The 144,179-nt window shown below is 36.7% G+C and overlaps 1 protein-coding gene across 25 annotated transcripts; it reads left to right on the top strand.

The window, feature by feature from the left end:
* On the top strand, positions 31,939–116,297 carry RBM26 (RNA binding motif protein 26). 25 transcript variants are annotated; one of them, XM_013980600.2, is made up of 24 exons: positions 31,943–33,715; positions 59,307–59,425; positions 59,928–60,064; positions 63,667–63,755; positions 64,598–64,815; positions 67,363–67,623; positions 68,374–68,613; positions 69,035–69,205; positions 69,556–69,711; positions 73,649–73,760; positions 74,851–75,010; positions 78,044–78,208; positions 79,134–79,265; positions 80,456–80,527; positions 88,113–88,238; positions 88,590–88,664; positions 89,441–89,608; positions 91,067–91,171; positions 94,419–94,619; positions 97,736–97,822; positions 105,810–105,923; positions 107,590–108,756; positions 109,397–109,452; positions 113,035–114,729. In XM_013980600.2, exons 1-22 carry the CDS (start codon positions 33,645–33,647, stop codon positions 107,677–107,679), a joined length of 3,069 nt encoding a protein of 1,022 aa, XP_013836054.1. In that variant the 5' UTR covers positions 31,943–33,644; the 3' UTR covers positions 107,680–108,756; positions 109,397–109,452; positions 113,035–114,729. The 25 variants fall into 25 exon arrangements, with proteins under 25 accessions (XP_013836066.1, XP_020921434.1, XP_020921429.1 ...); XM_013980598.2 differs by having other exon boundaries at positions 113,032–114,729; XM_013980599.2 differs by having other exon boundaries at positions 109,394–109,452.

Below are 144,179 nucleotides of genomic sequence, written 5' to 3'. Positions count from 1 at the left end.
GACAGTGTCTTTAAAGAGGTCATTGAGAAACAATGAGGTGGGCACTGATCCAATCCGACTAGTGGGTGTCCTTATAAGAAGAGATTAGGACCTAGACATAGGAACAGAGCTAAGACCATGAGAGGACACGACAGGAAAGTAGATAATCTGCCAGCCAAAGAGAGAGGCCTCAGAAGAAACCAAAATTGCTGACAATGTGGTCTTGGACTTCTAGCCTCCAGACTATGAGAAATAAATTTCTGTGGTTTAAACCACCCAGTCAGCTTAGCTTTGTATGACAGCCCTAGCAAATGAATACAAACATTTTCAATATGTTTTTTCAAGATGTTGAAAACTGCCTGCTGTATGTAAGGCTCTGTAAAGAGCACAGACTTTTGTTTTTGGCCATGGCCATGATGTGTGGAAGTTCCTGGGCCAGAGGTCAAACCCAAGCCACAGCACCAACAACCCCAGATCCTTAACTGTTAGGCCACCAGGGAACTCCCACTACAAACATTTTAAGAAATGGTTGTTTCACTCAAGAAGTTTAGAATAGTCAGACTTATACCAGGTTGAGGACCACTGTGGTAAATCTTATATTTTTTAATAGGCAGAAATACACACATGACACACATATTCTCTTATAGTCTTTAATAAACAAAAGAGAAAATTGATTTTTCTCTTATGATGACTGAAATAAATCCTGTGGGTTTTTTTTTTTTTTGCACTATAATAGATCAAGCCCCACAATAACATGTAAATGTAGTTTAATCATGGACAAATCATTGATGAAAAATATTTTTTCTTCTCAACTACACTTTCACAAGAAGAACAAAAACAAAAGTAGTAAACCTTATACCACATTTAAGGGAGAATGTCTTTAAGATCTCCAAACAGGTGCTCATTAACAGCTGAATACTGAGTTCCCATCGTGGCACAGTGGTTAACGATTCTGACTAGGAACCATGAGGTTTTGGGTTCGATCCCTGGCATCGCTTAGTGGGTTAAGGATCCAGCGTTGCCATGAGTGTTTCCATGAGTATGTCACAGATGTGGCTTGGATCCCATGTTGCTGTGGCTGTGGTATAGGCTGGCAGCTACAGCTCCGATTAGACCCCTAGCCTGGGAACCTCCATATGCCGCGGGACTGGCCCTAGAAAAGACAAAAAACAAAAACAAAACAAAAAAACAAAAACAGCTGAATACCTATGGGAAGATAATAATTTGAGTCCAGGGAACTGACCACTAGAGCTGAGTAGACACATGGTCCATGCACCAATGACCTAGAATGCAATTTGGTGGCATCCAGAATTTTAATCTTTGTGCAAAACAGGAGTGGCTCTTTTATTTGTGATTGTTCTGAGGAGCAATTACAGGAAATTTCTCTCCAGTAAAAAGTTTCAAAACTTACACAATGCTTTTTTCACTTAAAAAAAGTGTTATTAGTTAAAAGAAGCTATGTTGATAAATGAGAGTGTTGTCTGTTCTCTGCGGTTTGGTACAAGATGTATAATCCATTCCCATCCCACATGTCTACATTACTCAACTCTATCACTGAATAATTGAAAGTTAGTCTCACATTTAGGCACTTACTGCATTGTCTTTCTCATACATTCTTAATACTGTGTTGCTGATAAGTTGATAATGTCTCCCCTTGGATTAGAAATAAATAATCAAAGGTGCTGAACTCTGGGAACATGAGCTGTCAGCTTTCCTTTCCTCCCTAATATTGAGTTCATTACTTTGTTCACTTGGGCCAATGCTTAGGGTTAAGGATTGTCCATTCTTTGCTGAATATTGAATAAGCATTTGGAGAAATTCCTTCCAGAAATGAATTAATTTTATCAGAAAGGGATAGGGGCAAATTTATAGACATGTTCATAGTACTTACTAGGAAAGATTCCCAACACGTACTTGCAAAAAAACCATATGAAGCATCCTTAGGCAAGGTCTATGACTTTTATGATTCATATTAAACAAATTAATTACATGCATTCAGTCAGTCCACAAAGATTTGCTGAATGTCCACTATAAGATGCTACCTTGTGTTAAGTTCCCTAGAAGCAAAACCTAAGATGGAGATTCTTGATGAAATGATTAGTTGAGAGAGTGATCTCAGGAGCAGGAGGCTGTGAGAAGCAGATTAGTACAGGAAAAAGCTTAGTAGGGATGGAGTCTAATTGAGACACTAGCTCCTGTCCAGTCCCACAGGAAATTCTGGCCTGATTCTAAGTTAAGTGGGCCAAATTTTGTGCATCATGTCAGTCAATAACTGGATGAAGGCTATGCCCCTCAGGGTGTTACTGCTCCAGCATCCTGTTCTACTGAAAGAAAGAGAGAATTTCTCTTGGATTGGGGGCAGCTGTGAATTGCCAACAAGAGATTCTCATAGGAGTTCCTGTTGTGGCTCAGCGGTAATGAGCCCAACTAGTATCCATAAGGATGTGGGTTCGATCCCTGGCCCTGCACAGTGGGTTAAGGATCCAGTGTTGCTGTGAGCTGTGGTGTAGGCTGCAGACACATTTTGGGTCCCACAATGCTGTGGCAGTGGCTAGGCCGGCAGCTGCAGCTCCAATTTGACCTCTAGCCTAGGAACTTTCATGTGCCACAAGTGCAGCCCTAAAAAGCAGGAAAAAAAATGGAGAGAGGCAGAGAGATACTCATAATAGGTAGGGGATGGACAAACCAGGCAGGCCAGGCAGGTGAGCACCAATATGGTCCAGGAGATGACTATGTCAGGTACAGTCCTGACTTATTAAATTCTTAGAGGTAGGAAGGACCTTAGAGATTACATAGCAAATTACCACTCATTTTCCACAAAAGGAGACCTGAGTCTCAAAGCCAGTCTTAGAAACGCCCTACTTGGCATAATATGGATTAAAGCACAAAGCTAACTTCCAGCAGTATAATTTTGTTATATCCCAATTTCTAATTTCAGAAATTTTTCTTTTGATTTATATATGGGTGGCAGAACCCTTACCTCTAATGCTTTTTCTTTCAACGGAAGGAAAGAACCAGATAACACATTTGGGAACAAAATGAATTTTGTAATAGGAAAGAATTAACTGCTCAAGAACAACTAACTGGATTTCTCCTGCTTGCAATGAGTTTAAGAAGAAGAATTCAGCATCTAAATTTAGATGAGAATGGACAAGATAAAAAGGCAGCCCCAAACTGGAGATAAAGATAAGACACAAAAGATCAATTTCTTCCTATCATAAGTGATGAGGCAGAAAAAGCTCAGGCTGGAATAATGCCTAGAAACAAAAGCAGAAAGAGATGCCTCATCCTTGGATTTTTTTTTTTTAAACAGTATTTTGACCACATTTTTATAGGGAGAATCTTGAAAGAAACCGAGAGTTAGGATTCTATTTTTGAGACTTTAGACTTGACATAGACAAAAACAGGAATTTTTTCCTTTTCTCCTAAAACATCCTGGCTATATAGATATATTTATGCTGTCTTTAGGCGTTATGTAACTGTACTAAGCAGCCAAAATGTGAGGATTAGAAATTCTGTTTAATTTGTCTATTTGTTTATATCAGGAGTTCTTAACCTGGAGTCCTCGGATGCTCAAACTGTCCATGGATAGAATTAAGAGGGTAATTGAAATTAATGGGTAAAAAAAAAAGCTGCATCTTCATTTTCAGTAATATTTAACTTAAATTTAGAAAGTTCTCCAAGTTTGAATGATGGCAAAAATCCTAGGCCTTGTGAACTTATCACAAGTGGAAATCACAGAGACTTTCCACTCACAGTGAAGTTGCTGCAGATACATCAAAATACCATTTATGCCCATCACTCCCTGAGACACACTGCAGTATTTGCTCTCAGCCTCTGTGTCCACAGACGCCTTTGCAGTGGAGCTGCCAACAGCAGAGCAACTCTGGGCTTCCGTATGGTGAAGCTGTATAACCGCATAATACAAATTTAACTCAAACAACTTTAGAGATTTTTGGTATGGAGAGAACCTATGCATTTCTTGTTAAGAAAGATAAGGAAACTTTAACTTTATGAGGACAGATTTTTTTTTTTTTTTTTTTTTTTAGAATCTGGACTGTCAACAGTTGAAGCCAAAAACCTAAAACTGGAAGTCAACCAGATGTCATGCAACATGTACATTGCTTTGTCAAAGAAAGTTTATCATTTTTATTTATGTTAACAACAGCCTTCACACTAAGTATTGTAAAAAAAAAAAATTTTAGCTTTAAGTTGCCTGTATTTTAAATCTGTTGTTATGCAGCATATTTTTAAAGCTCATATACTGTTACATTACAAAAATATTAAAAATTTTTTTCAATATAGTTGATGTTCTTTGTAATCCTATATATTCAAAACTTTTTTTCGTTTAATAAAAAAATATATTTATTGAAATTTACCATGAGTCAGCCATTGCTAGGGACAAAATGATGAGCATCTCTATTTCACAGACAGCAACAAATATTTAACATGCATGAGTTATTTGGCATTAATACAAATGCCACATAACCATGAAGATGAGAAACCACTGATGAACATTTTTTTTTTTTTACAAACCCTGTTGTCCCTTGAATTGCTGTTAAACTCACCTAGGGTCAGAGCAGTGTCAATGGTGTCACTTATCCATGCCCAGTTACACACAAAGTAACATTTCAGATTAAAGAGAAATGGATTCTACAACTTTAAAATGCAAACTGTATAAGAAGTGCTGACTACAGTTGAATATCAAAGCATTTTCTTAATAGGGATCTATAGACTTTATCAGACTGCCAATGGAGCCATGCTATAAAAGAAAGTTAGAAACCTTGATTTAAATGTAAGTTGTTATTTAGGTAAATCATGACATTGAATAGTTGCACTCACTGGCCTTTGCTTCTGTGTTCTTATTTAAAACATTTTTTAGGAGTTCCCATAGTGGCTCAGCGGAAACAAATCTGACTAGCATCCATGAGGATGCAGGTTTGATCCCTGGCCTCACTCAGTGGGTGAAGGATCTGGTGTTGCCATGACCGGTAGTGTAGGTTACAGATTTGGCTTGGATCCTGCGTTGCTGTGGCTGTGGCATAGGCCAGAAGTTACAGCTCCAATTCGACCCCTAGCCTGGGAACTTCCATACGCCTTGGGTGCGGCTCTAAAAAGACACAAAATAGAACAAAAAAACCAATTTTTAAATTATTTCCTTAACTCATATTTTTCCTATTTTTCCATCTTTCATGATATATATTTTACATACCATAATATTGCTCATTTCAGGTATACAATTCAATTATGCAATTAGTAGCTTTATTGAGTCAGTTTTAGAGCGTCTTCATCCCCCTAATAAGTCTTCATACTATTGACGGTCCTTAGATCATTATTAGGCATATTGAAATTGTATCTTGGAGTTCCCATTGTGGCTCAGTGGTTAACAAATCTGACTAGGAACCATGAGGACGCAGATTCTATCCCTGGCCTCGCTCAGGATGCGGTGTTGCCGTGAGCTGTAGTGTATGTAAGTCGCAGACGCGGCTCCGATCTGGCTTGCTGTGTCTCTGGTGTAGGCTGGTGGCTACAGCTCCGATTCAACCCCTAGCCTGGGAACCTCCATATGCCGTAGCTGCTGCCCTAGAAAAGACAAAAAAAAAAAAAAAAAAAGAAAGAGAGAAATTGTATCTCACCTCCTCCTCATTGATTATAATGTGTTTGTTTATTTGTTTTTGCTTTTTAGGGCTGCACCTGTGGCATATGGAGGGTCCCAGGCTAGGGGTCCAATTGGAGCTACAGCTGCCGGCCTACACCACAGCCACAGCAACTCGGGATCCGAACTGTGTCTTCGACCTACACCAAAGCTCAAGGCAATGATGGATCCTTCACCCACCGAGCGAGGCCAGGCACTGAACCCGCAACCTCATGGTTCCTAGTCGGATTCGTTTCTGCTGCACCACGACCAGAGCTCCAATTATAATATTTTTTAAGTTTTAAGAATTCACCCATAATGAAAGTACTATCACTATGCTAACACTTAGCATGGCATGACTGGTGTATATTTTAGAAACAGGATTAATTGAAAGAAATTCCTTCTAATTAATTCAGGCAGCAGTCATCAATAGTTGCTAAAACTAGTGCGTAAATTTTTGAGGTATAACAAGATAGTTACATAATCTCAAAGTATGTTTCCACAAAGTATTTATTAATTATGAGATAATACCATAAAGCTAAGTGGAGAAACAATACAGATACCACCTTAGTCAAATGATCAAGGATAACTTCCAAATAAGGGGACAAATCAGCAGCATCTACCTCCTAATGTGGTGCACTGAGAAGAACAGAGCATCGTTTCTATGTTATTCCTTTCACAAGTACATGACTTGAATCTAATGAGAAAACATTAGACAAACCCTAACTGAGGAACACTCTACAAAATCCTTGTCCTGTACTTTACAAAAATATCAGCTTCATAAAACACAAAGATTGTCTTAGGACTTCGATATTGAAGGAAAGTAGAGATATGGCAATTGACTATTATACATAGTCTTCGGCTATAATTGACATTACCGGACAATTAGTGAAATCTAACAAGGGCCGTAGAGTAAATAATAATGTTGTATCAGTGTTAATTTCCCAATTTTGAAAATTGTAATATGGTTATACAAGGTGTTCTTGCTTTTAGGAAATTCATACTTAAGTATATAGCAGGAAAGAAGTATTTTCTGTCTGAAACTTACTCTTTTTTTTTTTTTTTTTTTTTTTGGCCACATCCATATCATGTGGAAACTTCCAGGCCAGGGACTAAATTTAAACCACAGCTGTGACCTAAACCACAGCTGTGGCAACACCAGAGCCCTAACCCACTGTGCCACAGCGAAAACTCTGAAACTTACTCTTAAGTGATTCCTGGAGCTCCCACTGCAGCATAATGGGATCAGAGGTGTCTTGGGAGCTCTGGGACTCAGGTTTGATCCCAGCCCAGCACAGTGGGTTAAGGATCCAGCATTGTGGCAGCTATGGCTTAGGTCTCAACTGCAGCTTGGATCTGACCCCTTGCCTGGGAACTCCATATGCTCCCGGGCAGCCAAAAATGAAAAAAAAAAAAAAATTTTTTTTTTCCTAAGTGTGTATGTTGAGGGGCTGGACGTGGGGTGGGTCCAAGCATGCGTGTGCACACACGTGAAAGAGAGGGGGAGGAAGAATGAAGGAGGTTTTGAGTACAATAAAACGTAACATTTGAGGAATCTGGGTGGAGATTATTCTAGAATTCTCTCTACTGTTTTTGAAACTTTTCTATAAGTATTATGTTAAAAGAAAACAAAATCAAAGACCTAAGTTTACTCACTGTCATACTAAATACTGAAAATTCTGATATCTCAATTTATACTCCACTCTTGGTTATTTTTAGCTACGGGCAAATTTTATCCTTTTTTTGTGCTATGCCCCATTTGCTTCTTTCCTTTGAGTATTTGTGCTCTCCTCTCTTGTCTAGTATTTCCCTAGGGCAGGTGATGCTGAGTTTCAAGCATATGGTCATTTTCTTTCTCTGCCAATCACTTACCAAAAATGCCCCCAAAGACCAATAGTTGTGATAAACTAAAATAAGTTATGGAAATATGGAGCAGAATGAGTCATATATTTTTGGAGTCAGCAGCTTTGGTTGTCTGCTGATTCAATTCGTGACCTTGGCGGGGGGGGGGGGGGGGAACACGTCATTGCTTTGTGCCCTATCTCCTCATAATCTTCTTCATTACAGAGTGTTGAAAGGATTAATTTATGATTGTATGGCACTTTGAATCTCCATGACTTGGGTATTAAGGGAGTTACCACAATTAAATGTTCCTATAAATAGCATACTTATGAAAATTCTCTTCATGGTATTTTGGTGGTTGTTTTAGAATTCTAAAAGCTTTTCACAATGCTCAAAATATTACCAGTCTTGGCTAGTAGTAAACTTTCTTCCTGTAGACATTGTATTACGGAATATTATTGAAGACAATAGGAATCACATGAGGGATTTCTAGATTAACAGTTTTCTGCCTATCATGTTTTTTCATTTCTAGACTGGAAATACCTAAATTAATTTTTTCCTCCAGTTTTTGTCCTCCACACAAGGTCTACTGGATTTGCCCATATGGCATCCAGTCACCATTTTTCTGGAATTGAGTTTAATTTAGGGAAACATGCCTCTCCCAATTCAGTTCATATGGTTTAGTTGGGACTAACCCAGGAGGATGTGGTCCATGATGCAGATCTGGTCAATTGGAGCAGCACATGCCCTGTCTACAAATGTTACAGGAATAGGAACATGATATCAAGGACCATGAATCCCTCTCATGACTCATTCTAAAATTAAGAAATAGGTGATCTCTTTCGACTGGGATTGCTAAAGTGAGAAAATGTAAGCCCAGCCTTTGTAGTAGCTATCTCGTCACTATGAGAGGAAGAGTACATCTAAGCCTATCTCCAATCCAGATAAATTAAAGGTGAGAGATAAAAGGAAGTAAAATCCTAATGACAACTGAGGGATTGGATATCCCTGTACAGAGATAACAGTTTGCTAATCTGAGTCAATGTATTTCTTTCTTTCTTTCTTTTTTTTTGCCTTAAGTTGGTTGAGAAAGCATCAACCAAATCATTTGGTACTTGTGGCAGAGACAACTGGTTGTTACTCAGTAAACATTACTAGCTTTAGCAATATAATCTCAATTTTATTCAAGGTGCCAAATGTCCTAGCTTAAAAAAAATACTTCCCAGGCTCTTTTGTAGGTAAAAAATGTAGCTAAGTACTGGTCAAAGAAATGTAGGCAGAAGTTTTAGGTTGGGATCTATTAGAAGACTTATTAACAGAAAGTGTGGGAGTTCTCTGGTGGCACAGGGGGTTAAGGACCTGGTGTTGTCACTGCCGTGATGCAGATAGGATCCCTGGTCCTGGAACTTCCACATGGGGCAGGTGCAGCCAAAATAATAATAATAATAATAATAATAATAATAATAATAATAATAACAACAAACCAAACAAAAAAATAAACAAAAAACTAGGAAGTGTGAATGAATTCTTTGCTCCTCATCCTTCTACTTACTCCTTCCTGAAATAGACGTATGATAGTTGCAATTGCCGTAGCCACCTTGTGACCTTGAGAATGGAAACCACATATCAAGAAAGGATTTCTGTTGTCTTTGCAGAACTTTGTACCAGTATGGATAGCCCACTTGTGAGGGGTTTTGTTTTTTGTCTGGGGCATGCAGCAGCTTGAGATGGGATCTCAGTTCCCTGACCAGGGATCGAACCTGGGCTGTAGTGGTGAAAATGTAGAGTCCTAACCACTAGACCACCAGGGGACTCCCTTGAGTTTCTTATTATGTAAAAGAATAAACATTTAGATATTTAAGCTATTGTAGTCAGGTTTTTATTGTTAGCTGACAAAATTCCTACTTGATATAATACATCTCTGCAATTGAAATTCAATGGTATATACTTCAGGAGATGCTTGAATTTATTTTTGTGAAATAAGGAGAAATAAGACAAGAGTATTTTGCTTAAAGTTACAGGTACGTCTCTTTATTTTTGCCTCATGTATGGATTTTAGGTGACAAGCATTAATAATTCTTGCTGTTGGCTCTAAAAAAAAAATATTCTCCAGAGCAGAAATGAATCCGACTAGGAACCATGAGGTTGTGGGTTCGATCCCTGGCCTCGCTCAGTAGATTAAAGATCAGGCATTGCCGGGAGCTGTGGTGTAGGTTGCAGACTTGGCTCAAATCCCGCATTGCTGGGGCTGTGGTGTAGGCTTCCAGCTGTAGCGCTGATTAGACCCCTAGCCTGGGAACCTCCATATGCTGTGGGTGAGGCCCTAAAAAGCAATAGAATAGAATAGAATAGAATGGAATGGAATGGAGTGGAATGGAATGGAATGGAATGGAATGGAATGGAATAGAATAGAATAGAATAGAATAGAATAAAATATTCTCTGCTCAAATGTTTAATTGAAGACTGAACTCTACTTGCACAGGACAGATTAAAGGAGCCCAGATAAGGTTAAAAGATTTGAACAGAAATTTCAGCTGCTGCCCTCTATAGAAAGACAGATTTTGGAGTGTCAGTCCAGCTATGTTAACTACATATAAAAAACAAACAAGCAAGCAAACACCACTCTTAGCAAACTAGGAATAGAGAGAAAATTCTTCAATTTGATAAATAACTTGAGAAAGAACCAACAGATAATATCATGCTAAATGGTGAGAAACACATCTTTCATGCTAACATCAAACACAAGGCAAGGATATTCCCCCTCAGCACTACTTTTCAACATCATACTAGATATACTAGCTAATGTAGTAAGATAAGAAAAGGAAATAAAAGTTAAAAAGATTGAGAAGGAAGAAATAAAACTTTGTTCACAGATAACATGATTGTCTATGTACAAAACACAAAAGAATCAACCAAAAAAATTCCTGGAATTAATAAGTTTTATAGCAAGGTTGCAGGATAGAAGGTTAATACACAGAAGTCAATTGCCTAGGAGCTCTCTAGTGGCATAGTGGGTTAAGTATCTGGCATTGTCGTTACCGCAAGCTGTGGCATAATTTGCAGATATTGCTTGGATCTTGTGTTACTATGGCTGTGGTGTAGGCTTGCAGCTGCAGCTCCAATCAACCCCTAGCCTGGGAACTTTCATATGCCGCAGGTGTGGCCTTAAAAAGAAAAAAAAAAGGAAAAAAAAAAGAAAGGATCTGATATTGTTATTGTCATTGCAGTGGCTCAGCTTGCTGCTATGGTGTGGGTGAAATCTCTGGTTACAGATGGCTTAGGGTAGTATGGACATTTTAATAATCTTAATGCTTACAATCCATAAACATGGGATATTGTTCCATTTACTTGTAGCTTCTGCAATTCCTTTCATCAATGTCATAGTTTTTGGTGTATAGATGTTTCCCTTCCTTGGTTATATTTATTCCTAAGTATTTTATTGTTTTTTTTTGGGGGGGGGCAGCACCCATGGCATGCTGAAGTTCCCCAGCCAGGGATTGAACCTGTGCCAGAACAGAAACCAGAGCCATAGCCGTGACAATGCTGGATCCTTAACCCACTGAGCCACCAGATAATTCCTACTTTATTGTTTTTGATACTATTGTAAATGGGTTGTTTTCTTTCTTTCTTTTTTTTTTTTTTTTTTTTTTTTTTTTTTTTTTTTTTTTTGCTTTTTGCTTTTTAGGGCTGCACATGCGGCATATGGAGGTTCTCAGGCTAGGGGTCTAATTGGAGCTACAGCTACTGAACTATACCACAGCCATCTGAACTATACCACAGCCACAGCAACACCAGATCCTTAACCCACTGAGCAAGGCCAGGGATTGAACCCGTAACCTCATGGTTCCTTGTCAGATTCATTTCTGCAGCGCCACGACGGGAACTCTGGGATTGTTTTCTTTATTTCCTTTTCAGATGGTTCATTGTTAGCATGTAGAAACTCAACTGAGGAGTTCCTGCTGTGGCACAATGGGATCGGCAGCATCTTGGGAGTGCTGGGACACAGGTTTGATCCCTACCTGGGCACAATGCATCATTCCCACAGCTGCGGCCTAGGTGGCAACTGTGGCTTGGATTCGATCCCTGGCCTGGAAACTCCATAAACCATGGGGCGGCCAAAAAAGAAAAAAAAGAAAGAAAGAAAGAAAGAAAGAAAGAAAGAAAGAAAGAAAGAAAGAAAGAAAGAAAGAAAGAAAACTGATTTTTTTTTTTTTTGGTCTTTTTTAGGGCCACACCCAAGGCAAATGGAGGTTTCCAGGCTAGGGGTCCAATCGGAGCTGTAGCCACTGGCCTATGCCACAGCCACAGCAACACTGGATCTGAGCCTCATCTTCAACCTACACTGCAGCTCACAGCAATTCCAGATCCTTAACCCACAGATTGAGGCCAGGGACGAACCTGCAACCTCATGGTTCCTAGTCAGGTTCGTTAACCACTGAACCACAATGGGAACTCCCGAAACTGATTTTTTGTATGTTGATTTCGTACTCTGCAACTTTACGGAATTCATCTATTAATTATAACTTTTTTTTTGGTGGGATCATCAGAATGTTATATTGGTGGTATTGGGTCGTTTTGGTACCCATATGGGAAAATAAAGTTGGATGCATAATGCACACTGTACTTCAGAATAAAGCTCCAAACCAAAATTCAATGAAAAATAGCATCAACAACATAAAAGTGCCAGAGAAAACATGGAAGAATTCTTTATAACCAGGGAGTGGGAATGGCTTTTCTAACAATGACACAAAATCTAAAGGGCATTAAACAAGACTGATAAATTTGACCAGCTAAGTATGAAGATTTCTGCATGCCAAATAAATATTGCAAGTCCAAAGACAAAACAAAGTAGTTATTTCCCTAATAAAGAGAGATGGCCGACAAATTAATAAGAAAAGAACTAACAACCCAAAGGAAAAAGGAGCAAAAGGTTATAAAGAGTAAGTTCATGGAACCTATCCACAAAACAGAAACAGGCTCATAGATATAGAGAGCAGACGTGTGGTTGCCAAGTGGGAGGGAGAAGGGAGTAGGATGAACTGGATGAATGGAAACTGGGAGTTTGGCATTAGTAGGTGGAAACTATTAAATTTAGAATGCATAGAAAGTAAGGTCCCACTGTATAGCACAGGGAACCATATCCAATCTCCTGGCATAGACCATAGTGGAAAATAATATTTAAAGAGAATGTGTGTGTGTGTGTGTGTGTGTGTGTGTGTGTGTGTGTGTGTGTGTGTGTGTGTGTATGACTAACTTTTGTATATATATATATATGACTAACTTTTGCTGTACAGCAGAAATTGGCACAACACTGTAAATCAACTATAATTTTTTTAAAAAAGAGTAAGTTTATGGAAAGGAAATACAAATAGTCTGATAATGATGTTCAGCTCAGTCATAATAAGAGAAATGTACAATACACCTATAACTAGATACATTTTCATCTATCCAATTGGTAAAATTTTATAAAGTTTGGTAACACTCAGTTGGCAATATTGTAACAAAATGGCTACATCGCTCCTGAGGGAATATAAATTGGTATAACCTTCATAAATGGTAATTTGGCAATATCCATCGATAATTCAAACTCACAAGTCCTTTTAGCTAGCAGTCCTGCTTTTGGAACTTTATCCTTTTGAGATAATTTTTCACACATTTCAACATGATACATGTATAAAAGGTTACTAAAGAATTATTTGCAATTGAAAAAGACTGAAAACACTCAGAAGTTTATCAACTGGGGACAGGTAAATAAACTGATATATTCTTAAAATGCACTTGCTAGCCACTATATAATTGTTGGGGGGAAAAAGAGTGAGGTCTCTACCACAGATTTATGGAAAGATTTCCAAGATACAACAGTGATAACAGAAAGATAGAGAAATAAGGTGTACGGTATGCTGCTTTTTGCATTAGAAAAAAAATGGATTACAATGAGATACGTGTATCTATTTATCAGTAAAGAAATTCTGGAAGCATACCTAAGAAACTAATAATAACGTTTATCCATGTATGTGGAGGGGCTGAGATGGAACATGTTTATGTTTTATTATATATGTAAAATTACATTTAAAATGTGTCATATTTTACTTATCATGTTCTATATCTGTAGTTGGAAGATTTTCATTTTAGCTCAGTACACCTTACCAGAACGAGAAATCTTGGATAAAAAAAATTTTTTTTAGGAGTTCCCGTCGTGGCTCAGTGGTTAACGAATCTGACTAGGAATCATGACGTTGCGGGTTCAATCCCTAGCCTTGCTCAGTGGGTTAAGGATCCAGCGCTGCCATGAGCTGTGGTGTAGGTCGCAGATGCGGCTCAGATCCCGCGTTGCTGTGGCTCTGGGGTAGGCAGGTGGCTACAGCTCCGATTAGACCCCTAGTCTGGGAACCTCCATATGCCGTGGGAGTGGCCCTAGAAAAGACAAAAAAAAAATTTTTAAGTTTGTTGGAAAAATGAATGGCAAGAATATAGTTTTAATTGCCTGCCATTTCTAAGTGAAATAAGTGATACTGATATCTTTTTTGTTTGGGCATATGTTTATTTATTTTACCAAAAATATGATTTTTTTTTTACTAATACATTTTATTTAAATCATAACTATATTATTTTTCAAAATCCAGTAGCTTTTAAAAAAGAAAACAGGAGTTCCCTAGTGAGTGGCTCAGCTGGTTAAGGATCCAGTGTCACTGCTGTAGCTTGGGTTGCTAATATGCTGTGGGTTTGATCCCTGGGGCCCAGGAACTTCCACATGCTGCAGGTGTGGCCAAATAAATTTTTAAAACTGAAATAGAAGAGAAAATAATTTTCTTTAGTTAACACACAAAAAAAGTTTGAGCTCCCTCTGCTGGTTCTGTAGTAGCACATCAGAGTGAATTTTGGTTTTATTTAGAAACAAACTGGCACATGGTTAATGGCATTAATTCATTTGCCAATATTCAAGAGAATAATTTTCCAAAATTTTATAAGTGTTAAGTTCTGCTAATATATTATTAATATTGGCAAGATGAGCATTTCAATATAAATGTTAAAATTTTATTCAGTATGTGCCTTTAATACAACTCTAAATATGATAACCACATAAGTGGGTTGTATGGGAAAAATTTCTACATGTACCACAATATGTACAGGAAAAATTTACTTTTTAAATTTCTATGGTTTTTCAAGTTTCAGTAACCATAAAACCTACATGTTGTGTTAGTATATTAATATTTAATTGATTTAGAATATCACATATACATTTTGAAGTTAGAAGGAATATAAAATATTTGCATAGTGAAGCAATGATTTACATGACAATTCTGAGTAACTCTAAATACCATTTTGTTTTTGTTTTTGTTTTTTTGCTTTTTAGGGCTGCTCCCTTGGCATATGAAAGTTCCCAGGCTAGGGGTCCAATCGGAGCTACAGCTGCCAGCCTATGCCATAGCCACAGCCAAAGCAGGATCCAAGCTGCGTCTACAACCTACACCACAGCTCACAGCAACACCAGATCCTTAACCCACTGAGTGAGGACAGGAATCCAACTCGGATCCAGAGGATCCGAGTTGGATTCCTTTCCGCTGTGCCACGATAGGAACTCCCCGTTTTGTTCTTGGTCATGACAGCGTAATCTATGAAGTACTAATTTATGAAGTGGCATCCAAAATTACAAGTTACTTCTCTTTTTTATGATTTCTATCATACAGAGTATTGATTAGTACCTCACTGGTGACCACCTTATCCTTCTATTTACCTACAAAATGATTAAATTTCTTTCTGTTTTATTTAAATTTTTTCAAGTATGCCTTTTAAAAAAAATTCACATTTTTATCTCTCACTTTTGTCAGTTGTATTTTCTACTAGTTTGTTCTACTGATATTCCTCCTAAAACGACTGATGCGTCTTACATAAGATGTTGTTTTTCCTGGTTGGTTTATGTGTTCGATTTTGATTGTTGAAATATTGGGGATTCTCCACATGGTGGAAGCCGTTTCTTGCCAATGGTGTGCTGGTGCCAGCCGTTAGCAGACTATGAGACTTAATTGTTAATTTTTCAAGAGTTTTGCAAGCTAGTTGTTAAACACAGCTTTTATTAAAGATGAATTATCTAAACTTAAAATTATATTAATTTTATTAAAAAGGCAATATATACCCCAAAATAGTTTCCTAATCATTCTACTATAACATTATTTATGATACTCAGGTTATTTACATCTATTGTTTCTGCATGGTGAAAATATCATATAATAGTGTCTTATGATGAATTTCTTTCCAGTTCTACGTTCCATGATATCATGTCAGTAACTTGAAACTGGCGATGATGGGAGCATTTACACCATGGAAATTGGAAAGTGCTACAGAGTTGGGCTTGATTTATTGTTTTGCTGATTGTCTAAATGTAAGAAAGTGATGCAGAAAGTGTTGCAGGTGTTTGGCAAAAATCAACTAAAACATTTTGTGAGAACAAATTTGTTTCATGTAATTTATATCAAGAGTACTGTATATTTTATTATTTGTAAATGCTGTGCTATACATCTTTTATTATTTGTAAATTCTGTGCTATACATCTTTTTGCTATACAACTTATATACATACATGTGTACCTATACATTTTGTTGCCTAGACAGGCAGTTGCTAACCATCAGCCAACACATCACCAAAGGTTCTATCCTCAGAGGTAGCATAGGCAGTTGATTCTCTGCTGAGGCTCCTGGAGGGATCACTGAGTTAGTATTTACCCAGCCTCAAGGGTAGTGCCATGGCTTTAAAATACATCCACAAATTCTTCCATACACCTCATTTCCAAAGGTGAGTATTAATTCTTTCCCCTCTGAATGTAGGCTGTACTTGACTGTAATGAGTAAAACGTGGTAGAAGGGAAGGTGTTAGACTTCTGAGTCATTGTGGTTTCCTACTTGCTCTCTTAGATTCCCTGCTTTGGGGGATGCCAGCTGCCATGTCATGAGGACAGAAACATCCACATGAAGAGCCCCACATGGTGTGGAACTGAGGACTCCGCCCAACAGCTATTTGGCAGGAAGATTCTCTAATCCCAGCAAGGCCTCAAAGACTGTGGCCCCAGCAGACATCTTAACTGCAACTTCAGGAGAGACCCTGATCCAGAACCTCTCAGCTAAGCAGCTCTCATAGATCATAATTGCTTGTTCAACTCCCGGTAAGACTTACACAATAAGTTCCACAGGTTTTGTTTAGGTTACACGGGTGCTTGTATGTTTTGTGATTTGAATTTGCCTTTTGGGCGTACAGTTCCCAAATTAAATTAATATCCACTTTCTGGAAAATTACATGCAAACCAGGTAATTACTGAATAAAAAAATCAGAATTTGATTTCTGTTAAAGTTTTCTCTGTGATAACATGCCCTGTCCTCCAATTTACATTGGTAGTAAATCCCTCTTCTTTGGTGAGGAGATGGTCACAGAGTCAAGCTAAATCAATTGGCTTCTTTTTTTTTCCCCCCGCTTTTTAGGGCGGCACCCATGGCATATGGAGGTTCCTGTGCTAGGGGTCTAATCGGAGCTACAGCTGCCGGCCTACGCCACAGCCACAGCAACACCAGATGTGAGCCACGTCTGTGACTTACACCACAGCTCACAGCAACGCTGGATCCTTAACCCACTGAGTGAGGCCAGGATCAAACCTGTGTCCTCATGGATTCTAGTCGGTTTCCTTTCCGCTGCACCATGATGGGAACTCCCTGGCTTCTCTACCTTGATCAGTTGTATCTTGAACAGAGATGCCCTGGGTAGTTGGCTGCCATTGTAATTGAAATGCAGAAGCATTCTACAGTAAAGCTTCGAGAAGGAACAAATATTGGCTCCTATGATCCTAGAGGTATGCTGGTTCCTGTAGCCTAGGGTTATTGTTCAACATTCTTCAATGCAATGAGTTACCTTAATTTCATTCAAAACATGAATCTCCTTTTATAAAAGTAAATCACTACGAATATTTGTTGACTTGATGATGGAATGAAAGTTTAAACTGTGTCCTAAGAAAACATGTTGACAGAGACTACAAGCCCTAGTGTGTGTGTTTGTAGTGTGTGTGTTTGTTGGGCTTTGTATCAGCTAGTGTTCACTACATAACTGTCTCAAATTGGTGGCTTTATAATGTTTATTTTTCTTGTCATCCTGTGAGTTGCTGGGATGTTCTAGTTTGGGCTGGTTGCACAGATGCCGAGTAGTTTAGGATGGTCACGCATCTGGTGGCAGGCAGGCTGGATCTAGCTGGGACTGCTTCATATGGTGGTCTCAGGGTTCTCAGAATTCAAAAAGACCCAGAGAGGGCAGGCCCTGATGTGGCACTCTTCCAGTTGTTGGCTTGTATCATATTTATCTTAGCATATTTACCTTTTTTTTTTTTTTTTTTTTTTTTGTCTTTTTGTCTTTTCTAGGGCTGCTTCCAGCGGCATATGGAGGTTCCCAGGCTAGGAGTCGAATTGGAGCTGTAGTCACCGGCCTATGCCAGAGCCACAGCAACGCGGGATCCAAGCCACGTCTGCAACCTACATCACAGCTCATAGCAACGCTGGATCCTTAACCCACTGAGCGAGGCCAGGGAGCAAACCCGCAACCTCATGGTTCCTAGTCGGCTTCGTTAACCACTGAACCACAACGGGAACTCCTCAGCATATTTATTTTAATCTCATTAGTCAAAGCAAATCACATGGCCAAGTTCAAAATTGTGAGAGAAAACCGTGAAAGTGGATATGGAAAGTGTGAACAAACTAGAGAGCCCTTACTGGAGTAATTTACCATGGGTCTGGAAATATGAGTAGAGCTAGGATTGATTGATTGATTGATTGATTGCCATTCTGGCTTGCAAAAGTTCCTGGGCTAGAGATCAAACCTGCACCATAGCAGTGACAATGTGAAATCCTTAACCCCCGCTGAGCCAGCGGGGAACTCTTCCATAGCCTTTAAATCCCCTTGGAGTTCTAGGAATTCTCTGGTGGCCCACCAGTTAAGGATTCAGCATTGTCACTGCTGTGGCTTGAGTTTGATCCTGACTCAGGAACTTTCCACATGCCATGGGTGCGTGTCCCCCCCCCCATCCTTTGGCTTTCTAGCTCCTTAAAATACTAAACAAAGCTCCCAAATCTTTGTTATTCTTTTTTTAAACCAGCTCATTTTATTTTTCCCTCTTTCTCTGGGAGAATGGCAAATATCAAAAAACAATCTCTCTTATGACTAATGTTTTACTTCCTGGTACTTTGAGAGCTGGACAAGTGTCAATTTACCATTGTGAGCACAATTTAATCATGATAAATGACAATTTGAAAAACGTATTATCTTATTATTTCTATTTTAGAAGTGAAAAAATTAAGGTCCAAAAGGTGAAGTAACTTGCCCATGGTAAGTCAAAGCATCAGGATTCACACCCCACAGGCTCTCACTGGCCACATGACCTCGACCTACCACTACCCCTATGGTAGGGACAACCATACCACTGAAGATACAGGTGAATCTTAGGTTAGGTTAACCAGTTAATACAATTAATCCACATGCATACTCTACAGAAAAAAAAAATTTCCTTCGTCTTCGGAATGTGCAGTCAGGGCTCACTGGCTGCTGCTACCACTTTTTCCCTGATGCTGTGAGGAACAGGACTGCCATACTCAAAGTTACCAGAGATTGTCACTTGTTCAGAGTCAACAAAGATCTTCCTGTGCCCACAGCTCATAACGAAGCTACTTGTCATTAGTTAAATAAGCAAATCACTAGGTTGACAACAGAAAGGTCAACACAAATACATCTGCTAACTGTCTAATGAGCCTATGTCCTGGCAAACCAAAGGGGAGCTCCACTGCTTAAGAGAGATCAGAATTTTATGCTTTAGTTTTTTGGACCATTTCTTGTTGGCAAAGGAATAACACTGGGTTACTATTTTACTGGATACTATTGTACACCAGTTAAGTCTTAATGTTGTACACAATGACCATGAGCCTAATATAGAATGGGGATGAAGCCCCAACAAGTCCCTCCTCTTGGTCCCACCACTGCCCTTGCCTGTGCTGACTACCATCTCTCCATGGCATTTGATTGCCTGCTGTGTTTGGAACATTTTGCATTGTCACATGCTAAAAGGATATGCTTTTTTTTTTTTTTTTTTTTTTTTTTTTTGCTTTTTAGGGCCACACCTGCAGCATATGGAGGTTCCCAGGCTAGGAGTCTAATCAGAGATGTAGTTGCTGGCCTACACCACAGCCACAGCAACGCAGGATCCGAGACGCATCTGTGACCTACACCACAGCTCACCGCAATGCCAGATCCTTGACCCACTGTGCAAGGCCAGGGATCAAACCTGTGTCCTCATGGATGATAGTCAGATTCGTTAACCAATGAGCCATGACAGGAACTCCAGGATACAGACTTCTTGAGGTTATTTGGCAGAATAGACTTTGGAATCAGAAAAACTGGGTTGAAATCTTGACTGTACCATCTCCCATAGTGTGACTTGCCCAAATCCCTTGAGTCCTCTGAATCTCAGTTCTCTCATCTATACAGTTGGGACATGAACAGTATATACCCTATGGGGCTGATGTGAAGAGTCAACACATGTTACCTCCCAGAACACCATAAATAGAAGCTGCTACTCAGACATCTGGATTGACTGAGAGTTCCTGTTGTGGCTCAGTGGAAACGAATCCAACTAGTAACCGTGAGAATTTGGGTTCAACCCCTGGACTCACTCAGTGGGTCAAGGATCTGGTGTTGATGTGAGTTGTGTTGTAGGTTGCAGATGCGGCTTGGATCCTGCATTGCTGTGGCTGTGGTGTAGGCTGGCAGCTATAGCTCCAATTAGACACTGAGCCTGGTAACTTTCATATACCACAGGTATGCCCCCCCCCAAAAAAATATGGACTGATTGAAAGTTGTGACATAAGAATACCTCCAAGCAGCACTTTTCCCCTAAAGGTATTTTTGGTATTCACATTTTTGCCTTTTTTTTTTTTTTTAGGGCTGCATGTTCAGCATATGGCTAGGGGTTGAATCAGAGCTGCAGCTGCCCGCCTATGCCACAGTCACTGCGAGCAGGATCTGAGCCATGTCTGTGACCTACACCACAGCTCATGGCAAAGCTGGATCCTTAACTCACTGAGCAAGGTCAGGGATTGAACCCGTGTTCTCATGGATACTAGTCGGCTTCGTTTCTGCTAAGCCACAACAGGAACTCCCTAAATACATTTTTGGAATTTCTCTTTTTCAGAATTGCCTTGAGCATGAGTGCTTCTGGTGATAACAAATCTCTTTCCTTTGGGATGCATCATGACCAGAATGGCTACTCAGAGCCAACAGCGGTATGGAGAAGAGGAGCATCCTTTCAGTCAAATGTGAAGTCCAAAACTGGTCCCAATACACAAGTCTCTACCAGTGGCCACCATGCTCCATCCTATGCATTAAGAGTGCCTTTAACCTCACCAGTCCCCAAATGAGCATAGCCTTTTCTGCTCCCAGGGCTTTTCACGGGCTCCTCCTTCTGAAGAGAATAGCACAGCCTCGTCTCCCTGACCCATCCAGAAATATCCCACTTATTGGCTGTATCAGCCCACATTCAATCCTTCTGCAAAGCTTCTCCTCTGCCAATGAGGCACAATGGCACAATAGTTAAGAACAAAGCCATAACAAAGCCCCAATGACAGGGCTCAAGAGAAGCAGCAGACAAGATGGTCATATGCATGGACCATGAAGCCAGGCTGCTTGGGTCTGCATCCTGCCTCTATGATGTGGTCATGAGCTTCGTCATCTTAGATAAGTTCCCCATGTCTCAGTTTCCTCAATAATTAAAGAAGATAAAGATTGGTGGTTTCCTCAAAGGTCTATTTTTGGGATTACAAAAAGCACCCAGAACAGTGCCCAGCAAATGCTTGTCTAATAAAGTCCTCAATCTGTCACTTCTTAGCTAGGTGACCTTGATAGGGTTATTTAACCACTTTGCATCTCAACTTCTTAATTTTAAAATAAGGATAAAAATATTTATCAGCCATTAAAAGGAAAAAAAGGCATTTGCACAAACATGGATGGACCTAGAAATTATCATGCTAAGTGAAGTCAGTCAGACAATGAGACACCAACATCAAATGCTATCATTTACATGTAGAATCTAAAAAAAGGACACAGTGAACTCCTATGCAGAACAGATACTGACTCACAGACTTTGAAAAACTTATGGTTTCCAAATGAGACAGGTTGGGGGTGGGAGGATGCACTGAGGGTTTGGGATGGAAATGCTGTAAAATTTGGTTGTGATGATTGTGGTACACCTATAAATGTAATAAAATTTGTTAAGAAAAAATAAATAAAAAATAAGGATAAGAAAAATAGAATCAACTTCATAGGATTGTTGAGGATTAAATAAAATAATTGCCTAGTACATACTTGTATATAGAGCTTTGCATATGGAAGGATTTCAACAAAATAGTAGCTTAAAAAGTTAGTTGTTTCTTCTGAACTCTGTAACCCCTTATTATATATCTATTAATGGCACATATCAGATTATATAGTCTAGACCAAGAACTCTTTTGAGGACAGGAACTTTGTCATTATTCTTCTGATGAAGGGAAAATCAGTTCAGCTATCAACTAAGATGTGTGTGTGGCGGGGGAGGGGGGCGCATGCTGGGGGACTGAAAATTGAAAGAGAAACCACAACTTGCAAAACAAAAATTGAGTCACAAAATAGAAAAACTGTACAAAACCATGACATGCAAGACAAACTAAGTTCAGATTCTTAACACTGCCTCCTCCAGATCCATATGTTTTAAATAAGACAAGAGACAAACTAACCTAACAATAACTCCACATAAAGTCATGTGTTCTAAAAACAAGACCACTTATTGTTACAGCAACTTTCTAGTTCACAAATTGTGACCAATCTCTGTCAAGGCCATCCTGTGACTAACCCCAGTCCTACAAACTCTATAGATACTCTTCCCTAACTTCCACCTGTTGAAATGTTGAACTCTCCACTTTGCAAGGTAATAAGACTACAATATTTTTTTAAAAAGTACTATCTGGGGTACATTGGATACTGTGAATAAAACCATGAATGGAGAAAGGCTGTTGCCTCTAAGGAACCTAATCGTTTAACGTGGTAGATAGAAAATATTAGCAATATAGTGTGACATAATGATCATTAAAATTGTAATTGAGATAAATAATGTGAACACTTGACCCAATCAGGGAAGTCTTTCTGGAGGACATGATTTTTAAGATAAATCCTGAAGGGTGATAAGTAGTTAGGTAAAGACTAGGGTTGGTCATGGTATATGTTCTAAACAGCAGGTGCTCCTTGTGCAAAAAACAGAATAAAGGATTGTATAGCTAGGAATAGGATAAAGGAAGCTAGGAATAAACTAAGAATTTTATAGGCCTGGTGCATCAAAAATACTACAACATTCTCCCATTTGAAATTCAAAACAAAAATTAATGCTAGGAATAAAACACATGTAGGGAAGTCCTTCTGGTTTTTCTCATCATGTTTAGTTTAATACTTTAAAAAAAATCTCAAATTCTCTAAAATAGACATTCATGTTTCAGTTTCAGTGGTTTCTTCAGTATATACCAGTTTGTCTATTGCATACTGCACTGTTTCTTTCAGAACAACAAACATTTTAGTGTGGCAGCACTGCAGAGAGTGAAAGATGAAGAAGTGAGAGATCAAGCTGGAGAGCTAAGCAGGCAACAGTTAATGAAAGATCCAGTAAAGCTGTTGTTAAGATGTGATCTTTGTTTGAGTTCAATCTCTGCCATGCTTGGGCACTCAGTGTATATGAATAGATAACTCAAAGCCTTAATTTCCTCAGCTGTGAAATGGAAATGCTAAACACTGATGATTAACATAATAAATATAAAGCTCTTAGCACTATGCTTAATATCATAAAACACACTTAATTTCAATAAAGTATTATTATTAATAAATTTGTTCTTCAGCCTGAGAAATGGGGAGTCAATAAAGGGCTTTCAATACCCAGAGATAAACCCAGACACCTATGGTCAATTAATATTCGACAAAGGAGGCAAGAATATAAAATGGGAAAAAGAATATAAAGTATGGAAAAAAAGAATATAAAATGTACAGCTGCATGTACATCAATGAAACTGGAACACACTCTCACACCATGCACAAAAATAAGCTCAAGATGGCTTAAAGATTTAAATGTAAGACAAGACACCATCAAACTCCTAGAAGAGAACGTAGGCAAAACATTCTCTGACATCAACCTTACAAATGTTTTCTCAGGTCAGTTTTCCAAAGCAACAAAAGTAAAAGCAAAAATAAACCAATGGGACTTAATCAAACTGACAAGCTTTTGCACAGCAAAGGAAACCATAAACAAAAAACAAAAAACAAAAAGACAACTTACAGAATGAGAGAAAATAATTTCAAATGATGCAACTGACAAGGGCTTAATCTCTAAGATATACAGACAACTTATACAACTCAACAGCAAAAAAGCCAACAACCCAATGAAAAAATGGGCAAAAGACCTGAATAGACATTTCTCCAAAGATACAGAGATGGCCAACAAGCACATGAAAAAAATGCTCAGTATCCCTGACTGTTAGAGAAATGCAAATCAAAACTACTGTGAGGTACCGCTTCACACCTGTCAGAATGGCCATCATTAATAAGTCCACAAATAACAAATGCTGGAGAGGATGTGGAGAAAAGGGAATCCTCCTGCACTTTGGTGGGAATGTAAATTGGTACAACCACTATGGAAAACAGTATGGAGGTACCTTAGAAAACTATACATAGAACTACCCTATGACCCAGCAATCCCACTTTGGGGCATATATCTGGACAAAGCTTTACTTGAAAAAGACACATGCACCTGCATGTTCATTGCAGCACTATTTACAATAGCCAAGACATGGAAACAACCTAAATGTCCATCAAGAGATGATTGGATTTAAGAAGATGTGATGTACATACACAATGAAATACTATTCAGCCATAAAATAGAACAAAACAATGCCATGTGTAGCAACATGGATGGAACTAGAGACTCTCATACTAACTGAAGTAAGTCGGAAAGAGAAAGACAAATACCATATCACATATCTGGAATCTAATATATGGCACAAATGAACCTCTCCACAGAAAAGAAAATCATGGACATGGAACAGACTTGTAGTTGACAAGAGGGAGGGGGAGGGAGGGGGATGGATTGGGACTTTGGGATTAATAGATGCAAACTATTGCCTTTGTAATGTATAAGCAATGAGATCCTGCTGTATAGCACTGGGAACTATATCTAGTCACATGATGGAGCATGATAATGTGAGAAAAAAGAATGTATACATGTATGTGTAACTGGGTCACCTTGATGTATAGTAGAAAATTGACAGAACACTAAACCAGCTATAATGGAAAAAATAAAAATTTAAAAAATTAAAAAAAAATAAAGGGTTTTAAATAGTGATATGAGGAGTTCTCCTATGGCACAGCAGGTTAAGGATCTGGCATTGTCACTGTAGAGGCCTGCTGTGCATGGGTTCAATCACTGGCCTGGGAATTTCCACATGCTATGGACGAGGTCAAAAAAAAAAGAGTGATGTGATTAGAATGGGCTTTTATGGATTTCTCTGGTTGCAGTATAGAGTCTAGGTTGAATGACAATGAGTAGATTTTAGGTATACTTACGAGGAAGACTCAATAGGTATTAATGATTGGATGGAGGTTGAAAAAATATATGCATATATCCATGTGTTGCATATATATGTACATTACATATTCATACAATCATACACACACTTATACAGTCCCTGTCAAATTGCCACAGGTATAAATCTCAGTTACCAGAGGAATCGAACATGTAACATTATTAAATCATCTGTCAGTGAAATGAAGTCCATCTGTGAACATAATTTGAAATGGGTAAAGAAGATGGTGTGTCAATGGGATAAGACTGACTATGAATCGATTATTGTTGAAACTGGATGATGCGAAAAATTACACTTTCATCTTCTTTTGTGCACATTAAAATTTTTCCATAATAAAAGACATTTAAAGAATATATTAAGGCAGGGAGACTCTGAAAACAAAATGATCCCTGGGAGGGCCTAATAGATTGGCTAGGATACAAGCCATAAAAGACAGAGACCTTGCCTTTCTTGTTCACATCTGCACCTCCAGGGCCTACAGCAGTTCAGAGCCACACAGTAGCCTCCTCAGTTCAACACGATTTGTTGAACGAGTGAACACTGGAAAACAAAACCCATAACCTGAGTTAGAGTCTCAGCTTAGACTAAGAGCCAAAATTCTTGGGGTTCCCTTTATCTCCCATGCTGAATACGACATTCCATTAGCTGTTGCAAGGCAAAAGACTTCAAGAAAACTACCCCGAGAGAGAGCAAAGCAGACTCACAAACTTCCCTTTGGTATTCCATGAGAAGTAGGTATTTACATGCTTATGATTCCTAGAAAGCTTCTGCGGGGACTCTGTCGCATCATTTCATTCCATGGCTTTTTAAAAAACAAATTTATTGTGGCCAAGAATCAGAAGGAAACTGTGTATACCCTATCTTCCCCCTCCCTCTTTTACACTCAGCTAATTGAAGAGTGGACAGGAATAAACAGTCTTTGAAGAAGGTTCATCTTTACATTTTGTTCTTATTTCCTCAGTAGCCTGAGGACACAGCTGTCTATTACAAAAGTAATGATGGGGAACCTTAATTAGGGCTTTTGAAATTCAAGCCCACTCTTACTGAGGGCCAGAACTTGAGCAGAGGAAAATGACCAATAACAGTGAAACAACGGACATTAGGCACAATAAAATACCCACATGAGGCACCCTCTAAAGTTTTTAAGCTGCGCTGTCCAGTACAATAGCCACTAGCAACATATGGCTAGTTAGCATTTGTGATGCAGCTTGTTGGAATTGAGATGTGCTGTAAGTAAAACAAACAAACCAACCAAAAAAAAAAAAAACACAAAAAAAACCCCACACTGGATTTCAAAGACTTCCAATAACAATAAAAGTAAAATATCTCAATAATTTCTCTACCAACTATGCAATGAAATAACATTTTGGATAAACTGGGCAAAACATATTATTAAAATTAATTTCACTTTTTTTTTTACTTCAAAATTGTGGCCACTAGAAATAATTTTATTGGGCAGTGTTTTGTTTTTTCAAAGTAAAGACTTTTCCTCTCCTTATGTGGAATAAAATAAAGAGCTCAGTGATTAATAGCACGACTTCTAGTCCCTTTGCTCTGTACTGTTTCAGCTCCTTTCTATAAAAGTACTGCTACGTGGAGTCATTATACTCAATTACAGGTATAACTGGAGTTCCCACTGAAGAATTGCTGATTGTCCCACAAACTCTTTTTTTCACTAGAAGTGCTCTGATTTTACTCAGGGGGAAATGATAGAATGTCCTCTGATCCCAGTTGACACTAGGGTGTCAATTGCTAAAGTGTTTCCTCTTGAAGCACATAGGCATATATCTTGCCACAGCAAGTATTATTTTTCTTTCCAAGTTATCAGTGCCTAGTCTCAGGTGGCAAAACTATATTCCCTTTGTTAATATGCTCTTGATTTACTTCTAGGGAAATAAAAATCCTGGCATTATTATGTTAAAAGTTATTTGCCTCCCTTTGGCTTCTATTTAAAAATCCCCCAATTTAATTCAGCTTTCTCTTTCAAAAGCATGTGTGTATATGTTCATGTTTTCTATTCATCCTGCCACACGAAAAACTTTTATTGGTTGTGCATATTTTAAATAAAAAAATCTAATTCCAAAATCTTAACATGGCCCTTGTTTACCTAATTTGACCTACAGCTCTGTTTCCCCCTGATACCCTCCCACCTCTCTGGTTTTAAGATCTTGGCTCTTCCTTGCCTCAGGAACATCCCACAAGCTATTATGTCTGCCTTGAATGTTCCTGTCTCTATTTTGCTTCACAAGGCTAACTTCTACTCATTATTCCTTTTTCTTAACTATTTAAATATTAAATCTTTTTTTTTTTTTTGCCTTTTTAGGGCTGCACCTGCAGCAAATGGAAGGTCCCATCCTAGGGGTCAAATTGGAGCTGTAGCTGCCAGCCTACACTAAAGTCACAGCAACATGGGACCTGAGCTGCATCTGTGACCTATACCCCAGCTCACGGTAACACCGAATCCTTAACCCACTGAACGAGGCCAGGGATCGAACCCACATCCTCCTGGATATGTCAGGTTTGTTACCACTGTGCCACAAAGGGAACTCCTAATATTATATCTTAAGAGAAGCTATGCTTGAGCCTTTCCAGTATTAGCTGTTATAATGGTTCCTATTTCCCTCTATTTTCTGTCATAAGTCCTAATATAATTTGCAACGATAAATTTTTTTCCTATATGGTTTCAATTAGGCTATATGCTCCAAAGGGCAAATATCATGACTTCTTTGTCCACCACTCTATTCTCAGCAAGTAGTAATACGTCTGAAACAGAGCAGATCTTCAGTAAACATAAGTTGAATGATGCACTGGAAGGACCCAATAGTTGAAAACAAGAGATAAGGAAGTAACTGAGGAAACAAGGTACCTAAGAAGGTCACAGGGGATAAAGTATAAGTACATTTAAAAAAAAAAAAAGATTATGCTCAATTAATGATGGCCATAAAAAGCCAAAAGTTTGTTAGAATGTAAGTCTTAGGAGAGATCATATTAAATCGAGGTGGGGCATTCCCCTTGTGGCTCAGTGGGTTAAGGACCCAATGTTGTCTCTGTGAGGATGCAGGTTTGATCCCTGGCCTGGTTCAGTGGGTTAAGGATCTGAAGTTGCTGTAAGCTATGGCTTGAATTGCAGATGTAGCTCAGGTCTGGTACTGCCATGGCTATGGTGTAGGCCGCAGCTGCACTTCAATTCAACCCCCAGCCGGGGAACTTCCATAAGCCACAGGTGTGGTCCTAAAAAAGAAAAAAATAATAAATTGAGATGGCTAGGGATGGTTTTAAAGAATCAAATGGGCCAGAAGGGATGGTTAGATTTTATTGTTAACTATGATGTTTTAATACACATATATATTAGAATATATATATTAGGAATAGAATGAATCAGATGATTTGTGTCATAGGTTGGGTTCTCTGGGAAGGGAATATTGAGATGGAGTTAGAAGTTCAAAAGGTTTATTGGAGAAGAGTATTTGTGAAAGGGAAAGGAAGGAAGGAGGACTGGGCAGGGGGAACCACTGACTGCCATACAGGTCCGACAAAGCCTGTCATTCTAATGTTCAGGAGGTCCTTATCCTACACCTCAATCTTCTTTAGCTGAGGATGGGCATGGGAGAGAGGGGTTGCTCTGAGAAGAGTGTAACTTTAGCCTGAAAGTCAAGGTGAACTCAGAGTTAACAACTGGAGGCTACCAGCTAACCACTCGCCTTGCAGTTGGGCAGTGAGTCCTTTCTTGAAGGTAGAGCTGACTGCAACTCTGTGTCTGCCTCCTCTGTGACTGCCACTCATTATAAGATGCCGATTCAACCCAAATTAATCTACAAACTCGAAGAATTTTTCTGCTAAGCTCACCAATCTTATTCTAAAAAGTATTTGAAAACCAGATTCACATTTAGCTAAGTTTGAAAGAGAAGAGCAAATGGGAGGGATTTGCTATATTACATATTAAGATTGCCTATAAGATGATGGTAAATAAAAACAACATGGTATTACTGTAGTCACAGAGAAAGAGATCAGTTGAAGAAGAGATCGAAACCAGAGCCAGACACAAATGGAAATATGAGTATATGATAAAGGTCGCATCAAAAATTAATGGGGGAAGGAATAGACTATTGAGTAGAACTATAGAGAAAAACTGGCTTGCTGTTTGGAGAAAAAATAGGCTAGATTCCCACCTCATACCAGATAAAGGACTGTATTCCAGAGAGAACAAAGACCTAAATGTGATTCCTCTACAGAAAGTAATGACTATAAAAAAAACAGGAAAAAAAAAAAAAAGAATATCTTTGTGATGCTGAAATACAGGCTGAGTTTTTAATCAAGACCCTCCAAAAGCACCACTTAGAGTAATAAGACTGTCGCCTTCAACTAGGAGAGAGAACTGGAAGAATCTAAGCGGGAGTTAAGTGCCTTCTAGAGAATATTCCTAGGATCAGGGTAGCTGGGTAAACCATAAAGAAATGTAGGTCTATTGGGAGACATATCATTGTGACTTGCCCATCGAAAATATTTTCCCTGCCTCTACTTCTTTGGTTTTAAAATGATGTACATATCCTTCAACAAACATTTTTGAGTTCCAGGAAATACAAAGAGGAATAAGCTTGAGTCTCAGTCCTTAAAAACCTCATAATATAGTTAGGGAGAGAGATGAAAATACTAAGTAAGATGTTTTAACTCCTATTCTACAGGTAAGAACCAAGAGGCAACTGCCTTTGCCCAGGGCAGCTGGTATTTGAGCAATCAGAAAGTCATTCTGGGCAAAAGGAACAGCACTAACAAAGTCATAGGGCTCTGAAAGAGCATGGTTTGTTGCAAAATGTTAAGCAGGTAACCTAATACTGGCCATTCTGAAATGTTACTGAACAGAGAAAGTAGTCTCTAGTTTTTTTTTTTTTTTTTTTTTTTTTTTTTGTTGTTGTTGTTGTTTTTGTCTTTTTTCAGCCGCACTGCTTATCACACTAAGCATCACCTTTGAAGACAAAGTCAAAGAATATGAAGCACTGAAGCGATGAGGGATAAACATTAACAACTAAGAAAGAAAAGGATGCTAGGAAGCACTGATGACTAGTCGTGGAGTGATAACAAGCACAGTAACTTAGGATTTAGAGGAGGAAGAGATTGCTATCAGCTGCATAGTTCAGGAAAGATTTTAAGAAAGTGGTAGGGCTTCATTTGATCTTACAAAAACTTGAGAATTGAAAACTGACTGTATAATCCAGGACTGTGCATGGAGCTGGAGATTTAAAACCAGGTCTATCAACTAATGAACAGATAAGCAGATAATTGGAAAAATAAAGCAACAAGTGTTATAATAGATGCATGCACAGACTGATGTGATAAAACCTCAGGAGGACTCTTGCTTTAGAGCAGGGAGGTTAAGGATGGACTTCTAAAGGTGATGCTACCTGCACTGAATTTTTTTTTTTTTTTTTGTCTTTGGTCTTTTTGTTGTTGTTGTTGTTGTTGCTATTTCTTGGGCGCTCCCGCGGCATATGGAGCTTCCCAGGCTAGGGGTCGAATCGGAGCTGTAGCCACCGGCCTACGCCAGAGCCACAGCAACGCGGGATCCGAGCCGCGTCTGCAACCTACACCACAGCTCACGGCAACGCCGGATCGTTAACCCACTGAGCAAGGCCAGGGATCGAACCCGCAACCTCATGGTTCCTAGTCGGATTCGTTAACCACTGCGCCACGACGGGAACTCCCCTGCACTGAATTTTGATGGATGAGTAGGGTTTCATCAAGTGCAAGGGAGGGAAACATTTTGCAATGGCTCACTTTAGTGAGAGAACACATCTTTTTCAAAGGACATGAAATAGTTCAGGATGGCTGAAGCAAAGGCTGAAAGGCAGTGAAAGAAGGTTCTAAGGCAAATAGGAAGGGTTTGATTATAAACAGGCATTTTATAGGTGTTAAAGAATTTAGATGTTTATTCTGAAGCCAATGTGGAAGTTAAAGATTTTAAACACGGAGGTGACATGATCATGAGATCCAAGTTTTACAATGATTGTTATTAAAGGCAATGATGATAAAGGCAATTGAAGATGAGCTGATATGGGGGCAGCTAAAAGGTAGAGAAACTGAAAGGCTGTTACTATCTTTGGGGTGGGGAAGGTGGCTTCAAAAGTAGCAGTGGTACTGAGAGAAAAGGATAGGCAAGGCTTGAGTAGTTAAAGAAGTGGAAGTATTCCCTATGGAAATGATGTGAATAAATGGGGTGTTGAGAGCCAATCAGTTTATAGGGAGTATATAGCATTTGATACAAGAGCAATGACTAGCTTGAGTGGAGAGCCAGACCTAACCAATAGTTGGTGATGAGGCTGAAAACACTGATGGAGTCAGCCTGTGGCGAGGCTATTAAACAGGGTAAACAATTAGGATTTTACATTTTCCCCAGCAATATTAAATTTATAAATCATTTTTTATTGTGGCAAAATACAAAAAAAAGAACCACTTTATCCATTTAAAGTGTACAGTACACAACACTCACATTGTTGCACAACCATTAACACTGCCTACCTCTAGAACTTTTTCATCTTCCTAAAGTGGGATTCTTGGAGCTCCATCGTGGCTCAGTGATTAGTGAATCCGACTAGGAACCATGAGGTTGCCGGTTCGATCTCTGGCCTTGCTCAGTGGGTTAAGGATCTGGCGTTGCTGTGAGCTGTGGTGTAGGCTGCAGACGCGGCCCAGAACCCGCGTTGCTGTGGCTCAGGGGTAGGCAGGTGGCTACAGCTCTGATTCGACCCCTAGCCTGGGAACCTCCATATGCCACAGGAGCGGCCCAAGAAATGGCAAAAAGACAAAACAAACAAACTAAACTGGGATTCTTTACTCATTAAAAAATACCTCCTCATTCTGCCCTACGCTCTTGACCATGGCAACTAACATTCTATTTTTCTTTCTCTAGTGGTAGGGCAACTCTAGGTAACTCACGTAAGTAGAAACACAGACTAGTTGCCTTTCTGTGTCCAGCTTATTTCATTTAGCTAAATCACTTTAATAAACACCCTGGTTATTCAGTAGCTGTTTTCTAATTTGCATACTACTTTATATGCTATATTTTATAACAAATGTCCAGCTTTTCTTATTTGACCAAATCTTTTCCACTTAAGGACACGTCACTCTAGCAAATTGTAAACTCAGAGATCTTAATGACAATTTAGTCTACCACTATGCTTGCCATAAGGAGCTTTTTATTGGTCTGCTTACTTTTAAGTGTCTTTATAATGTGAATTATTTTCATTTCATTATAGTTTATGGGCGCTAGACCTTTTGCAAAATTCTACCTAGTACCTTAATGGTACTAGGCAGTTAATAACAGCAAACAGAACAACTGAGGCAGGAATTAAACTTATTTGGCCAGCCAGGAGAAAGGAAGTTAATGGATTTAGGATGCTGATATGAAGGCTCTCTCTTGATACTACGTACTTTCCCTATCGATAGAGCTGAATTGACTTTAAATTGGAGAGAACTGAAAACATAGACACTTCTCTTATTTCTAGCTGGGGAAAAGTCTGAAAGTTTCAGATGGTTGGAAACTACTTGAGAAACTGTCAAGGGCTAGGGGAATCCCTGGATCATTAGTGCTCTGCCCATAAGTAGAGCAATTCTGGACAAGACACTAATCCTCTGAAGATCTCAGTGCGTTAGATTAGACCAGCTCGTTCTTCCCAATCTTGTCCACATCACAGCGCAGCACACCTGTAACCCCCCGGTGGTCGCCGTCCCGGCATATCCTTGTGGACGCTCTCAAGGGAGCCCTCCCATCCACACGTTCCTTCCAGCTGACGAGCCAGGCAGTCTGTTACTGAGGACAAGCTGGGGTTCCCGCTGCTTCTGACGTCAGCAGCCTTTCCTTCCTTGTAAAAACAAAACAAAACAAAACAAAACTCCAAAGTCTTTTTTCCTTAAGAGGAGCAAGGAATGAAAACCCTCAAGCCACGCAATTACGCAAAACTCGAACTACCGCACTTGCCCAGCACGCTCTCTGCGAATCTTACGTCTCTTCCCAGCAGGCTCCGGGAACCACCGCGAGACTTCATTAGTTCTCGCGAGACTTATCGGCAGCCATCTTCTTGGGGGTGCTGGGAGCCGGGAAGACCCCCCGAATCGTTCCCATTCAGCTGCCCTTCGTCTTCGTTTTCTTCACTTTTGCCTCTTCTGCATTGCCAGCAACACCCGGCCCCAAGGCTTGAGAGAACGCCCGGGTCTAGGCGCGTGTCGCGCTCTGGTCCAGGAAGATTCGCAGGGGTGGAGGGAAGGGGGAGGGCCCGGGCAAACCGTTGCTGCCTCAGCCGGGGCCAGGGTCCGGGGAGGGGGAGTTCCTGACACCCCGTGGACTCGCGGCCTGCGGCGGTCCCCGCGGAACTGTTCGCTGATCAGGGCTCGCGGGAACCTGCCACGGCGCCTCCCACCGCGGCCCACGCGGGCGGCGCGCGGAGGAGGGGGCGGGGGCAGCGGCGGCTGTAGCGGCCGCGACCTGGGCGGGCGGAGGAGTGTGACGGGCCTCGGGGCCGCTGTGGATGGTTTCTAAAATGATCATTGAAAACTTCGAGGCACTCAAGTCCTGGCTCAGCAAGACTCTCGAGCCCATGTGAGTACCCGAGGGCTGTTTCCTTGCAGGGATAGAAGTGGGAGATAGCTGAGCACACAGATCTGTGCAGTTTTCCAAGTGCCTACCGTGGAGGCCGAAGCGGTGAACGAAGGTCCCAGGGCTCTGTGTTTTCTCCTCCCCTTAACCCTCGTGCCCAGGTTCCTGGAGCTTGAGTTGACCTTTACCTTATCACTGAGTTGGTCCTTGAACCGACCGACTTCTCTTCCTCTTGTTTTCCCGTTATTTTTAAACCGACCCCAGTCTAACACACAATTCGTATTTGCCAGGGACCCCCAAATCGGTTTCCTTTAGTGAATCCTAGCATAATCTCTTGTCCACAGGCTGTTTTACTTTGTTTCTTTAAATGAAGTGAGTAGCCCTTATTAGGGATTAGGACAGTTCTCGTCTAAGCTACTCAGGTTTTACCTAAATAAAACCCCTGAAAGAAAGGCCGTGTCTCCCATGTGCTGTCTGGCTCATAAGCGCCTCTTAACTGATTGAAGATGTAACAGGTGCTACGGTGCTCACTAAAATTCCCTTTTCCACGTTTGTTGAATGAGTTGAACACGTTTGTTCGCCTGGAGGAAGAAAATACAGTTTATCCATATGGAAGATGTAACAGTTTTCAGTACGGTCTTATAGGTGGGCTGTGTTTGTGTGTGTGTGTGTTATGGGGGGGGGGGTGTTAATGCCTGAAATGTGTTAGATTGGAAAAATTAAGGGGGGTTTTAAGGATTTATCTTTTAATACACCCAAAATATAGGCCTAGTGCTTTGTCAGAATTGGTCAATTTTCAATAAACAGCTTAAAATGCAATGGGGAAAATCCACTCATTTAATGAATTTATTAAGTGCCTTCTATGTACTGTGGGAAGCGTCGGGGCTAGAGCTTTTAAATACCGAAGTCGACAAGACATAATAAACAAGTAAATAAGATAACTTCAGGTAATAATAAGAGTTGTAATGATAGAGGAACATATAAATAGAGGAGTGCTTAGAAGACCTCTCAGAGGAGGTGACATTTGAACAACACCTAAGGAGGAAAAGAAACTATCTGTATAAACGTCTGGAGAAAAAAGATGCTCCTTGAAGAAAGAATAGCACGTGCAAAAGTCCTATAGTGGAAATGATCATAGTGTGTTCCTACAAGAGAAAAGAAGGCAGTTGTGGCTTTAGGGACTCTTGTGATGGGGAGCGAATAGAAGGATGGGAAGGTGGAAAAGGCCGGGGCCAAATCGTGTAGGCTCTTCTAGGCCATGGTCAAGAGCTAGGATTTTATTTAAAATGCAGTGAGAAGACAGATGATTTAAAGCAAGTGGAGGTGAATTTGACTTTAACTTTGCCTGCTTCGTGGAGATTAAGGAGTCAAGAATAAAAGTAAGGAGACCATTCTGAAGGGCATTGTAGGCAAAGGTAGAGTTTGCGTTAAAGTGATAGTGGAGACAATTTATAAGTAGATCTGATAGAATTTGTTGAAGAGTTGGATGTGGGAGGCTAGGGAAAGGAGTAAGGGGTTAGCCTAAGCAACTGAATCCTGGATGGTAGAGAAGGCTTGGAGAGAACAGGTTGGGGGTGAAGGGTGGGGTGTTTGGTTTTGATCATTAAGTATAAGGTGTTAGACATCTAAGTGAGATGTCAAAATAGGTAGTTGGGTATGAGTTTAGAACTCAGATGGGGACTAGAGATATTTGGAGTCATGCAGATAGTATTTAAAGCTGTGGTACAGTGGGAAATTTCTGAGGAAGAATGTGTAGTTAAGGAAGAGGAGCGAGTCCACGTCTGAGGTAGGAAGAAAATGGGGTATATGTCACTAAAGAAGCAAATGTATGGCAAAAGAGGTGGGTTGTCAGTTGAATGAGATGCTTCATAATGGATGAAAAAGGCGGAGGCAGATAGTGGCTCTTAGGTTTGGCAAAGTAGAAGTCATTGGTGAACTTAGTGAAAAGTTTCCCTGGAGTGGCATGGTGCGGATAGAAACCCTGTTTCAGTGGATTGGAGAGAGTGGGCTGCAGTGTAGTGCAGTGGTAAGAGGGAGAACTCTGGAGCTAGAGTGGCGGGCTTTGGATTCTGTCTCTGGCACTTATCAGCTGTATGATGTTGGGTAAGTTACTTAGCTCAGTGCTTCCACTTCCTCATGTCTAAAATGGAGTAAATAATATGTATTAAAATCTTTAAACACTGTCTCATTTGTAATTAGCACTCAATAAGTGTTAGGTGAACAGAAAACTTAGAATGTTTCAAGTAAAAAAAGCATTCCCCTTTTTAAGTCTAGTTTTCAAATTACTTATCAGCTTTATTACCATTTCCTTTTTTTCCGCTAACCGAAGAGATTATTTATCGCTACTTAGTGTGTTTGCTTATAATTTGTTTTTACATTTAATAAACTTATTCAAGGATCATATAGCCTACTCAGATGACTGTAGCACTGCAGTCATTACTCCTGGAATAAAGTACTGCTTGTAGAGCCTAGACAGTGGTAGGAACTGGGATTGGTCCTTTTGTAATGTACACTGCTGTGGTTAAAATTGAGCCCTTATCCAAGTTCGTGTCCTTTTAATTGCATTTCAGGTGCATTCCTTTAGATGAATTTTAAAGCTGATTCCAATTATTTAAGACCTGTGATTTCTAACCTTGGTTTCTTGAAACTTTAAAACATGCTCGTTATCTAAAGAGATTTTTTTGCTTTACTTTATAATTGCCAAATAGCACTTGTTTGAGGCAGGACCACTTGAAGGTCCGAGGGTAAGATGGAACTTGAAACTTGTGTAGAACTTTTTACCTGTCCTGCTTGTAAAGTATTTTACGGTTTTGGACTTGCCCGGTAGTTTGAATGTATTAATTCAGCAAAAGTTTATTGAGCACTTGATCTACTCTGTGCTAAGCAGTGTGTTAGATATTGGAATAGGAAACATGATGTGAAATGACCAGGTTCATATTGTTTACCATTTAGCAAGGAAGACAGATGTCGAGCAAGTAATTATATGATGAGTGAGTGTTATGGATCCAGAGTGCAGTCAAAATATGTCAGGAGTTCAGGCAAGGTTTCCTGGCATAATATTTTATCTCAGCCGGGAAGGATGAAGAGCAGTTTGCTGGGATGAATGGATGGGAATGGAGAACTGTGAAAGTGTTCTAGGTGTTGGACAGCAGATGGTATGAAGGCCCCATGATGAAAGAAGACAGGTGTCTTGGAGAATTTGAAGGAAGTTGAAAAAAAGAGCAAGGGGACGAATAGCTGAGACTGTTGAGTCATGTTAAGGATGTGGGCTATCATTGAAGGATAATGGGAACTCGGGTCTTAGGGGAGGAAAGTTTTCAGATGGATGGAGATATATATATATTTGATTGCAGTTTCTGGATGAAATAAAAATTGGTAAATATTTTATTATAAGGTCTCTGTATATCAGGATTCTGAGTTTTCTTTTTCATAATTTATTGAAAATAAGGTATAAAAATGGTCATCTTGAAATACTTAAGTTTGATGTTTTGTTCTCCCAAACATTTCCTTTGTCATCCTTGCTAATAGTAAGAGAAAATTAGATGTTGGTCTTTCCTCTAACATTCATTTCTTTTTCATAATATGAACTCCTGGGGGCGGGGGGATGCTGTTTTTTTTTATGTCCAAATTTTGTTTTTGTTTTTTAAAACAAAAAGGGTCTTCTGCTATGGTTTAAAACTTTTTATGAAAAAAGTAAAAATAAAAATAAAGGTGTTCCTGTCATGGCTCAGCGGTTAATGAACCCGACTAGCATCCATGAAGACTTGGTTCAATCCCTGGTCTCCCTTAGTGGGTTAAGGATCCCGTGTTGCTGTGAGCTGTGGTGTAGGTCACAGACGCAGCTTGGATCTGGCGTGGCTGTGGTGTAGGCTGGCAGTTGCAGCTCTGATTAGACCCCTAGCCTGGGAACCTCCATATGCTTTGGGTGCGGCCCTCAAAGAGACAAAAAGAATAAATAAATAAAAATAAAAAAAAAAACTTTTTATGAGTTTACACTCAACTAAATCTGATTTATAAAATTATGGATTTAGTTGAAGGAAAACCTTAAAATCTAATCACACCCCTGAATTTTTTATAAAATGCAATTGAGAGGCTGATAGACTTAATGATGTGCCCAGATTTTATTTAGTAGTAAAGAACAGAATGCCTGGTTTTGTGCTCCTGCTACTGTGTAGTGCTATAGAAATAATGTTGTCTAGCAGAAAGAAAACATTTTGTGTCCACAAACCAGTGTTCAAATCTCAGCTCTGCCACTTAGTAACTGAATAATCTAGGCAAATGAACTTCCTTTTTCCTTATTGGTATGATAGGGAAAATTATACTTGTTTCCATCTGTAGTTGAAAGGACTGAGAGTCATTTTGACAGCCTAGTCCTTCCCTCCTTTCTTAAATACTGATTGATTAAACACAAATAGGTTACATCACTGTTATTGCTACTGTTAACATTTGTATGCATTGTGAAAGTTTTGTATCACTTTCAAGTTCTTTGAGGTAAATGCTATTACCTCCATTTTGCAAGTGATGACATTGAGGCAATGAAGTGTGAAGTTAAGATACATGCCCAGAGTCCTAGCTCTTGCATGTGACTAAACAGTGATTTAAACTCAAGTCTTTGACTCTGGAGCCATGTTCTTAGTTTATTACAACACAGTACAGTGTATTCTTTCCTGTTTGTGTGTATATACACATATGTATGTATATATATACTTTTTTTTAACTATTTTTGTAGTAGTAACTGCTATTGTAAACGTACGAAGTCCTGAAGCATTGTGGTTATCAGTGCTTTAGCGTTTAAGAAAGAAACCTCAAAATTTGTGTAGTCTTTTCCCCTTCACCCACACTTGTTACTTTACCTTTCTCACCATGTTAACATTTACTTTTGTTCCTGTATTACAGGAAGAACTGAAAAAAAAAAATGATCTTTTTATTCCTGAACTTTACTCCTGTTTTCCTCCTTTGATCTTTCTTTCCTTTTCTACAGACTCCTTTGGGCATAGAGTTAGTCTCCCATTCCTTAAGGAGGAGAAGCTCAGTGACAATAGCAAAAAAACAAAACAAAAATAAAATTTTACTTCTAGTCATTTTCTTGCTAGCCTTCTTTTCCTGTCACTGTTAAAAAACTTCAGCCTCTAATTTTCCACTCACTTGCCCCCAATCATTTACTTCTTAATGCTTTATAATATAGTTTCTTCCTACTTAGACAGAATTGCTTAACTCAGTGTTACCAATGAATTTATTAGATGTAAAGACTTTATAACTTTTAATTCTTTGACCTCTGTGTGTAGCAGTACACTGTGCTAATAGCTCTCTTTTTTTAAAAAAATTTTTTTCATGTTTAGGATCCCTAATGTTTTGGTTCTCTTTTTCTCAAATCAGTCTTAAGGAGGACTTATCCCCTTAAGCTCTTTTCCTTGCTTGCTTTTGAATTGCATTTTCCTTAGTTCAGTTCCCATGAGTTGTTTTTTTTTTTTTTTTTTTTTTTTAAACCGTTTCTACTCCAGACTCCTCATTCATATTCATTCCCATGGATGGTTTCTATTGTAATACATGCCCGTGGTTTTTAAAAAACTGTGTGTGTGTTGTAGATTCTTTAAAAGTTTGATTAAAGACTTTCTTCCCCAGGATATTATTGTATGTACATATTTGCATTTGAATTTTAGAGGTTTTCTAAGAGCACCTCGATATGTTTATTTTTCACACAAGTTTGTTTAGGCTTAACCACTCTTCAAAGCCTTAAGCTTTTAACTCCCACTTGTTAGCTCTAGATCCACCTGGTTCTCTCATCTGAACTTCAAACTCTGTTTGCGAAAATAAAATGTCCTCTGAATTCATTTATTTGCATTTTATTCTCCAAATTATCTGGGTTTGAAATTTTATTTTTTTGACTTCTCTCTTCATTCCTTTTCCTCCATTCAGTTGATCTTTGGGTTCTATCTCTTTTAATAATTCTTACTGTTGACAGTGCTTAGTAGGAGACGCTGCACTCCTTATCTAAACCATTTCAGAGTTCCCATTGTGGCTCAGTGGAAACAAACCCAACTGGTATCCATGAGTATGCGGGTATGATCCCTGGCCTCACTCAGTGGGTTAAGGATCCAGCGTTGCCATGAGCTGCTGCGTAGGTCACAGATGAAGCTGGGATCCTGAATTGCTGTGGTGAAGGCCAGCAGCTGCAGCTCCCATTTGACCCCTAGCTCCCTGCGAACCATAAGCCACACCTGTGGACCTAAAAAGCAAAACAAATGAAAACCGTTGCAATTTATCTCCTACCAAATCTTCCTATCTCCAGTCCTTTTCTCCCTTCCAGTTCTTCTGACCTGGGTGTCCAGCTTGTTTATATCTTATTGTTTGATCAAAATCTTCAGCACTATGAAATAATTAGTTGCATACTTTTTAACTTGGCTTTCATAACTCTAATGTCTGTTTCACATTATCTTTCCAGTTTATATCTTCCTACTTATAAGTCTTAATTTCAGCAAAGCTGAACTTTACCTTCTGGTTCTCTATCTCATTATTTATTCTGTCCTTTCTCCTTCAGCTTTCCTCTTCCCTTTAAATAGAAGTTAACAGTCACTGAGGGCTTACTATTTGCTAATTATTGTGCGTTCATTGTATGTGAACTAGGTTCTCTTATTCCAGTTTTAAAGATGAAGAAATCGAGTCTTAGGAAGATTAAGTAATACACTTCTTTTATAGCTAATAAATGATGGAGAGAGGATTCAAAAGACATTTCTTTTCCAGAATTTTGTTATGTATTGTGACGTACTGCCTTTCTCCATTTCCTTTATGTATGTTGAAATCAAAGGTTGAATGTGATTCCAATTCTTCCAGAAAGCCGCTTTCCACTGCTTCACAGTTGGAAGCAGTGACTCTCTCATGGCTCTTCTCTCCTAGCACTTGTTAGCATTGTTTATGACACTTATCACTTGCAAATTTGGTTAGTTCATACTTGTTTTAGTGTTATTATTAGAGTCTTAAGGTCCTTGAAAATAAACTCCAAATCTTAAGTGTTTTCCTATTCTGTATAGCACCTAGCACAATGCCTTGTATGTGGTATAACACCTGAGTTTCACTTTGTATACCCATGACCTAAGGAGAGAGAAGAGGCATTTGTGTAAAACTTTTATTTTAGAGAAGCAGATGTGTGAGTAGTTTGAAGATTTACTAATCTCTGGGTCTGTTTCTCTTTATTTTTACTTTATAGCACTTTCAGATTAGCTAAAGTTTGAGAGACTTTTTAAGGGGGAAAGGACATTGAGGAGTATTAACATTTCCTCATTAAAGTATTGGTGAAGGTTGCTGTGTGCAAGATTGCTCAGCTCCATGGAGTTGTCCAAAAAATTATGTATGGTAATTGTAGTCTAGTGAATTTTCCAGCTGGTGGAAGAGGTTTCCTATAATTAAGGGCTAAAGTATTTTTCCTGACCTTCATTATCGCGTTTTACTGCTGCAACTTCTGTTGGCTTTTCTATCTGAGTGATGAATAGTTAAAATGTGTTTAGCATTTTTCTATCTGTTTTTAGCAATTTCTTTGGCCTTTGGTACTTCTCAAATAAAATTATTTTATATGTATAAACCAAGATATAGGGATAGTGTTATGACCAATGGAAAATAAGATATTCCGTGTACGTATTGAGAATGACTAACTCAAACTTGAGCTAAACGTAGGCTTCTAGGAATTTTTTTCCTTCCTCCTGCTTTCTTAGTCCCAGAGAATAGAGAATAAGTGAAAGAAATGAGTGGATGGTAAACATTTCCTACCAAATTCCTCACTACTCTCCTTCTGTCTTGCTTCTGTGGAAAATTTCCTTTTCAGTTTACAGACTAACTTTTGAAATAAAAGTTTATTTTAAACAGGGTTATATTTAATGTTTTATGTATGTATGAAACAGTGAAGTACATATATGTCATTGGTTCTTCCTGAGATATTTTGCCTAAGAACAATTTTTCTTTCTCCTTTTTTTTTTTTTTTTTTTTTTGTCTTTTGTCCTTTTAGGGCCACACCAGTGGCATATGGAGGTTCCCAGGTTAGGGGTCTAATCCAAGCTATAGCTGCAGACCTACACCACAGCCACAACAACGTCAGATCCTTAACCCACTGAGCGAGGCCAGGCATCGAACCCGAAACCTCATGGTTCCTAGTTGGATTCGTTAACCACTGTGCCATGACAGGAACTCCTCTCTCCTTTTTTTACATAATTGGTATGTAATGACTTGGAGGTTATTCTATATAATGCTTTTGAATTTGCACCCCTTTTTAAGACTGTATCATGTTTTAACGTAATAGATGATAATTTAACCATCCTTTATTGATTAACTGAACAAATAGTACTATGGTGTGTATATTTACCATGTGTCTATTTATAATTAACATAAACAGATCACTGCATAAGTTTGAAAGTTATATACACCTATGTAATCACCATATAAAATAAGGTCTTGGAGTTCCCATTGTAGCTCAGTGGGTTAAGAACCTGATGTAGTCTCCGTGAGGATGCATATTTGATCCCTGGCCTCACTCAGTAGGCTAGGTCACAGATTGAGCTTGGAACCTGTGTTGCAATGGTTGTCATGTAGGCCAGCAGCTGCAGCTTCATCTCCTAGTTCGGGAACTTCCATATGCTACAGGTACTGTGGCCTTAAAAAGGAAAAGGAAAAAAAAAAGGTGACTTGGCGTATTGGTTGATAATCAGTTAACTGTATAAGTCTGTTTCTGGACTCTGTCCTAGTCCAATGATACTTATTTATTCTGATGCTTATACCACATTCTCTTGACTATTTGACTTTATAATAAATAGTCTTGAAATTAGGTTATGTAAGCCCTCTCAGTTAGTCCTTTTATTTTATTTATTTTTCAGCTGACCTCGAGGCATAGGGAAGTTCCCAGGCCAGGGGTTGAACTCCAGCCAGAGCTGTGACCTATGCCACAGCTGCAGCAGATTCTTAACCCATTGTTTATATCTTATATCATGGCTGGGGATTGAATCCATACCTCCACAGAGACAAGCTAGATCATTAACCCTCTGCCACAGTGGGAACTCCTCAGCTAGTTTTTTTTTTTTTTTTTAAAGATTGTTTAGGTTTTGCTGGATTCTTCTCCTTACCCTATAAAGGTGAGAATCAGCCTGTCAGTATCTGCAAGAAAGCTTGTGGGATTGTTGATAGGGATTGTGTTGAATGTAGAGAGCAATTTTTGAGGAATATCTTCATATTTAGTCTTTCAGTTCATGAATGTAGTATATCTCTCCATTTATTCAAATTAATTTCTCCCAGCAACATTTTGTAGTTTTTCATGTGGTGTTCTTATACATCTTTTGCTAGTTTTTTCCCCCCCTGGGTATGTGATCTTGTATAAAAGCCTTTCAAAATTTAATTTTCCAGTTTTAACTGTTAAATTTTTAGAAATATGATTGATGTTTGCATATTGACCTTGTATTCTGCAACTTTCTAAGTATACTTATTAGTTGTAGTTTTTGGAATTTCTTGTACCCATCATGTCATCTATGATTAATGACAGTTTAACTCTTTGATTTTTTTAATGGCTTCACTTATTATTATAGTGGCATATTGGCCTGTATTCTGCAACTTTCTAAGTATACTTATTAGTTATATCAATATTAGTACCAATGATGACATCTGTGATTAATGACAGTTTTACTTATGATTTTTTATGCTTTCATTTCTTACTATAGTGGCTAGGAACAACAGTACAAGTGAAATTGAAGTGGTAGGAGTGGACATCCTTGTCTTGTCTTGGAAGAGACTTAATGTTTCAGTATCAAGTGGTATTAGTGCTGGGTTTTTTATAATTGCCTTTTATCAGATTGAGGCAATTCTTTTGTATTCTTAATTTGCAGAGCATTTTGTTGGGACAGGGTGTTGAATTTGTCAAATTCTTTCTCTCTTTATTGAGAAGGTCATTTGGGTTTCCTCTCTTTTTATGATAATACTGTATATTACATGGATTGATTTTTAAATGTTAAGCCAGCTCTGCATTCCCGAGGTAAACTCTGCTTGGTCATGATGTATTATCCTTTTTATACATATTGCTGAACTTGATTCGCTAATACTTTAAGACTTTTTGCTTCTGGTTATGAGGGCTATGTGAATTTTGTTTTTTCTTAAAATGTTTGGTAGACTTCACTGATAAAGCCATCTGGGACCAATGATACTGCTTTTTAAATTACAAAATCAGTTTAATAGGTATAGGTCTATTTAGGTATTCTGTTTTTTCTTTCGTCACTTTTGGTAGTTTGTTTTTCAAGACTTTTTCTCTTAAGTTGCCAGATTTGTTGACCAGGAGTTGTTTGCATTGTTGCATTACTGTTCATATGATGACTATAAACTGTTGTGATGCTCCTCACCCCTTTTAAAAAATTATACTTGATGTTGGTTATTTTACTCTTATTTTCTTGGCCAGTTTTGTTAGTAGTATCTTTTCCAAGAACAGTAATAATTTTGTTCATTGTTTTCTGTTCCAGGATTTTTTATTTCCCTTTTTCTGCTTACTTTGAGTTTAATTTGCTGGCCTTTCTCTCTCTTTTTTTTTTAAAGGTAGAACCTTAGGTCATTGATTTTACATCTTTCTTTTAGTTTCAAAAGCTGGGGCCCCAGAGGTAAAGCACAGGCAGATATCCAAAATCTTGTCACTGCTGAGATTCCAGCCCCTATGAAAGGGGAACTCCTGATAGTACCCTCAACACATTGGAAGCCAGTGGTGAACGGAATCAAACTGGGCTGCTTACAAAGCCCAGAGCCATGTCAGTTACAGAACAGTTAACTCCACTCTGGTGGCATAACAAAAGAAAGGGCATGTCCTTTATTGAAGATAAATTTTTGTTTACCTCAGTCTCCACCTTAGTGGTTTTTTTTTTTTTTTTTTTGACTGAGATGTTTCAGTATAAAATCAAATAACAAGGAACTCAAAATAGTAAGAAAATAATATCCATATGAGAAGAGATAGTCAACACAAGTACATCCAGAGATGGCCCAAATAGTAGAAGTATTAGGCAAGTACTTTAAAATAACTATGATAAAAATGCTAAAGAATTAATTAGAACTTGTGGACAATGTGCATAAAGATATGGGGAACTTTATGGAAGCTATTAAAAAGAACTAGATTGAAAAACCTAGAAATGAAGATTATGGTAACAGAAATAAAGAATTTGCTTTATAACATTCTGGACATGATAGGGAAAAACAGCAGTGAACTTTGATACAGGAAAATAGAAAATATTCAAACCAAAAGCAAAGGGACAAAAATAACTTTAAAAGATATATCTGAGTTCCGTAGGACAGTATCAGACAGTCTAAAGTACAAGAAACTGAAGTCTTGAAAAAAGTAAAGTGAGGCAGAAAAAAGTGTTTGAAGTCATAATGACCAAGGACTTTCCAAAACCAATGAAAGGGAGTTCCGGTCGTGGCGCAGTGGTTAACGAACCCGACTAGGAACCATGAGGTTGCGGGTTCGGTCCCTGCCCTTGCTCAGTGGGTTAACGATCCGGCGTTGCCGTGAGCTGTGGTGTAGGTTGCAGACGCGGCTCGGATCCCGCGTTGCTGTGGCTCTGGCGTAGGCTGGTGGCTGCAGCTCCGATTCAACCCCTAGCCTGGGAACCTCCATATGCCACAGGAGCGGCCCAAGAAAATGGCAAAAAGACAAAAAAAAAAACAAAAAACAAAAACAAAACCAATGAAAGATATCAAAACACAGATCCAAGTCGGCAAAACTAAGTAGGATAAAACACACACATACACAGCCTCAAACATATCATAAACTGTTGACCAAATAAAAAGAATCTTAAAAGTGGTCAAAGAGAGAAAAAAGACTCAAATGGAGGCTGATTTCTCATCAAAATCAATGGAGGACAGTGGCATCAGGACAGTATCATAAAAGAGCTAACATGTACAACCACACAATACTTAAAAACACAAGAATTGGAGTTCCTTTCTGGACTCAGTGGTTAAAGAACCCAGCTAGGATCCATGAGGATTCAGGTTTGATCCCTGGCCTCACTTAGTGGGTTAAGGCTCCAGCATTGCCGTGAGTTGTGTAGGTAGCAGACGGCTCAGATCTGGTGTGGCTGTGGCTGGCAGCCGTCTCTCCGATTAGACCCTTAGCCTGGGAATCTCCATATGCTGTGGGTGTGGCCCTAAAAAGCAAACAAAACAAAACGAAACATTTATAAAAATCTAAATGAGGTCAGTTATTACAAATGAAAAACATTTGAATATTTCAGATCCTACAGTAGCACTAATAGCAGTTCAGCAGATCATTGGTTGCTCTTTTAATGTAGATTTGAATGTAACAAAAGTGCTTTGAGACCTATAACTGAGAACCTTTATAGGGCATATTTAAAAGAGGCTGTCAGTGTGACCTTTGTTATTTACATATTTATTTTTCCCTCCTCTTTCTTTTTAGGGCTGAACCTGCAGCATATGGAAGTTCCCAGGCTTGGGGTGGAATCTGAGCTGCAGCCGCTGGCCTACACCACAGCAATGCCAGATCAGTGCCACGTCTGTGACCTATACCACAGCCAATAGCAACATTGGATCCTTAACCCACTGAGCAAGGCCAGGGATCGAACCTGCATCCTCATAGATGTTAGTCAGATTCGTTTCCGCTGAGCCACAGTTGGAACTCCTATATTATTGTCTTGAATGATAGCTCAAGTACTTTACTTTTTTAAAAAAGTTTTCTGGGAGTTCCCGTCGTGGCGCAGTGGTTAATGAATTCGACTAGGAACCATGAGGTTGCGGGTTCGGTCCCTGCCCTTGCTCAGTGGGTTAACGATCCGGCGTTGCCGTGAGCTGTGGTGTAGGTTGCAGACGCGGCTCGGATCCCGCGTTGCTGTGGCTCTGGCGTAGGCTGGTGGCTACAGCTCCGATTCAACCCCTAGCCTGGGAACCTCCATATGCCGCGGGAGCAGCCCAAGAAATAGCAACAACAAAAGACAAAAAAAAAAAAAAAAAGTTTTCTTTCTAACAGGCACCCTATGAAAGAGATGGATTCTATTTTGAAAACTACTTTATAAACTCGTACTTATAAACATTCTCCGAAGTTTTTCAAGCGCTTTCTCAAATTGGATTGTGTTAAAGTTTGAAGCTTCTTATGACATTGAGTGCCCAAGTTGGAAGAACAGTTATGTTTTATGAGGAATTATGACTATTCATTATGGTTAGGAAAAGTTTTTTGACTCCAACTCACCTTTGTTTTCAATTTAAGAGGTTTTATTGCCATCCCTAAATGGTTGGACATTTTAGAGACTAGGTTATAAGATACTGGGGAAGGTCAAAGTAGTGGAGTAACTTAGATCTCTTTTTAAGAATGAAACTGTGGTGTTTAGAGATTTGATTAGGTTGTAACATTTTGGAGACAAGACTAAATAGCAATTTTTTATTCTAATTTTAAGAATGAGTTGTTACAATGCCCGAATTTGAGCTTTGGCTGGCTTTGGTAAGAGGTAGGAAGAAAGAGGTAACATTCTTAGAACATTATGTACTGAATATGCTGAGGGCCATCTCAGCAGTCAGGATATGGAAGAAATGGCAGCTAAGAAGGACTCGTCAAAATGCTTGTGACTTTTTTTTAAACAGCTTGTGACTTTTTTTTAAACAGCTGCACCCAGGGCATGTGGAAGCTCATAGGCTAGGGATTGCAGGTCAGAGTTGCAGATGCAGTCCATGCTGCAACTGCAGCAACGCTGGATCCTTTAACCCACTGGCCAGACTGGGACTCGAACCCGTGCTTTCTGCAGCAACCCAAGCTGCTCCAGTTGGATAACCTACTGCACCACAGTGGGAACTCTGCTTGGGGACTTTTTTTTTTAATTTAATTTTCCCACTGTACAGCAAGGGGATCAAGTTATCCTTACATGTATACATTACAATTACATTTTTCCCCCACCCTTTGTTCTGTTGCAACATGTGTATCTAGACAAAGTTCTCAATGCTACTCAGCAGGATCTCCTTTTAAATCTATTCTAAGTTGTGTCTGATAAGCCCAAGCTCCCGGATCCCTCCCACTCCCTCCCCCTCCCATCAGGCAGCCACAAGTCTTTTCTCCAAGTCCATGATTTTCTTTTCTGAGGAGATGTTCATTTGTGCTGGATATTAGATTCCAGTTATAAGTGATATCGTATGGTATTTGTCTTTGTTTTTCTGGCTCATTTCACTCAGGATGAGAGTCTCTAGCTCCATCCATGTTGCTGCAAGTGGCATTATGTCATTCTTTTTTATGGCTGAGTAGTATTCCATTATGTATAGATACCACTTCTTCCGAATCCAGTCATCTGTCGATGGACATTTGGGTTGTTTCCATGTCCTGGCTATTGTGAATAGTGCTGCAATGAACATGCGGGTGCACGTGCCTCTTTTAAGGAGAGTTTTGTCCGGATAGATGTCCAAGAGTGGGATTGCGGGGTCATATGGAAGTTCTATGTATAGATTTCTAAGGTATCTCCAAACTGTTCTCCATAGTGGCTGTACCAGTTTACATTCCCACCAGCAGTGCAGGAGGGTTCCCTTTTCTCCACAGCCCCTCCAGCACTTGATATTTGTGGATTTATTAATGATGGCCATTCTGAGGTGGTATCTCATGGTAATTTTGATTTGTATTTCTCTTATAATCAGCGATGTTGAGCATTTTTTCATGTGTTTGCTGGCCATCTGTATATCTTCCTTGGAGAAATGTCTATTCAGGTCTTTTGCCCATTTTTCCATTGATTGATTGGCTTTTTTGCTGTTGAGTTGTATAAGTTGTTTATATATTCTAGAGATTAAGCCCTTGTCAGTTGCATCATTTGAAACTATTTTTCTCCCATTCTGAAAGTTGTCTTTTTGTTTTCTTTTTGGTTTCCTGCTTGGGAACCTTCTTATTCACCTTTTGTGGTATCTGTGACAGCTCTTTGAACTTGTAGCACACCTTAATACTTAAACTTAGGTTTGACCTAAACTGAGAATTGTTTTTTTTTTTTATGAGTTTTCCTTGATATGCCTCTGATTTGGTATATTGTTACATAGTGTGATAATTAGTAGATACTTTTTTTTTTTTTTTTTTTTTTTTGTCCTTTTGCCTTTTCTAGGGACGCTCCTGCAGCATATGGAGGTTCCCAGGCTAGGGGTCTAATCGGAGCTGTACTGTAGCTGCCGGCCTATGCCAGAGCCACAGCAACGCGGGACCTGAGCCGCATCTGCAGCCTACACCACAGCTTACGGCAACACCAGATCCTTAACCCACTGAGCAAGGCCAGGGATCGAACCCTTAACCTCATGGTTCCTAGTTGGATTCGTTAACCACTGCACCACAACAGGAACTCCATTAGTAGGTACTTCTAACCAGTGTGATTGGTTCTAAGAAAAAGGTAAACATATGTTACCTAGTCTGAAACAGACAAGCACACCAGTAGTAACATTTTAACAGTGGTAGAAATATGTACAGATCTTAAGGTTTGGCAGTTCAGGAAAAATATGTAAAATGTTTCTACTTATAAGAATATAGTTATTCTTTATCCTTCCTAAAGGCTCAAACTTTGTTCATGAGTGTTCAGAAAAGGGAATTCTATGGCTCTTGAAAAAGACCTAGAGGAAAAAAAATTGTTTCAGATTACATACTGAATTAGTTTTTAATTCAGTTAACTGAAATTCCTGGGAATGAGAGTAGGGGAGGGAGTGCAGTGATGGTGAAAGCTTAGCATCTTACTCCTAAAAAATGACCCACTTTGTCAGATTATATGATTCAGTGCATTTGTTTTAAAAATGAGGAAACTGAAGCTTGGGGATAAAATACTAACCTAGTATTACATAACTAATGAATAGGAATTAGAAATATGAAGACCCCTGGTTTGTGGAGTTCATTTTAGTGCTTTTTTTTTTTTTTTCTTTTTTTTTTTTTTTTCCTTAATACCAGACTGCATCAAGGAAAAGTTGACACTGGCTTAGAAGACAACATATATTTGAAAGGGAATAGTGCTTCGAATATAGTAAGTAGGATTTCCTATTGTGGCTCAGCAGTAATGAACATGAGAATGTGAGTTTGATGCCTAGCCCCGCTCCGTGGGTTAAGGATCTGGTGTTGCCTTGAGCTGCATTGTAGGTCACAGATGTGGCTGGGATCTGGTGAGCCTGGCCGTTAGTGTAGGCTGGTAGCTGCAGCTCCAATTCAGCCCCTAACCTGGGAACTTCCATATGCTACAGGTGCGGCCCTAATATATATATATATACATATATATATATATATATGTTTTATATATAACCCCCATGTAAGGGGTTAGAATAGGCATCTTAGAACTTCAAGTTTTTATTATATTCCATCCTTTAGTAATCCATTTGTTTCTGTGTTTGGCAGGTAAATGAAGTGTTTCTTACTTATAAGCATATTTGTAATTATTTCTAATTTGGCAGAGCAGCTTTTTTGTCAGATGAGAAAACTGAAGCTTATTTTCCTTAGTTTGAGGTTTGTGAGCTGGAATATGTTATAACAATTTCCCTTTTTAATTAAAAATTCAGTGTGATTTGGTAACAGTATTGGAAAACTGTTGTGTCAGTATTAGAAAGGGACCTAGAAGTGAATATATACTATACAAACAGCATTAGCCAGACTTTTTTTTTTTTTTAAAGAGTTTGTGGGGAAACACTGTTAGAGTTTAATTGGAAACAGTGACAGGACTAGGTTTTTCAGATTTCTAGTCTTAGTGATGTTCTTTTGGATAATTCTGCCCCTTCTTGGTCAAGAAAGAAAATAGAAAATGGTCCCTAGCATCTTTTCTCTCTTAGTAATTGAAGGGATGAAGTGCTTCACTGATCTGTTTTGTAACTAGGTAGATATGAATCCACGTGTAAGTAACTGAAAGTATGGCTTTTGGAAGCCAGAGCCTTTTCCGAGAGAATTCAGTTCTTACTCAACTGAATTAGAATGTAAGACATATAAGAAATAATTGAGTTTTGTTGTGGGCTCCCATATCAGCATTTCACCTGCAGTTCCTTTTTTTTTTTTTTCTTTTTAAAGAGAGAGTTCATTGACATGATTCTTTAACCACAGCTGTCTGTGCTCAGTTTGCTGTTTGGGCCACTGCTTTTTGCTTTGAAGAATATACAGTCTGATTAGTGGGTTTTATCTTTGGGAAGACTGATTTTGTCTTTGACTTAGATGCTTACTAGATACTTCCTGAATAACTTCTAAAGCAGCATTCTCAAATGTGTGAGGACTGGTGGGGTTTCTTCACCCTTTTCTGGAGTGTATGAGGTTCACACTTTTTGCAAAAAAAGTGTCTGTGTGAGCCCAGATTTTCTTCATATATTTAAACCAAAACAGCGTATCACAACAGTGAATGTAAAAGTAGATGTAAGAATTGGTTTTCTATTTAAGCCAGACATGAATGGTATCTCCATCAAAACAAAAGCGAAACATTGGCAGTCTTCTCACTAAATTTTTATTTTGTTGTGGAAATAGGACTCTTTTTTTTTTTTTTTTTAAATAAAAATAGGGTACAAGTTTCCTCCGATATCTGAAAGTAGAGTGTTCTTTGAAAACTTCCGTTAAGCCGAAATGGTGTAAAGTGAAGAAGCAATTTGTTGCCTTAGGACTTATCTTGTTAATGGATGCACAAAATAAATGGAGATAAAACACATGCTCACAAATCAGTTCAAAGCTATGGTGGCTTGATGCTGAAATGCCTAGTGTAGTTCCTGGGGAAGGAGCTTGGTGGTGCCACTCTTGCTGCTTAGGATGCCAGCTACCTCTATGTGACTCGCTATAGAAGAAATGCTGGATGCTATTTTTGCTTTTCATCTTTTCTCATAAAAGGAAAATCCTTTTGGGATTTCTTGTGGTTAGTGAAAACAGTTTCCAAAAACAGTGAAAACAGTTATTTTGTAAAAAGCTTCTCAAAGTGGCATAAAACAGGCTTTTGAAAAGCAGGTAATACCTATGTTTATTAGTTTCAGGTGAAGCTGTTAGTTTTTGAGCTCTGTCATCCCTGCCCTGCAGTGGGGATATTGCTCAAACTGGGAAAAATCAGTCATTTTCAAGGATCAATGCTCTGGGAGACAGAGGAGGTTCTTTTCTCTGGCTTCACTAGCTGTCAGAATAATGTAAGCCTAGAACTCCGCAGAGCTGTCTTTGTTGCCATGTGCAGAGCACCTGCCCCAAATGAAGCAAATTCAAAAGAAAGCAGAATGGAAAGGGAGTGTCCTGGTAAAATCATTTGAACTCCTGAATCCAGCTATTCCTAAAGTCAGTCCTACTATTGAACTTCCCATTTATATCAATAATTTCCTCCTTTTAATTACTCCTTCTACCCCTGCCCCCCTATTTATATTAAGTTGTAATGGATTTCTTGTTATTTCAAACTGTATTAGTAATTTAGAATTTTCTCATTTTTAAAAATTTAATTAATATGGTAAATAATGGTGATATAGCCCTTTTAAATAAAATTTCTTTGGGGTTCTCTGTAATTTTTAAAGTGTAAAAGGATTCTGAGACCAAAACTTTTGAGAACCACTGCTCCCAGGGTAAGACAGAATTGCTGTCATTTCTTGTGGGTAATATAAGGGGATGAAAGGACTATCTGAATATTTTCAGTATTACAATGACATGTTTTGTGATAAGTTTTTGCAGTGTTAAGAGGTGGTTTGTATGATGCTCATGCATGGATCATGTTTAAATATGCTTATTTTGTGATTTTGTGATATGAAGTGGTTATGTAATAATTCTTAATGAATAACTTGTGCTGTTAACTAAATGCTGCATACAAATAATCTATTTTTGTCTCTTTATTTGAATTGACTGAAGCTTATGATGGCAGTTGAATTTTTCAATGTACATAGTATGTTTGTTGCAATGGAATTTGGTTTTTTTAAAAGAGTAGTTTTAAGTGCAGGATAATAATTGTATGACTGATGCAAATTAGATATTTTTCTTGAATATGAGGTAAAAATTTGGTAGGAACAGATGTGGGTGTATATCCGTGTTCTAAAGTTACTGAGTTAACATATTTAAATTTAATTTTTAATTCCCACTGCCACCTCCAGCTCCTCCTCCTCCTCAAGATTACTGGAAATGGAAGCTTGGGTTAAATTTCATCAGTTATCTTCCCTGAATTTCTAAAGCCTCCAAGAAACTTGAGCAAAACAAAACAAACTTCTTTTTGAAATATTCTACTGGAGTGTTAGCTTCTTTTTACTGTACTGTCTCATTACTAATTTGAAAGTACTAAATTATAAAGTAAAATCTAGTGTGATGAGTGTGTTAGGATTAATTAGAACCTTTATATCTAGGGGTGATTTTTGATTCATGTTTTTTTGAAGTCTTTCTTAAAATTAAGTTCTTTGGGGAGTTTTCTTTTTTTAATAATGTTTGATTTTCTCATTGCTTTGGCTTCTCTTATTTAGTGTATGTGCTCCCTTCCCCAGATACAGCTGGAAGAGAATGACCCTCTTAGATGTTCACCTCATGCTTTTCAAGAACATCATTATTAGGTTTATCCTTAGCACTGTTTATTCAGAGATAAAATTTTATCTTTATAAAGCCTTTAAAATCATTGGTTTGAAAGACTTCGTAGTGATCTGGATATTTAACTTGTTAGAGTTCATTAAAGTAGATAATTTTATTAAAAAAATTTTTTTTGGCTGCACCCGCGGCATATGGAAGTTTCCCAGCCAGGGATTGAATCTGAGCTACAGCTCTGATCTATACCACAGCTGCGGCAATGGCAGATCATTAACATGCTGTGCCACAGTGGGAACTCCCAAAGCAGTTAATTTTAAATCCCTGCAGAGGTGCTAGATTAGAAATCCAAATGTTCATGAATGCTTACTTTACTCCATCCCACTGGATCCCTGTCTCTCATGCTCCAAGTAGATACCACCTCAGGCCTTTTCTGTTAGGCTCCCTCTGCCTAGGCTGGCCCTTTTCCAGAAAGCCAGAAAGCTTGCTTGAACTCCATTCTGTTCTCTGTTTAAATTCTGATCTTTGTTTAAATATTAGATCCCTGTTTAAATATCAGTTCATCAGAGTGCTTCCCTGTGATCTAATCTAATATCTACTCATTCATTCCTTCTCACTCCCTTTTCTTCCCATCGTTCCTCCTCTTCTGTATTTTATCCCCTTACTTTGCATTATTTCTCTTCAGAGCACTGTCTACATGAGAATACCTTATGTATTGTCTGTCTCCTCCCTATACGCCAGTGTAAATTCTGTGAATGCAAAGGGACTTTATTTTTTTCAAAGTTGTATCTTTAGGATCTACAATGGTGCCTGACATTGTAGGTGCTTATTAAATATTTTTGCAAGATAAAGGTTATATTGGAAGATAATCAATAAACTGTTGTAAAGTTTTATTCCCAGAACTTTATGAAGATGGGAAAGAAAGGGTTCCTGACAACTGAGCTAATGGTCTAGTGAGATTGGTACATATATTCTCTTTGTCTCCCTTTCAGTATTGTCTTAAGGTACTGTGTGAGGCTCAAAGGCTACACATATGCGTAAGAAGTTCTGTTTTTGGATTTTGATAATATTTTTGATAAAACTCTTTCATAGTGTGTATTTTATCTATAGTATAGTGTAGTTTTAAAAAATTATGGAATTCTCTTATGACGGGGGCTAAGGGATCTGGCATTGTTACTGCGGCCGCTCAGGTCGCTGCTGTGGCACAGGTTTGATCCCTGGCTTGGGAACTTCCACATGCTGCAGGCACCCCTCCCCCCAAAAATTGTTACTAATATTCATAGATCAGTAATTGAAAAGAATGCTGTATTAGCTGGTATATTATACATCTACACAATATCCCACGAACAAATTAAACCTAGGAATTATACTCTTTGGGGTTTGTGAGGGATTCACTGTCTATCTAGTGCTTATCTGCCAGGGGCTGTTAAGTTTATGTTTGAGGCCATTCTAAAGATGGAGAATTCACTTTCTTTCAGGCACTTTATTCAGCCTTTGGGAGGCCTCTGATTATTAAAAAAATCCCATCTCTATTTTAAGCCAAAATCTGATGTTTCCCCTTACTGGTTCTAATTATATCCCATGGAGGATTTATTGAATAAATGTAATCCTTCTAACTTGTGATACCTCTTCAATTATTTGAATATCTACCAAGTTCACTCTGACATTTCAAATTTCCAAGCTGAGAATCCCTAGCTAGCTATGTGATAATGATAACCATTTACCATTCTGGTCATTTTCTAAGAGTGTTTGAGTTTGTTTATATATTTATAAAAAGTGGCACCTAGAAGTGAAAGCAGTGGCACCCCTGCTGCACAGAGAAGCTATACCATTTCCTCCCTAGTTCTCAATTTTATATTTTCTTGCATCTTTATGATTTGTTTTCCTCCAGTCATTCCCTACTTTATCTCATTTGAGTTTCATTACTTAAAATACTTAGTTACTCCCCTTTTACCCCACCTTGCACATGCTGTTGGTAAGTCGTGGTTTCCTTATTCTGTAGTTTCTGGTTTTCTTTGTATTTTCCTTCTCCCCCCCCGCCCCCGCCCCAAACACTCATATACAGAAGGGCAATTGGAGTTGGAACACTGTATGGTCAGAATCATACTTTATGGGCAGATAATGTTTTTTTCTGGGCTTAGAAGTACTTATGGAACAAAGAATTAGTGGGAACTTAGCCTATTTTCTAAGGTAGGAGTGAAGTTTGTCACTCTTTCAGCCTTTTTTCTTTGTCCTTAACATATTCAGAATCTGAGTCTTTTTTCTCTCCCTGATCTGAAAGATTTCGGCCCCACTTTTCTTTCATGTTTCCAGAATGCTAGTAGTATAGTAGAGGGTCAAGAATAGCTCTGATGAGATAATGTATCATTCAGATCACAAATGTCAACAGCAGTATCAACTGTTATAGTAAAGTATCTCATGAACAGTCTTGTTTAGAATAAGAATATAATTTCGTTTTGATTTGAATTTAAACATTTCATTAAATTTTGCATAGCAGGTTATTATTGCTAGATATTCAGATGAAGTAGCATTGGTCCTTTTAATTAAGATACATAGAAGAGAGAATGCACAGTTTGCTTTTTGTCCCTGATCTGTAACATTTTGGTATATTATTAAACTTCTGTAGTTCAGATTATCTTTTACTTAGCTATAATTTATAAGTACGTCCTTTTTTTGTTTAGTTTTCAAAAGCATTGAAACAAAGATGAAATGGCTTCCTATAAGACTTAAGAAAATTTATTACCTCCCAAATGCATATTCACCTGTTTTGCCATTAAATATGAAATTATAAACCTTGCTTCTACTGTGTACTTTGCAGTCCAACAAATTTCAAGAAGTAGTTTGCCTCTCAGGCTATTTCAGATATTTAGCATTTTTGTGTATAATATTGTGTTAATTTATTGTGGTTTGTTGTGGCTTTTTTTGCTTCTTGATTTGATATGAATTGAGTTTAATAGATGTTGAGCAAAGATTGTTCAGGAATTTTACCTTGCTTTTTATAGAAGATGAATTTATAGTCTAGATCATAATAATTTAAAAAATCACAAAGGTCTTTCTCCACATTTTTTATCTGCTAACATTTTAATTCTCTTTTAAAGTGTCTTTTAAATAATGGAGGGGAGTTCCCATCGTGGCGCAGTGGTTAACAAATCCGACTAGGAACCATGAGGTTGCGGGTTCGGTCCCTGCACTTGCTCAGTGGATTAACGATCCGGCATTGCCGTGAGCTGTGGTGTAGGTTGCAGACGCGGCTCGGATCCCGCGTTGCTGTGGCTCTGGCGTAGGCCGGTGGCTACAGCTCCGATTCAACCCCTAGCCTGGGAACCTCCATATGCCTCGGGAGCAGCCCAAGAAATAGCAAAAAGACTAAATAAATAAATAAATAAAGGAGGGAATGGAATAGATTGGTGTTTAGCCAAGAGAAATGTAAAGTGATGGTTATTCTAAAGTCTGTTATTAAATTGAAAATTCACTGCAACTATCAAACCAATATTCAGTCAAATTACAGCATTTGGGCTCAGTGTAGAGAATATGAATTTGTTCATTAAGAGTAGTTGTAATAAAACAGTATAACCTAGTGATAGTATTATATATCACAGTGATTCTCAGTAAACTGAAGTATGTTTAGCTTGTGTCTAATTAGGTTAATGTTTAGTTGGTTGTATTTATTTGGGTTACCTAACAGGAATAGTGTTTTGTGGTTTCTTATGCAGTGTTACCAGATAGCTAGATATAGGTATATCTGTAGATATATCACGAAGTTATTGTCCCATTTCTTTATGCTTATTTCATCACAGATCTAATACTTCCGTGCTCATGATAAACATGAAAAAAATTAACTTACCACAAATCATTTTGTCTGCATTTAAAAAGTTGTTGGTGTAAGGTAAATAAATTGAAATAAATTTCAAAGAGAAAGTGTTTAAAAACCTCACATATCATTGAAATGAATTTTTTCCTCCTTTTAAAATTATAACTAACTTCAAGTCTTTGTAAATAAATGGAACTAGATCTATGAGAAAAGTTGATTTATGATTGCTAACAAATTACCCTGAAACTTAGCAACACAGCAGACATTTATCATCCATGACATTCATCATTCCTGTGGGTCAGAAATTTGGAGCAGGTTAGCAAGGTATTTCTGTCTCAGTCTCTTATGAGATTGTAGTCAAGCTCTTGGTCAGTGCTGCAGTCTTTTCAAGGTTTCACTGAGGCTGTAGAATCAACTTCCATGCTCACTCGTATGTGGCTATTGTCAAGAGACCTTAGTCTTCCCTGGAACCCTCGTTTCGTAGCCACATGGTGCTCTCTGTAAGGCTGCTTAAGTGTCCTTGAAGTGTAGCAGCTGATTTTTCTAGAATAAATGATTCCAGAAAGAGAGCAAGGCGGGTGCCACAGTGCCTTTTATGACCCAAACGGTGTCTGACCTTAAAAGTCAAATACTATCACTTCCGATGTATTCTCTTTGTTTTAGAAGCAAGGTGCTAAATTGAGCCTACTTTCAAAGGGTGGGGAATTGGGGTCTCTACCTTTTCAAGGGAAGATGGAAGAGTTTGAAGACACAATCACCACAAAGGTGCACACTAGGCAGTCTTCCTTAATAGAGTAATTCTCAACTCTGACACTATCAGACTTATCTCCACAGCTTTTATAAGACAAAACAAAATGCAGGTGGTTGATTTAGACCTATCGATTCACCTGCAGTCAGATTTTCCTTAGGTGTATCTGCTGTGCAGCCAAAGTTGTTCACTGTCTTTAAGTTGTAGTTTTTGATTTAGTAACATGTCACTGCCAAACTTTTGTAGAATTGTTACATTCCGGCTATGTATGGGAATTAAGGCTTTTTGGAAATGTATTAAGTAATTTTTAGCTTTAATGTGTATGGTTTGCTTATTAATAGTCTAGCATTTGACTTTTGGTAGAACATATGGAATCTCTATTTTGTGTTTATTATTGTTAGAGTTAAAATTGCTGACAGTTGTTAGAATAAAGAGCAATAAAAATAAATTGAAGGATGTCATGTATCAAGTATGTTTTTCCTCAGATGAGCTATTAAGATATCCTATCCCCCCTCTACTTGTAGTCATCTCTCCCATATATAATTCCCTAATATATTTGTCTTTTTTAAAAGCCATGATTGGTAATTCTTTTTGTGTCATCTGTATCCTTCAAAAATCTGATTTTATGAGCATTATTTATGTTATTGGCAAGGAACTAAGCCAAGCTAGAAAATTAAATCTAAGCTGGTGTGGGAATGGATTCTAAGTTGAAATTTTGCCAAGTTGTTGACATAGAGGACTAGTAGAAAGTGAGGCAGATATAGTTGAGGAATTTAGAGGTTGTTTGAAATAATGGACTCTGAGGGGAGAGTAGCAGAGGAAGTGAGCAAAACTGCCTTGGACAGCAACTAAGGATATAAGGAGGCGTTGGTTAGAGAGTTGGTGGCTATAACTGGATGTTTATATCACCAACTATATTGAAGGCCTGATTTTGGGGTAGCTCATTGTAAGGGACTATCTGGTGTAGTAGTTAAGAGTGTGGATTTTGGAGTAAGAAATTTAATTTTAAATCTTAGTTCTGTTACTAACTTATATGGGGTTTTGGACAGTTTGCTTAGCTTTTTTTCTGAGACTTGGTTTCATTAATAAAATGATTGTTAAATACAGTGTATAAAGTATGGAGCACAGTTCATGGCACAAATGAGGTTTCAGTAAGTGTTAGTGGTTAGCTATTGCTATTACTTTATTGTTATTTATCCTAAGTTGTAAAGTGATCTTTAATTAAATAGACAATTTTAGATCAGTTGAAAAATAATTATCTACTTTTTAAAAATTGGTTGGGTTGTGGTTCAGGCATCAAAAACTTTGCTGATCCTGTTTCTTTTTCACTTTAACTTCTCCCTCTCTGCCCTCTTCAACAAGTAACCATAGTTATTTGTTTATACTTCTACATATTTTTTATTCATACATAAGCCAATCCAAATATATAATCTTATTTTCTCCCCACACAGATGATAACATTGCTTTCTATGAGCCAGATGCTTGTTACGTATAACTCAGACTATCATATTGAGTAAGTTAGTCTGTTACTGGAATTTGTAGAATGTGCAGTTGATTATGACTCAGTTTCCTTCAACATTACTTTTTTATTCAGCTGTGATGCAGATCCATCAGCCCTGGCAAAATATGTTCTTGCTTTGGTAAAGAAAGACAAAAGTGAAAAAGAGTTAAAGGCCTTATGTATTGATCAACTGGATGTATTTCTTCAAAAAGGTAAGATCTTTGGCTTAAAAATACTACTTTAATAAGTTATTTACAATAAGATTCACAGAGTATTAAAGGAGGTCATTCTTAAAGAATGATGATTTTTTTTCTTAAAAGATTAAGAAAATGACTGAAAGATTTTGCTGCTTAGGAACCTACTTTGAATGTTATATAACACAGTGCTTCTCAACTTTTTTCACTTTGCCAGCATCTTGATAATGATAATATTTCTGTTTGGCACATTGGGCAGAATATACAGAGACTAGTCATGGCTGGTAGTGACTTACCCAGAGTCTTTGTCATTTTAGCTCTTAGTACCCTGAGAACTGAATGGATCAGTATCCCTATGAGACTTGTGATATAGCACATTAGTTGGGAAGCTATTGGTCTTAGTATAGTTTTTTAGATTTATAAAAGTCAAAGTATATTTCATCATATTGAAATTTGATATGGAGATTAAATATCTTAGCAAATATCTTTTAATCTATGGCGTTTTTGGTTTTATTTTCAGAGACACAGATATTTGTAGAAAAGCTTTTTGATGCTGTGAATACAAAGAGTTATCTACCTCCTCCAGAGCAGCCATCATCAGGAAGCTTAAAGGTAGAATTTTTTCAGCACCAAGATAAAGATATAAAAAAAGAAGAGGTAAGAATTTGTGTTAAATTTTACATGTTCTTTAAAAATGTATTTGGAATAATTAAACTAAGTTTTATTTTTTGTATCCATTGGGAGTCCTCAGGACCATCACCAGGTCTGTTTCACAAGGACCACTCACAGGACTGAGCATAAGGTCATATTCACAGCTATGATTCTTACGGTGAAAGGATACAGAGCAGAGTCAGCAAAGGGAAAAAAGTGTATACAAAGTTGGGGGGAAAGTAGGGACAGACTTCCAGAGGCCTTTTCCAGTTGAGTCAGACAGGATGCATTTAATAAATAGTGGCAGCATGTGTGAACCAGGAGGCGCATTAGAGATAGTGCCCAGGGTTTTTATTTAGGTCTGGTTGACTGGTCACATAGGTTCCTTCAGCCTTGTATATACCAAAATTTCAGAGTCTGAGGAGGAAAGCAAATGTTCAGCATAAATCATATTGTTTATCCAGACAGTTCAGGCATAGTGAGCTATTATTTCCAGGGAATGATGAGAACCTTCCAGAAATCAGAGTTTGCAGATTCTAGCCAAGGGCAACCTTGTCAGTAGCCCTTTCTAAAGATAACAGTCTCAGGCCTGATTTTTAACTCTTCTGCACAGTATCCTAAGGACTCTTATTATCTGTGTTCTATGAAAATAATTAGATTGACAGTAAATCTTTTTGCTTCTCCCTACATATATATTGTAGGGTACTATTTTTTTATTTTTTTATTTTTGCTTTTTAGGGCTGCGCCCATGGCATATGGAAGTTCCCAGGCTAGAGGTCAAATTGAAGCTACAGCTGCCTGTCTACACCACAGCCACAGCAACTCAGGATCTGAACAGTGTCTGCAGCTTACACCACAGCTCATGGCAATGCTGGATTCCCAACCCACTGAGCGAGGCCAGGGATTGAACTGGCACCCTCATGGATACTAGTTGGATTTGTTTCTGCTACTCCACAACAGAACTCCCAGTAGGGGATGGTTATTAAGATAGTCAAATAAAAGGACTTTCACAGAACAATGGAAATGATTTTATACTTCAGAGGTTTTGAAGGTTTTACTTTTTTTTTTTTTTTTTTTTTTTGTCTTTTGTCTTTTGTTGTTGTTGCTATTTCTTGGGCCGCTCCCGCGGCATATGGAGGTTCCCAGGCTAGGGGTTGAATCGGAGCTGTAGCCACCGGCCTACGCCAGAGCCACAGCAACTCGGGATCCGAGCCGCGTCTGCAACCTACACCACAGCTCATGGCAACGCCGGATCGTGAACCCACTGAGCAAGGGCAGGGACCGAACCCGCAACCTCATGGTTCCTAGTCGGATTCGTTAACCACTGCGCCACGACGGGAACTCCGGTTTTACCTTTTATACAAGATTACTATTCTTGTTTAACAACCATATAATAATTCAAATCTCATCTATATGATGTTTAAAGATTGTAAATTTAGCAAAAATGTTGACAATTAAGCTATTGTGTAATATTTCTGTGGTTAGCCTATTTTTAGGTCAAGTCCATTAAAATTTTGCCTTTCCTAGCCATTGCTTTGTGATCTTAAAAATATTACTTTTTCATCCCTTTTCCTCTGCCCTGAAATGGAAATATTACAGGGTTATTGTAAAGGAACAGTACAAATAGTATTTGTGAAGCACTTGGAAGAATGTGGCACAAAGTACATTCTCAATAAATGACAGTTGCTGTTAATTGTTGAGAGATTGTTGTGTGGTGGGTGATGTGGTTGTGACCTTTGATTTTTTTTTTTCTCACCGATCCTCTTTTTTTTTCCAGATTATGTAAGACAGATTTATTATGTAATAATATATTTATGAATTTATTATATAGTAATTCACAAATGTATTTTTATCTCTATACTGAACATATTTACACACATGTATGTGTATATAGCTACTTAAATATACACATAAAACACCCCAATCATGTCTGTCTGCAGGGGAAGACCAGAATTAATTTTAAAACTGCATGTTTGTACCTAACAGATTCTGTTAGTAAGGGAAAAATGAGGTAGTGGATATTATTTTCTTGGCAGCTGCTTATGCCACATAGAGATATGTAATAATCAATTAAAATTTTTCCCATTGATGGAAATCTTGGTTGGTTCCAGAATTTTTTTTTACAGATAATTGCAAATTATATTTTAATTCTTAAAAAAAACTTTAGTAAATCAGGGACTCTTGCTTTGAGAAGCAGTAAGAAGTCTTCCCTCCAAATGAATTAATGGTGAAGCCTGTCTTATAACTGTTGATAGAATAATATTTCACCACAGTTGTCTTAACCAGTTGTGAAGGATATTTATTCCTCATCTTTCAGACCTGAAATGTCAGGTGGTAGTCTGGATTTTAAATGCTGTGGGTGTTATAAAAGTTTCCAGTTGGGCATGTACTCTGGAGTATGATGATCTGTCTACATAAATTACTTGAAAGAGTGCATGGAAGCAAAGAGAAGGGGTAAAGCACATCAAGAGGGCTTTATTTGTTCCCAGTATTTTTCATTTGTTTGTTTTAAATGGGTAGGAGGAGTAGAAAAAAATACTTAAAGAAAAAAAAAGGCACACTGTTAAAAGAAGGCTTTTAGTAAATATTGTTTCTCTTGGAGTTCTCTTGTGGTACAGTGGGTTAAGGATCCAGCCTTGTCACTGCAGTGGCTTGGGTTGCTGCTGTGGTGTGGTTCGATCCCTGGCCCAGAAACTTCTGCATGCCATGGGTGTGGCCAAAAAAATAAAAGCACTGTTCCTCAGAGTTTGATCTGTTGATAGGATTTCCATTTAATTTTATCATCCAGTGTTGGATATGTGACAGTGAGAGGCTTTTACCCAGAGGGATGCTGAAACACCTGGCATAAAATGGGACATGTTTATGCCATCTGTAGACTATCTGCATCAGACTATCTTAGGGTTTTTAGTAAAAATCAAAATCTTGAGCTCTGTCCTATTTATAGACATGTATATTCAGTATTTCCTCAATTTATCCTCTAAATCCTTCCCCCGCCCCCCATAATACCAATCAGTGTCCTGTAGAACCAGTTTTTGGGGCAGCATGGAAAACTCCAGCCCAGAGAAAGTAGCATTGATCAAGGGAATGTTTTCCAGGGCTGGTTTCTATAAATTATATGATATGAACTGTAGGAAAGGAATATATATGTCATACTGCTAAGAGAAGCTAGAGAACTGGTTTCACTTTATATATTGTTTTCCCAAATGTTTTCTTTTTCTATGACTTGGTTAGTTCTATTGCTTTCTCCCTTATCCTCTAATGTGTTTGCTGCCAGACCAAATCCGTAAGACCAAAACATGAATGGACTTTTGAAAGAAGGAATAAAATTTGCTTTCCACCAATTATGTAAATATGAGGACACTTGCTTAAAATGTTTTCTCACTACTGTTATCTAAGATAAACATGTATGAATTTGTTTACTATATACTTGAACTTTTTAGCAAGTCTGTCTTTTATTGTTAAACGATTGTATTTAGAAAGTTATTTTGAATGCTCTCTCAAGAAGAATGTACTGCTCCTTTATTTTAATATCGGTCAAGTCATTGAAACAGTAATATGTCAAGGAATATCTGCTGTTAAACTTACACACCTTTTTCTTTGTATATCAGATCACAAAAGAGGAAGAGCGAGAGAAGAAGTTTTCTAGAAGGCTAAATCATAGTCCTCCTCAGTCAAGCTCCCGATACAGAGAAAATAGGTGATTGATTATTTAAACCATGTTCAATATTTGGACATTGCTTATCTTTTATATGAATATTTAGAATTGATTTTCTTTTATATAAAGGCAGCTAATACCTACTCTTTTTTATTGGTCAAGGAGAGTATAACTCAGTTCTTTTCTACCAAGAATATCTAGGTGAGATGTGTAAGTCCTCAGAGTGGGATTGAGGACATTGCTTGGCATGCATTAGTCATTGCTATTATTTTTATACCTAATTTCAAATTCCATTGAAGTCTTTTTTTTGTGTGTGAGGGGGTGGAGGCCACATCTTCAGCATGTGAAAGTTGCAAGGCCAGGGATTGAACCTATGCCACAGTGGTGACCCAGGCTGCTGTAGTAACGATGCCAGATCCTTAACCCACTGCACCACAAGGGAACCCCCTAGCAAAGTCTTAACATACAACCTTTTTCTGCCCAAAGTTTCCCTTTAGTATGAATAAATTATTTTCCCCATTAAGGCTTCAAAAGCATTGAATGGCATGTGTGTGATATTAACCTATAAATATGAGATAATGTATAAGACACTATACTATAGGACATATGTATAGATTCCTAAATATATAAATATATGGCTTTGTTTATGAAACTAGGGATTAAGACTTCAAAAGAGTTATTATATATTTTTATTCTTTAAAGGGGTTTTAAAGCACGTAAGCAGATAATGTTCAGGTTTTTGGTTTGATTTCCTATGTTTGTATTCTGATGTTGGGATAAAGAATCACGTTACATGAATAAAATAGAATTTTTGCATTTAGTTGGAGTTTTTCCTGTATCCACTTAAAAATTGTTTTTATAGAAGTGATCATATATTTCTTTAGAAGTCGTGATGAGAGGAAAAAAGATGATCGTTCTCGCAAAAGAGATTATGATCGAAACCCTCCCCGAAGAGATTCATACAGAGACCGGTACAATAGAAGACGAGGACGAAGTCGCAGTTACAGCAGGAGTCGGAGTCGAAGTTGGAGTAAAGAGAGGCTTCGTGACAGGGATAGGGATAGAAGCAGGACTAGAAGCAGAAGCAGGACACGAAGCAGGGGTAAATAATTCGTATATATGTATATTTTGGTTGATGCATTTATTGTGAAAAAATTTTGTATTTGAGGTTTTTAAAAATTATTTAAATTTTGTCAGTGTTATCTTCATTTTCTTCTATTTTGATATATTCTGTAGTCCAAGCAAATACTTTTTAAAAATATAAAATTTTTATTTATTTATTTCTACCTTTTTAACCACACCTGCAGCATATGGAAGTCCCAGGCCAGGGATTGAACCTACTCCATAGCAGTGACAGTGTAAAGATTCTTAACTGCCAGGCCACCAGGGAACTCCCTAAAAAGTTTATTTGATGCAAATTAAAACCATAATGAATTACCACTGCACAACCATCAGAGTGATCAAAATTCAAATGATTGACTCTACCCAGTCTTGGTGAAGATGGTGATAAATAAGCTGGAACTCTTTGGAAAACACTTTGACAGCATCTTAAAAATGTTAAGCCTAGAGTTCCCATTGTGCCTCAGCAGAAATAAACCTGACCAGTGTCCATGAGGATGCTTTTTGATCCCTGGCCTTATTCAGTGGGTTAAGGATTTAGCGTTGCTGTGGTGTAGGTCACAGACACGGCTGCAATTCGACCTCTAAGTCTTCTAAGTTGAGACTTCTATATGCCTCAGGTGTGGCCCTAGAAGAGACAAAGAAAAAAATGTTAAGCCTGTACCTACCAGATGACCCAGCCAACCATTCCACTCCTGGGTATTTACCTAAGAGAAACGAAACTTACTGCCATACAAAGACATATCAGATGATCATGACAGCTTCATTTGTAGTAGCCAAAAACCAGAAACAGTCCAGATGTTCATCAACAGGTGAATGGATGAACAGATTGTGGTATATCCATTGAGTGGTGATAAAAAAGAAAGAACTATTGATACATCCAACAAAATGAATAAATCTCAGAATAATTACACTGAGTGAAAGAAGCCACACACAAAAAAAGAGTGTGTATGGCGGGGGGAGATTTCAGAAAATGCAAACCAATCTCTGATGACAAAACAAATCAGTGGTTGCCTGGGATGAAATATAGGAGGGGTGGATCATAAAGGGGCACAAGGATGTGATGAGTATGTACATTTTTTTGTTGGTAATGTTCAATTTCACCAGTGTATATACATAGATAAAAATTCATTAAATTGTTTATGTTGTTTATTATATATACATATCAGACCTCAAATTATGAAAACAGTTAAAATTTTCATGTGTACATAGATAAAAATTCATTAAACTGTATATTTTAAATTTGTTTATTGTATATATCAGACCTCAAATTATGAAAATGGTTAAAAATTTTCATTTCATGTAACTGATTTACAGTGTTGTGTCAGTTTCAGGGGTATAGCCAGTGATTCAGTTATTTATATCTGTTCTTTTTCAGATTCTTTTCCCTTATAGGTTGTTATAACATATTGAGTATAGTTCCCTGTGCTATACGTTAGGTCATTGTTGACTGTATATTTTATATTTAGTAGTGTGTATACTTTAATCCCAAACTCCTAATTTATCCCTCCCTTCTCCTTTTCCCTTTGATAAGCATACTTTGTTTTCAAAGCCTGTGGGTCTGTTTCTATTTTGTAAATAAGTTCATTTGGATTATATTTTAATTCCGTGTATAATGTTATACGATGTTTGTCTTTCTCTCTCTGGCTTATTACTTCACATGTTGCTGCAAATGGCAATATTTTATTCTTTTAAATGGCTGAGTAATATTCCATTGTGTATATGCTCCACAACCAAGATGTATGCTTGAATACAAGTACTTTCTTAGCCAAAAAATTCATATGTAGACTGGCTTCTCCTGTACCTCTTCAGAGAAGTTTACTCAGAGTTACTGAGTGGTTGTCTCCTGGGGGCTAATCTTCAGTAAGACCCTGAGTAAAACTTACACTCATGAAAAGAAAAAAAAAATTTCATTTCAGATATATGTGTTTGCAAGAGCATGTCATTTTCAACATGTATAATTTTTCTTCTTGTGTGTATTATGAAAAGAATAACTGATCTTATTATCTTTTTTCTTGGCCCAGTTAGTTTCTTTGTTCATGTTTATTATGAACTCCTTTTTCTTCTTCTTTACTCTTCCATTCTCATCGTCAATAAATAGTGTTAATTGTAAAAAGCCATGCTAAGACCTTTAGATGGGTGACAACTAAATGTTCATCATGGAAAAAATAACCATACTTTTTTGCATAATCTGCTTTGTCGCCTGAAGTTATGCATACTAAGATTGTAATGAAGAAAATTTAAAGATCTCTTTTCTAGAAATAAAACTCCAAAAAAATATCATTAAGTATAGCAACTTTGTGTGTGTTTTTTTAGTTTAGGTCATATTGAAAAGAAATAGCTTATCTTGAAGCATTGTGTGTTGAGTGTGTTTTTTTTTTTTTAATTAAAGTACAGTTGATTTATAATGTTGTACCAATTTCGTATTGAGTGGTTTTTAAAAGGAGGATTGTGTAAAATTAGATTTGGGACTTTTTTTTTTTTTTTTTTAGAGAGTATGGTTTTATAAGTCATTTATATTTTGTTGCAGAAAGGGATCTGGTAAAACCTAAATACGACCTGGATAGAGCAGATCCGTTAGAAAACAATTATACTCCAGTCTCTTCGGTACCTAATATTTCATCCGGCCACTACCCAGTACCTACTTTGAGCAGCACTATTACAGTAATTGCTCCTACTCATCATGGTAATAACACTACCGAAAGTTGGTCTGAATTTCATGAAGACCAAGTGGACCATAACTCATATGTAAGACCACCAATGCCAAAGAAGCGGTGTAGAGACTATGATGGTAAGACTGTCAACTTTTTCCTGAAGTACGGAATTAATACTCCCATCTGATTAAATTCTGTAAATTTAGGTTCCACATAGTTACTCGAAGACTTCACCTGTTAGAAATAGTGGGAAATTAGTTTCAAGCACTTCATAATTCCTCAGTATATTACTAAAGTCTTACTATATTACTAATAGTAATATATTAGTATTACTAATAGTCACTGCTGACTGTTGAATATCAGCTTCATGGTAGTGTTTATTTTCACGTAAGTCTAGCATATTTTTGGAATTTACCAAACTGGTAGTATCTACTGAATTATTTATGAGGGTATTGGCTACTGAAGCATTCTTGACAAAACTTACTTCTTTAGAAATCAGTGGTTATTGACATGTAAGTAGAATATAGAAATGTGATTATCACCTATGTAAGAATTTTATAAATGAATTGAAGACTCTATTTTACTGTAAAAATTTTGTAAATTGTGTTAAAGATGTAGTATTAAAATTGTGAAAGTTTTATACTGTCTTGTTAGCTAGGTATACTCATTTTAATATGGTGATTTGTTTTTTTTTTTTAGTATGTATGTTAACTATAGTATCACTTGATAAGTATTTCGTATTACTAGAAATCGGTAGGTAGCTCCTATGATATGGTTATTTATACTTGCCCCAAAATAAAAATATTCCATCGTTACTTTTTTTAACTTAGAGAAAATGTATATGTCCAACACCTTTTATATTTCTTTCTAACCATTCTTCCTCACAGAAAAGGGTTTCTGTATGCGAGGAGACATGTGCCCTTTTGATCATGGAAGTGACCCAGTAGTTGTAGAAGATGTCAATCTTCCTGGTATGCTGCCTTTCCCAGCACAGCCTCCTGTTGTTGAAGGACCACCTCCTCCTGGACTCCCTCCACCTCCACCTATTCTTACACCCCCACCTGTGAATCTGAGACCCCCAGTGCCACCACCAGGCCCATTACCACCCAGTCTACCACCTGTCACAGGTAAGTAAATGTATGTTTGCCTGTTCCTCGTATCTATCCATTCATAGTGTTTTATAAAAGTTAAGAGTTTGATGTTTGCTTTTGTTAAAAGTAGCTAGAATAATCCTGTAGATGCCTTCTAGAAACTAAGAGCAAGATGCTCCCATTTGGAGTATACCCCTGTTTTGCATGCTCTGCTAATCCTATGGTTTATAATGGTCTGGGATGTTCTTGAATTATGCATAGCACTGATGCACCCTAGCTGCCTGTTGTCATGTATTGCTTAAGACAAACCCGTTTTGATATACATGAAACAAATGTTTTACCCTAGAAAACTAATACAGTTGTAAGAGCTTGGTGTTTGTAGATATTATACTTTGACTGATAAATGAGAATATCATGTTTGGATATACAGTAACTTATTTTATTTGTTTGCTTTCAGATGATATTTCTTATTCTTTGGTTTTGACAGGACCACCACCTCCACTTCCTCCTTTGCAGCCATCTGGCATGGATGCTCCTCCAAACTCTGCAACCAGTTCTGTTCCTACTGTAGTAACAACTGGCATTCATCACCAGCCTCCTCCTGCTCCACCCTCTCTTTTTACTGCAGGTGCAGTTTTGGCCCTCTTTATGTTAATAATGTAATGTAATTTAGGAAAGAGTTTTAGTTGAGGAACTTTTAAATGTTTAGAGAGTGAGTTACTTTATCAGGTCTGTTTTGCTCACTAAAATGTAGACATGGTGAATATACATTAAATTTAATCCTCAGAATTTTTAAAAAGCTACATTTTTAGTAACATTTTATTTTTATAAAACTTATTTTTAAAATACATATAAAACATGTTAGTTATGAATTAGTAATATGCTATATAGTTTATATTTTACCTCCTTATATAGTTTACCTTTTCTGTTATCAATGTAAAAAATTACCAAGTGGATATAATTGTTTTTTAATTACAGTTTTTGTATTACCAGATACATATGACACAGATGGCTACAATCCTGAAGCCCCAAGCATAACAAACACTTCCAGACCTATGTATAGACACAGAGTACATGCACAAAGACCTAACTTGATAGGACTAACATCAGGGGATATGGATTTGCCACCCAGAGGTACTATTTTGAATCTTTTCTTCTTATCATTTTTGTAGTTTCAAGAGTGACAAAACATTTATAAAGAACAGTTGGGCCTGTGTATGTTGGGGTTGAGTAAGGGCTGATGATTATGTTTGTTCCTTTGGTCTCATATGAGAGAAAAGGTATTAACGTCTGTGCCTTATTTGTGGTATTGGTGACATTTTATTCTGTCATCCAGGGGGAAAGGAATTTCCCAAACGTTCTTATTTTCTAGCTTTCTTGGAGGTATATTCTATCATTTGTGGTCTTAATTGCTTCATTTAAACTTTTTTTTTCTTTCTTTTTTTGCTTTTTTACGACTGCACCTACGGCATATGGAAGTTCCCAGTGTAGGGGTCAAATCGAGCTACAGCTGCCAGCCTACACCACAGCCATAGCAGCACCAGATCTGAGCTGTGTCTATGACCTACACCACAGCTCACGGCAACGCCAGATCCTTAACCCACTGAGTGAGGCCAGGGATCGAACCCACAACCTCATGGTTACTAGTTGGATTCTACTGTGCCACAACGGGAACTCCTGGTTCATTTAAACTTTTAAGAGTAATGTTTTAATTCCTAATGATAGATTCTTTTGTAGTTTGGATAATGAAATTAACTGTACAGACTTAGTGCTTGATACGTATTTAATTTTTGTTTACTTTTGACATGTGAGAATTTGATATTGGTTTGCTTATAATATTTTAAGCAGAAGGAATTATATTTTAGAAAGTGACTCATTAGCTTTGAAAATTATCTTAAAGGAGAGAGGCTTTTTGATATAATTTCTAAGTGAGAGAAGATAGACTTTAGACTGATCCACAAGTCAGGGCAGGAAAAGTGCTATGCAGGAGGTGCAAATTGGTATGAAGGTTCAGAAGATGGAAAGTTCACATAAATTTGAAAGATGGAGTATTTGCCGCAGGTAATATTTTATTTTGGGGAATGAGGGATTGCCAGACATTACAGAAAATATTATGTAGGCCAATAAAAATATATCTTTTTTTCCCTAACTACTTCAGCTGATTTTTAAATGCCATTTTCTTTCCAGTCATTCCTTGCTGTATTTTTTTTTTCTAGTTAAAAAAAGAGTCACGTGGAGTTCCCATCGTGGCTCAGTGGTTAGCAAACCCAACTAGCATCCGTGAGGATGTGGGTTTGATCCCTGGCCTTTCACAGTGGGATATGGATCTGGCGTTGCCATGAGATGTGGTGTAGGTCACAGATGTGACTTGGATCCCACGTTGCTGTGGCTGTGGTGTAGGCCGGCAGCTATCGCTCCGACTTGACCCCTAGCCTGGGAACCTCCGTAAGCCACAAGTGCAACCCTAAAAGACAAAAAGACCAAAAAAAAAAAAAAAAGTTGGAGTCCTGCATTATTGTGAATAAAAGTCCATCTTATTTAAATAAGTAATAGTTCGTAACTAACTAATGCAGTTTAGTAAAATTATGTGTACTTACACTTCTCACTTTTTTATTTGTTTATTAGAAACTATCAGATTCTGAGCATCTACCATGAGTGTTCAGAGAACTTTTTGTGGTGGAGGTGTTCAGGAACATTTAAATTTATACCAAGTTTAATTTATATCCTCTGAGATCACAGAACCGAAAAATAAATAAAATTAAAAAAGGATACTGGAGGAAAACACAGTATATAGGACTAATAGACACATTTACTGATTGTATACCAAGAGGAACTTGCTTCTGTGTTTAACACTCCTTCTTTTAAATGAATAAAAATAAGAATTTGAGAGAATATAGTTGAGTTGAAACTAACACATCACTGCCTTTCATAGTGAACCTTCAGATAAAGACATGTTAAAGTAGAAAAAGTTATCGGATATCTCAAAGACTCTCTAAAAGGGTCAGTGAAATAGACTTGGGAAGGAGGAATTAAAGCAAAAATCCTGTTGCAGAACTGGTCCTGTGAAGATACCTCTGGGCAAAGAAACTGCAATTTACCTTAAGAATGCCTGCAATAACAGATACTGAATGTTTCCACCTGATCTGTTGTGGAGATGTAGGATTAGTCAGAGTTAGCCAGAAAAGGGGGGTAGATAAAGCACATGTACTTTGTGATGCTTCTGTGAAACTGAAAGAATTTTTTGATCGGAACAGAGGGAATGAGGGATGTCGGAAGGGGGGGTGCTAGTAAGAGGCCAATTAAAGGTATTTGAAAAATTCTGGAAAAGAGATGATAGTAGCTAGACTAGGGTAGTGACAGTGGTAAGTAAAGGATTTAAGTTTATTGGGAAGAATTGACAGCACTCGTTACTTAATGGATTTGGGGACTTAGAATGTGGGAGTAGGGGTAATGGAGAGGGTGTAATGAAAGACACAAGGTTTCTGATGAGGATAATTGGACAGGTTATCATTCACTGAGAGGAAGAACGGATTTGGTAGGAAGATCTGCATGGAGATTATAGTGGCAGCCATGAGAGAAATTGTGCTGAAACAGATCTTTTTTTTTTTTTTTTTTTGTCTTTTTGCTATTTCTTTGGGCCGCTCCCGCGGCATATGGAGGTTCCCAGGCTAGGGGTCCAATCGGAGCTGTAGCCACCGGCCTACGCCAGAGCCACAGCAACGCGGGATCTGAGCCGCATCTGCAACCTACACCACAGCTCACGGCAACGCCGAATCGTCAACCCACCCAGCAAGCGCAGGGACCCAACCCGCAACCTCATGGTTCCTAGTCGGATTCGTTAACCACTGCGCCACGACGGGAACTCCCTGAAACAGATCTTAAGTCCTTTTGGTTTTATGTGTTTAGAAATACTCAGAATAGGATTTATATGATTTATTCATTTTTTTAAAAAGGAATTTTAAAATGTATTTTTCTGTGTGAACTAGGGTTGTCATGTTTTTAAGCTTTGGTGTCATTTGGAAATAAAGGTTAAATGTAGTTCTGTGTTTGTCAAACTATATGGATGTTAAAGGTTGAAAGCAGATTTTTTACAGTTTTTTTTTCTTTTTTTCTTTTTTTTAGGGCAGTACTTCAGGCGTGTGGAAGTTCCCAGGCTAGGGATTGAATTGGAGCTACAGCTGCAGGGCTATGCCACAGCCATTGCAACACCAGATCTGAGCCGAGTCTGTGACCTACACTACAGTTCACAGGAACAATAAATAAATAAATTAATTAATTAAAAATCCAGGCAACGCTAGATCCCTGACCCACTGAGCAAGGCCAGGGATCAAACGTGCATCCTCATGGATACTAGTCAGATTCGTTTCTGCTTTGCCACAGCAGGAACTTCCTTTTTTGCACATCGTTAGCACAGTGTTAAAGTGTTAAATCTTTACCTTTTTTTAGTTTAGCATGATGTTATTACGTTAAATAAGCAACCCACTTCATTCACAACTGTAAGTTATCAATTCCTTTTTTTTTTTTTTTTGGCCTCATCCATGGCATATGGAAGTTGCTGGGCTAGAAACTGAACCCAAGCCACAGTTGTGACCTTGCCATAGCCACGGCAACACCAGACCCTTAACTCTGCCAGGCTGGGGATCAAACTTGTGCCACTGCAGAGACAACACCAGATCGTTAACTCCATGCACCACAGAGGGAACTCCTCTAAGTTACCAGTTCTTAAAGGTCTTTGGACTATTGTTAAATTTTGAATCTTGTAGATTGTGCATTTGATTTCAAAACTATAAACTCAAAGCACCAATGTGATTTATTTGTTATTAATTTGACATATGAGAATTACTGATTCTTCTTCATTTAGGTGTGGAAGGAATTCAAAATAAGTTAAAATCCTTAAGTTACTGTATTTAGATATGCATTTATTTCTATATTTTCTGAAATGTATATTTAGACAAAAAGCCAGGACTTTGTTTTTCATGCTCATTTAAGGAAGTGGCTGTGTTTAATAGAAAATGTTAATCTATGCTTTCTTTTCTTTCTTTCTTTCTTTCTCTTTTTTTTTTCCAAACAGAGAAGCCTCCTAATAAAAGCAGTATGAGGATAGTCGTGGATTCAGAGTCAAGGAAAAGAACCATTGGTTCTGGGGAGCCTGGAGTTCCTACAAAGAAGACTTGGTTTGATAAGTAAGCTGTTAGGGAAAGTTGAGGAATTTTATTTTGCAGTGATTTTTAGGTTAGTTGCGTTATTACTGTGACAGTATAATGTTCTCTTTAAAAATACAATTTTTCTGTAGGTAGTCCCCAACTAAAATATATAATATTCGTTTTCCGAAAATGTGTAAGTTAGTCGTCTGGTACTTTCTTATAGAAAGGGTGTGGTGGTTGAGTGCACAATTTTCCTATTTGTACCTCTTCCTACCTCCCAAAAAACCCCACCGCTTAGCTTAGCGATATTTTTGAATACTAGCTTTTTAAAGGATAGTCATGAGCCCACTATTAGGGAAGGAAGTCTGCGTCAGGTCTGGGAGAAGGCTATCACATGTGGGCAATTCCTGTTAAGAGTTAGAAAGCAATCTTTTACTGAAGTGGGGGAGGCTGGATAGGCACTGAAGTTGTCAAGGAAGAGAAACAAGAATCAGAATGTTAGTGTGTTTGATGATTCATTTATAAATTTGCATGTTTGAAGAAAGACCAGGATAACTCTTTCAGAGCTTTAACGTGTGTTTAATAATGGATAATTTCTAGAAAGATTCTGCCTTTAATTCTGAGATTTAAGGCAAGCAGTATAACTTCCCTGGGCCACAGTTTTGCCCCTTTCTTCATGTGTGTCAAATGTGTGGTCTCTAGTTCTGACTTTTTTTTTTAAGTTCGAAAGAGGTTTTGATGGTCATTGCTTGCTTTTAATAAATGTTTTAAAATAGGAAACATTTCAGTAAGCTGGCTTTTACAAAAATGGAGCAAAGGTTATATATGCATATTGACTGAAGGAGGGTACAAAGACCTTTCCTGCTGAAAATTTTAAGTAGAAATGCAATAGAAGTGGAAAGGAACAAATGATATGGAAGAGCCCTTCTCGCTTGGCTCCATGAAAGATGAAAACTACTAATTTGGTAACATCATTTTTTGAGAAAAAAAAATTAAATTTCCTTTCTCAACTAGCAATTTCAATTTGGAAAAAAAGTTGGACTTAAGTTGTAAGATTAAATTGTAATCCTTTGTACTTAATAGGGATCAGGATTTATAAATGAATATATTAACTTGATTTTTGTTACAGACCAAATTTTAATAGAACAAACAGCCCAGGCTTCCAGAAAAAGGTTCAGTTTGGAAATGAGAATACCAAACTTGAACTTAGAAAAGTTCCTCCAGAATTAAATAATATCAGCAAACTTAATGAGCATTTTAGTCGATTTGGAACCTTGGTTAACTTACAGGTAAGAGCTATGAAGTGATTCTGTTGTCTTTGTGTAATTATTTAGGCGGGGGGGAACCTTAATATAGTAAGAAAAATACCTTTATAAAGAAATATTATAGAAAATTTGCTAATATTCTAAATTTAGAAAATTAGGTATGAAATGAAACTTTATAAAAAAAAGTGTGATAACATATTTACTTTGAAAATGCAGGAGTTTTAATTGATCATATTATGTAGTTTTTACCTAATAGTTTTTGCCTAATAGAGTTTTATGTAGTTTTTACCTAATAGAGGTTATCATAAAATTACAGCAAAGTTGAATAAATAACCACTCTGGTAAAATCTAATCTTATAGTAGTTTTCATTTCCTCAGTTTCATTTTAGCACTATGCTTAAGTCAGATTTATTTTTGCCATCTCTGTGATAGGACACATTTTTTTGGTCGTTTTTGTTTTTTGGGTTTTTTTGGCCACACCTGTGGCATGTGCCAGGGATTGAACCTGTACCACAGCAGAACCCAAGCGACTGCAATGACAATGCCAGATCTTTAACCTGATGAGCCACACAGGAACTCCAATGGTGGGACAAATATAATGGATACTTCTGGAGTCCAAATGTAGTCTATAATTAAATATTTGCTTTTCCCTTTACCATTTTTGAACATCTTTTACAATAAATTCAGTGTAATTTGTATTTGATTTCACCTAAAATTAAACTTTGGCTTAGGTGTATGTTACTTGTGAAGTTATTAATATTGAGTTTATACTATGTGATACGTTGAAAGTGTTGAGATGATGTTTGGCTTCTTTTCCTGTTTGTATGGCATTCTTTTCAACTAAAACAATTATTTCCTATAATCTGATAAAAATAAGAATAAATGTTAGAGAGTACAGCTTAAGTTGATATTTTGGAAAAATATTTTAAAAATAATAAAAATAGATGAAACAGTGCATGCATGCTTGGGGTAGGGCACCAGAGATTTACATAGAATTTACAGAAAGTATTTTTCAGCACTGTGTTTTTCCTATTCTTTCTCCCAAATATCCCTATAATATTATTATGTTTTGGTAACAGTTTACCATGTGTTGTTTTTGGATTTTTTTGTTTTATATTTCTGTGAGTATATATTTACCTATAAATCAGTATGCAAACTTAAAAATATGTATTTAAAAGTATATGAGCCCATATTATACATATTACCCTGTAGTTTTTTTTGTACTTTATCTTGAATATTTATAAATATCTTTTTATGGCAGTTCACCTTGATCTACTACATTTAGATCTAGACATAAAAAAGTTCATAGAATATTCTTTTCCTTACACAATTAACTACATTAGTAATTATTAAAAACAATTTAAAGCTGAGGGTTAAAACATGGTATCTCATTGTTTCAATTTGCATTTCCTCAGTTACTAGTGAGGTTGATAGCTCTATACTGGTCCTTTTGATGTATCTGTATACTGCCTACATTATTATTTATAGACTATATGTTTTTAAAAAATTAGTCTAAAAAACCATTTAGTTTTATCCTAATAGGACATATCAATGAAATTGATGTTTTAAATTAAATAAATGTGTAATTATTAAAATGCTGCCTAAATTCCCTATAGCTATTATTTATTGAATACTTAATACTCTTTACATATACACATACACACATATACACTCTCTGGTTTACACAAATTATTATTTAATTCTTTTTAAATTTTTTATTTTTTTGCTTTTTAGGGCCACACATGCGGCATATAGAGGTTCCCAGGCTAGGGGTCCATTCGGAGCTACAGCTGCCGGCCTATACTATAGCTACAGCAATGCAGGATCTGGACCATATCTGCAATCTGCACCACAGCTAATGGCAATGCCAGGCTAGGGCTCGAACCCACAACCTCATAGTTCCTAGTTGGATTCGTTTCCACTGTGCCATGATGGGAATTCCCCCCTTATTTAATTCTTAACAACTCCAGAGTGGATATTGTTATCCCTTTTATGGAAGAGGAAATGGAGGCATAGAAAGATTAAATAACTTGCTCATGCTCCTGTGAGAGTAACAATCAAGGTTTGAGCCAGGTAGTTTGAATCAAGGTCTATATGTTTAGTTTCTATTTTGTATTGCTTTGCACCAGTAGTTTATGTGACACACCTTAGAAATTACTGGTATTATTGAAAGAACAGAAAATTAAATACTAAAAAAGCCTTAGATCTACTTATTCACTGTATGGGTCTACAGAATCACATATTCTTTCTTTTTTCTTTTTCTTTTTGGGCCATCATGTGGCATAAGGAGTTCCTGGGCCAGTGCTTGAATCTGAGCCACAGCTGTGACCTACCCACTGAGCCAGGTTGGGCATTCCAGAGATGCCACCGATCCCATTGCACCACAGCAGGAACTCCAGATTACATACTCTTTGAATCTCAGTTGACTTATGTATAAAATGTGATTATTGCTGTTGTTATGTTGTTCTTTATTTTTTTTTCCCTTAAATTTTCTTGTACTCTTGGAAATACTCTTGTGAGAATTACCAATTTAGAAAATTTTACAGATGGATTTTTCTATAATTTTTGGTTAGAGATCACCTCTTTTAAAGTAGTTTATTGCCTTCTCCTGACTCTGTGGATCTTAACATCACTCATTGACATAGGGATTGTTTCTCATAGTATTAATATTGGGGGTAAAAAGTGGAATTTTTTTTTTTTTTTTTTTTTTTTTTTAGGGTTGTACCTGAGGCATATGGAGGTTCCCAGGTTAGTGGTCAAATTGGAGCTACAGCTGCGGGCCTATGACACAGCCACAGCAACTCGGGATCCAAGCCAAATCTGCAACCTACATCACAGCTCATGGCAACACGGGATCCTTGACCCACTGAACAAGGCCAGGAATCAAACCTACATCCTCATTGATCCTTAGTTACCATTTTTTTCTGGCGTAAAAGTAATCTATGATAATCTGGATTCCTACTTGGAAGGACCAGTATTTTATTTCTTGGGGAATTTTACTGTATGAAGCAACAGATTCATTTGCAAATTCACAGTTCTTAATATTTTAAATCTTAGGTTGCCTATAATGGTGATCCTGAAGGTGCCCTTATCCAATTTGCAACATATGAAGAAGCAAAGAAAGCAATATCAAGTACAGAAGCAGTGCTAAATAATCGCTTTATTAAGGTTTATTGGCACAGAGAAGGAAGTACCCAGCAGTTACAAACTACTTCTCCAAAAGTAAGAGAGAAGTGTATGTGGAATTAAATGCTTTTCTTAGAAACTTCTTAGCATAGATGTTTTTTTTTTTTTTTAAAGCAGGTGCATTATAATCAGACATGAGTTCAAATTCTGGCTCTACCATCATTAACTAGATATAGACTTTAGGAAGTTACTTAACTTCTCTAACCTGTTCTCTCATTTTATTATGATGTTAATCCCTAGTACAGATAATTATAAGGTGATTCGTGTAAGTCATATAGAATAGTCCCTGGTAGGTGGGATTCTCTCCAGTACATGGTAACTATATGTGTATTTTAGAAACTCAGACTGTGGGTTCATCTTGGAAGTCTTTCTCTCCCTCTATCCATCTCTCATTCAGCCAGTCAGTCAATATGTAAAGTTTTTTTTTTTTTTTTTTTTTTGTCTTTTTGCCATTTCTTGGGCCGCTCCTGCGGCATATGGAGGTTCCCGGGCTAGGGGTCGAATCGGAGCTGTAGCTGCCAGCCTACACCAGAGCCACAGCAACGCAGGATCCGAGCCACGTTTGCGACCGACACCACAGCTCACGGCAACGCCGGAACCTTGACCCACTGAGCAAGGGCAGGGATCGAACCCGCAACCTCATGGTTCCTAGTCGGATTTGTTAACCACTGCGCCACGACGGGAACTCCCAATATGTAAAGATTAATTTGTTGTTTCTAGAGCTGAAAGAGGAGAGAGAGACAGAAGATAGTGAAGGGTGAATTTTAATTTTTTCCTCTACTTTATAAATATTTTGTACACCTGTATACATGGCATGAAGGAATTTGGGAGGTTAAGTTTTGATTATAAGCTGTACTTTTAAAACTTTCTCTGTATGGGCAGTTTAGTAACAAAATAACAGAGATTACTTTGCGTGCTCATGAACTGTTCAGCCTGTTTAACATTTTTTTCTTGTTCTGAGGTAATGCAGCCTTTAGTTCAGCAGCCCATTTTGCCTGTTGTGAAGCAGTCAGTCAAAGAGCGGTTGGGTCCAGTACCTTCAAGTACTATTGAACCAGCAGAAGCCCAGAGTGCCAGTTCAGACCTTCCTCAGGTAAATGAAAAATCTTATAGTGCCCATCACATCATAAGTTTTCAGTAAATTAATTTCCCATGGTGATTTGAATTATAGTTAATTGTGTGTGTGTATATTTTTATACATAAATATTATCTATATATATTTGAACCCCACCTTTAAAATTTTTTTATCCTAACTTTTTCACAGTCTGCTTTTCCTATAGTATTTGAATCTTAAATTCTTTTCAATAGTTAATATTTATTTATGGGAAAGAATTCTTTTTCACTTTTTAGAGGAGATAATTTTCCAGTAAAACAGCCTGAAAAGTAAAGTTTCAGTAGATCTTTTTTTCCCCCTATCATCTTTTACTTAACTGGAATGCTTCTCCAGAGATAATTATGTCGTAGACTGAACTGAAAGCTTTTGGGAAGGGAAAGCTTACACTTTCAAGTTACTTAGACAGCTCTCTGAGAACTTGCATCACTTGTTTCTGACTCTCAAATTCTCTTCTCTATATGTTATTCCCTTCCCACTCCCTTCCACACTTGAGTGGCAGTTTCTTGTTTCTGCACCCTCAGTCTCTGAAACTGAACTTCCCTTTGTCTACAGATGTTTCAGTATTTGTTGTGTAAAATAGTTAGGATGTAGTATCCTACTTAGCTAATGGATGCCACCTTATTAAAATAGTCTTTGTAGATAATTCCTGAAAATTTTTTTTAAATATGCACAATGTAAATTAGTAGATGCTTAAAAAAACAAAACAAAAAAAAACCTGTTTCTATCCTGTTGGCCTATGTCATTACCAAATACAGTATATTTGGCTATAAAACAAACACGCTTTAGGAAAGAATGGTGTTTGTTTTAAGCTCAAGAAACAGGCACGGGTTTTAATTGCTCAGATTTAATATTTAGAATGTACAGACTTTCTACTTGTCAACATAAGAGTCTAAGCACTAATGATTCCGTGTCAGTGGAGGGGGCTTAAGTAATCACCTGGTTCAGACCTCTTATTTTACATTATAATTTTTTATGTTTGAGTAATATTGTATACTGTTTGTTTTTCCACACACATTTTCTTTCTCTGTTTTTGCAAAAGGCCCAAGTTTTTTAAATTAACATCAGTATACTTACAGAGTCAGTGTATGGTAGAATCAGAATGTTCAAAATCCCTACAGACTTACTTATGTTTGGGGAAACACTGAATATGTCCATTTTAATTTTTTTAGAATGTAACTAAGTTATCTGTGAAGGACAGGTTGGGTTTTGTATCAAAGCCATCTGTTTCAGCAACTGAAAAGGTAAGAAGAATAGCATGATGTGTGTGTCTTGGCTTCATAAATGTTTTCAGGTGGCATCTTAATTTTTTCATTTTTTTCATAGTTACAAACTCTTGCTTCTTAATAGTATCTGTATCTTTTATTCCTACGTTTTTGCCTTCCATTTGCTGAAAAAGAAAAATATTTGCCTACCTCTTTTTACTTTTTGCATCAGCATTTTAATACTTGCTGCTCACTGTATTTCCTTATGCTCCATTCTTTTTGTTTTCTCTTTTAATTTACTATATTTTCTTTAGAGATATTACGCATTTTAATTTGAAAACTCTGGCAGCCTGATAGAAAGGGCCATGAATTAGGAGTTTTACCTGAGTTTGAGCTCTGGCTCTTCACTTACTAACTGCATGACTTTGGGCATTGCTCTTAACCTTTCTGAACCCTTTTATTCATTGATAAAATGGTGATGGTAATATTTGTCTTATTTACTGGGTTATGTTAGGATTAAATAACGTCATTTAAGAGTATTTGGTAAACCAGAAAGAATGATATAAATACATTTTTCAATTTATTACTAACAGCTATTGTATATAGCCTAACAAAACAGTCATTTCCTTTTTCAGTGAAGGGAGCAAATGCTGCTTAAATTAAGAGCATTTATGGACCTTCCATGTAGATGTGTTATTTTCTCTGTTAGGTATCAGTGAATGCCCTAATCTTTAGTCTTATTTTGAGTTATGAGGAATCACAGAATATTAGAATTAGATAAAATCTTTCTCATTTCTATATCCTCACCTTGAAGGAGGTAAGGCTCAAGTAGTTTTTTTGGTTGACCTAGACACTATGAGTTACTGTTCTAGGACTGGAATCTGGGTCTCCTATTTCTAGTCAATCGCTCTTTCTATTCTAAAGATTACATAGGAAATTGATGTTATAGAGCATTCCATGAAAGAGAGGACCTGCTCTCTTCACTGATTCTTCAATAAATTATTTTCCTTATTTACTATGTAAGCTTTGGCAGTTCTAGAAGTATGAATCCAATTCTGCAAACCAGATTTTCCTCTTGGGCACCTAGCATTACTTCAGACATAACATGCCTAAAATGATTCATTATTTTCCATATAGATTAATTTCTCCTCCTACCCCCACATCTAAAAGTGATGTCCCCATTTTCCACAACATGGAAGCCTAGGAGGCAGTCACTTGAGTTTGTAGTCCAGTGCTCTTTTTCTGCCACTTACAGTTCCCTGGCCTCTGGGATGGCATCCTCCTCCTCTACTTTACACTGCCACCATCCTACTCTTGGACTTATTTTAATGTTAACTCCTTCCAGAAACTTTCATTTCTTCAGCTAAATGGCTTTGCTTGATTCATAGTTCATGATACCTCAATTATTGTGGGTCTGTTACCTCTGCTTTTCTTCTTTTCTACCCTAATGAGCTCTTTTTTCGCTCTTTGTCTTTTGCTGTTTACTGCCTCTTTTTTTAATGGTGGTTTTTCTGGTGTGCATTTCCATCTGTCTAACTGAATTCTAGTCATTCTTTTAAAGATTGAAAATCTCTCTAACCTTTACTGTGAAATCTCCAGATTCTTCCATGTATGTTCCCCCTTTTCTCTGAATTTGTGTGACTTAGTTTATGCTACTAAATTTAGCAGTATTTGAATATTTACAATTGATTAGGTTTATCCTCCTTGATAATAAGTAACTGAGGAATAAAATGATACAAGGACTATTATACTTAGTATACCACTGAGCAATTCTAGAGAGTTCTAAAACCCTGATTATGTTTGGGGTCTTTTTATGTCAAGATTTAGATGCTATTTTACTTTATTTTATTTTATTTATTTATTTTTGCTTTTTAGGGCTGTACCTGCGACATATGAAAGTTCCCAGGCTAGGGGTTGAATTGGAGCTGTAGCTACCAGCCTACACCGCAACCACAGCAACTCAGGATCCCAGCCGCATTCCGTGACCTACATCACAGTGCATGGCAATGCCAGATCCTTAACCCACTGAGGGAGGCCAGGGATTGAACCTGCAGCCTTATGGATCCTAGGTGGGTTCATTAACCGCTGAGCCATAAGGGGAACTCCCAAGGTTTAGACTCTAAAATAGAAATGTACTAATTATAGCTTTTATGAAATTTTTCTCATGTGTTTTGCTATTTGTTTTCATTATTGTTTTTTAATGTGTTTTGTATAGCTTTAGATAAAAGGTGTACAAATTTGGATTGATAGTATAAATTTGCTAATATAGTTAGCACTGAGTTTCTGAAAACTCACTAATGGTAGTTGGCTGTTTATGAAAAAAAATTACTCAATAAATATTGCAAAGACTCTTAAGGAAAGCAGTCACTTTCAGTGAACTCATTTATAGAATAGCATTTTGTTTTTGCTTATTCTTGGTTATTTCTGTTCCCCTAGTCCATAGGGTTTTTTGCTGCGTAATCCCTAGAGCTCAGTGATTTCAGAGAAGTCTTAGGAAGAATCGAAAAATGTGATCTATTCTCAAATGTTATTTACACTTTTTAAATTGAAAGGAGGGGAAAACTCAAACTTTGAATCTAAATAGTATATTCCATTATTGTTAAATAAGTAAACAAATGTAAAATTTTATCCCCTACCTCTAAACAATATCCAGTCATTAGTGATTCTTTTTTATTCCAAGATTGAATTTTTGTGAGAGGGCTAAGAAAGAGGAAACTTAAAACCTGATTGATACTGTAAATATTAAGATATTGTAATAGCTATTAAATAGGTATTACTTAAGTAGAGTGATCAGTGAAATAAAGTTTGAGTGCCTCAGCTTACTGTAGAGGGATTTGTGGAGAATTAAACGTGGCATCTGCATATACCATCCTGGTTATTAGTTTTTTTGTTTAGTTGTTTTTGTAATCTGAAAAGATATTTTGGTCCCCTTGCATGATGATAAGTTAGCATCTGTACCATGAAACTTTTAAAAGGGAAATTGTGTGGCATAATTGAAGGAACATTACATGTCATATAGAGCATTCAGCTGTAGCATTTAGCAGCTGACATTCCAGATGATCCTGAACAAGTCTTACTCTCTCTGTTTCCTTAACTATGAAATACAGTCATTTAAGTAACCCGCTGGTTTTTAAAATTTATATTTGTTGTATATTTTCGCTGCTTTATTATAAAGATTAAGGAAATTTATGGTAGTTTCTTTTTATAACTGTTATTGATTAATTTTTTTAAGTGGATTGGCCTCTGTCAGGATTATTCCATGGATTACTCAGTCAGGATTATTAGCAGGATTATTTTTCTTACAGAAAAATATGATTTATATGAAATTATTTGCTGTGCTGAATTTTCTGGGAACCAAGCTATTTTAGCAAAAATTGATTACTGTCTTAACACATTTTTCCTTTGATGCTAAAATATTTCTCTGCAAGATTTTCAATATCTTTTCTTTTAAACTACTTAGTATTTTTGAAAGAAATAAAATTGTTAATCCTGAAAATATTTGGTAATTTAATTTTAAAGTAAATTCCTGTCCTCGCTAGAATTCCCAGTTAATTCAACTTCGTTATAGAAAACCCATCTATGTGCTGCTTTAAGAGAATTTTATAAGCTGAACATTGAGAGTTATTGAAAGTCTGATTATTTACTCAATATAAAAATTGACCATATGGTAATTATATTTTAAGTTTGCTATACATAAATACTAAGATACTGTATTTTTATTGCATTTAAGCAAAGGCACTTGGTTTGAAATCCTGTGGAAACTAGCTTTTTGTGAGTGTGGCTTTGAGGCATCCTAATTATGTTTCTTTCTGTATTTGATTTTAACTTGGGCACTGGTTATTAAAAAATAATATTGGGGAATTTAATTTGTAATAACCTTTTTCGGCAGTAGTAATTTTTACAAAATCCTTTTTTCCTCTGATTTTTATCCATGAGATAAATCTGGTGTTTTTTGTTGTTTGTTTTACAAGTACTAATAACATGGCTGGTGATATTTTACATAGGAAATAAGATAAGGAGGTGGTAATGGACTATAACCTTTATTTTACTGGGGAATTGATTTTTATCTTGGGAAGTAAGAGGTATTAGTGATACATATTTTAACAACAAAGCATGTGACACTTTCAGCTCATCTTAGGAATTCACCAAAACTTTGATTACCAGACTTGACATGTGTATTACAAGAAAAGAAAATTACAAGCCAGTATCTTATGAGCATAAACACAAAAATCCTAAATAAAATGTTAGCAAATATACATTGTTGAGAAAGATAAAACATCCTGACCAGGTAGAGTTTATTCCAGAAATGTAAGGTTGATGAAATGTTTGAAAATCGGTTTAATTCACCATGTTAGCAAAATAAAGGGGTAAGAGGAGGAAGGATGAGGGTAGATGTTGGAAGGAGGGGAAAGGACTCCATATGATTATCTCAGGAGAAAAAAAAGTCCAATAAAACTATTTAGTCACATTAAACATTTTGCAAGCTAGAAATAGAAACTTCCTTATTTTTGACAAAATATATCTGCAAAAAAAGACAACAAAAAAAAACCCTCTACAGCTAACATATTCAGTGGTGAAATATTGAATACTTTCCCTCTGAGATCAGGAACAACAAAGGAGGTCCACTCTTGTTACCTTTTTTTAAAATAGTATAGGGCCTACCCACTATAATAAGGCAACAAAATAAAATAGAATAAACATTGTAAAGGGAGAAACAAAATGATGTTTTCTCTTAGGCAACATTATGTATATGTGGAAAACCTGAAAGAATTCACAGACAGCTGGAACTAATAAGTACATGCACGTAAGGTCACTGGAAATGGGTCAGTATGTAAAAATATGGCATGTGCAGAAAACCTAATAGAAAATAGAGAAGCTGAGGTTGTTTAGAAAGGCCACCATGTTTTCAATTGTGTTATTAGAATCGTAGCATCATCTTTTCCATTGGTTTTGTTACTTCCCTCCACTGCTTTCATTTTTAACAGATTTTCCTCCCCCCCTCCCTTTTTTTTTTTCAGATTTTTCTTCTCTTTTATCACAACTCTGTCCACATCTTTTGAAAATACAAATATTCCTTTCTGTTCACACTCCTAGTGTCTAAACTCTGAAAGCAAACAGATTCAGAAAGTGAGCAATATTTGTAGTCAGATAGTTCACTGCTTCTAAGTCATTTCATTTTCACATTTCTACACCTCTGAAATTGGGCTGTATCTTATAGTTGTTGGTGTTTGTGGTTATAATTGGAGGCCTTTTTCTTTAATTGGGTTATGGTAAATGATAGTGTGTATCCTAGTCAGTGATATCTTGTGTGCAGTGTTTTTTACAAAAGGAAGTTCCTGAAAAAAGCAAGGAAGTGAGATGCTTCTAGGAATAAAGGAGTCTTCTCATTGTCAGATATTTTGTTATTCACCTTGAAACAGCACTCCTTAGTCTGATATCTGGTATTAATAACAATACTTCAAAGGGAGTGTTCCCTACTCACTGAAATTTGAGAAATACTGAAATAAAAAATTATGTGTTTCTTTACTTCTGGAGTTCTCACAGCTATTATGATAATATTCATTTTGAAGCTAGAAAATAGGGTTATATTGTTTCCAACTTTGAGTATAGAAATCTTTTTTGGTTACAACTTTTCAACTTATTAAGGAATCATCATGACCAAACAGTTTATGAAACACTCAGACTCTTTCTTCAGCAGATTATCTTGTGTTTGTCCCTTTATAAAGTTATTATCTCCCCCTTGATTATATAATCATACAGCTTGACATTGTGTGGTGTGGTAAGGTAGCATGGAAGAAATTTTTCTCTGGAATTACAGAGAATAGTGACAAGTTAGTGTGAACTACATCTATATCTACTCTATTTTACTGAGTGCAGCCATTTCATATTTATTAGTGATATCTTGCATATCTTCATTATTGAAGAAAATTATCAAATTTTGATACATATCAAATATTGTAAAGAACCTTTTATTTTTAAACATCAATTATGCTGTATGGAACTAGTATAATTACAGTATTTTAGGCTTTTTTAAATTTCATTTAGAGGCTAAGATATTCTTGAATACTTATTTAGAGGCTACAATATTCTTTTTTTTTTTTTGTCTTTTTGCTATTTCTTTGGGCTGCTCCCGCAGCATATGGAGGTTCCCAGGCTAGGGGTCGAATTGGAGCTGTAGCCACTGGCCTACGCCAGAGCCACAGCAACGTGGGATCCCAGCCGCATGTGCAACCTACACCACAGCTCACGGCAACGCCGGATCGTTAACCCACTGAGCAAGGGCAGGGACCGAACCCGCAACCTCATGGTTCCTAGTCGGATTCGTTAACCACTGCGCCACGACGGGAACTCCCACAATATTCTTGAATAAGTTGCCTGAGCTTTGTGATGTTCCTTATTCTGATTTCATGATAAAAAATTAGAAAGTAGTGTCCAGATTGCTACGTTTCTGATATACCCAATTATTTATACATTTTAGTAGCTAGAAAGCAGGGCCCTTTTTTCTCATTGATATTCTTCTGTTTATGTAGTTCTTTTAACCTCTTTTAGGTCATAAACTGTTCACCCACATGGAGGATAAAAAGGCAGTCAATACACTTTTTTTTTTAAATTGATCATTTTGTAGAAAAGATTGTCCACTCAGATCTATTACCATTTCATTTTAATTCAGTGTAAAAGTGCTTATTGAATATTTACTATGTACCCCAGCACTGTTTTAGGCACTTCAGACATAACAGTTGAATCAAGCCAAAAATTCCCTATCCTTACAGAATGAATTTTTGGGTTTGTAAGGACATTAGACACCATCAAGTTAGATTTTATTATAATGAGCAAACTGAGGCACAAAAAGGTACCTGAACTTATCCAGGGGCTCATAATTAGTAGCAAGATTTAGGTACTGGGAGATGAACAAAGAGGAGAAAGGCACAATTTTTGTTTCAGGGCTCTTACAGTGAAGACAAGGAGAGAGAGACAGGGAGAGAGATATAAATTAATATAATATCAGATCATTTTTACTATATATTTTAATAGGAATAATACTTCATCAAAGGACCTAGGTATAAGAAATAAGTGATTAGGGCTTCGTGGAGATCCTGAATGGTTGTTCAGAACCTGAGCTGGGTTTAAAGGAATAAGGTCACTTAAAGAACAATGCTAGCAAAGGGGTGGAGAGAGGAAACAATAAGTTTAATTTCAGAACTGTAAATTACAAATCATTTTAAATTGTAGAAAAGCATCTGATTTCCTCTTGTGCTGTGTTTTTGTGTAGATTTTGCTGTAGTCCTTAGGAATACTGGTAATATATTCAACAATTTCAGTGATATAGTAATGATAGTGTTTTTTAATTGATTTGAAGCTTTTGTATGTTTTTTACTTTTTCTCTAAGTATATGGTGGTGTTAATTTAAAACTTTTTCACTTTATGGTTTATCCCTCATTCATATCTTCCTTTCAGATCACTAATTGTGACTTAGTGATTCGATGCTAATTATAATAGTTAATTATAAATACATAATGCTTTTAGTTCAGTGTGCTAAATTTTGACAGGAGTGCTGAAGGAAACAGAACTTAGGACATCATGAATGCTTGATACCTTTTTTGAGAAATTGAATTTGTGTTGGTAGGTGTTGTCTACATCTACTGGCCTAACAAAAACGGTATATAATCCAGCTGCTTTGAAGGCTGCACAAAAAACCTTACTTGTTTCCACCTCTGCAGTTGATAATAATGAAGCACAGAAAAAAAAACAGGTAAGTACACCTAGTAGTATACAGAATTTGCATGTTGCAGAGCTTTTCTGCAGTGTGTGTTTTTTCAATGCTTAATCATAAAATAGAGCTGAAAGAAAGGTGTATGTTGGTTGCCACTGGACTTTTATTTTCTGTAGTATACAATAAATATTAATTTTCTTGAAATGGAAGGTTCTCCTGATTAATCTTTGAAAGTTGCATACATATTTAAGATTTATGTAGGAAAACTTTGCATGTAATTTTTGTTGCTAAGCTTCTTCAGTTACAACCTGTTCTGTTTTCCTAAGTAATTTTGTTATCAAAAAAGTAAGTGGTAAATGTTCTAATGATACTTTTGATCCTTTTCTCTAGGAGGCACTGAAACTTCAGCAGGATGTAAGGAAAAGGAAACAAGAAATTTTAGAAAAGCACATTGAAACACAGAAGGTAAAATATTAAAGTTAGATTTGGCAAAATACATTTATGTCATAGTTTTTAGTAATTTAATCTTAAACTATAGATAGTCCTGAGAAGCTTATTTACTATTATCAACAATGGTAAAACTGAAATATTTATCAATAATAGTGTGTATATTAATTGATAATATATTATGGATGAAATACACACATTACACAGTGGACTGGGGAGTTGGATTAGTTTAAATGGAGCAGTGATTAACTTGAAATGAAAATAAGGAGTGTTTACCTAGGTATGTTGCCGCCCAGTAGTTTGTTCAATGTAAAATGGAAACTTTTTCTCATTGTTGATAGATATATGTACTTTTCTTTAATTGGCTTGGGATTCCCCAGTCCTATGCTGTCTGGTACAGTAGCTAAGAGCCACATCTGACTATGAAGTACTTGAAATGTGTCTAGTCCAAATTGAGATATTCTGTAAGTGTAAGATACATACCAACTTTCAACCACATATTATGAAGAAAAAAGGTAAAACATCTCAATAATTTTTGTCGAAAGTTACATTTGATAAATTGAGTTAAATCTAACATAATTTAACTAATTTTAATGTATCTCTCTTTAAGGTGGCTACTAGAAAATTAAAAATTATTAATGTAGCAAAAAAAAAAAAAAAAGGAGTTCCCACTGTGATGCAGTGGACCTAATGATTTATTAATGTGGGAAAACTTATTTACATTGCTGTGTTTGCTTTTTTCATAATAGTAGGGATAAGTTTCCTATATTTTTCTGTTTTTAAAAATTTGGCAGATGTTAATTTCAAAACTGGAGAAAAACAAAGCAATGAAGTCTGAAGATAAAGCAGAAATAATGAAAACTTTAGAGGTTTTAACAAAAAATATTACCAAGTTGAAAGATGAGGTCAAAGCTGCTTCTCCTGGACGCTGTCTTCCAAAAAGTATAAAAACCAAGACTCAGGTATTTTGATTTGTGGTGTTATTCATATTACTAAAAAAAAAAAAAAAATACTATTACTTACTAAAAAAAACTTAAAACACTGTGTTGTTTAAGATTCAGTTTTCCTTTTTTAGCTAATATTGTTCGTTCAAAATTTGATCATTATATAATACCATTCTCCCCCTCCTCTATTAATGAATAAGTAAATAAATACAAATAAGCAAACTCTACTCATCTTTTGAACCCTATATATTGTAGTTAAAAAGTCACTAATTAGAATAATTACAGATAATCTTGAAAAGGTAGCTTGAGGACAAAACAGTATAAGTACTTGAATGCTTGACTGAGAAGTTTGAACTTTATAAGTAGTTGGGGTGTAAAATATTAATGAACAGAGAAGTAACATTCTGATATCACTGTACAGAATGAATTGATTGAACAGGAGAAAGTTCAGGTAGATGAACCCTTTAGAAACAAATAAGTGAGCAAGTTATTGTCAGATGACAATAAGTGATTTTAAAAAAAGAAACACAGTGCTACAGATGTGTGTGTGTGTGTATATATATATAAAATCATGAATCCGTATTGATATTTCTGATTCTAATCCAACACTACAGTGTTCTCTTTTTCTTTCTCTTATGCCTTATTTTATCTCCCTGTTCCTGTAGTGATAACTTGATTCCCACTAACATCAATATAGTACTCATTTGCACAGTCCTGTAATACATTGAAATAGTTTCAGAATTTCTATAACAACACCACTTCCAATAACTAACTATAAAATTCTGAATTTGTTTTCATTCTTTACAACCCTACAGTATATACTCCACTAAAACTGTGGAGTCAAAACTGGTGTAGAATTATCTTTCTTTTTCCTTTTGTGTGGTTATGTTCTTAATTTGATAAAATTAGGTCTATTTCTATATGTATACAGAATGTATATAGAATGTATACATTCTATATGTATTCTGTATGTATCCCCCTTTCCCTTCATTCTTGCTAATTTAATTTTATTTTTTTGAATAAGTAACACATTAACATGATATAAAAGTTACACGATATGAAAAGGTATATATAGACAACCATTCCATTTTCCCACTGTCTCCCCCTCTTGGTGTGTGTGTGTGTATGTATTCTTTCCTACATAAAGCATATTATATATTGACATTGACACTTCGTTTTTTTGTTTGTTTTTCTTTTCACAGTTCTTTGCTAAAAAATTACTCCATAGAAATCTCACTTTGGCTTCTGCATGGAAAATGAATTATAGGGAAGTTGGTGGATGTAGGAACAAGTTAGGAAGTTATTGCAGTAGTGTAGACCAGAGGTGATGATGGCTTGAACTAAGATGGTAGGACTGGATATAGAGAAGAAATGTATGGGTTAAATGGAAATGTGTAAAAAATTCTTTGTAAAGAGTTTTGTATAAATGCAGGATATTAATTATTGTCACCAAAAATATTAATTACTACTTTCTAGATGCAGAAAGAATTGCTTGACACAGAACTGGATTTGTATAAGAAGATGCAAGCTGGAGAAGAAGTCACTGAACTGAGGCGAAAGTATACGGAATTACAGCTGGAGGTATGCTTCATCACAGCTACACAGTACACTAAAGATGAGTAGTTGTAGTCTTAATGATTAATTTGAAAATATAGTCCTCTCTTTCTGATTAACAGTTGTTAGCAGTCTCTGGCATTGAGCGTTGATGCAGGAAAGAGGGAAGATGCGGCCCAAGAAATGGCAAAAAGACAAAAAAAAAAAGAAAAAAGAAAGGCGTTCCTGTCGTGGCGCAGTGGTTAATGAATCCGACTAGGAACCATGAGGTTGCGGGTTCGGTCCCTGCCCTTGCTCAGTGGGTTAACGATCCGGAGTTGCCGTGAGCTGTGGTGTAGGTTGCAGACGCGGCTCGGATCCCGCATTGCTGTGGCTCTGGCGTAAGCCAGCAGCTACAGCTCCGATTCGACCCCTAGCCTGGGAACCTCCATATGCCAAGGGACTGGCCCAAGAAATGGCAAAAAGACAAAAGAAAGAGGGAAGAGGTTAGCAAAGTTTTCACGATTAATACAAGTTTTTTAACATTTAATGAGGGGTGGCAACCGTTTTAACTTAATAAACAGGTCCCTCTACTGCCAGTGAATTTTTTTCCTTTTTTGTTTTTTTTCCCTTTGGGACCATGTTAAAGGCTTTTCAGATATTCTTATGGAGATACTCTGTGCATAAATAAGCATGTTACATTGAGTTACCCTAAGTATCATACTTTTAGTAGTAGAATTATGTTGAAGAACATGCTTACTTAACTTTTGCCTATAGATGGTGCTGTGGATATTTATAAAAGAGACAAATAAACTAGTTTTTTATAGTTTAGTTAAATGATTATATAAGAAAAGTCTAGTGAAATTTGATCTCTATACATGAGAATTTTTAACCTTTAGCAAAAAGATATTTAAAAATCATGATTACATTTTGAAGTACAGAGACATTTATGTCATTAATGTAGTTGGTTTGTTTATATTTATTGTTGTTGCCACAATAAAATTTTTTGTCTCTTTGTTACTTTTGCTTAATCTGAAAATAATGCTTTTTTCCAAATTTGTCAGTAACTTGATTTTCTGATTTCAAACATAGTACAAATCTGTAATAGATGCTAGCACCCAGGTGTTAAAGACTTAGCACTTAGTTACCACTGTGCTTGTCTCAAGGCTCTATCTTCTCTACCTGTCATAGGAGGCCGTAGGACAGTGTCCTAAACTTAGAGAGGTAGCATATTGCATTCTCTGGAAAATTGATATGCTTGTCTGTGTATCCTGCCCAAGTTAACAGATTTTGAAAAAGATAGATTTCTTTTATGTTAATGTAGAAATTGTGTTTTCATAGTTCTGGAGATTTTATGCCTGTGTTGGTGGGACTTTAAAAAATGTTATCATTTAAAAATTTTTGGCCCATTATTTTAATAAATAGATAATAGTATTACCAATATTCTTTGTATTATTAGTCTGTATTTCCAATCTTTATCATGATATAACTAAATGGCACTGAAAGACATCTTCTGTTTTCCTTTTATGATGGCCAAAGTTTAGTTTGCAATTAATATTAGTATATGGAGAAATGCAGTGTATCCCAGAGTGTGTTCATTCACCACACCAATTCCATATGTTAATAGGTGTTAGCGATAAAAGCTTTTGAGGCCAAATAAATTTGATGAAGGTTATAGTAAACATGCTCTTGTATATGATTTCCTAGAGGTTTGTGATTAGTCAATCTCCAAAAACATGTATTAAATACTTGTTACTGCTCAAACTTACTTGTCCATGGACCCCTTTTTTAAAGGAGCATTTTGAGACATTAAAGTTCCTTAGAGCGTACTTTCATATATGCCGTGCTATTATTAACATCAATACTTGACCTTTGAATTTTATTATTTGGATTTTAAGTGATTACTTTAGCTAAAGTTAAGATTAACTGTCTTGAGATGAAGAAATTAAAATATTTATATTTGCAGAGATTTTGGCAGTGGTGTCTGCCTGACATTTTCACTTGGATCTCTTACATCCTCAGACTCAGCATGTTCAGAATTGTGCTTGTTTTGTCCCTCAACTCGTTACACAGTTACCCAAACCAGAAATCTGGGAGTCTTCATTGATTTCTCCCTTTTCTTCAGTGTTCACACCCATTTAATTACCAAGTTTTAAACATGTTACTCCCCAATGTATCTTAAGTGTTTTATTTCTCTTTATCTCCTTTGCTGCCACTGTGGTCCAAGCTTCTCTCTTCAGGTGTCGGGGCTACCGTAGTAGCTTGACTGGTTTCCCAGCTTGTTTTTCCTTCTCCCAGAATAACATTTTAAACACTGATTTGATTATATCACCCTGCTTCTCAGCTTCACATTTTTAAATTTAATTTCATGGCTCATGGGATAAAAATCAAAATCTTTAACATCATCCTTAAAGTTGTTCATGATCTGGCTCTGCCTGTCTCTCCAGCCTCATCCTCTCCATCCCATATGGTCCAGCTGTACTGGATTTTATTCCTTCTTGAAAGTACCATGTTCCTTTCAGCCTTGGTTCCTTTGTTCATGCTTTTACCCCCACCCTTCACACTTGCCTTGCTTGTTTTTTGTTCCTTCTTTGATTCATTGAATGAATATTAATTTTCTAGAGTCTACAGCTGCTATTATAGCTGCTGGGGGAAAAGTAGAAAATAAAACAGGGGAAATTTTTGCATGGAACTTTTATTCTAGTAATTTATTCCTTGCAAATCTTTAATATTCTAGTCAAATCTTTAAGTAAAAACATTTCTTCATTTTTTAGTCACTTATTAATATAATTAAATAACTTGACTGCTTAATGTCTCTACCTTTCTAGGATTTGAGTTTCACAAGGGTAAAGACTAGCACACAGGAAGTGCTCATCAAATATTTGTGGAATGAAGGAATAGTGTGCTATTCATTTAGTGTGATACAGTGGAATATAAGTTACTATGCTGTATTGATTGTATAATGGTGTTAGAGTAAGTGATCAAAATGATGAATTTGAAAAAACTGTACCTGCTCAAGCCAACAGGCAAACAAATAGAAACACTGTGTTTGTAAGTCATAACTGGGAAAAATACACACACATATATATAGGTATTTGGTGTCTATGTATTAAACTGATTTCTGAAGTAACATTTAACACTATAACAAAATTGTGACATCCTTTTGCAGGGTATTAATTTGACTTTGATATCAAATTGTATAACTCATGTCAAATTGTAATGTGACCAAGGATAATACTTGACTTGTGTTAGTAATTGCGATCTTTAACCTATCAATTTGTCTAATCTTTTCTAGGCTGCAAAACGAGGGATTCTTTCATCTGGCCGTGGTAGAGGAATTCATTCAAGAGGTCGAGGTGCTGCTCATGGCCGAGGCAGGGGTCGAGGTCGAGGTCGAGGTGTGCCTGGTCATGCTGTAGTGGATCACCGTCCCAGGGCTTTGGAGATTTCTGCATTTACAGAGAGTGATAGAGAAGACCTTCTTCCTCATTTTGCGGTACTTTCTTACTGTCCAATGAAACAAATACTAATAATGATGTTGGGGATAATTAGTATTAAAGGGGAGAGTATGAAAATGAAATGAATAATTTTTTTTTGGTCTTTTTGAGGCCACACCCACAGCATATGGAAGTTCCCAGGCTAGGGGTCAAATTGGAACTATACCTGATGGCCAGCCTGCATCACAGCCACAGCAACATAGGATCCGAGCTGCGTCTTTGACCTACACCACAGCTCACGGCAACGCTGGATCCTTAACCCACTGAGTGAGGCCAGGGATTGAACCTGCCTCCTCATGGATACTAAACAGATTCGTTTCCACAGAGCCATGACAGGAACTCCTGAATAATGTTAAACCTGGTCATTTCACCAAAGGGTTTGCTTAATCTAGTATAATCTTTTATTAGGCATGTAAAAAACAAACTAAGAATTTTTTTGTTTAATCATTGCCTGGAAGAAATGTTGCTATTTTTACACTTACCAGGCCTTCAGATATTGTGAAATGAATGATTAACTTTATTATTTCAGAGAAGGGAGTCCTTCAGTTTAATTTTGTTTGATATTTACTTTTACAAAAAATTTAACATTGCATGGGTTATCCGTTTAAAAAAAATTAAGATGGTTTTTCATTTGTTAATACTGTATTCTTGCTCTAGCTGATACAGAAATTAAACGACAAAATTTTGTAATGTAATCCTGATGTTGCCTTGGTCATTACCAGGGTATAATTAAAGGAAGTCAGTCTAATGCTAATAGACTGGAATATGAGGAAGGAGAGTAAGATTCTAGTCCCTGCTAATCCATTTTTTAACTTGGGTTTCCTGGGTTCCATTGAGCTCATGTGCAGAATGGAGATGATAGCTGCCTAAAGGCCTTTTCCATTCACATGTTATGGTTCTTAGTGGTATCCCAAAGGTTAGTTAAACTAAGCTTTAGTCTTGCCCTCAGCATTAGAGCAGTTGCTCTGGAGATACGAAGTAAATAACTAGTTCTTCACCATCAAGGATTTTATATATATTGGTTTAACATAAACCAGTTAAAGTAAACTACAATTTATAATTAAGTTAAATTTATTAAAACTTGTAAATACTTGAACAACTTAGAGAATATCTTTTTTCCACGTAGGAGAAAGTTTCATGAGGTAGTAAAACTGAATCTTGAAGTATAGATACGCTTGTAGATAGGTACACAAATAATTTAACCTTTTCAATGTTCAGATTTAGGTGTTTGACAGGTGTATTCTAGACTGTTAACAGCAGTTACAAATGTGAAATTATACTTTGTTAGGACATAGAGAGGTATTAAAAGAAATGGTATATGTTTAAGAAATGATAACAGCGATTAATAGTTAAGGATGGTACATCTGGAAAGTACTATTCTTGGTGGGTTCAAAGGGAGAAAGAAAGGAATCAGAAGACTCGAAAGGCGCTTGGAGATAATCCAGCCCAATTCTTCCCTGCTTTGTACCCCACTACCACACCTTCCCAAGGGGAAAAAGATCCAGATAACTTATGTGGATTACCTCTAGTTATTCAGCTAATCAGGAAATTATCAAAGAATATGCTAAAATAATCCAAACAAATATGGTGAGTTTATGGATGTGTGTTTTGGTGAGACTAAGATGGTTTGGTTTTAGAAACATTCAGAGCCTCTAAACGGATATTCTTGCATTCATTTGGAGATTGGAACTCAAAGTTAGTAGTGGTAATGCACATGTAAAAATTGTCAGTCTTTAAATAAGATACCTTCTTTATCTCAACCTATGATTTGAACATATGACAGGTATCAGAAAAAAACCCTCCATTATTAAAGGACCATTAACTGTTACAAAATGTGATTAACAAAATGTTTTCTTTAATTTATCCACTGGAACCAGTAGTAGTAATAATAGAGCTAAAACTTACAGAGCCCTTATTTTGTTTCTGAATGCTTTATATAACTCACCTTATTAGTTATTTTGACAGCTCTATGAGGTAGGTACCTTTATTATACCTATTTTAGAGATGAGGAAAATGAAGCATGAAATGTTTAAGTAAGTTGTTCAGGTTTACACGGCTAGTACTAACAGAGGTGGGACCTGAATGAGTCTGCGATCCATTTTTGTTACTGTGCCCTGCAGAATTTTTCTGTGTGGAATATGTATATTTAACAAGATTGTGGTTATAATTTTGAACTAAGAAAGAAGGAAGGTATTAGTAATGATATGTAAAGGATAGAGCTTCATGTGGTAAGGTTGCTGTTTGCAGAAAGATCTTCCTACACATGGAAAAAGTAAAATCCAACACACCCAAAACAAGCAAATTTAATATGTCTAGCTTTTAAATGTCCTCAAAGAGTATGGTCTAGAGAAGCATAAAGTAAAAGTAAAAGCAGAGTCAGTTAAACTTTTGGATTGAAAGACCTGGACTCTCATCCATAGTATGAGAGTTACTTTTGAGAGTATGTGAGTTACTTTTTTGAGTATACGAGTAACTAAGTTACTTTGGAAAAATTACTTACATTCTCTGACTCTCCCCCAGCTTCCCCCCCCACCGCCCCCGATTTCTTTAAATTGCAAAGATTCCAAAACCCCATATTCTAAGGATTAAATATTCAGCTTTAGAAAGAATTTTGCATATTCTGGAATTGGAATAATGAGTATAAAGGAATGGCAATAAGGAAGGTCAAGTTAAGAATCCTACTGCAGCAGCTCAGGTTGCTGTGGAGGTGTGGGTTTAATGCCCAGCCTACTGCAGTGGGTTGGAGGATCTGGCGTTGCTGCAGCTGTAGCAAAACATTTGCAGCTGTGGCTTGGATTCAGTCCCTGGCCTGGAAATTACCATATGCTGCAGGTGTGACCATTAAAAAAAAAAAGAGAGTAGTTCAAAGTTCAATCAAGTATAAGTTTCCCTAATTCTGGGAAGAGTAGAATTGTAAATAATATTAGAAGATAGGATCACCCTTTATCTTACAGTATCAAATACTACAGGGAATTATAATTTCTGTCTCCTAATCACCCTGAGTTGTTATGTATTCTAGGTTATTTTTATTGGTATTTTAATATTTTAAAAACCATTAGCATTTTGGATGTTTCAAAATATTTATTTGGAGGAAATACTCTTTTTTAATTTAAAGCAATATGGTGAAATTGAAGATTGTCAGATTGATGACTCTTCACTTCATGCAGTAATTACGTTCAAGACACGAGCAGAAGCTGAAGCAGTAAGTATTACAAATCATCTAATTTATTGAAATACAGATTTAAATGTTTTGTAAATATTATCTTTAAGTTGTAATATGAATGAAATAACTACGTTACTAAATACATTTTGACAGTAGATAAAAAGAACACATGAAGTGGAATTCATGGTCACAATGAACGTCCTAAAGCAGTGAGGCAATTTTATATATAACCCAAATGTTTAGAGTATGGTTACCAAGTTGAATGTCAAGTTGTACTGTCTTGAGACATCAGGAATTCTCTTTCTGTTCTCTCTAACAGGAGATAGGGCCACTCCCCTTTTCCATTATCCCTTTACTCAGCTGGCTCAGAACAAGTCTGCTTCGGCAGAATGAGTGATGAGGCTTAAGGTAGAAGCTGAGTTATAGTTCTGATGGCTGCTCTTCTTTACTACCTCTTATCTGCTGATTCCTAGTCCCAGTTGGCTGAACCCTAAAGAAGTGTCCTTTGCTTAGCATACCCCCAACTTTTGCTGAAGATACGATATATAGCTTTTAGGGTCCTTTTGGTATATTTGTCTTAAAATGTGTATCTTGAATTCTTTCTAAAGAAAGAACAGAAGTATATGAAGCCTTGTCTTTCTTCTGGGTTTAAAAAGATAAAAAAAAAAGGGAAATGGGTGTGAGGTGTAGGGGAGTCATAGGAACCTTTTTAGCCCTGTGTGTTTTTTCTTTGGGATTGTAGAGAAATAGATGTACAGTTTTGAGCTTGGAAAGATGCATTGAGCATTGTAGTTAACGTCACGTGAACAGAGGAGTTGTGTGGTTTTCAGAAGTTTTAAGATGATTGTGGTCTAAATAAGTTTTGAAAATCTTCTAAATTGCTTTATCCTCTTTGTAGTGCATACTCCCCACCAGCACATGGTACATTGCTGGGGGCCTGTCTGGAGTAGTTGCTCTTGGGGCAGTGTAACCTGTAAAAGACTGTAAATGTGATAAGTCTCACAAAAGTGTTTAACTGGGCCCGGGAATAACATAGTTTCAAGGTTAGGTGGGTAGATAATAGTTTTATGGAATAGAAGTTCCTCATCTTAGAGTTTTATTAAATCTAGTTTTGAGAAATCTTGTATTGAAAGGTCTTTTGTGAAAATAAGAGGTAATTTTAATTGATGACAGTTTAAAATTTTCTTATTAGCTTGTATATCTATCAAGAAAACAGATCTTTGATCAACTTTTCCTCAGGTATTGTTGAGTTCACAAGTTAAGAATAACCTTCCTTTACATGGTAGCTTCAATGACAGTTTTCAGTGTAATGTTGGGTAGGTAGCTTGAGAACTGTTTTTTTATGTTCTGTTTATTTTCTGGGACTTAGTCATATTATAAAACAATGATAGTTGTTATGTTTAAATTGTTACAGTATTGCCAAGTTGTGAATTTAGTAACAACTTTAAAAATATATGTACTATTTCTCCCTGCCTTTTTTTTCTTTTCTTTCTTTTTTTGTCTTTTCGCCTTTCCTAGGGCCACTCCCATGGCATATGGAGGTTCCCAGGCTAGAGGTCTAATTGGAACTGTAGCCGCCGGCCTATGCCACAGCTGCAGGAATGGGGGATGCGACCTACACCACAGCTCATGGCAACGCCAGATCCTTAACCCACTGAGCAGGGCCAGGGATCGAACCCGCCACCTCATGGTTCCTGGTCAGATTCGTTAACCACTGCACGCCACGATGGGAACTCCTCTCCCTGCTTTGTTTACATGGCTGAAAGGAAAAAAATACCTCTTGCCTCTTAAATAATTTTTGGGTATTTTTGCTTTGGTAAGTAAGACCTATTCATATATACCTTCTTTCTTTGGCTTAGTTTTTCTACATAAAAGATGTTAATTTTTTAATATACATTTTTATATTATGTATATATTTTCCAAATGGATATCAGTCAATTCGAAAGACCAGGGATTAATGTATAATGAAAGATTTTATTCAGTGAAGGTTGAATAAGTGGCAAAATAACTTAGCTTTAGTTAGATTTGATGAGATTTAGCTTTTCAGGGTAGATAACCATTTTAGTTGTACTTACTTAACAGACTCAAACAACTACCATCTCTATGATGAAAATTTGGAATTAAGTTATAGAAGTTGTTAAAACATGAACATTTCCTTAAGCCAAAAGAAATTTCTTGAAACTTTGTAACATTCTATTTTACAGGAGAATAGAAAATTAAGTTGAAGCTTATTTTATACAAGCAGAGTATAGACTAAAGCAGTGGTTTACAAACCTCTGGATTTCATGGAACAATATGGTTTAGGAATCTTATTTTTTTGTTTTTATTTTTTGCTTTTTAGGGCCACACTCAAACGGCATATGGAGGTTCCCAGGCTAGGGGTCGAATCGGAGCTATAGCTCCGGCCTCCGCCACAGCCACAGCAACATCAGATCTAAGCCATGTCTGCAATCTGCAGCACAGCTCATGGCAACGCCAGGTCCTTAACCCACTAAGCGAGGCCAACCTCATGGTTCCAGTCGGATTCGTTTCCCCTGAGCCACGATGGGAACCCCAGGTTTAGGAATTTTAAAATTAGTGTGTTTGACTTTGAGGTGCCAATTTTTAATTTTCTCAAAGAAGAATACTTATAAAGTACAAAAAAGATTGCTTGTACCATCACCATCCCATAAAATAAAGAAGAATTTAATACCAAAATATAGATGGATAAAAACTCAAGGTAAAAGATAGGCCTTCCCAAGAGAAGTAAATTATCAACCTTTGCTAATATTTATTTCCAAATATTTCATTGTTCATAATTTCTGAACCATTGTGTTAGATGATTGAATATATGTCTCTTCATTTTCTGAAGTCAATAGATGCATATTTCAAGGTGAAAGTATAGGAATAAAATAATTGAGACATTCAAACATGACTGAAAAGTGAGAAATTTTCCCCAAAAGAGGTTGAAATATTTTAAGGAATAAGCAGAACCATTTTAGCTTTAGGTTAAGATGGTTAAGGACTGACTCTGGTTAGTTAAAAGATGGGTCCCCCTGCTTATTTTCTATTTTCCAGTTTGCCTAAGTACCACACCAGTGTACTAAAGGTGGCTAAGTACTCAACAGGACAGAAAAAAATAATCTCTTTCCATAACTGTCAGAGGTTGTTTTTCCTACTCTAAATTGTTCTATACTTTTGTAGGAAACCGGGATCCAGTTTTAGGACAGGAGTAGTTAAGTTCCTGTTTTATAAGAATCCGTCCCAAAGGTGAAATTGTACAGTCACAAACTCAAAAGGAGTATGTAGCTTTATTTTTTCCTTTTTTAATTTCTTTTTTGGCTTCCCACATCATATGGAGTTCCCAGGCCAGGGATCAAATCCAAGCAGGAGCTGCGACCTATGCCACAGCTACGGCAATACCAGATACTTAACCCACTGTGCCCTGGGGATGTGTGTCCCTACTGCTACAGAGACACTGTCGATCCTGTTGCACAACAGCGAGAACTCCTATGTAGCTTTTTTATTAAAAGGAAAGAGAATCTTGTTTGACTAGTGTCTTTTTGACACCCACACCTCAACTCCCAGTAGCTGTGAGGAGTCACTGATTTGGAACTTGTAAGGTGTACTTAAAACAGTGCCTGGAACATAGTAAACCCATTTAACTTCAGCTATTACTGATATTATTGGGGGGGGTATGTTTTAAGAATGAGAATTGATTGGCAAATCAATGAGATGGAATAGAAACAAGATAAGAGTGATTTCACAACTCTCAGTCTTTAGCCCTGAAGTTAGCACAAAATTGGATTCATAGAGGATAGTGCAACCATCAAGTGTCAGAAGTTCATGGGGCTGAGTAAGTAGTAAGTTTATAGCAAGAACAAATTGTGTAAGTGGATTCAGTCAAGAGAAATCCAATCGTATATATTATAGAGTTTTTTGGTGTGTTCTTACTGATTTACTTATTAAGTACTGCCATGTGATGGGCACTGTGCTATGAGAATTAGTACATCTTAAGTGTCAAGCTTGTGAGAAAGGGACCACACAGTTTGAATTCAAGAGCTAGAGGAGTAGAAGTCTTTTCCTGTAAGTTATAAACATTAGATTTTACATGTTTTAGTTTTTTTTTTTTTTTTTTTCAGTTGTCCTTTAACTCCTGCCTAAACATTATCTACTATGGTTATTACAAACATTAATAAACTTGGTTTTAACCTTCTTTTATCAATTAGTTTTATCATTACAGTTACTAAAAAATGTAAGGTATATTAGGATTGCAGCCTTAGCTTTTCAGGCCTTAGATCAGTTTTTCCCACAGTGTTTTTACAGTACTCTGGTTCTATAAGGGCTCCCCTAACAAAGGATTTTCCTGTCAAATAAGTTTGTGAAGAGCTGCGTTTTGTATATTCGATTTAGATTTATAATCTAGATGACTTTAAAAGGCAAACACTCCTGTTTAATTTTGCTCAATTCAGCTTTTTCCAAATGTTCATTGTTTTCAGAATCATTTTCCATGTCAGATATGGAACCTACCTCATAAGTACTTTTCATACTCTTGTTTTCTTCATTTGTCAGATCTTCAGCCTTCTTTTGCCCTTTTGTCATGTATATGCCTGTTTTCCTTACTTCCTAATTTAGTGCAAACTTTGAATAACTATGCAGTTAAATAGGCAAAGATCTAGAGCAAGCCTATGAATAAAATGCTTCAGCTTTTAAATAGACTTTTAGTTGATACTTCATAGCACAGAAATTACAGAAAATTGTAAAATGAACCACCACATGATCATCATTGAGCTTCAGCAATTATCCACTATGGCCAATCTTATTTTGTCTGTATCTTACCCACTACAACTCTCTAGCTCCTTATTTGAAGCCATTCCCAGTCATTATCATTTTAGCTATAAAAATTTCAGTTATGTCTGTCATTTTAGAGCCTTAAGAAAATGAAGCACAATACTGTTAATCACACCTAAAAATGATTAATATTTTAAAGTATTATCAAATACCCAGAGTTTACATTGTCCTAATTTTCTTATCAGTATTTTACTTACTTTATTTAAGGATTCAGACTAAGATTTATATTTTGATTTAGCTTGATTGGTATTATGTAATTATAAATTCATAGATTTAATCATTATATAGGTATTGATCCATTGTTCTCAGTAATTGATGTATTGTCCCATGTTTGGCTAGTGGCTACTCTACAGATTTCTTCCTGAGTTCTTTTGACAGGACTGTAGTGGGTTATGATACTTTCTTTGCTTTCTGGTATGAAAAGGTATTCTAGGTTCATCTTATACATTTTCTCTTTCAGACCAGGAACTGGCCATTTCTCTAAGGAGCTCTGATACTTTTTACTGGGAAAGGTATTTAGAGATCACGATCCGAGTATGAGGGGTGCTCATTACTCCTGAGTGTGTTACTATAATCTTTTTCAGTGGTCAGAGCTGGGAGTGGAGAAAACAATAACATTCATACACACTTGTACACATATATGTACATATGTATATTCACATATATACACACACATATAAAGAGAAGAAATTGAAAACTGATACTTCCCATTTAATTCTGTATTGTATGGTTTTCATACACACATAAAAGGCGTGTCTTATTGTATTGTGCTTTGCTTTATTGTAGTTTGCAGATACTGATTTTTTTTTTTTAAACAAATTGAAGCTTTGTGGAAGCCCTGAATTGAGCAAGTCTGTCATTGCCATTTTTCCAATAGCATTTGATCACTATATGTCTCTGTATCACATTTTGGTAATTTTTGCAATATTCCAAACTTTTTCTTTATTTGTTATGGTAACCTGTGGTGATTTGGTGGTATCACAGACCATGCCCACATAAGATGGCAAGCCTAATGAATAAATGTGTGTCTTCTCACTGCTCCATTGACCAGCCATTCCCCATCTCTCTCCCTCTCCTCAGGCCTCCCTATTCCCTGAGGGAAACAGCATTGAAATGAGGCCATTTGATAACCTACAGTGGCCTTCAAATGTTCAAGTGAAAGGAAGAGTCACACATCTCTCACTTTAAGTCAGAAGCTAGAAATAAGGTGAGGAAGGCATGTCAAAAGCCAAGACAGAAAGCAAGCCAGGCCTTTCAATGTCAGTTAGCCAAGTTGTGAATGCAAGGGAAAAGTTCTTGAAGGAAATTGAAAGTGCTACTCCAGTGAACACATGAATGATAAGAAAGCGAACTCGCTCTATTGCTGACCTGGAGAAGGTTTTAGTGATCTGGATAGATCAGACCAGCCACAGCATCCCCTTGAGCCAAAGCCTATTCCAGAGCAAGGCCTCAACTCTGGTCAATTCTGTGAAAGCTGAGGGAGGTGAGGAAGCTGCAAAGGAAAAGTTTGTAGCTAGCAGAGGTTGGTTCGTGAGGTTTTAAGGAAGGAAGCTGAAACCATGATATAAAAATGCAAGGTGAAGCAGCAAATGCCAAGGTAGAAGCTGCAGTGAGTTATTCAGAAGATCTTGCGAAGATAATGAAGGTAGCTACTGTAAACAACAGATTTTCAATGTAGATGAAACAGCTTTATATTGGACATTCTTAGCTAGACAGAAGTAAATGTCTGACTTCAAACTTCAAAGGTCAGCCTGACTCTCTTGTTAGGTTAATGCAGATGGTGATTTTTAATTTGAAGCCAGGGCTTATTTACCATTCTGAAAATCCTAGGGCCCTTTGAGTAATACTAAATCTGCTCTGCCTGTGTTTTCTAAATAGGATAACAGAGACTGAATGGCAGCATTCAGTAAATACTTTTAAAATTAAACCTTTAGAGAGTTATACATTCACTTTGTAAAGTTGAAGTGTGTGCTGAATATAGAAATTTACAAAATTAGGTCATAAAAATTTTGGAAGAACTTACTATAGAAAATGTCACTAATTTTTTTGCTTTTTTTAGCTGGATGAAAACAAGAGTTTTAATGAGTGGACATTTTGCATGAGACAATTGGAATTCCTTACAGGAATGTATTTTTATATAACATTTATAGCTTTGAAAAGTTACAGTTTGTTTCTGGACTTAAATATTAATATATAAGTACTTGAAAGAGTTTTAGTTGTATGGCATGATGGGGCCATGGACTAAAAATTTCTGAGCCGCATTTTATTAGGCATGAGATCCTTTTAAAATTATAAATTTGTATGTGCAGGTTTAAAATTTATACTTGGGACTTTTATATCACACAACACATATTATTTCAGATGTCAGTTGAACATGTAATTGTTTCTACATTTCACGTTATGGTGTACTTTGAGGTTGTATTATAAATCTTTTCTGAGTTATTTTGGTATGATGCTAACATTGATTTTTGTTAGTTCACATGACTTTAATTTGAAAGCACTGCTTCTAAACCAGCTATTTAATGTAGTAAGTACTTAGACTTGAGTATTTACTCAGTTGTTATCACATGCAATTCTGAAAACTTTGAAGGGAAGTACTTTAGTTTTCAATAGAGAAGTTTGGGGTTTTTGGTTTTTTCTTCATTGAGATATTTATATTTTGTAATAATGATACATCAGATATTTTATGATATTTGTTATTATTTGATGTAATTTAAAAATACTTTACATGTACAAAATTATTCTTATATTCGTTAAAGGTTTCTAGTTACTGCATGGGCCATTTGTAAATTAACAAGAATTAATATCTACAGCCAGGATCTTGAAGTGCTTGAGATGGTTGCCTTGAGTAGCAATTATCATTGTACTATGGACATGTAGACAGGGTTCTTCTAGTCAGATACTGGCCAGTAGTGAAATAGCTCTACTCAATTATGAGAAATTATTCTTGTTTTCTTTTTAAAGGAATTTAGAATCACTAGGCTGACTTTAGAAGTAAATAACAATAAAAAATAAATTATAAATTACAATAATGAATAGTAAAAGTAAATGAAGTAAATAACCACAAAGCAAAAATAGGCCACTGTCTTAAATTGTGTTTAGCTAATTTAATTTAAATATTAAGTACTATACCATTTCAGTTTTTTTCTTCAGAAATTATAAATGTTCTATACTCCAGTGTTCTTAATTGTTTTAGGCTGCAGTTCATGGAGCTCGTTTCAAAGGGCAGGATCTAAAACTGGCATGGAATAAACCAATAACTAATATTTCAGCTGTTGAAACAGAAGAAGTTGAACCTGATGAAGAGGAAGTATGTTTTTTTTTTCCACTTTTTTCCCTTAAATGTTTACATTTTTATATAAATTGTGGTATTATGACTGTGATTTTAACATAAAACTTTTATTCCTGAGCCATCTTCCAGGCAGGAGATATCAGATAAATGCAGACAACTTTAAATTTTCTGTATTATTTCTGAGAACTGTGGATTGCTAATCCAAAAAGAACATATGAGGAGTCATATATATATGAAAGTCATATATATATACATATATATATATCTCAGTTTTCATTTACTCTTAGAAGATAATAATTACTCATTAGATTTTTATCCACAGGAAATCTTGTGATATTTTAAGTTTTAGAGTATATATTCTACTCAATTGCTTTATTAACATTTTGGGTTTCATTTTAATTCATATCATTTTAGTTTATTAGAATGAATGGCTGTTATGTGGTAGATACTTTGATAGGCATAAAAATGAATAAGACACGGTCCCTATCATCAAGGAGCTTATAATCTGGAAAAGGGGGTAGTGACAAACACATAAGAACCTAATTAAAACAAAAGGCAGACTGATATGCTGAATAAAGATTTGAACAATATGTTTCCGGAACCCAGAGGAAGGAGCAATTGTTTCTTTTCAGAAGAATCTTGAAGGAGGTGGTGACAGTGGAGCTGAACCCTGAGTGATAAAAGAGCTTTTCATAACCAAGAGCTGGGACTGGGAATGTAGCTGAGAGATGTATTTTAAATGGCAGAGGTATATAGATTCGGAAGAGTACATTTTTCTTGGGTAACAGCAGTTAGGTCTCGTGGTTGAGAGGTGGGATCATAAAGAACAGTGAAGTGGGAAAAGCCCTTTGAAACGAAAAACCTAAAAGTAAGCAACTCTGTTTTGTTTAAACATGAAATAAGCTGTAGGAAAAAGTTGAGAAAGTTAAGAAATGAAGGTAAGGTGGGAAAACTAAATGGTTCCATGTTTTATCTTGGTTAGATTTTTATAATGGCACTTCATTTTGTTTGAAGAGCATTCAAGGCTGTTATACATATCCGTAGTCAAATGCAAGAATAAAATGTGTATTTTGAAACTCATATACATGATTTGTCATTTTATATTTTAGATTATACCTTTGTCCTTCCATGAGTTTGAATTGAATGGGGAGAAAAGCAGGAGAGCTCCTGGTATTAGGTATTTTAAAAAGTTTGAAAAAGTAGTCTGAGAAGCTTTTATGAAGGGAATGGGGAGAAGAAAAGAATGCTATAAAAGAAAATGTTTGTTACATATAGCAGAAACAGCAGAAAAGAAGTATAAATATTAATAGACTTTATTCAGATTAATTGGTTGGTTTAGTGTCCATACAGTAAGCCAGATAACTTATTGATGTTTTCTTTAAAAAAAAAAAGATACTAAGTAATGTTTTGTAGGTATAGAAGATAGCATGATTTGATAAAATGAGGCAGGAGAAACAGCATGTAAATGATACTTCATTAGTGTCTCTTTGATGCAAATTATAGAATAGATAGTAATGAGAAGCTGTTGAGTGGATGAAGGTTGCTTTTCTTTATTTCTTGAATGTTCTAACTATAGAAATACCTTTTGTATTCGACTCTGTTGAGAGTAATCAGTATTTAAAAGTGTCACCTTTTTTCTTTTCTTTTTTTTTGGGTAAATTCCTAAATGCATTTTAACCTAAAGTTTCAGGAAGAGTCTTTGGTGGATGACTCATTACTTCAAGATGATGATGAAGAAGAAGAGGACAATGAATCTCGCTCTTGGAGAAGATGATTTGACTGATCATTGATCTGCATATGCTAGAACTCTACCTGTGTTTCATTAGTATTACCTAATGTACTTTTACATATTTGTAAAAACAATTTTTGGTAAAAATGTGATGAAGATGGATTTCACAAATAGACAAAAGAGAAGAAAACTACCTTCTGAATCCTGTATTTTGAAAGATTGATGTTTGCGTTTTATTTCAGTAAACAATTGCTAAAGACATCACACTAGAAACATATGCAATGTTTTTATTACATACTTCTACTGAACATTACAAAATTCTTTGGGTTCTTTGTAATTTAATGAATAGATATGAAGACTTAATGACCAATACTTGTTATAACTTAGAGGATTTTGTTTTACTCCAAATAAGGAATGAATTTGCATTTAAAATCTTAATGAATGTTTTCAAAAATGAATAGATAACATAGTACTCTAACTAAAGTCTCCAAGTTATGTATTCATAATTATTACATAGTAGTATGCTTAGGCTTTACTATGTATTAGCCTTTTGTTGGACTTGTGTATGTATTTTACATATGGGTTTTAATGATAACGGTGTATGACTGCTTTGCGTTTGAGTCCTTATGCATTCAGATGTTAAAAATAAAGTGGAATGGTCTCTTGAAAAGAAAAGAAAAGAAAAAAAATGACAAAAAAAAAAAAGACAATGTTCCTTGATTTAAAAAAAGAAAAAAAAAAAAAAGAAAGAAAAAAAAAGTTAAATAGACCATTCCAGATGGTGATCTACCCTTCCCCCCAGTGATCACAAAAAAAAGGAGCTATAATCACTAACTTATTCTCAAAAACAATAATGGTTACTGGTACCTTTACAATAATGTACAAGCCAATGTTTAAAATTTATACCACTTCAGTTTGGTTTGATCCTATAAACTTTCAACAGATGTCTTAAAATTTAAAAGCAGGCTGATTAGTTTGGAACCAGACTTCAAGTAGAGCTAACATTTGGTGAATAAGAAAACATCACATTACATTTTGGATGTATGAAAGAAAACTTGACCATTTGAAGATGTATGAATAAAGAAATGTACTATAGATACTACTTTAGGAAAACACTGTTTGGTAAGTGTTCCAGTCTGATATTTTAAGTGTGCATATCCTATACTTGTATAAAAAAAATCTTTGACATTTGCAACAGTATTGTGATTTTTAAGTGGATTTCTCTGGCAAGTGAACATGATCATTGAAAGTTGATACAGCAATTTCCAGGAAATAAATGCATTCTTTGTAGAGTGGAGGGTGGGAGATAACATATTTATCTTTTACAGTTCATCGTTTTGGTAGCAAGTGTTTCTATCATTCTTGAGAGTATAGTAGTTATATTAAAAGTCACATTAAAAAAAAAAATCACTTTCTTCCCATACTGGGTTCCTCACAATCACAACTAATTCTACCACCATAGTCTTCTGCCAGTGGAGCAACTGGTGACACTGTTCCTCTTTCTTTTCTTCCCACACTTAGTGTTACAGTTGTATATATATGTTCCTGATGGTAATACTATTTCATAGAAATATTTTGGTTTGCAATTGGTACACATATTAATATTTAAAATTTCAGAATCAGATTTCTCTTATCAAAATAGTGACTTACTCAAAACTTTACTATAGTTAGATCTATGATATATTTTTATGTAGTCTCTTGTATGTTGACTGTGTGCTATTCTGATTCATTAGGTAAGTTTGTTTTCTTTTCTTTTTAGTAGTCGTGAAAGATGCCAAATTGGCAGAGGCTCACGTTTCTTCTCTTTACACCAAACAGGTATTATAAAGAAAGAAAATCTTTCAAAGGCCAGTTAAATCTTCATGCTGATTTTTGGCTTTATAATTTGATTAGTAAATTTTAGTGTGCTATTTTAGCAATTATTGTAAAAACTTTATTATAATGTAACTGAAATCACATACTATTTACTTAAATGCATATAAAGCTAATTATTTTCCCTAGGCTTAAATTCTATAGTAACCTAAAATTAAAATGTTTTATACCATATTGTTTTGAATGAATCAGAAGACAAGCATGTTTTAATCAGGTCCTGAAGTATGGGAATTAAATATATTAGCAACATTTAGTAGGTCCATGATTATATTTTATTATCATTAATATGATTTAATTATTACTTATTTAGTATTAAATTGCTTCAGATTTTTAAAACGAATGCATATGTTTATAAATACTAGTACTTTACATGTCCTTTCATGTGTTTCATTTAAAACTTAAGATATCCCTTCAAATTTCTTGTTAATTCCCATTTTACAGATAAGGAAACTTAGGCTAATAGAGATGGAATGACTTGCCCAGAGTGACAGCTACTAAGTAGCAGGACTAGATTTAAATGCAAGCATTCTGATTTCAGTGCCAACTTAAAAAAAAAAAAAAAATCTACATTGCTACCTCCTTATTTGATTGGGCATGAGATTGTGTTTGTAGTAATTGTGGTAGTCGTTTTGCAAAATTAGTAAACTCCTTGGTCATTAGCCAGTTTTTACCTTTACCCTCCCTTTAATGCAGCACTTTGTTCATATCTCTGTTACAGTACTTATGTTGTAATACAATTTATCTGGTTTATATGTCTGTCTTCCCCACTAGATTACAAGCTCCTCTAGGAAGGGGACCATGTCTTATTCATCTTTTTATCTCTAGTGATTGTCACAAGCCTAGCTCTCATAGTGGGCATTCAGATGTTTGTTGGATGAATTAATGAATGAATGCATATTTAAATCTCCAATAATGGAGTGACAATTACCTCCCTTGTTAATTCTTATCAATTTTCCAAAAATCTCTCTTGAAGGTCTTCTCAGTCATTGGGACCATTTTGCTAAACAATTGATACAGTTAAATATTGCACCAGTGAGTGGGATTACAAATACTATACATGTAGCCTTAGTGGGATAACCATAACAATTAACAAGCTATTAAATGTTTTGGAGTATTAAATATAGTCTATTTGAGAAGTAAAACAGCCTTTTGGTTTCTATCAGTGTGTAAGAATAGAAATGTCAAGAGCTACTAATCTAGTCCATCCCATTAATTTTGTATATCCAAAGGTGAGCTAGTGTAGAGTACTGGACAAGGGTTAAGAGATTTAGCTTTTGGTCCCCAGCTCTGTAACTGGCTTTCTGGCCTTAGACAAGTCTCTTAACTTATCCAGGGTTGTTTCCTTGTCTGTAAAATGAAAGGGGTTGGACTAGATGATCTCTAAGGTCCCTTTCACATCTTTAATTTCCCTCAATCTATATTTATCAATCTATATTAGTGTTTTAACGTAAAACGGTGTAATATCTATATCAGTTCTCCCTACCTGTTTTTGCTGTTGCTGTTTCTAACATCCTATCAGAGGAAACAACAGATTTGGTTATGATAGTTCATATTATGTGTCTTGGCACATTTTGTATGTAGTGTACCCAAATGTTTGCCTTTGCTACACAAATTCCATTAATGTATAAAAAGTATAGATTAACTTCTGTACTCACCACTTTCCCTTCCTACTTAGAACTTTTCCTTCCACTTCTAAACTCAAAGTTTAAAGTTCTTCCTTATTACAATATGCTGCCTAAAGTGTGAGACACATTTTTAAATTCTGCAGTCCTCCTAACAAGTTCTTTGCTATAGTACAGATCTGGGCTGAGGTGGGAATGAAAAAGGAATTGAGATGTAGGCAGCTACGTTTTAAAGGCAAAAGAATGAAGGAAATTATATATTACTGATTAAAAGATTGATTAGGATTACTTCAAGGGATGGTTGAGTTGTCATTTTACATATTTCACTTAACATTTTATGTCTTAAGTGTTTTAAATTTTATTGGATAATTGTAACATTAAAAAATTAATTTTAGTATTTAACCAGTACCCAGGCATTTAATGAAATCATGTTGCATGAATGGGAGAGTATTCCATAGCTCTTGTTTTATTTTGTAATATGATCAAATGTATCAAACAGCAGTTTAAAGATAAGACTTCACTGTTTAGCAGATTACTTGTAGAAAGCATGGCTAAGCCTAATTGAAGGAAATTTCTTGTTACTAGAACTGTTTTAAGGGGACTGTTATTTTCAGTCTTACTTGGAACACTAATCACTGGCTCTGAGGGTTACAAAAAGAAAGCAAAAAGTTGCTTGTTTGGTATATTGAAATATCAATGGCTATTTTAGATTTTTATGTAGACTTTATCAATCTATATTTTCTATCTTTTTTTTCCCCTTACCTATAGTCTCATCTAACTATAGAGAATTAGTTTTAGTTCTTCAAGAATTTATACAAATATTTGTAAACTTTTTTTTTCTTCCCTTATGAAAAGTCTTTTAGCCTTTTAAAACAAAAATGTCCTATATAAAGTTCTGGCTAATTAGGTTATCTCAGGAATTAACCTTGTTCTTATTAACTTCTTGAACTGGCTAGTTGCTCTAAGGTATGTATACAGTATACACGCTTAGAGAAGAGTGGATTTTTTTTCTCTCTCATCATTGTAAACCTATCAGATGACAGCATGTAATCCTCCAAAATAGCTACCTAAAAGTACTAAGAAAACAAGAAACCTTGGTGAACATAACTGCCATGCTCAGTAGTTTCTAATGAAAAACATCATACTTGTTCAGTAGAAAATTCCTGATTTGGTTAATGTCCTTGCAGTTTATCAGTATTATGTGCTCATTATTTAGTATAATTGGAAGCCTTTTTTATTTTACTTTTTTGTATCAATTTATTATACTCGCTTCTTCCTGATCCCTCCCTTCCTGTTACTTAATTTCTTCTCTCCTCTCCCCATCATCCAAGTTGGTCTTCCTTTGTATGCAGACACTCTCATTTTTATATGTTCCTTTTTATTTATTAATTATTGTGCTTCAAATATAGTATTTTTATGTCATATAGTGTGATTGAGTGAAATGGTTATCACATGGAGTTTAAGGAAATTCTATATACCTTACAGTTACTTTGAAATCCTTGGGAAACTTGAGACAGTTGTTCTTGCTTTTATTTTTATACGCAATATTTTGGAATTTGTTCATGATTTCCTAGTTACTATTTTGGCACCTCACACCTATAAAAATTTACTCTGTGGTCAGTTATCATATTGACTAACCCCAGACTTTGATCAAACAATGTTGTAGAGCTGTGGACTCTTTGCAGCTTAATGTTTAAGTGTAGCATGATGCAGAGAGGTTTTATTGAAATCATTTTAACTCAGAGCTGATCCTTTGTGAAATTCATCCACAATTTAATTTTGATTCCTTTCTCAGATTTTATTTAATGTTTAAAAAAAGTTGGAGATCAGTGTATGGTATGATTCAGTTTTTAGATTATTTACTGTTTTCAGAGTTTTTTTTAATAATCTTCTCTTTTTCCAGCAGAGAGAGATCATCATTGCCTGAATTTAGCTTTGTGACTACAACAGCAAGATCCTGTTCCTGTCTGGAGACGACTGTTATAATAATATCATCCTATTATTTAATGTTTGCCCCTTATCAATTTGAATAGATGTTTACATGTACTATAATTAGCATTTTATCTTTACAGTTCTTATAGGGTACATCTGAGTCCAGAAGTAAATCTGAGTGTGCTTTGTCTGACCTTATTCTTAAATATTTTCTCCCCTTTATAGCCATTTATTTTTAAACTCCCTAAGAAGGGGAAAAACAAACAAACAGCATTCTTGGTTTCCTAACATAAGTTTTTAGTCTCAGTCAAGTTGAAAATGTGTCTAGGAAATCTATAAAGCCATGATGCTTTGTTCATTAGCATGAACAATTTAGAATGAAGAAAATGATTAAAAAGTTAAACCTCAGTTTGGCTTTAATTTTTCTGGATTTTAAGATACACATCTGGAATTAGGGTAGTCACTTAATTTTGAACAGTGGTAAAATACTTTTTTTCACGTGGTAATAACTTGCCTATTTCTTCTAAATAATTAAAGTCATTGCCAAGGTCATTTATCCAAATAATTTTTTTAAACTTCTTAACTCTTCAAAATCAACAAAGAGAATAATTTGCTTTTCAAGTAGTACAGGATGATCTATGGATTATAAATACTGAGAAATATGTGTAAAATGTCTAATTTATGTAGGTTTTCCTTATTTTCCTCACTTGCAACCAAGACATCAAAGACAATCTTAAAAGCAAGGGGAAATGGTGTTGTGTGTCTAACATTGTTAAAGACGTAGTTTTCCTGTCTTAAAATGTATATGTCCATATTATTTATTTATAAGCAATATGGCTTGGAATTATTTATAAAGTGTGATTAAATTTAATTCTAAATATTCATCCAAAATATCCTCTTTATAAAGGGCACCGTAAAGTTTTCAGAAAATTAATTTCTTAGTATTCCTTCATAGATTCTCATTAGCATTTGAGAAGTCTGTAGACTTGATAGCAACTCTTTTGAAAGTCCAAATTATACTTGATCCTATTCACCCTTGTTCCTATGTTGGTTTTTTTAAGTTCCATTCAGCCATGCTCATATTTTCACCCCTTTGTGCAAAGTTGACTATTCTGCAAGCACTTTTTCTTGAGTATGCATCACATTTGTCTTCATGAAAAAAAGAACGAACACATCAGACACAATGTAAATTATCTATTTTGATTCACATTAGTTGTAAACAGCATGGTTCATGAAGGCTTGATTTAAAGGAAGAGTATGTATTTGGGAAGGTCTTCTTAACATAATTATGACCTTGTAGCCTACAGGCATATTTTTTTTTTTCCACTTGTTTTTTACTCTGGAATTCAGGGGACAGTACAAGGCATTTTTAAAATTAGACTTTTGTTTTAGTTCACATTTGCAAACTAACAAATAGCCACAGAGAGTTCACAAATGTTTTTCCAGATTAGTTCAGTATTTTTTTCTTTTTAAGGAAAGAGTCTCTGCCTGTGTTAATAGAATAGTTCTAATCTACTAGGTTTAAAAACCCAAAGAACATTCTCTGAAGAGACCATACTCTGTTAACGGTTTTGGCTGGTTAGTGGATGTGGATCACGTACCACCACTCTCAGTTTTATTTTGTCTTCCCTTTTTTTTTTTTTTCCCTTGCTTTTAAATTAAAAACAAAGCAAAGCAAAATTGAACATGCCATTGGGAATCAGAAGTCGAGATTTGATTCTCATTAAGATAGATCATTGCACTTTTTGAAAATCGCTGTGAGATCTGGTAAGTTAGTTACATATCTAAATTCCCATATGTTGATTAATTAAAAATAAGGATTTTCATTATTTCATTTTCCTGAAAAGGATTCTCATAGAGCTGTGTGTAGATAACTGTACAGAATCACTTTATGTAATTGAATGAAGCAGTTTACCTCTGCATGATTGCATTATGGAAGCCTTTTATATATTTTTATATTTTTCAATATACTTAGATTTTACAGTATTAGCTGCCCTAGTCATGCTATATTTGTTTTTTTTTAAAATAGAGTTTATAAATATTTGTGCTCAAAATACAGATCAATTGAATATTTTTGGTCTTGTTTACAAGATAAATAATACTTTAAAGTGATGCAGCCCCTCAAGTGTCTTAGGAAAAAGTCATTGGTGCTACAAAACCTTTCAATATCATTTTTGAACCTGATGCCAAACTTTGCTAGGCTTAAATCTATGATTGCTCGTGACTTAATCTAGCAGCGTACTTATAAAAGTGATCTGTGGTGAGTCAGATAAAGAGCCCAGCCTATTAGAAACACCCCATAATTTAGCGATATGCAGAATGACCGTACACTAATTTGTGCCCAGCTTCCCAAAAAGGAAATAGTTTCTTCAGTTTGTCATTAGTGCTTTTGATAAGAGGAACGGTGTTAATCTGGCCAGAATTTAAAAGTGATACGTTCAGCATGGCTTAGTTTTCCCACATGTCAAATGGAAGGCTTTTCTAGTCCTAAAATGTGGTATAATCCTGCTCTCTTTAAATTCCTATCTGTCTTTTACTCAACAGGAGGCAGGGTAATTCTTAAATATTTATAGAACATTTGATGAGTTGTAAAGAGGTATGTTATTTACGTTCTACAACTTTTGTGTTGATGTGCAGATTGTTTTCTACATCTGCAAGACTTCATTCCAGCACCTTAGTGAATGTTCTTAGGATACAATTTTTAAGTATCAGCAAAGCATTCATAGATGTTTACTTTTGATTCTCAGAATCCTGAACCTGTTTGGGGTGTGATATTACTTCAGAACATGTCCGGCACAAGATTTCCTTTAATAGTGGTTTAGTTGAACTCAGTTTCTGTGGATTGTTGAAACTTAAAACACCAAAGGAGTCCTTGTCTGGAGACTGGATTGTTCCAGTTTTTAATACCTGTGCCCATAAGTATCCCATTTCACGAATGTGTGTTGGCATGGGGGAAAAATTCCCTGCTCTTTGAGTGGAGCGAAAGTAATTGGTTAAGCTGTAGCAGCTTTTTTTGTTTATTTTTTTAAAGTGATAATAAACTTGAACTGAAAATGGTAAAACTTGAACTAGAAAACTACTCTTGTATGCTTAGAATGTTTATAGTATTACGTGTTTGTGTGAGGTTGTCAACATTTTTATTATTTATAGTTGAATTATGTTTTGTTTGTTAAATATCCATAATGTTTATTATTTTTATATTTTGAAAATTTTTTAAATAAAATAGTCTTACTAAAAGCATTTGTTAACTTTTTAAAATTGTCCTGCATTTTGCATCAGTTATATTAATATAGAAGAGAAAGGAAAATTTGCAGCCCTTGGGCATTGCATAGTTGAGAATTCTGAAAATGTTTATATGAAGAAATGGCTCTGTGTTGCCTCTTCCTCTCTCTCTGGTACCAAAGTATTCTTGGCCTAAAGACTGCTTTTCTCACACATATACAAAAATCTTCCTTACTTTTTTTACCCCTAATTCTTGACTTTTTACGACTGGGAACTTTCTCTATTTCATCTAGGGACCAAAAAGTTTCTCTCTATCTTGAGTGATAAGTGTAAAAATACTGTGATGTCAAAGGACTGCCATAGATTCTGAAGTGAGATATAAAGTACTTATACTGTCAACCTCCAAAGCCAATGAAAGCTTTCAGAACCTCCCTCCGTTATTTTCCGTTTTCATTTGAACATTTTCATTCTTCACCTGATCTAATTTAATATGCTTTTCCAGCATTCAGCGTGTTGATTTTATATTTATTTTTATTGAATGATAAATATTGGCAATACTGTTTTTTTTGTTTTTCATTGCAGATATTCCTTCTATCATCTGTAACGTGGGTTAAATAAATTTGGTAATAACTTGTTTTTCCACTGCTTCAACCAGAAAATACATTATCTCAGAGTGTATAAGTATCGATAAAAGTCTAGTTAAAGGGATCTGGTTATGAAATAGAAATTTCTGGCTTGAAATAGAGGGCTCTGATTAAAATTACTAAAATTACTAAAAAGAATTTACATACGTATATATGTATGTCTATATATATATTTATTTATTTATTTATTTATTTTGCCAGTCCCTGGGGAGTATTTGCAGAATGAGCGTGTTGTCAGCCTTCACTCAACCTAGAAAGTATTTCTGTGTAAAGTATGAAGGGATTTGGTCTTTTTTAATCCTTTAAAAAATCACGTGACATATGTTATTGTCAAAAAACTAAAAATTCAAAATAAAAGGCAAAGAGGTAGGATCATTTCTAGGCTGTTATCTAGAAATGATCACTAGACATTCAAAAACAGGGTTATATACTGTATACTGTTTTGTAGTCTTCATTTGTGATAACAGGTTTATACCATTTTTAAAGCCCCTTCATTTGTAGGTGAATCATGTACTGTCTCCTAATTTGGGGTACTTGGGACTTTTCCATCTTTTAATATAAATGACGACATATCCTTAAACATCTTTGATTATTCAAGATACAGTGTCAACTGCTACATCAAAGAACACTTATTTTTAAAATGATAACGTTTTGAATTTGATCTTTTACGAAGCAGATAGTATAAACACCTAAGTACTTCATGATTTAGCTTTGGAGAACACCAAAATGTTAAGTTTCCTTTGCAAATGTGTTAGAACTTACTGAATTTGTTCTATATTTGTTTTACAGCAGAAATCAAATTGTGTGTGATACAGTAGTTAACCTCTGATGCAATAGTGACACTATTATTATTTTCCACAGAATATCGTTTCCAAGATTTTGTATACCATAGCAGATTTTTCCCCTTGAAACTACAGATTTTTATGCTTTTGTTATGACATTTTTTTGTGTTCAAGAACTTTTATAGTCTCATAACTAGTCTTACTGAACAATAGGGCAGATAACCTTTATTTTTTTTAAATAAGATAAATGATAGTATAGGGCTGGAATCTCTGTTTCTTAGTACCATATGCACTGTAAGGATACATAAAGAGGTACCAAATAATTTATGGCAATATCAGCAAGCTCCCTGTATTTTTTAATCTAATTTCTTCATTAACTGCTTTTTTCCAGAAAAAAATTGTTTTCCCCATTAAAGTTCATGAACATTTGTTACTATGTAAAGCATGAAATAAGCTATGAAAGAAAAAATTACATAGAAATGGGAATTGATGGGTTCCATATATTTCCCTTACATGTCGTAAACAGAAAAGGCCATTTTTTAAAAGATGATTCACTTTATTAGGAAGAATAAGATGGCTTGCAAATCATGAACATTTTCCTGAGCTAACCATGGTCGTGTTTTATCTAATATTTATCTAGTATACAATATTATATATGACAGTTTCAAAATGCAAGGGTTTAGTGTTTTGCCAGCGTTTTGTTAAGCTGTCAGTCTTTGATTCACTTTTTATAAATCTCAAGTGTGTATTGAGGTATTATGCAAAAATACATTTTATATTTAGTGGTGTGATAATCATTACCTAAAATACAGTATGCAGTGTATTTGTGATGAAGGCTTTGAATTTAGGACATGGAGTTAATGAAAAGACCAGTTTCATTCTTCTGATTTCAAGGAGGGTAAAGTACAAATTACACACAAAAAAATAAGCCCTTAAAGACTTACACATTTTGAAACTTTTCTTAATGTTAAAATGTCTTTTGTCCCAAAGATCTCATTTAAATTAGAATTTTCAGGGATATTACCAACCATTTTTTTTTTTTTAAGTAACATCTATGATTTAAGACTTAATGGATATCCTGTATTTTTTATTTAGAAGTCATTGTTGGGAAGAAATACTTAGAGATTATAGACATCTTCAAGATTAGAGTTAGAAATGGATAGCTTTCATATTTGTACTAAATTTAATGCAGTATTACTTCTATAGGGATTTTTGTGATAAGTAGTAGATAATATACCAATTTTACATTTTATTTTTTCTTATCAAGTTAGTATTCAAAGTTAACAAAGTGATGAAAAGGGAGATCTCTGGCATTTAATAATTATGTCTGAATGAGTTAAGGATTTGAAAACTACACAGGTAACTCATCAAAATTAAGTACTGAGCCAGTTATTAGTCGTGACAGCCTAATGCATAATATTTATAATATTAAATGGATGAAAGCTACATATACTAAAAATGTAATATAATCCTAACCAACCATTTGGGGTCAACCTAAAGGAGTAGGTATTTTCAATTTTGTTTTGTCAGTATCTTCAGTGAAAAGGAGAATCCCCAGGTTGGGAGCGCTCACAAAAGAGTAGGGCCATCTAAGGTGCCAGGGATGGAAAGATGAGGATGAATTATAGATTTGGTCCTGCATTTGTGAAAGTTCTAATTGAAAGCAACCTGGAAGCAAGTATTACATTTTTATTTTTATTTTTATTTTTGTTCTTTTCCTCAACTGATAGGCTTTATGGAGCATCAAAAGACATGAAAAATTCATAGAAAAACGTGCATCTAAGGTCACATGTATTCAAGGATCCTCTTGTGTTATTCATGGGGAAGCACTTAAGGTAGGGGTGATGATAGCAGCCTGAGCAAGTTCCACTCTCCCTCCCCCAAGGGAACCCTCCCCTCCGTTTCCACCACAAGAGCACCTTAGCACAACTTGTCACATAAAACCATAGGCCACACCATTCAGACTTAATGTCCAGATTCAATGTTCCAAGATTTTTGCTGCACTAAGTATGTAAACTGGACCTGGGAACATTTCAGATGTGAACACTAAAGGCCTTCCTGTGTGCAGTTCTAACTATGGTGTACTGTAAACTAAATATACAAAAATCGATTGCTTATTCTCTAGGTCTGAACACTTGGAAGCTGAAGTTAATACAGTGCCAATTACAAGAAGTGACTAAGTGATTTACTAGGTGTAAATCTTAAAACTGTATACAGGACTTTGGTGGGAACTATAAAATGCTGATTTAAAAAAAAAAATAAGTAAATGAAGAGAAAACCCATTCATGGGTCAGAAAACCCAATATAGTAAATGTGTCAGTTCTCCCCAAATTGATAGTTTTAGCAGGAGAATGTTTTTTTTTTGGTAGATGGAAGATCATCCAGAAATTTATTGAAAAGGCAAAAGAACTAGAACAATTTTTTTTAAGAGTGAGATGGGAGAAATCCAAATTCAGATTTATTTTATAGCTACAGTAATCAAGACTGTGATCTTGATGGGAGAGGTAGACAGATGAATGGAACAGCATAGCGGGCACAGAAGTAGACTCATGAGTATATCCAATTGATTTTTAACAAGGTGCAAAAGCAATTGAATGGTACATCTAACTGGACACCCGTTGGCAAAAACAAACAAAATGAACCCTGACTTAAATCTCACACCCCACTCAACTCAGAATGAATCGTGGACTTGAATGTAAGATGTTAAAACGTAGGAAGGAAGAAAAAAAATCTTTGAAACCTAGGGCTAGGCAAAAAACTTCTTAACACTTGATACCAAAAGCTTAATCCATAACAAGCATGACTGCTTCAAAAATTTTGCTCTAATAAGACTATGTTAAAAGGACAAAAAGATGAGCTACACAGTGGAAGAAAATGCTTGCAAACCACATTTCTAGTATGTGTTAGGACTGGTATCTAGATTATATAGCTCAAAGCTCAACAATAAAAGCTAACAATCCTATTAGAAAAAGACATTTCCTTAAAGATGACATTCAGATGGCAAATAAGTTCATGAAAAGGTACGCAACATTCTTTGCCATTAAGGAAATGGAAATTAAAACCTTAATGTGATACCACTACATACCTATCAGAATGGTCAAAGGAAAAAAGTTGACAACACTAAATGCAGGGACACAGAGAAACTATTATAAATACATTGCTGGTGGGAATTGGACAGCTACTCTAGAAAACTGGCAGTTTATTAAATAGCTAAACATGTAACTATCCTATGAACCAGCAATTTAACTTATTTTCACATAAATACTGTACACAAAAGTTCATAGAAATTTTATTCATGACAGTAAAAAACTAGGAATAATCCACATCATTCAATGGGTGAATGATTACTGATACATCCATTCCATGAAAATACTACTCAGCAAAATAAAGAGAAACTGATAGATACCACCTAGGTGAATCTGCAGGGAATACACTGAGTGAAATAAGCCTATTGTGTAATTCCATTTATATAACGTTCTTACAATGAAAAATTATAGATATGGGGAACATAGTAGTGGTTGCTAGGGCTTATAAAGTTGATGGAGGTTGGGAAGGAGGTGGGTGTGATTGTGAAAGGGCAACAGGAGGGATCCTTACTGTGATGGAAATGTTCTGTATCATGACTGTCAGTAGAAGTGTGCTAGTTGTGATCATTGTACTATAGTTTTGCAAGATATTACTATTGGATTGGGGAAGTTTGGTAAAAGGTAATGGGATCTTTTTCTGCTATTTCTTACAACTGCATGTGATAGTTATTTAGTCTCTTTAGGGACGCACCTGTGGCATATGGAGGTTCCCAGGCTAGGGGTCGAATCAGAGCTGTTAGCTGCCGGCCTACACCACAGCTCACAGCAATGCCGGATCCTTAACCCAACAAGCGAGTCCAGGGATCAAACCCATGTCCTCATGGATACTAGTGGGGTTTGTTACCGCTGAGCCACAAAGGGGATTACTGCATGTGAATTTTAATTATCTCAAAATTTTTTTAAAGAGTAACAATCTAACTAGTCCCATTTTAGGGCATAATCTGGGGAAATGTCTTCAATGTGTGCTCTCTATAAAGAATGAGGTCGTGGAGTTCCCACTGTGGTGTAGTGGGTTAAGAACCTAACTGCAGCAGCTCTGGAGGTGCGGGTTCAATTCCCAGCCCCATGCAGTAGTTTAAAGGCATTGTGGCTCAGAGTCAGTCCCTGGCTCAGAAACCTCCATATGCTCAGGTGCAGCCATTAAAAAAAAAAAAATCTTGAGACAAGTATTTGAGGCATATATAAGGAATAAATTGAGCTGGCACAGTTGAGAATGTTAGAAATTATAGCAGACTTATTTTTCCCACTAGTTTTACACCACAACCAGTGCCAAAGTAATCCTATATATATATTGACTTTTTTTTTTTTTTTTTTTTTTTTTTTTTTTTTTTTTTTGTATTTTCTATGACCACACCTGTAGCACATGGCGATTCCCAGGCTAGGCGTCTGGTCAGAGCTACAGCTGCCGGCCTGCACCAGAGCCACAGCAACGTAGAATCTGAACCTCGACTGCAACCTATGCCACAGCTCACGGCAATGCCAGATCCTTAACCCACTCAGCAAGGCCAGGGATCGAACCCAAAACCTCATGGTTCCTAGTTGGATTCATTAACACTGAGCCACAGCAGGAACTCCACATGTTGACTCTTAATTCTTCCCATCAGCATTGCTGCCTGAAAGGGACTTCAGACTAAGAAATGGCAGCACTCACCTACCTGTGAAAAGGTGAGTGAGGAGTAAAGCAATTGATGCTTACCTTGCTCTTCCTGCCCTTTACCATAATTCAAGAGGTTTGAAATCATCCAAAAGGGGAAGGGAACTTAGAACAAAAGCAAAATGATAAATGCTCTGAAGGAAAGGATCAGAGCTTTATGAAAGTATCAAGCAAATAGACTTGATTTATGTCAGGGAAGTCTTCCTATGTATAGTGATTTTTCCTTTGAAATCTGAGAGCTGAGCAAGAATTTACTATGGGGGAGTATATTCTTGAGGGAGTCAACAGTTCTGTGAAAAAATACTATAGAGGGACCAAATGTACATTTTAAGAGTGAGAGAAGCCCAGCATGGCTGCAATGCAGAGATACACATTTTGAAAATTATTTAGTACAGAAATCTTAATCTATAGGTAAGCATGAAATTCCTAGAGATCAAGTATAGAGTGAGGAACTCTGCATTTAATCCAGATAATACAGATAGATTCTGCTAAGGAAAATTAGAAGGGGCAGCTTCAGAGGTAGAAAGAAAGCCAGGAATGGGAGTTAAAGAGTCTAAACTAAAAAAACAAATGAAAATCCTTCGTTTTAGGAGTAAGGATTGATCAACAGTTTCAAATGTTGCAAGGTAAAGTAAGATGAAATGTGAAATATCCTTTGGATTTTAGAAGAAGGAAGTCATTGATAACCCTAGAATGTATTTTTGTCTACTTTTTTACTTTGATTTTGCCTATTTGCTTTTTAATGATGGATATCAGAGACAAAATGGATAGGCTAAGGAGTAAAAGCCAGGTTAAGAATAGGTTTTTTGAGAAGATTTTTAAGGATAGAAAAGAGATGAGTACATTGCAAGGAAGATAGGATAACGTGAAGACACACTTAATCATTGTTAAATCTCTGCAGAAAGGAGTCCCAATAACAAGACAGAGTAGACAACAATGACAGTTTAAGGTGTTCCCAAAAATAGGGCAAGAAAAGATCCAAAGCACAATTAGAACTGCCCATAGGTAGTAGTAGAGACAAATCCTCCACTGTAATCGGAAGCAGGGAGAGAAAGAAAATTTCATTAGGATTTTAGGCTTGGTAAAGGAATTAAAGGAATTTCCAACCAATGACTTCAGTGTTCTCTTTTTGCAGCAAGTAGAAATATCATTTGTTGCATAGCTCCCACCTGTATGACTGCTGAATAGCATCCCCATTTTATCATCCTTCCCAGTTATACCTGAAAATCTCATAATACCTGGTGTTAACTAGTCCCCTCAGACTCTTTCTTACCAGATTCATCTGGACCCTTCACCATGGCCTCTACTGCCAATCATAGTGCCTCTGTTAAAGCATTGCTTTATTGGAAACCCTTACAGTGTCCCTCTCCTCTCCCTGGGACTCCAAATCTGCACTGTGGTGTGAGAAAGTCAATGACCTTTCTCCAGCTCCATCAGTCTTTGTTCCTGTGATCAGTACATGGCATCTGCTCAGAGCCTGTATTTTTTTTTCAAACACAGCTCCTATTTCCTGCCCTAACCCTCTCAAACCAGTGGTAAACAAACATCTTGCTCTCCCATAGTCCTTTTCTGCTCTATCTACTCTCATTCTTGATATTTAGTGGAAAGAGATTTCAATAAATTTTCAATTAATGAAAATAAGTGCTCAGAGGAGTGGCAAAGAGCATGAAGTAATTAGAATGTAAAGGGTTTTAAGGGAAATGGAAGCTAGGAAGAAGGAATCTGGGAAGAAACAAATTTCAGAGCATGGTAAGAGCTTTGAACTTTACCCTGAGGCATTGGAGGCCACTGCAAGGTTTGAAAGTTTAGGAGAAAGAAGGTGATGGAATGGAAGGAGGACAGGGATGCGGGGGTGGGGGGTGTTAAACAATTATGCTTGCAGTTTTGAAGGATCATTTTTGCAATGTTAAGGAGGGGGATTGGAATTAGGGAGCACATTGAACCTCCAAGGGGACAAGGGGAGATAAACCCCAGATTTCTGGGCTGAGCAGCAAAGCTGGTTGCTCATGTCATACCCTGAGATGGGGCATGTGGGACTGGGACCAAGTTTGTAAAACAAGAAAAGGAGTTGAATTCATGTCTGACATGTTGAGCTTCAGGGCCTGTGGCATATGAAAATGGAAATAACCAGTGGGCAGACATCTGCTATCTGAAGCCAAGAAGAGAAGTCTGGGATGCAGATAAAAGTCTGGGAATAATATGCATAGATGAGATTCCCCAGTGAGGTCATGAAGCATGCATAGAGGGAAGATGGAGCATGGTGAATTCCATTATTTGCAAGGACCATGAAGTAGATGAAAAAAAATTTCTGGAAGAAAAGAAGACCAAACCAAAGACGTGTCACAAAAGCCAGGAAAGGAGAGAATTTCACAAATAGGGGTGTAGATGTAGAATTTTAAAACAAGAAGTTGTAGGGAACTAACATTGATTCAACCTCTCTGTCAGACAACTGTAATCCATCATTTATCATGTACCTGCTCTCCTCTCATCTTTGGCTGCCCTTACACAAAAGGCTCTGAGTAGAGCAGCCCACAGTAAAGAAACAAGTCAATGGACACAACTCACCATGACACACATACCTAGTTTGTGAATCCCAGGAAAGGTGTAAACAACATGAGGGAATAGATAATAGAAAGGGATGGACAGCCCTCCATTGTTCATAACATTTTACCATGAATTTGTTTCGTAAAAAAGTCAAGCCTGGAAGTTCCCTTTGTGACGCAGCGGAAATGAATCCAACTAGTATCCATGAGGGTGTGGGTTCGATCCCTGGCCTCGCTCAGTGGGTTGGGAATCTGGCATTACCATGAGCTGTGATGTGGGTCTCGGATGTGGCTCAGATTCCATGTTGCTGTGGCTGTGGCAAAGGTTGGCAGTTGTAGCTCTGATGCAGTCCCTAGGCTGGGAACCTCCATATGCCATGGGTACAGCCCTAAAAAAGCAAAATAATAATAATAATAATAATATGTATATATATATTCAAAAGGAATTTATAAATCTCCAAACTGTTGACTGCACAGATACCTATAGGCAGTCCTTGCTTTAGACCATTCTGATGCGCATGAATTTCAGTTACTACAGTTTACTTAACACCAGTCCACAAAGGCCACAATTCAAAATCAGTTACCACACATCACTGTGTAAGTTGGAAATATTCATCATGACCAGTGAACAATCATGTTGCTTCTTTCAAAGGCTGTTGGTGATTGGTCACTGCTCATCTTTTATTCAATTCATGCACATATAGCAAAGCATGTAGTTATGTTGCCTTCTTATCTCTCAGTGATAGACTCATGTAACAGTTTACAAATACAGATAATGAAGTGTTAGTAACAACAGCTTCAAGGGGTGGAGAGGGTTGTTCCCTTCCCTTCGCTCTTCCCTTCTCTGGAGCAAAGAATAGCAGGGAATAGATAACTATCAAGGAAGAGGGGCCACAGCTGCTGCTTGGACTTCTGCAGGGATCACACACAGCTGATTCTCAAAATAATAAAAGATACTAGAAGGATACACACGAGAGCTGGAAGTGGGAGAATGTTTTCATCCTTTCTTTCCCCTGGTAGTCTCCCACCAGTGCCTCCCACTGGCAGTTAGTCTAGGAAATGTAGTTTGTAGATACTTAACATTACAAAGCCAAATATAGAGAGGTTGAATTGGCTCTAAGAGGCAATCGGTAGATAACAGCAATAGCTGCCATCACCATTTCTCTCAGGGACTGTCAGAAAAATAGTGTTGCTAACCCTTGCTTTGATACCCTAGGTCTTTGAAGAGGCATATCCACAGGGCCACTGTCATAAGATTGCTACACTTGTAAGTCATGCACTGAAATAAATGGACATATGTTGCTGAAATATCAACCATAGGTCAGTTACAACTACTTTTTCTTGGTCCACAAAAATCAGATACTTTTCGCAAGGGCTGTCATTGTTATTTGGTAATAGTTTGTTTCATAGCTTATTCTCAAATGGCTAACCTTCGTGTGATTCCATGTCCAAGAACTTTGCTTGTCTTCTTTTATCTATTTTCAGGCTGTGGGGTTGCTTTTTCTTTACTGCCTTTCTCATTTGCCTCTATTTCTGGTAATGAGGTATCCTGGGTGTTGATTCTTTGAGAGGATTTTTCAGTATGCTATTCAAAGAAAAAGAGGCGAAGGAATCTGAAATTTATTTCAGCGCTCTTTGTTTCTCTCTTATACCCCTCCTGACCCACTTGGAAGGAACAAATCCACCCCTTTGGAGAATTTCGAGCTTATGCTCTGGAAAAGAAAACAGAAGCTTGCACATACTTTGTGTATATCTTGTTTTCTTTCACATATATTCATTTACACATAAGCTTTTGTGTGTGATAAAGACATATGCCTATAGCATTCAAGCAGTTTAAAAATACTATTAAGACAGTTCTGGGATCATACCTGATACCCACTTGTACTGGTGGCAGTGACATTAAAATAGAAGAGAGTAACGTGAATTTACAGAGAAAGTTAATAAAAATTATTAAATGAAAATCCAACTGAAAAGATAATATAGGTATGTATTGCTTATATTCTAATTTCCATAGGTATTTTTTATTTATTTATTTATTTATTTTTTTTTTTGTCTTTTGTTGTTGTTGTTGTTGTTGTTGCTATTTCTTGGGCCGCTCCCGCGGCATATGGAGGTTCCCAGGCTAGGGGTTGAATCGGAGCTTTAGCCACCGGCCTACGCCAGACCCACAGCAATGCAGGATCCGAGCCGCGTCTGCAACCTACACCACAGCTCACGGCAACGCCGGATCGTTAACCCACTGAGCAAGGGCAGGGACCGAACCCGCAACCTCATGGTTCCTAGTCGGATTCGTTAACCACTGCGCCACAACGGGAACTCCTCCATAGGTATTTTTTAAATATATCTTTCATGTGCTAGGAAGCTATAAGAAGGATACCAAACAGTCAAACTGATCAGTGCTTATTTTTCATTGCATTATTTTGTGTTTTACAACTTATTATGGAAACTTTTTATAGGCATCTCACTCTTGAACTAAAAAAAAGGAATATTTGTCCCAAAGAGCTAGACCAAATTGCAGTTTTTGAAAAATTATGCCTCTGTGGCTTTAAGGAAAGACTGACTTGATATGAAATACCAAAGTAGTCTTTATGATACATTGGTTTGCTAAGAACACCATTGGTTGAGAAATAGTAAGTGAAGGTTCTAAAGGATTATGAATCATATGTAACATGCACATACGTACATAGAAAATGAACAAAACTAACATGTTCTATGAGATATTTATTTTTATTAACCAACTATAGCAATGAAAAGTATATTAAAGAGCCTTAGGTAACCAGAGTTCCATTCGAGTTCAGGCTCTACTACTAATTAGCTCTGTGGCCTAGGCAAAGTCATTTAACCTTTCCAGATCTGACTTTGCTTATCTGTGATAAAAGAAAATGAACCAGACCAGGAGTGACAAGCATTATACATGCTGACCATCAACTCCAGAAAGTAGCCTGTTAGGGCTGAGTCGAAAATTCTAAGGCTGAGTCTGGGCTTAATGAGAAGGAGTGCCATGATCGATTAGTGCTGTCTGCTGTGGGTGCAGGAGGTGAAGAGCAGCATGGTGAGTGCCATATATTAACTGTCTCCCTAGACTAGATTACCTCCAAGGTCACTTGTGCTATGCCATGTAATTCAAGTTATTCATCATTTAAATTTAAATTTATAAACATAATACAAACTGGAAAAACAAACCTTGAAGTTTATTGGCCCAAGTATGGATTTTAGAAAAACATACTTTTTAGAAGCAGAACAAAAAAAGGAAGTTTCTGCCAGCACTTTTTTGAAAGGGTTTTAAAATAATGTAAATTTATCTCCCTTCATTCTTTCATTCTCACATGAAATATTTATTAAGTACCAACTTTGTAATTGACACAGTGCTAGGTGTTGAATATTTGCTGCATTGAGTGGAATTGGAGGATCAAGAGATGAATGGATACAGTCTTTGCTTTTGTAGAGTTCATGGTCCAGTGGGGAAGGCAGATGTCCTAGCAGGTATTTCCAATACAGTATGTTAAATGCTATAACGGTTTTGTGAAGATTTAAAAGATGAAATTACTGACTTTGTCTTAAGGAGTTGTTGCAGGTTCCACACAAGGGAGGACATTTGAGCTGAGTGTTAAAGGATGAATATAATCGGTCTGGTGGAGAATGACAGCTTAGGTATTCTGGCACAATTGCAAAAGGGTTTCTCCCCACAAGTTATTTGTGTTTCGGGGATTGTTTTGATTATGTTGAGTCTAGAAACTTGAAGTATAATTGTTAGTGATTATTCTTATATTTGTTTATGTTTAAAAAACTATGGTCAAATGATGTAGGCCTGAAAACGTAATTTGAAGTGCCGGGAGAGGAAGGATGAAGCATTTTAAGTGGAAGTTTAAATATCGGTGGAGGACAACACCAGGGAACAGCTTAGAAGAAGAGATGACAGAACTGTGCTGATGAAAACTAGACGCTCAGAGAGGAGGGAGGAGGGCACACTGGCTGAGAAAGGGGTAGGATTAGAGAGGCATTTGTCTAAGAATTTGAAAAGGGGTGGCCCTAAACCAAGGACCTCCCAGGAAAGGACCTGGCATCTCCAGGAATATGGAGATGGAAATAGTATCTCATGCTGGAGTATGACAGTGAAATAATGTATGGAGTTAGGATAACGACCATGAAGAGTCAGGTGAACAGGAGGAGTCAGTCACCAGAAGGAAGGTTATGTAGAGCCCACCGAGGGACAAACTGATCGTATACCAGCAGGTGAAGACTTCATTTTTAGTATGTGCCAAAAAGCAATAGAGAAAAGTTACTCTGCAGACTGTGATGGTTCCCAGGATAAAGTGGGGAAAGTCTCAGACCAGGGAGGCCACTTTAGAGGGAAGAGGCCCTCATCTCCCTTTTCCTCCACTTTGAGCTATTGAAAATTATTGGGAAAAATGTGCAAGTAGACTGGAATCTAAATTTCCCCCAATGTTGCTTTCAGGGTTTGGTTGCTGATGCTTTGAGCTATGACTATGTGTTGGCAGGCCTGGTAGATAGAGTTAGCCATCGGATGTGCTTCTTAAGCTGCATGTACCCATTTTGGTGGCAGATGAGCCTTATTTAGTACTATGATGGGCTAATTGTGTTATCCAGGCCCTCTCCTGTATAACACTAGTTCTAAGGCTAAAGAGTGAGGACTCTGTCCATTTACCCACTGGAAAAGCCCATTCATAGATTGAAAGTGCAACACACCTTTTGTTCTAAAAGGATAAAGTCAAATATGTTAGATGAATAAAAATGTGGCTTGTATTCTGAATGATACGGGTGGGTCCTGTGTCTACCGCATGGAAGTGGGATTTGTGGGCAGACTTATCTCACTTTAGTTGCATAGCACTTTTTTGGGAAGTCGCTCAATGAACTGATCATTTTCTAGTCCATTTAGTGAACTCCTTAAGCAGATGGTATCAGAGTTGGCTGCCATGACTGCCACTACTTTCTTTCCACAGCAAGGCATCTATAATATTGGCAGGGCTAGGAGAAATCAGCATTCAGGTTTCAATTTAGGCACATTATTTTCTGCCTGGGAATTGCATGTGTGGCATGTGTATTTAATTTTAGTCATTTTGTTTCTTGACTTTTTCTTTTTCTTTTTTTTTTTTTTTTTTTTTGTAACCTAAAAGAAAATTTCAGGCCATAGCGGGGTTTCCTTACTTTACAAAAAGTACTTTGTTCCACTTTAGAAAACTAAAGCTATAGAGTCATATTAAAATATATGTGTACATCCAATGACCCAGCAACCCCTCTCCTAGGTAAAGAAGCCATATAAATGAAAGTATATGTGCACCAAAGTGAAGGTACAAGAGTGTTCCTAGCAGCAAACCAAGTGGTCATCAATGGCAAGAATATGCTGTGCATACAATGGAATATTTTGCAATGAGGAAATACGAACTACTGTTACACAACACCACAGATAAATGTCACAGACGTAGTATTGAATAAAGAAGGCAGGCCACAAAGAATGCACTTGGCAGGATTCAACTTATATGAGTTTCAAAAACAGGCAAAACCAAACTGTGCTGATGCAGTTTGGAGGAGTGTTATATCTGAAGGTGTTAATAACTGAGAAGAGGCATATCAAGGGCTCCTGTGGTATTGGTCATGCGGCATTTCTTTTTTCTTCTTCTTTGTTTGTTTGTTTGTTTGTTTGTTTTTTAGGGCTGTACCCTCCCTGCATATGGAAGTTCCCAGGCCAGGGGTTGAATCAAAACTACTGCTGCTGGCCTACACCATAGCCATAGCAACACAGGATCTGAGCTGCATCTGTGACCTACACCGTAGCGCATGGCAATGCCGGATCCTTAAAACACCGATGGAGGCCAAGGCTCGAATCTGCGTCCTCATGAATACTAGTCGGATTCATTTTCCACTGAGACACGACAGGAACTCCAATGCTGCATTTCTTGATCTGAGCGGCGTTTACACAGGCATGTTTACTTTGTTAAATGTTATTGACATAATACATTTATGATTTGTGCACTTTTCCCCATATAGTTTTTATTACTATGAACATTTTAAAAGGGGTTTTAGCAACAAACATTTAACTTGTAATATTATTCTGGTCTTGTAAAGATATATTTAAAGATTTCTTTCTCATTAACCTAGTAGAGATGAGGATTTTGCACAGGAATCTGTATTTTTATCTTGATTTTTTGTTAAATGCATGTGTTACTAATTAGTATTTTCTGAATTTTATGACATTCTCTATAGTAGTTAATCCTGTGGTAAACAATGATAATTTTAAGAGCTGGATTAAGGCAACAAAGTATGTCAAAATTTCCTGTAGAGCAAAAAATTTCTGTTAGCTAATAGTATTAATTGACTGCAACAAATTTTATCTTCACATTTGTGTATTTGACTATGAGTGCAATGTAGCTCACTTAAACATAGTTTGCCTTTGTTGCCATCTTTACTTTCCTCCTCTCTTCATAAAATATTGTATTGTTTGATATCCTCCCTTTTTATAAAAAGAATTTTAAATTACATTCTCTCCATAGGGTACATATGTATGGGCTTTTTCTGTCTTTTTGTCTAAAATCATTTATGTCTTCCCGGAAAGGGGTGTGTGTTCGTAGTGATAATTGAGAAATTGTAAAGTCAGATGTTGAAAGGAACTGAAGGCAATACGTCATATCTCTGTTTTCAGACAAGAGACCCTACCCCCTGAAAAAGTTAGTGTTGTAAAGCATTCTATTCTAGCAAGAACTCTTAGAAACAATGGAATTAGAAAACCTATGCAAAGCAAATAAGTAACAAGCTCTAATGTTTGTCAACCCTTTTGGCTTCATAGAATCATAGACTGTAGGTGCTGGTTGGGACAGAGTGGCGACACCCTACAAATTTATGGAAATTGTCCCTCAGACCCTCTTAGGTGCTAGTGAGTGTTCTCCAAGGTCCTGGGCACAAAGGAGATGCCACCCTAAACCTGAACCTCTTTGCAGAGACACATTTGAAGATGAACTGTCTGTGTTAACTTTGCGGAGGGACCCTCTGCCTTGTTGGAGATGGAAGACTTATGAGAAAAGCTGTGTTGGCTCAGACTTCTTTCCATTTTGTTTTGCTTTAAAATTTTTAAACTTTGCTTCAGTCCTAAGGTCTGTGGGATAAGAATACAGCTTTCCAGTCTTATCTGTTTTCCAATGTAGGATAAGCATGTTGGGTATAGTTAAATTATGAATGCTGATAATATTCATTTGGTACAATTTATTTTCTTCTTTTATCTTTTTATTTTTGACAGTTTAGGCTGGGGCATAAAGCCTAATTATATTCTTGGCATCTTCCCTTAGAAGTTTTAAATCAGTTCATGAGGCTTTCAGTGCGGTTCCTGTCATTCATCCATCAGCATCCAGTCCATTTAATCCCGGCCTCTTAGCCGAGCTGCCCTGGCCCCTGTTGTGAGTGATTGGCCTGCTCCAGCGCTCCCAGCTTCTCCTGTCACATCGCATTTGCATAAAAGAGGACAGATAACCAAATTTGAGCACACAAATGAAAATGCTAAGCGCTAAACCTGTCACAGTTGTTGTTCAACTAATTGTGAAAAATTTGATTTGCTTGCCTTTCACTGTTTGTCATGTGGACCCCCTTCTCAAATGTGCCTTGGCTTCTGCCTCTGGATGTGGAGCTTTTAAACTCTTGAGCACAAGCAGCCCACCCTGGGGATTACTTACCTCTCCTACCAGCTTTTAATGTTGGCTCATCTTCTTGACTAAATTAGGCCACCATGGCAAACAAACACATAATTAAAAACCCAGGAAAGACAACTGCAGTTGCACTTCTTAAATTGATTTTTACAATGCTAGTGTATGCCTCTGTGTGCTCTTCCATTTGATAATTTTACTTTTCTCTATAACCTTTTGGTAGGAGAAAATTAAGAAGGGGCATGGTAGCAAGCTTTATGTTGCTTTAAAACCTATGTGTTGTTTTGCTTCTTTCTGTTCCTCAAATAACAAAAATTGTGTAATGGGTCTTAAAGAAAACACATTTCTATTCCCTAATACTTTACCTGACATACCAGTATACATTTTTAATCAAGGTTTCAAATGATTCCATTTGAAATAGTATTAGAAACAATGGATAAAACTCTTTTGCTCACAATCCTCAATCACATGAGCTCTGTTTAAATGGTAGGTAATATAGGTGCTTTGAAAATTTGTATGTGTACCATGTACACTCTGTTTCATTGTTATTAAGAATCTTCATTTTCTTTTAATAGGCATTAGGTTGCTAATTTCTTGGTGCCCATTAAAACAATACATATAGTGTCTCTATAAAGTCAAAAAACTTGTTTTCCAGGAGTCACATAAGAAAATATCTCTTTTATTTATAACAATACCTCTGAATTCTTTACTAGATTAATTTGTTCCTAATATTTTAGATATATAATATTCAAGCAATAATGAAGATGGCATTAACTAAAGTTGAAACCTTTTGAGGTTGAATACAGCTTAAATTACCTTTGAGAATTGGAGGGTTATATTCTTGAAATTGGGTTAAAATGAAATGTAACGTTACAGTGACACTTTGTGGCTTGCAAAAGTTGGATGTAACACCATTTACTGCAGTATCACTTTGGGATTTATTTTTAGGTCACATGAAAAGGACTAATTGAAAAATATTTGAACATATATCATTCTATGTAGTCTTATCATAAAGAAAACAATGTCTTTCTCTTTGCAACAACCCCCCAAAATGCTGAGGGGTTAAATCCAATGTGAAAATTTTAATGTACACTAATCTGTTTACAATGTTTAATCCCATTTTAGCTCAGAGAATTTAGATTATGGTATGAAATGCTTAGCACTTTAACACTTTGTGGGTGAAAGTCTCTGTGATCCTAATGTATGAATTTCAAATAGATATGGCTTGTCGCATATGAACAATACTGATTAGAAGATATTTTAATATCTCTAAACCAAAACTCTGGAAAGAACTACAAAAATTAACACTCTATGAAGGACTGAATGAAACTATCACCAGAGAAATCTGTCTTCATAGAACTTAGCACAGTGCCTTCTACCAAATAGGAACAAAATAAGTTAATAAGTCTCACCACCGTTTAATTTTGCTTTCATGTTTGTTGATTCCTCTTCAGTAGTATTTCTTATTCTTTATCCACATATATATCATCTTTTGCACTGGTTTAATTACAATTGTGGAGGTGCATTAACACTGTGATTAATAGTTTGGGTTTTAGAACCAGGCGTGTGTTGAAGTCTTTTCTTATGCTCTTAGGAGCTGTGTGACCTTGGGTGAAACTCATTGTTATCTTCAGATTTTTCTTTGGCATTCTGGAGATGATAATAACACCTTCTTCATAGATTAGTTATTAGGTTTAAATGAGTTAATGCATGTGATGCTTTTAGATCAGAATTTGGCACATCACGGTAGCTATTACTATAGAGTATACAAAATTAATGCTTCGCTTTTGCCTTTGACCTATTTTAAATACCTTTAAAAGTCTCTAAGCAATCATACTTAGCGTTTTAATGGCTTTAGAATATTCCATAGTTTATCCACAATTTCCCCAACTATTGTATGTTTCTATTATTACTGGTTCTTTTTTCTTTTATAAACATAATTATTGGTATCTCTTTTCATTCAGGGCCCCAGCTTTCCTACCCTCCCCTTTTGTATTATTTCAATTAGTTAAATTGCCAAGGTGAGAGTTCTGTTTCACATGGTATGGACACTTTATGGATATTGAAATATATTGCAATGTTGTCATCCAAGAGGTTTGAACCACTGTACAATGTCAACTATAACCTCTGCCCTCACCAGTGTTGGTCTTGCTGGCATTTCCTGCCTTGGTGTGTTCATCGTCTCAATGTCACATCCCAGGTCGAGGATATTCCAAACTACTGCCATAGTCTTTTTTTGTAGTCCTATGCTTGACCCTCTCTTCTTATTGATTTCATAATAGAATAATTCTTCTTAACCAGTGTCTATCTTATGGAACTATTACAATTATTCTCTCAAGGCTTCTACTTTTTGAATAAAGTCAAAAGGCTTTATTAGTTAAAATAAATTATTGAACCAATTGTCATCTACTAAGTCTACTATTTTTATTGTTTTTCTATTAGGAAATTGCACAGCCTAGTTCCAGGAATGCAGGCTTCAAGTCAGATAGATCTGGGTTTGGATTCTGATGCTAGTATTTACCAAGTTGTATAAGCTCAGGTAAAATATATGCACTTCAATTTTTCAATTAGGATGAGAACAACCATGCCAACCTTGTATCACATGTAAGTCATGTGAAAACTTGGCTGGCACCAAGCACTCAATAAGTATTAGTTAATTTACCTTTTCAATTACTGCTGTGTTTCTACTCTTGCTCTGTTCTTAAACTATTTCTAGCAAGTATTTTTCCTCTTAGACTTTCAAACCATTGTAAACACTGAGATTCTTTTTCTCCCCCTCTGCTGAAATTTGATTTTTTTTCCTCTGAAACCATTTTTACTCATTTCTCCTTATTAGACTCATCTGCTTCAAAGACTATTTCTCTGCAAAGTAAAAGTTGCGGTTGGGTGGGGAAAGAGAAAAAGAGGAGAGAAGACTTTTATGGAATCATTTTTCCCTGGAATCATTGTGAGTAAAACAATTTTGGTTCCTGAATGGCTCTAATTATATCCTCCTGGTTTTGGTGCTGCCAGAACTTGGGATAAAAGAGACACTATAGCTCTTTGGTTAATTATGGTTACAAAGTGATTTCTACTCTCTTGCCCTATTTTAATTTTTAATTTTATAAAAATTAAATTCCCTGACCTTAGGAAACTTACAAGTCAGTTGGAAATATAAACAAAAGATATTTTTTAAAAAACACAGGTAAAGGTTAGGAAATAACATGAATGACATGGAATAGACCAGGATTTTCAAGCTCAAGCTGTAAGGGAACTGAAGAGTATATGGGGTCCCTAAAAGTATTCAAATTTAGTTCAAACAATAGCCACAACAACACCATGCTGATCAAACGAAATACATCTGTGTGGCATTCTGTGAGATACTGCTTTCTGACTACTTGCATGCAAATTATGTTATATTTATAGAACCAATCATGGTTTGGGAAGAGTTTATGAAAGCTTTGATTCCAGACATTACATGACAAGTGGGATTTGAAGATGGGAGGCCATATGCTAGGTAGAAGCAATGGAAGGGGAAAGGCAGAGAAAGAGAAAGTAGATGGTCTTTCCTAAGTGAGCGAGTGCTTTAATTTGATTTGAGAGGAAATTCATGCCCAAGACAAAAGCTCCTGATGGTGAAAATGACTTAGTGTTTATATGTATGCAGGAGCAAGTTATAGAAGGGGTTTCCTCTCCTGCCCCCTCCCCCTGGAAATTAACCTAATAAGAGTAATGTTTTGTTTGTTTGGGTTTTTTTAGGGCCACACCTGTGGCATATGGAAGTTCCCAGGCTAGGGGTTGAATCGGAGCTGCAGCTGCTGGCCTACGCTACAGCCACAGCCACAGCCACAGCCAAGCCAGATCTGAGCTGCATCTGCTACCTACACTGCAGCTTGCACCAACACTGGATTCTTAACCCACTGAGCAAGGCCAGGGATCGATTCTGCATCCTCACAGATACTAGTCAGGTTCCACTGAGCCACGGAGGGAACTCCACATAGAAGTAATGTTTGTTTTAGGATGACTGTGCAGGTGGTGTGCTGAAATTAGAAGACAGAGAAGAGCCTGGAGACTAGTTAGGAGATGATTTCAGTGGTGCAGGTATGAGGTACTAAGTGTAACGGTGGTGAAACACAGAAAGGGAAGAGCTCACAAAACAAAGATTTCATAAAAAGGTTTTTTTGTTTGTTTTTTGTTTTTTGTTTTTTGTTTTTTGTTTTTCTTTTTAGGGTTGCACTGCGGCATATGGAGGTTCCCAGGCTAGTGGTCGAATTGGAGCTGTAGCTGTACCACAGCCACAGCAACACAGGATCTGTGTGGCATCTGCAACCTACACCACAGCTCATGGCAACACCAGATCCTTAATCCAAAGAGCGAGGCCAGGGATCAAACCTGCACCCTTATGGATACTAGTTGGGTTCGTTAACTGCTGAGTCATGACAAGAACTCCCATACAAAGATTTAATAGGTCTTGAAATCAGATGAAATTTGGAGTAAGAAAGATGAAGAAATCAAAGTCCATTTACATTTCTTTCTTTCTTTTACGGCCGCACCAGTGGCATATGGAAGTTCCCAGGCCAGGGGCTGAATTGGAGCTGCAACTGCCGGCCACAACCACAACCACAATAATGCTGGATCCTTAAGCCAGTGAGTGGGGTCTGGGATTGAATCCACGTCCTCATGGAAACTAGTCGGGTTGGTTACCGCTGAGCCATAGTGGGAACTCCTCCATTTATATTTCAAACTTGGGCAGAATTAACTGAAATAGTGAAACAGAGCTGGTTTGGGGGGGTGAAGTTCCGAGTGTGAGTCTAGATTTATAAAATAAGACATTTACGTGACGTAGTGTGTATGTAGCTGGGGTGACTGAGATTGGAAATGAAAATGTGGAGATCAAATATAGAAGTTACCTGCAAGGAGGAAATGAAAAATGATAGTCAGAGGATATAGGTTGTTTTGGTTCTTAAAAGCAACCTAGGGAGAGAGGTTGGGCAAGTAGGAGAATTATAAGAAAGTTTTTTTTTTTTTTTTTTTTTTTTTTGTCTTTTTGCTATTTCTTTGGGCTTCTCCCGAGGCATATGGAGGTTCCCAGGCTAGGGGTCTAATCGGAGCTGTAGCCCCCCGCCTACGCCAGAGCCACAGCAACGCGGGATCCCAGCCGCGTCTGCAACCTACACCACAGCTCATGGCAACGCCGGATGGTCAACCCACTGAGCAAGGGCAGGGACCGAACCCGCAACCTCATGGTTCCTAGTCGGATTCGTTAACCACTGTGCCACGATGGGAACTCTGAAAGTTATTGTTTTTCCAGAAAAGAAAGGGAAATTTGAAGGGACCAGTAATATCAGGACACTTTTTTCCTTTGAGAAGACGATTAAAGCAAATCATGTGATCATATTGTGAAAAAAAAATTAATAAACGCCAATTAAAATAAAGTGGGGAGAACAGAGGGAAGTAGAGAGACTCTCCACTGTGTTGATAGTGGATCTCAACAGGAGAAATAAAACACTCCTTTTCCTTCCTGGTAACAACTTAGCCAATGAAAAGCCATGGACTCTTTGTTTGCCAGAGCCCTCTCAGTTTCCTTCTCCTCTTTATAGAAGCGTTTTTCTTCCCTTGCCAAGTGGAGACTTGCATGTGGCTTGCCGTGGTTGTAGACCACAAATTGCAATTCTTTTCTGATGCTGAATAGATCTCTCCCCCTCTTTTTTTTCTGGAGTAATAACTGGCAGTCTATTTTATGTCAAAAACATCAATTAAAGATCAAATCCTATGTTTGATTAGATCCAGTAATTAGGTTTCTTTTTCTTGCTTCTCTGGGAACAGCAAAGATAGAGAATTCCCTTTCTCATAGCATGAAGTAAGATCAGCGTTCAGAGTGGGAAAAGAAACTACTATAAATTCCTGAAATTGTGTGTGAATTAAAAATATTTTAGTAGGATTCTTTTTGATTGAACTTTGATATCTGCTTTGGAATTATGCTAAGTGTATTATTGGATTTGTAATATAATAAAAGCTTTTTATTAAAAATTTTCAGGAATTATGGAGTTCCCGTTGTGGCGCAGTGGTTAATGAATCCGACTAGGAACCATGAGGTTGCGGGTTCGGTCCCTGCCCTTGCTCAGTGGGTTGACCATCCGGCGTTGCCGTGAGCTGTGGTGTAGGTTGCAGACGCGGCTGGGATCCCGCGTTGCTGTGGCTCTGGCGTAGGCTGGTGGCTGCAGCTCCGATTTGACCCCTAGCCTGGGAACCTCCATATGCCATGGGAACGGCTCAAGAAGGGGCAAAAAGACAAAAAAAAAAAAAAAAAAAATTGAGAAATTATAACTGCCGGGACCCGGTCACTGCAGTGAGTGACTGACACCCCTCAGCGAGTGATTATTGGGGTCATTCACAACCGTGGCAGTCATCACCACTCCTCTTCAAGGTCTGGTTCTCCTTCACCTTTGGGCCAATAATTGGGCAGCATTTCCCCAGCTTCTGTCCTGAAGCTAGGTGTGCATGCAATTTGCTTTGGCCAGGGTGTGTGAGTGGAAGTACTATGTGTTAGTAAGGACTCAACTCTCCAGCCTGTTTGTCTCTCCCATCATGACTGAATCATGGTCAGGCATGTTGATGTGGAGATGCTCTAAGACTCAAGCAGGTGACAATGAATGTGGAGATAACCTGACCCAGGATGCTGTCTGTTGTCTGGGAGAGTCAGAGGGACATTTTGTCAGACTTTTTTTTTGAAAACGTAGCTTAGCCTAGTTCATTCTGATGACTAAAATAACTGAATTGAAAAATTAAATATAAAACAAGGCAAGTTATAAGATGCCTACAAGTCTTTCTTCAGCTACCTGAAATGTTTATAGTTTGAAGTATAAATACTTATACTTAGAATGTAAAAAATTATAACAATAACTTGGTATAGACATGGTAGTAATAAAAGCTAACATTCAATAAGTTCTTTCTGTATGACAAGACCTGTTCTAAACCCATTTAAGCTCTGTACATTTTCTTATTTAACCCTCAGGACAATCCTAAGAGGATATTCACTTTAATAGGGCCATGTTACAAATGAGAAAACTAAGGACAGAGAAGTTTGGGAACTTGTCCATGTTGAATTCAATGTTCAAACCTGTGTATCTCTAATTTTAGGTTTTGTGGGCTTCCCGACGTGTCCATGATAGATGCTCGGTACCTAACACGCTGACCTCTGAATGTCTGGGATCCTGGGCTTTCTGAACGTAAAACCTAGCCTTCTCTTCTATTGTAATTACATGCATCAAAATTTCGAACTTGAGGTTCTTTCTGCTACTAATTAGTAACTAAATCTTTGAACTAAAAGACATGCAGATCATTTTGAAGAATTACAGCAGTTTGACAAGATGAGAATCCTTGATTAGCCTGTGAATGGAAATTGGGCAAAGCCTCACCAAAATGATTTACATGCAAACCTTGAGGAGTAATTTACCTGATTAGTCGATTCTGCATGTACAGGTATGAAAAACAAACACCACAAATAAGGTGAGAAATCTTTGATTATGCAGATCACTTTATTTATTTAGCACCTCTGATGTGCAAGCGGATGGTACGAGAATAACTATGAATAAACATCGCTTAGGGAGCTCGCAATCTCAGAATTATGTGACATTAACAACAGCAATAACAACAATAACATGTAATACCTCTGGACATTAAAAATGTATACTGAACATTCCAGTATACTGAAAACCACTGAATTTTCACTTAAAAATATGTGCTAGGCACTTCACAGACACTTATTATTTCATCTTCAAATTAATCTATGGTTGTCCGCATTATAAAATATCTGTGGCCCAGAGAGGTCAGGTAACTTACCTGAGGACACACAGTAGGTGGTAGCTGGGATTCACATGGAATTTTGTTAACATCAAGGCCTGTGTCTTTTTTTTTTTTTTTTTTACTAGTATTTCTAAAGTTGTGTTAGATTTATACTGGTGGTACATCAGAATTGTTAATGTCCATAAATAAACAACTTATTTGAAGATTTATGGATTTTACTCTTATTCTCTACTTACTAACAATAGGAATATATAGTTTTATTTTAAAGTAAACGTTTTTAGTTAAATAAAGTTAAATTGATTTAAATAAAAAATAGTATTTAGGTAGGCAAAAAAAAAAAATTGTGAAGATAGCACTTGAGTGCTTACGTGTTGAAAATACTGCTCTAGGTGATGCTGCAGTATAGCTGCAGAAGGGCTGAGGGTCAGGCGAGGCAAAGCTGCTGTACCACACAAGTCCTGAATTCAGGAGTGTAAGAAAAATGGCTTATTTATTTATGGTCCACATTACATATCCAACATGACAAGTCAGGAGGGGACACTTCAGGCCTGTGGAGCTATTTCTTTTCCATAGAGTCACTCAGGAACCAAGGCCGACAGAGGTCCACCGTCTGAGGTCACTCAGTAGGAGTCTGGAGGATTAAGTAGGGTCCCATCCTTGGAAGGTTAAAACATTTGGACTTTCTCCGAAGGACAAGAGGGATTAGTGCTTTTGATTCCTTTTGTCCTGTTCCTTGCAAGCACAGGCAGTGTCATGGAAGACAATACATTATGGTGCCTGGGGACCTATCGCTAAGATTGTTGTGATTCAAACCTAATATATGAAAATCCAGGCTTATACTGCAAATAAATATGGGGATGTCTGGAACTGCAAAAGTGTTCTTTGCAAAGGATTAATTGCAGGGTGATCTTTAAGGGTAAACATTCCTTAGATGGGCTAATCGGAATGAATATTTATTTAATTCTGTGTAAACCCAACTTTTTAGAAGCTCTTTTGTGATGTGGAGTTTTACCTGTTTCACAGTGAAGGTAACAATGTACCTTGTGTACAATATGTGAATATTGCTTCAATTACGTTAACAGCAAAATGGAGTTTTTCTCCCCATGTGAATGCAATGAAGGCAAGTGTAATTTAGATTCTAAGCATTGTCACAAGAACAATTTTGAGAGTCAGAACTTTTTTAAGTGGCTCTTTGAGCTCCCAAACTTTATGTTTCGGTAAAGCCCTTATCATATAAAATTACCTGCTGCCATGGCTGATTTCTTCACCAGCTCCATCACCGAGGATAGGAGATGTTGGTTAACCTTGTCTTTCTGACACCTGACAGAGGTTCTGGCTCCTAGAAGGTGCTCAATAAATATTTGCTGAGTGACTAAGTAAATACCTCGCATTTTTCAAACCAATTCTAAAGCAGAAGGCGCTTCCACTCAGTATCACCTCCGCCAACCATGACTTTCTTTTTAATTCATCAGCCTTACCTCTCTTTGGAGTGCTGCTTTGCTAGAGATAACAGCTAACGCTTCCCTCTAAGTAATCCAAGATAAATAAGAAATACGGTTCAGGAGAGCCAGTGCATTCTTAAATGGTTGATTCCTGTGACTAAGTGAGAAAAATGAATGTATCTGTGTCGTCAAGAAATAAATTTTAGGCAACCTTAGCATGGTTGTCTAGTTTTGAAACATTAAGGCCAATTTATCAGCCATTACACTCCAGTTAAGTACTAATCAAGTTTATGTTTCTCCTCCAAGCTAAGTAATAGAGAAGAACTCTGATTGCAGGGGAACACTAAAACCATCTATTACAAATGCTTAAAATGCTTGTGACTTTAATTTCTATGAAAAGCATATGCTTATTGCGTTTAACTGTCAGTTTCACAAAAGCCGCACATCTCAAATGGGACAGTCAAGTAATTGGAAAATAATTTGCCAAAAATCGAGTTCTTTTATCACCTCTCACTTTGCAATCATTTTTTCCTTCTTTCAGGTATAATCCTGTTACATCTGAGGTCTTAAAGTATATGTATTGATGCAGCTGCCAAATTTGTACCACTTGTGCCGTTGAGAAACCACCTCAGAAGAGTGAAATGATTGTACACAGGTCTGAGGGAGGCTCACCATTGGATTCACCACCTCAAGGAAAGGAGGGCCTAGGCTTTGAGGAAAGAAGTGTTGACCTGCCAGATGTGTTCTTTTGATACTTGGGAAACATGAGGCCGATCAGAGGCGTTAAATCAGTGCATCTTTGTTGATATGAACTACGATGCTGGGCTGTTAATATATTTGTACTTTCTCTATGTTGTAAAGCACCTGGGTCTAGAGACAAAATTTTCTAGAGTTTTTTGTTCATCAGAGAGGCCCCATGTAAACTAGAACAAATTTCCTGGTGGTGGGGACTAGCCATTGTCTACAAGCAGGCAGGGTCTTCTCCTGCTGTTGTCGTTTCAGTTCAGAAAGCAACACTTAAAGCTATTTAGATGGAGGGGAGTGAATAGGGATGAAGAGACCAATTAACCAATTTTTCTTGGCCTTTCCTCACACATAGACACATTCTGTACAACACCCCAGTTTTGATGTATTATTTTAATTAATCCCAGTCTTTTGATTCCTGCAGAAAGAGGGTTCGCAAATGTAACAATGCTCGGGAGTTTCTTTATCGTAAAAGACACATAATTTCAAGCATTTAATAAGGTAGATTTATTCTGGGTAGTTTAGCTTGCACATTCACTCAAACAGCCCTCCCCAAAGACAACATTAAAAATGTGATTAGTTAGCTGCCATCAATAACACAAAATAGGAAAATGCTCTCTGAAGGGACAGCTTTGTGGAGGGCACTGCACAGTGTGTAGTAAAAATATATGGCCTAATAAGTTTACATTTGCAGGCTCATTTGTTAAAACTCTTGAATTTCTAATTTGTGTCGGAAAGATAAATGGATGGAGCCACAGTAAAGTGTGAGATTAATACTGATGGATGGGGATTCAGTTTTTTGCTAGCCTCTTAGTTCCACACAACCCAGTAGGCAGTTTATAGGAAAACCAAATGTAAATAAAAAGACGGACGTTATTTACTCTGGTTGAGACCAATTACCAGTTATTTTGTTCCTTTCAACCTTACAGCTCAGGAAATTTCTGTGTAATTTAATTATTATACTTCAGTAATCAAAAGGTCTACCCTTTATAATTTGATATTTCTAAGATGGGCCCCCAGAAGCTCTACCGTATAAGGAGCAATTAGAGATCGTCTTTCTCAGTGTTTTTCACAAAATATTTCCCCAGTTGGATTGTTCATAAAAAAAAAAAAAAAAAAAAATCAGGATTCTACCTGAAAAGAAGACATGGGTTCTGAGGAAAGATGGAAGAATAGTAGGCTTTTTCACAGCTAAGGGTTTGGGAAAACAGAATGTGATTTCTGTAGCAGAAAATAAATTGAATGCCTCTTTCTGTTGTCTTAAGCCATCCCTCTCTGCCTCTCCCAGCCTTCTCCACCAGGGCACAACTCTCAAGGCCATAAGTAGCCCCCTGGCGTGGACTTTTCTGATGCCTCAGGGATTTCCTGTCTCTGTGGCACAGATGGCCATCAGATCAGAAATGGCAACAATGGTCCATGGCAGAGAAGGAGGGAAAGCGATACCCAAAACCCTTAGTTTGACAAACATCACTCTAAAATCATGAAATGAGTGCTCAACACATGTGTAAATTCTAGCTCCTTTGACTGAAGCTACACATATTTCTAGCGATGAAACAAGTTCTACATTA

Source organism: Sus scrofa, chromosome 11 (assembly GCF_000003025.6).
Source record: "Sus scrofa isolate TJ Tabasco breed Duroc chromosome 11, Sscrofa11.1, whole genome shotgun sequence".
Lineage (NCBI taxonomy): Eukaryota > Metazoa > Chordata > Mammalia > Artiodactyla > Suidae > Sus > Sus scrofa.
This window is presented reverse-complemented; position numbering and strand designations above follow the sequence as displayed.

Bases quoted from the DNA above. Each gene is read 5' to 3' on its own strand.
- RBM26 (XM_013980600.2), top strand. From the start codon at position 33,645: ATGGTTTCTAAAATGATCATTGAAAACTTCGAGGCACTCAAGTCCTGG. The intron at 79,266-80,455 runs GTAAATGAAAAA...TAATTTTTTTAG, and splicing joins CCAGTTCAGACCTTCCTCAG to AATGTAACTAAGTTATCTGT. The intron at 91,172-94,418 runs GTATGCTTCATC...AATCTTTTCTAG, and splicing joins ATACGGAATTACAGCTGGAG to GCTGCAAAACGAGGGATTCT.